This window comes from Microcebus murinus, chromosome 4, assembly GCF_040939455.1.
Source record: "Microcebus murinus isolate Inina chromosome 4, M.murinus_Inina_mat1.0, whole genome shotgun sequence".
NCBI lineage: Eukaryota > Metazoa > Chordata > Mammalia > Primates > Cheirogaleidae > Microcebus > Microcebus murinus.
In genome coordinates, this window is record NC_134107.1 from 38,722,738 (window position 1) to 38,866,916 (window position 144,179).

General features: G+C 33.0%; 1 long non-coding RNA gene across 1 annotated transcript; it reads right to left on the reverse strand.

Annotated features, from left to right (window-relative positions):
• Positions 1–40,821: 40,821 nt before the first annotated feature.
• LOC142870468 (uncharacterized) lies at positions 40,822–86,484 on the reverse strand. Its single transcript, XR_012918833.1, has 7 exons — positions 86,396–86,484; positions 74,791–74,956; positions 70,224–70,312; positions 69,386–69,502; positions 52,681–52,823; positions 45,994–46,104; positions 40,822–41,583 (listed from the first exon to the last, which is right to left on the reverse strand). It is a non-coding gene; the product is annotated as an uncharacterized LOC142870468 (long non-coding RNA).
• Positions 86,485–144,179: the final 57,695 nt, after the last annotated feature.

Below are 144,179 nucleotides of genomic sequence, written 5' to 3' on the forward strand. Positions count from 1 at the left end.
TCAACACAGCCATCACTACTGCCTTATTCAAATAACACATCATAACATGCTGACCATGGTTTAGCCTGAATAATTTAGTCATAATTCTATTTAAATCATTATTTGAGTAATCATTTATTTAACAACTGAAATTTGCAAGCTGATTAAACTTTATTAAGTTAGGGATTTTAGAGTCTTTCTCATCGTTTTATCTTCAATGTTTAGAAAATGTCTCATCTCCCATATACAGATCTGCAGGTCAGTGTGTAGGCTTTGAAAAATAACATCACTCAGTAGCTTCCTAAGGGATTCTGAAATTAGTGTCAGGATCACCTAAGGCTGATGTGAGAGGAAAGGGATTTTATATTCCCATTATTGGATAGACAGGCAAATGTGTTACTGGGCTTGGTGGTAAACTCAGTTGAATTTGTCATTACTGATTGAAACAAAGGTCATGGGTGTTCTAGCTGCACAGCAAGAATGCAATTCAATAGCATGAAAGCTAAAAACAGGGTGCTATCATTCAAAAGCATACTAGCCACAGTTAATATCAAAGTTTTAATAGCAAAACTGGAACACTCCTACACTGCTGGTGGGACTGCAAACTAGTTCAACCTCTGTGGAAAGCAATATGGAGATACCTTAAAGCGATACAAGTGAATCTACCATTTGATCCAGCAATCCCATTGCTGGGCATCTACCCAAATGATCCAATGACACTCTACAAAAAAGACACCTGCACTCGAATGTTTATAGCAGCACAATTCATAATCGCAAGGCTGTGGAAACAGCCCAAGTGCCCATCAATTCAAGAATGGATTAATAAAATGTGGTATATGTATACCATGGAGTACTATTCAGCTCTAAGAAACAATGGTGATATAGCACATCTTATATTTTCCTGGTTAGAGCTGGAACCCATATTACTAAGTGAAGTATCCCAAGAATGGAAAAACAAGCACCAGATATATTCTCCAGCAAACTGGTATTAACTGAGTAGCACCTAAGTGGACACATAGGTACTACAGTAATAGAGTATTGGGGAGGGGGGGGAGGGGGGGCAGGTATATACATACATAACGAGTGATAGGCGCACCATCTGAGGGATGGTCATGCTGGAGACTCAGACTTGTGGGGGGAGGGGGGAAGGGCATTTATTGAAACTTTAAAATCTGTACCCCCATAATATGCCGAAATAAAAAAAAAAGGATATCTAATTTATTAAGTTCCTGTGTGACTAAAAGGCCCATTATATTACATATTTTTAAAATAAACCAACACTTAATATTAAATACATGCTTTCATAATCTCAAAAGATACTCAGGAATAATGCTATATTCAATTCTATGTTATCTTTGAATATATCTAAAATGACATTAGAAATTCATTGATATGACGTGACTGTGATACAGACATGTATCTTAGGGAAAAGTAAGACAAATTCCATGTGGTGTTCATATACTATTTCTCTTGTTAATTTCAATTCAGATAATTCCTATAGAAAGAATGCTTATTCTGAATTTCAGAGAGACTCAAAAGTAATAAGATAAAAAATATTGTGACAGTAATATCCTACAAAATAGATATTAACAAATAAATAAAGGGTCTATAAGTTGTATTTAAAGTGTTATTAAACACCTTAAAACTGACTTCCCAGCCATGATGGGATGAGAGAGCTAAAACATAATTACATGTGTAATTATATATTATGTGTATTTCCCTTCATAAATATTCATGATTCCTCCTATAGCTTGTTGAATAGGTATATTTGACCACTCTGCTTTATATAAATTCTTGTTCCTTTTGTCTGCCCTTTGAAGCATGTGTGCCTGGCTTCTGGCTGTTTCCCAGCCTGTTGTAATGGCCACCCAACAGGTTGATACCCTTTATTAGAAATAAACTTTCCTTTTTCCAAAAAAAAAAAAAAAAAAAAAACTGCAAAGCAAGAGATATTGATTAGGACAATAAAGCTTGCAACTCCTCTAACAACATTTTCTTTTTTGTTGGCATTTGAGATATGTAGGCCTGAGAAAACCATAACCACTCATTATGTATGAATTCACATCTCTTTCAGTGGAAAAAATATTCTATTCAGTTTTATTCAATCAATATTTTTATTCAGTTTTATTTAATTAAATTTTATTAATAAACATACACAAAGTAAACATACACAACAGCGTGTTGGGCTATATTACAAATATCATTAAACATAATTCTGCCCTCAACAATTCAAGAAAGATATTTTACTGTTTTTTAGTGTATGTATATCTGTGATTAGAGGTGTGGGACTATGTTTTCACAGTTAACCATAGCACAAAACACATTATTGTTCACTAATACATTAATTAAAATTAGTCTCAATTGGCCTATTTCATGTATTCCTTTAAAAAACATATAAATAATAGGATGTTAAAGTAAAATGCTTTTTTTTCCTAGAGTTTTTGATTTTTAAATTGTGATCTACACACTTGCTAATGCAAAACAGTCAGATTCACTTTTTCCCCTGAGATAGTAATTATTCATCTTTTGCTACTGAACAGACCAGAGTTAGAAGCTGTTGGTTACTAATCCTTCTGAGTGTTCCATCTGGACAAATTTCTACCTTTTGTTAAAAATGGAAACAAATCCCTAAAGCATTGGGCCAAGTTTTGGATTTCAATACTTTATTGTTTCTAATCTCTCATGAGTTATATTATAGATCATCCATCTTTTGTTATTTGCTGCAATAGTATCTTATGGAAAAGTAACTATATTTATTATTAACTCTAATTTTTTTTTTTTTTTTTTAGTGTCTTCACCAACATTGCTATCTGCTTTGGGAGTGATTATGCATAAGTTGTGAAAATTAAGCTGGCATAACAGAATGACGAATGCTTTAGGCCCTGAAATGAGGCTTTATGAATTTGTCTGAACAGGATAAAATCATTTTTCTCTTTACTTTCAAACTATGAAAATTAGAGAAAGGAATTTCCTTCCAGGATTAATTTTCCTTAGAAATATCCAGATGGTATGATCAAGATCATCTCAAAGAGCCTAATATCTTTCAAATTCATTTTGTTTTCATTCCAAATCATGGTTAGCAGCAGTAAATATGAAGCTACTTATAGTCAATCTCTAATCCACTTCCTTTGCTAAGCCTTGACACAAGGCAAAGGAAGATACTCTGGTCACTGCTAAAATGAAGAGTTGAAAATTTTACTTCCATAGCATTGGTCAGATTCGTTATTTTTCCTCTTTCCTTCTCAAATATAAATTGCAACAAATGTTACACTTACTGAACTTCTACACTATTCAGAAAGCTATTTATGATTATTTTAGATCCGAGCAGAAGTTATGAGATTTATAGCTTTGTCTCTGGAGGCACACATATCTGGATTGAAATCTTGATTTTTCTATTAGCAGTTGGGTGACCTGGAGATATAATTAACCTCTGTCATCTCAGTTCCCTCACCTGAAAAGTAAGGATACTTGGAGTCTTGCTGGTAAAATTGTTATGAATGTTTCATGTAAATTACATAAGACAATGTATGTCCATATGTTAAATGCTAAATAAATCTTAGCTGTCAAAAGCTATCACCATCTTTAAATTCTGTTTATATCATTTATTATCTCTACCAACTTTCGGACCTCTCTTGTACTATTTACTTATACATATATTTATATATTATCTATTAAACCAATTTGTAACCTCCTTGATAGCAATAACTGAATTCTTACATTTATTTGCTACATGATTGGAATATAGGAACAGAAAACACATTAGTTTCCTATTGCTGCTGTAACAAATTACTATAAATTTAGTGGCTTAAAACAACACATTTTTTTCCTCCGATAGCATGTGAGGTCAGAAGTCCAAAGTGAGATTTACTGGTCTGAAATTATGGTGTCAGCATGAGCTATTGGATATATAGGCTAATCAAAATGTTTATCTTTCTAACATTTCTGAACTAGTCACCATAAACTAGATGACAGCCATTCATAGAATGGGCAATTTCATGACCTCCACAAAAAATAGATTTATCGGCTTTATATCATAACTACTGAATGAAAGTTATATTTTTATAAATAAAATCTGTAACCATTAAAACTGTAAATTGAATGTGCCTTTTAAGTGTCTGTTATTTTGAGAAATAATCCTGGGGATGGAAGAGTCTCTATGTTCATAGGCATGCGGTACACGTTTTTGTGTGGGGTGTGTGTGAATATATGTTCTATTGAGGAGATGTTTCATTATTGAGACCACAAAGCTGCAATATTCCATAATATTAAATATCTGTGGATATGTGTTACAGATATGCATTTTTTTTGCTTCCACAAAAGGCTCTGTTTCTATGTGAACAAATCCAATAAAAATTCAGATTATGTATATTATATATTTTGCTTCCCATTACCTTCCTGTGAGGGAAAGTCCACTTCACTAGTTTGTTTGTATTCAAATGGTTCTTCCTCTTTAATATCTCAGATGGCATCACTAGTTAACAGTTTAGTGGAGTATCAAAGCTCTCGAGCTTTGTTCTTAGAGTATATGGCATATTCTTGGCTATTCCTCTCCGATTTGTTTCAGAATCATTTAGACTGTCACAATAATTAGTTATTAATAATTTTTTGGTAGGTAGCCCAAAGAAAGTTTATTTCTTTAACAATCAATTAATTTATTTATTCATTCACCACATCCACATCAAAGAACTATTATGTGCCTGGCATTATTCAAGAGGTAATTTATATTAGGATACTTTACTGAAAAAAAAGAGGCATAAATCATAAAATTTATATTCTAGCAACATGAGGCACAGTACATAATTATGTAATAAATAATGCATAATTTATTAAAAATGAATTGTGACCTTAAAAACTATAGTCAGAAGAGTCCTCTTTGAAAAGATTACATTTGAAAATACATCTGAAGAACTTGTACTACAAAATTATGCATATATTCATGTAAAGGTTATTTCATGAAGAGAGAAGAGCCTATGCCAAAGACCTAATATATAGAAGACATACTCAGAAATGTAATGTCTTGAAGACCCTTGCAATGGCTTTGGAAATGTATCTATTTGGGCATTTAACTTTCTCCCTGACTACATCACATAATCACAGTGAGAATGCAGGTCTCCTTTTCACCCAACTAAAAGATATTAAGGACAAATAGGGGGCCTAATCATCATGAAGGTTTTAAAAGGAAATAATTCTCTTAAAATGTGTGGACTATTATCTTTTCTCTCATATGACTAATGAATTAGCCTTCTGTAGCTGTAGTTGACAATGTCTCCTTTTAGTGATCAAGTTGATTTAAAAGTACAGCACTAGAGAAAACAAGCATGACATTTTCTGCTCAAATTTATTTGGAGGGGGAACTAAAAACAAAATGAGAATAATAAAAATTCTCTGGGCTTTTTTCTCTGTAGAATAATAAATGAGAAGAAATATGATTTAAGAGTAATGGAAATCCACTTAATAGGTTCTTAAGCCAGGAGGTAACATGGTTTTCATTTTAAAACTTATTCTGACTACTATATGAAGAGTACACTGCTCATATGGTTAACATAAAGCAATTTGGCAACTTGTGTCAAGATTATTAAAATAATTACCCATAAAGAAGGAATAATTCTACTTGTACAAATCTAACCCAAGAGAGCAACAAGAGATTATTTAAAATTATTGCAGCATTATTAACCCAAAGTTACATTAATAGTGAAACACTAGAAAAGACAAAGTATCTTTTAATGGAGGAAGGATTAAAAATGATATGCATCCAAGAATGGAATACTCCATAGCCATTGAAAAGTGTGTTTCAAGGCATATTTAAAGGAATGGGAAAATGGTCATAAATAAATATATCAGTAACTGTATATATAAACCAGAATGCACATATACATGCAAATATATTTATGAACCATATGTATATATGTTATATACACTTATATAAATGTGAATATATATACATATTTATACATAATACATTTCTTTCTCCATGTACATGTACACACCCAACATCCCCAGCAAACATACATATAAATTCACACAGGCACATAAATGCCTGTCTCCAAAATATAATAGAAATTATGTTAATATGAAAATAATGTTTTTATTTGGATAAATGATTATAGATGGCTTTAGATTTTATACTTTTCAGTCATTTTATAAAATGAGTGTGAATTATATTCTAAAAAGAAAATAAGGCTAACCATACAAGAATGCAATTTTTATAACTATTGGTCTCTTTTCAAGATTTTTTTATTTAAAATATGAGCTGTCATATGCTTAAATGACAGCAAAAAATATACTTCATCACCAATGTAAAAACTAGTGGTCTTCAGTTAAAATTCTGTACTCTTTGACAGGAAACGTATCAACTTTGATCTCTAAAATGTTTTTCTAATATGATATTAACCCCTATAAAAACTATGATCTATAGATTTTTATTGTTAAGCTTTGTTTAAAGAAGCAACATTTAAGAAAATAAATTATGAGAATTAAAATATATCTTATGTCTGGATTATAGAAACATTTACTGTTAGAGCTTCCACGGACTGGCACATATATTATGCAGGGAATTTTGATATTTCTATACTTTAAAATGAGAGGAAGAGAAAAAAAAGTTAAATAAAATGAATATCCCCTTAAAATTTAGCAAGAGAACAAATATGAATTTCAAATATACATTTCATTTCTGCCTAAGCTTCATGGATTAATCACAGGGGGAAATTACTTCTGCTTTGATCCTTGTTCTTGCATTATGTGTATATGTATTTAATTCCAGCTAATTAGCATATTGCTGGTGCTAATTTTCACACCATATTTTAGGAGAATTAAGGAGCCAGAAAAATACAAGTGGATTTCCACAAAGCGGATTGCATTTTATATGTCTATCCATTATTAATGAAGGTAAGATATCTGCTACACTAACATATGGATCATCTAAAGGCACCATATGCACACATGGAAAAGAAAGATTTTCAAGGGTACATATGCACACCTAGGGAATCAGAAGAGCTAACCTTCAGGTCTTTCTCTACAATTATCACTTTGTGTAACCTTGGCAAGTCCCTATCTCTCCCTGGGCCTTGGTTTTTTTAATCTATTAAAAGAGTGGGACAAATCTTCATGATTCATTTTTCTCCCATAATACTATGAGTTTCAGATCTAATAATATACCTTTTGATGCTATTCATCTTCTCAGTTATATGCATAAACTGAATCCAGAAAGCACACTTAGCTTACCACCACCATGACCACCATACAACCATTACTATTACCATCTTTACAAATTGCAAATGAAAGAGACTCTCTTATTTGCAGGCATTTGGGCCTTTAATTTCTACAAGTGAATTCATTCAAATCTTCCCAAAGATACAATTCAGTGTTTATCAATTTTTAATGTGAGCAAATAAACAAATCAGTAAAATTAAGTCAGCTTCTATGACTGATGAAGTTAGGATTTCAGCTTGATTCTATCTGAACTTGCCGCCCTGAAAGACTGGAGTGTGTGTACCTGGATAATGGAGTAAGTACCATTTTACTAGTTTCTCTTCTGCCTCAGAAATTATGCCAAACCAAAAAGTCCAAGAAATTGATTTACTCATAGTTTTAATTATATTTTTTAGTTTTAAATCACTTCAAAAAGATATTGATTGTATAGATTTAGGGACAGAAAAATGATCTTGTTGGTGAAAATAACATCCTACAGATCATGGGTCAGTATCAGTGGAAGGATTGAGGTTTGCAGGGATGTTTTTTAAACTGGATTAGAAGACACTGTAGGGAATATTCCCCCTCCTTCAGCACATTCAGCTCTTACCTGTGCCCTCATTACAAGCACATTGCTGGTGGGACTGCAAACTGGTTCAGCCTCTGTGGAAAGCAATATGGAGATACCTCAAAGCGATACAAGTAGATCTACCATTTGATCCAGAAATTAATTCCAATACTGGGCATCTATCCAAAAGATCAATGACACTCTACAAATGGGACACTTGCACTCAAATGTTTATAGCAGCACAGTTCACAATCACAAAGGTGTGAAAACAACCCAGGTGCCCATCAATTCGAGTGGATTAATAAAATGTGGTATAGGTATACCATGGAGTACTATTCAGCTTTAAGAAACAATGGTGATATAGCACCTCTTGTATTTTCCTGGATAGAGCTGGAACCCATTCTACTAAATGAAGTATCTCAAGAATGGAAAAACAAGCACCACATGTACTCACCACCAAATTGGTATTAATGGATCAACACCTAAGTGGACATATAGGAATAATATTTATTGGGTGTCGGGCAGGTGGGAGGGGATCGGAGGGGATGGGTATATACATACATAATGAGTGAGATGTGCAACGTTTGGGGGATGGTCATACTTGAAGCTCTGACTGGGGGGGAGCATGGGCAATATATGTAAACTTAACATTTGTACTCCCATAATATGCTGAAATAAAAGAAAATGGGGGAAAAAAGGAGCTGTTATCAGAGAATAAAAAACAAAAGTGAGGGATGTTTATGAATAGCTAATTGAAATAATTTGGACAAATGAAGGGATTTGGGGTCTTTCTTTTCCTTTAAGTACTCAATCTTAACACTTAGTAAAAAAATAATAAACATAGATCATTCTCTATCATGGTAAATAGAAACTTCTGCTTCTCCCAAGATGCTTTTCTCTATTCTACATGAGGTCATGTATAAATTCCTTCTTTGAGTTCTCATCTGCCTACCCTACCTAGTAAATTAGGGTTGGGTTAACAGCATAGGCTTTAGAACTCAGGCTCCCTTAGTTGTTCTCTGCCTTGGGAGGGCTGTGGCTTTCATTTTCTTGGACTTATGATGTGTCAGTTGGGGATAATAATAACAGTATTTTTTATGGGATTGTCATTAGAATTAAAGGAAATAGTACATATGAATTGCTTGTCATATATTAGGTTTTATTATGCAGTTTAATTTTGACTAAACTTAAGACATTTTATGTGTGTAGTAAACAATTTAAGTTGTTTACTACATAATTTAAGAGGGCAAATTATGTGTTAAAAACACATTTGTAGTCTATTCACTACAAAATTTTAGTATGTAATGTTAGCCTTTGTCAGTAACAGAACAAGATAATTAACAATGCTATGTTGTATTGATATAGAATAGAGAGAAATTCTCTGCTAATATTTAAAAGCTAAAGACTTAGTAGTAAAATGTAGAGCAGTGAAATAATTTGGATTAACTTATTTAGTAAGAATTGGTTAACTTGTACAACACAAAATCAATAAAAATAAAATTGATTTTCATACAGATAAATTGTTCTATAGGTTAATTCTGATAAAAACATATCAAAATGGATGACTTTCTAACTGATACTTAGGGTCAATAAAAAGAAAAGCATCAAAATAGAAACTTCTATTCCATGTTTATTTTTAATTCACATTAAAATTGCTCCTTTAATTGTTATACTTTCAAGATAGATATATTAAAATAGAGTTTTATTAAAAATAAATAAGTAAATGGATAATGTCTAGTATCCTTGAATCCAAAGTTTACATGGTGGTAAAGGAATCTTAATTCTAGGTGAAATAGGGAATGACTATTTTCGCTCCTATTTCACACTGTTTGTAGACCTTCTAAATTAATATATTAAAGTTCTAACTTCTATTATTTCAGAATATGACCTAATTAGGAAATAAGATTTTACAGATATAGTTAGTTATGTTGAGGTCATGCTGGAGTAGAGTGGGCTCCTACTCTGGTATGACTCGAATCCTTATAAAAGGGGTATTTGGACACAGCCATCACACAAGGAGAATGCTATGTGAAGATTGTAGTTATACCATAATCCAAGAAACTAGGGAATCTACAAAAGTGGCTTGCAACAGCTTGTTTCCTCCTTCAGGGAAAGCATGCCCCTTGATCTTGGATTCTACCCTCTAGAATTCTAAGACAACGTATTTCAGTTCTTCAGTATACTCTCTTTGTGATACAGGCATACCTTGGAGATATTGTGGGTTCAGTTTCAGACTATTAAAATAAAGCAAATATTGAAATAAATTGTCACATGATTTTTTTTAGTTTTCTAGTTCGTTTAACAGTCATATTTACACTATACTGCAATCTATCCAGTATGTAATAGCATTATGTCTAAAATACATGTACATATCTTTATTAAAAAATGCTTTATTGCTGAAAAGTGCTAATGATCATCTGAACCTTTAGCAAGTCACAATCATTTGCTAGTGGAGGGTCTTGTTTCAATGTTGATGGCTGCTGCATGATCAGAGTGGTGTTTGCTGAACATTGGGGTCACTGGCAATTTTTAAAACTAGGACAATAATGAGGTTTGCCACATTGTTTGACTCTTCCTCTCCAGAGTAGTATTTTTTATAGTATGCAGTGCTGTTTGATAACATTTTACCCACAATAAAACTTCTTTAAAATTAAAGTCAATCCTCCCAAACCCTTCTATGCTTTATCAGCTCAGTTAGTGGAATATTCTAAATCTTTTGTTGTCATCTCAACAGTGTTTACAGAACCTTCACCAGGAGTTGATCCCATCTCAAGCAACCACTTTCTTTTGATCATCCATCTGAAGCAACTCCTTATCTGTTCAAGTTTGATTATGACATTGTAGCAGTTCAGTCACATCTTCAGACTCTACTTCTTCTTCTTTTTTTAATTTTCTTCTGCTTTTATTTAATTTCTAGGTCTCCTGTTCAAGGCTTTCCTTACTACAGTTTTCATTTGTCAACCCTAGTGTGCAACCTTAGTTTCAGAATTGTTAACGCAGTTAGAAACAAATTACTTCTAATTCTGGTTTTCTTACTATTAATATTTTACAACATTTGCAGTTACTTTTTCCACTGAAGTCTTGAATTCCTCCAAGTCATCAATGAGGTTTGCAATCAACTTCTTCAAAACTCCTGGTAATGATAGATTGACCTTCTCTTGTAAATTGTAAATGTTCTTAATGGCATCTGGTGAATCTTTTCAATTTATTTTTCCCATATCCAGAGAAAACACTATCTATGGCAGCTGTAGCTTTTTGAGATATATTTCATAAATAATAAGACTTGAAAGTGAAAATTAATCCTTGATTCATGGGCTACAGAATAGATGTTGTGTTAGTAGGCATGAAAACAACATCAATCTCCCAATACATCTCCATCAGAGCCTTTGGGAGATCAGGTGCATTGTCTATGAGAAGTAATATTTTGAAAGAAATATTTTTTCTAAGCAGTGGGTCTCACAGTAGGCTTAAAATATTCAGTAAACCATACTGTAAACAGATGTGCTGACATTCGGCTTTGTTACTCCATTTATTCAGGCTTTGTTATTCCATTTATAGAGCACAGGAAGAGTAGATTTAGGATAATTCTTATTGTCAGAATGTTAAATAAGCATTGGCTTCAACTGAGAGTCCCAGTCTGTTCTTTGTGGCCTTGAAGCCAAGCATTGACTTCTCCTTTCCAGCTATTAAAATTCTACATAGGACTACATTGTAAATCTGTTTTTTATTGTAGCTACCTTCATCAAAGGTCTTAGCTGTATCTTCTGAATAACATGCCGTAGCTTTTGTATAAGCACTTTCTGCTACACCTTGCACTTTTATATTATGGGGATATTTTCTTTTGTTAAACCTTATGAACCAACCTCTGTTGGCTTCAAACTTTTCTTCTGTAGCTTCCTCACCTCTCTCAACTTTCATAGAATTGAAAACGTTAGGTCATTGTTCTGGATTAGGCTTTGGCATAGGGAATGTCGTAGCTTGTTTGATCTTCTAACCAGACACCTAAAACTTTCTCCATATCAACTGTTTGGCTCTCTTATCATTTTTGTGTTTACTGGGGTAACCTTTTTAATTTTCTTCAAGAACTTGTTCTTTGATTTCACAACTCAGATAACTGTTTGGAATAAGAGGCCTAGCTTTCGCCTATGTCTGCTTTCAAACGGCTTTCTCACTAAACTTAATTATTTCTAGATTTTAAATTAAGTGAGATATGTGGGACTCTTCATTTCCCCTGAACACTTAGAGGCCATTGTTGGGTAATTAATTAGTTTAATTTTAATATTGATCTGTCTCAGAGAACAGGGAGATCTGAAAAGAAGGAAAGATTCCTCTGGAAAGAGACTTCTTGCTATGTTAAAACAAATACAAAGAAAAAATGAAAAGAGGGAAAGAGGGGAATGGTTGGTTGGTGGAACAGTAGGAACAGGTGCAATGTTTATTGATTAATTTTGCTTGCTTATATGAGTATGGTTCATAGGGCCCCAAAACAGTTAACAATAGTAGCATCAAAGACTGAATAAAATTGTAATGCAGAAGCTTGAAATATTATAAGAATTATTATGTGATATAGAGATACAAAGTGAGCATGTGCTGTTGGAAAAATGGCACCAATAGCTTTGCTTGACACAGGGTTGCCACAAACCATCAATGTGTAAAAATCACAGTATCTGTGAAGTGCAATAGAACAAAGCACAATAAAATGAGTTTTGCCTACATTTTGTAAAGGCAGCCTAGCAAATAATACAGCATTTCAGTACCTCATTAGCATTCCCACCTCAATACCATTTTTCACAATGCATAAGATGTTTTTATACTTAACAGCTCTGGAAAATGTTAAGTTTCACTCATTTTTTATTTCAAATATAATATGTACTTTTGAAGGTATTTATTTTAGATTTTAACTCCATTTTCTTCTTTTTTTTATGTTTTTGGTTTGCTTTAATTTCTTTTTTTTTATTTCGGCATATTATGGGGGTACAGATTTTAAGGTTTCAATAAATGCCCTTTCCCCCCTCCCCCCACAAGTCTGAGTTTCCAGCATGACCATCCGTCAGATGGTGCACATGTCACTCATTGTGTATGTATATACCTGCCCCCCTCTGCCCTCCCCCCTCTCCAATACCCTATTACTGCAGTACCTATGTGTCCACTTAGGTACTGCTCAGTTAATACCAGTTTACTGGTGAGTATATGTGGTGCTTGTTTTTCCATTCTTGGGATACTTCACTTAGTAGTATGGGTTCCAGCTCTAATCAGGAAAATATAAGATGTGCTATATCACCATTGTTTCTTAGAGCTGATAGTACTCCATGGTATACATATACCACATTTTATTAATCCATTCTTGGATTGATGGGCACTTGGGCTGTTTCCACAGCCTTGCAATTATGAATTGTGCTGCTATAAACATTCGAGTGCAGGTGTCTTTTGTAGAGTGTCATTGGATCTTTTGGGTAGATGCCCAGCAATCGGATTGCTGGATCAAATGGTAGATTCACTTGTATCACTTTAAGGTATCTCCATATTGCTTTCCACAGAGGTTGAACTAGTTTGCAGTCCCACCAGCAGTGTAGGAGTGTTCCTCTCTCTCCACATCCACGCCAGCATTTGTTATTTGGAGACTTTTTGATAAAGGCAATTCTCACTGGAGTTAAGTGATATCTCATTGTAGTTTTGATTTGCATTTCCCTGATGATTAGAAATATTGAGCATTTTTTCACATGTTTGTTGGCCATTCTTCTGTCTTCTTTAGAAAAGTTTCTGTTCAAGTCCTTTGCCCACTTTTCAATAGGGTTATTTGATTTTTTCTTGCTGATTTTCATGAGTTCTAAGTAGATTCTAGTTATCAGCCCTTTATCGGATAGGTAGGATGCAAAAATTTTCTCCCATTCTGTAGGTTGTCTGTTTACTTTCATGACTGTTTCTTTGGCTGTGCAGATGCTTTTTAGTTTCATCATGTCTCATTTATTTATTTTTGTTGCTGCTTTGATTGCCTTTGGGGACTTCTTCATAAACTCTTTGCCTAAGCCGATGTCTAGGAGCGTGTTTCCAACATTTTCCTCTAGAATTCTAATAGTTTCATACCATAGGTTTAAGTCTGTTATCCAGCGTGAGTTGATTTTTGTGAGAGGTGAAAGGTGTGGGTCCTGCTTTAGCCTTCTACAAGTGGCTATCCAGTTTTCCCAGCACCATTTATTGAAAAAGGATTCTTTTCCCCAGCGTATGTCTTTGTGTGCTTTGTCAAAGATTAGATGGCTATATGAGGATGGTTTTATATCAGGATTGTCAGTTCTGTTCCATTGGTCAATATTCCTATTTTTATGCCAATACCAGATTGTTTTAATTACTACAGCTTTGTAGTATAGTTTGATATCTGGCATATTAATACCTCCCATTTTGTTTTTGTTGCCTAGAATTGCTCTTGATATTCGGGGTCTTTTTTGGTTCCATACAAAGCGTAAAATTATTTTTTCTATATATGTGAAGAATGCTGATGGGATTTTAATAGGTACTGCATTGAATCTGTAGATCAGTTTGGGTAGTATAGACATTTTACTGATGTTGAGTCTGCCGATCCACGAGCATGGAATGGATTTCCATCTGTTTACATCTTCTGGTATTTCCTTTCTTAGTGTTTCATAGTTCTCCCTATAGAGGTCTTTTACCTCCTTGGTTAAGTATATTCCTAGGTACTTTAATTTCTTTGTTGCTATTGTGAAGGGTATTGAGTCTTTAATTTGGTTCTCAATTTGATTGTTGTTGGCGTATACGAATGCCTCTGATTTCTGTGCATTGATTTTGTATCTTGAGACTTTACTAAATTCATTTATCAGTTCTAGGAGTTTTCTGGTTGAATCTTTGGGGTTTTCTAAATATAGTATCATATCATCAGCAAACAGTGAAAGTTTGATCTCTTCTGCCCCTATTTGGATACCTTTAATTCCACTTTCCTGTCTGATTGCTGTAGCCAGGACTTCCAGCACTATGTTGAATAGAAGTGGAGATAGTGGGCAGCCTTGTCTGGTCCAGTTCTAAGTGGGAATGCTTTCAGTTTCCCCCCATTCAGTATGATGTTGGCTATGGGTCTGTCATATATGGCTTGTATCATTTTTAGGTATGTCCCTTCTATGCCTATTTTCTTAAGTGTTCATATCATGAAAGGGTGTTGAATTTTGTCAAAAGCTTTTTCTGCATCTATTGAGAGAATTATGTGGTCTTTGCTTTTGCTTCTGTTTATGTGGTGAATTGCATTTATAGATTTACGTATGTTGATCCATCCCTGCATCCCTGGGTTGAAGCCCACTTGGTCGTGATGGATTATTTTTTTGATAAGCGTCTGGATTCGGTTAGCTAAGATTTGTTGAAAATGTTTGCATCTATATTCATTAGGGATATTGGTCTGTAGTTTTCTTTTTTTGTTGTATCCTTTCCTGGTTTTGGTATCAGAGTAATATTCTCTTCATATAAGGTGTCAGGGAGGTTTCCGTTCTTCTCGATGTTGTGGAATAATTTCTGCAAGATGGGTACTAGTTCTTCTTTGTAAGTGTGGTAAAATTCGGGTGTGAAGCCATCTGGACCAGGACTTTTCTTTTTAGGGAGATTTTTAATTGCTGTTTCTATTTCAGCTGTTGAGATTGGTCTGTTCAGGGAATCTATTTCTTCCTGGTTGAGCCTAGGGAGGCTGAGTGTTTCTAGAAATTTGTCCATTTCCTCCACATTTTCCAGTTTGTGTGAATAAATATTTTTGTAGTACTCATAAATTATATCTTGTATCTCTTTGGGATCAGTTGTGATATCTCCATTTTTGTTCCTGATGGAGCTTATTAGAGATTTCTCTTTTCTGCTTTTCATTAGCTTAGCCAGTGGTGTGTCCATTTTGTTTATTTTTTCAAAGAACCAACTTTTTGTTTTGTTAATCTCCTGAATAACTTCCCTGTTTTCAATTTCATTTAGTTCTGATTTGATCTTGTTGATTTCACTCCTTCTGCTGGGTTTGGGGTTGGTCTGTTTTTCTTTTCCCAGCTCTTGGAGTCGTTTCATTAGATTGTCTATTTGTGATATTTTTGACTTTTGGTTATAGGCATTTATGTAGATAAACTTTCCTCTCAGAACTGCTTTAGCTGTGTCCCAGAGGAGTTGATAACTTGTCTCTCCGTTGTCATTTTCTTCATAGAATTTTTTTATTTCCATTTTGATTTCTTCATTTATGAAGTATTCATTTAGTAAGAGGTTATTTAATTTCCACGTTTTTGCGTAGAAATGTGAGTTTCTGTTACGGTTGATTTCTACTTTTATTCCACTGTGATCTGAGAAGATACACGGTATGATTTCTATTTTTTTTAATTTCTTAAGGTTTACTTTGTGTCCTAGAATATGGTCAATCTTAGAGAATGTCCGTGAGCTGATGAGAAGAACGTATATTCAGTGGATTTGGGGTAGAATGTTCTGTAAATGTCAGTCAGTCCCAATTGTTCTAGAATTTTGTTTAAGTCCATTATTTCTTTGTTAATTTTCTGATTGGAGGATCTATCTCATGCCATCAGTGGGGTGTTGAAATCTCCGGTGATTATGGTATTGCTGTTAATCAATTTGTTTAGATCCAGTAAGATTTGCTTTATGAATCTGGGTGCACCTAAGTTGGGTGCATATATACTTAAAATTGTTATCTCTTCTTGTTGGACTGTGCCCTTCACCATTATATAATGACCCTCTTTGTCTTTCACTACTTTTGTTGGTTTAAAAACTAAATCGTCTGAAATTAGAACTGCCACGTCAGCCTTCTTTTGGCTTCCACTTGCCTGGAATACTGATCTCCACCCTTTTACTTTTAGTCTATATGCATTCTTGTGTTTCCTGAAGACAGCATATATTTGGCCTGTATTTTCTTATCCATTCAGCCAGCCTATGTCTCTTGAGTGGAGACTTTAAGCCATTCACGTTTATAGAGAGAACTGATAGGTAAGGTTGATTACTGTTCATTCTGTTGGGTTGGATGTTGTTGCTTTGATTTCTCTCTTGAGCCATAGTGATATCTGGCCTTTAGTCTTTGGGTTTTGATTATTTTTATATCCGTGAGTGTTTTTCTTCTTATCAAAATGATCTGAAGCAGCTTTACTAGAGAAATACCATGTAAAATAGGATAATTAGAGACAAAAGCAGAAGTGAAGACTGAAGGAGAGACCTCGGAGGAGCTCTGACTTCCTTTCTCTGGGAGAGGCAAGTGAGTAATCTGAACTCACCAGGAACTCACTTTACAGTTTCCTGGCAGCAAATATAAAATGGGTAAAATTGACATAAATGTATACATATTTTCACTAACAAATATGGTTTGACTAAAGTAGGTTTGTAAGTAGAAGAGCCAAAATTGATGAGGTCCAGGTCGGGGTTTGAGACTATAGCATAGATATCACAATCTTCACTTCCTCTCCTGTGTACGGACTGGTTTGCAATTCCAGGGATTCAATCCCCTGTCACTGTTCTACAGCTTTGTTTGAACACATATTTTATGCCAGGATTATAATGCTACTCCATACAGTTATACTGATTGTTTGTCATGAAAACTAGGAACCCCACCTATATGCCTCATCCATATACCTCACATTCTTCACACATTTGCATATATATTTTAATATGCTTCTGGTGGATAGTAGAAAGTGTTTTATACTGAGAAGCTTTTTTATAATTATGTTAAAGACAACATACATGCATAGATTACCTCAGACTCTTTTTAGAGTTTACATACATAATTTATTTATTCATATAGTAATGTTTGTTGAAGAAATAGATCCAAATTTTGCAGTTGAAGAAATTGAGGCTCAGAAAGATTCTATTAATAATTTACTAAAGTTGCAGACCTTGTCATTGACTAATCCAGAATTCAATCTCCAATATTCTATTGAAGAATATATATATACACACACACACACACCTGTGTGTGTTTTATATTTTACATTTTATAGTGAGAAATTGCAACTATATACAAAGTAAACAGAATGCTATAATGAACATCCCTGAGGCCATTAGCCAGTTTTCATCATTCTACCACATGTGTTTCATGTATATTTATACCCATGCCCCATTTAATACCTTGGGGAGTTGAGGGAAGCCCCAGGAATCTTGGCAACTAGTACTCATTACACAAATGGCACAGCACCTATACAACAGAACAGGTATCTCTCTGTAGACATCAGTCATTTTATGTAAATTATTATGAAGAGATCAAATTTTTGTAGAGGTCAATGTGAAAATACATGTTACATTTATTTATGCAATACGATTATCCCTTATCTGCAATTTGAATTATTTCTATAAGGCTCTAATCAATACAGATACCATTATGACTTTAAGGTGGCTAAGAAGGCCAAGTTTCTTAATTCAGGCCAAGCTGTTGGAAAAACCAGTTTAAATGACTTTTTGTTGTCACTGATACAGAATTTCCAATATTCATTTTTGAATGTATCTGTATATTAATATTTTGCATTCATAATGACTATTTTCATACAAAATCAGCTGACTCCTGAACAATTGAGAAATTGGTATACCAGAATGTTTCTGTAAACACAAAACATACAGATAAATGATAAGAAATGTGCCTGACTTAATAAATTCAACCCAACTATGTGCAGCTTGAAGATCTAATTCTCAAGATATTTCATCTGGTTAAAGTATGTAATATTCTTATGTTTTTAAGAATAACACATTATCTTTCAGGACCCATTATCATCTGGCCATTCTTATACAGAACATTCATGATTTTGTTATTGATCACATTAAATGAAAGATATAATTAGTAAATTCCTTAAAATAGTATTAATATTTGTACCATAGATATGCATGCATTAGAATAACTGCATCTCTCTTATGATCCAGAGACTATGCTATGTTCTCCAGTTTTTATTTCCTAAATCATACATCTGATCAGGATATTCACCTGCTGACAAAAGTCTGTCTCCACATTGCCTACTAAATCATATGGATAAAATATCGAGGCTGATTCAATAAGAGTGAAAAAACAAAGTGGTTATAAAATGATTTTCTTTCATTTGGAATTTCAATTACTTTCTTTCCTTTTACCCTCTTCTATACTTGCATTGTTATGTCATATTTAGTATGCATTGGGTGATTCAGAACAAGGCATTGAGGATCACTGAAGGAAAAGATGAATTTATGCTATTGAACAAATTTGAGTCCTCGAAATACATGGAAATGTCCCTCTCCCTAAAGCCAATCTAATATCATACTTCCTTCTTGCTTTGCATAGCCACTGAGGTTACCTTTATGAAGTGACAGTAGGCATTCCCTAATGTATGGAAATATATCACGTCAAGAGAGCGTGCACTTATCAGTGACTTTCACTCCTACAAATCACTGCTACCACTGTGTTTTGTGCTGCTATTTATCCTCACACAATTTCTTTAAACCTGATGCCCAGGATAACAGAAAAGTTAAACTGAATCCCCAGTTGAACATATCATCATTTTTAATCTTTTCCCTTGTAATAGAGGTTTAGCAATTTTCTTCCCCAGTAATAAAAAGTGTATTGGTTTTCATGGAGAATTCACTAGAAACACAAAGAAATAATTTATTAAGTGTCAGTACAGGATCAGATAGATAAGAACGGGAGCATTCCTGATAAGTGCAGCTATAAGACAAATGACTCAATATTGGAAATTGTTTTTACCTATACAAGATTTTTCCCCCAACAAAATAAAAATTCAGAAGCTGCCATATCTGTTTTATAGGGGCTCTGAAGGTTTGATTGGGCTAAAGGTTAAGACAGGCTAAATTTAAATAATAAATACATAGGTACTACAGTAATAGGGTATTGGGCAGGTGGGAGGGGGGAGGGGGGCGGGTATATACATACATAATGAGTGAGATGTGCACCATCTGGGGGATGGTCATGATGGAGACTCAGACTTTTGGGGGGAGGGGGGGAAATGGGCATTTATTGAAACCTTAAAATCTGTACCCCCATAATATGCTGAAATAAAAAAAAAAGGTATTAAAAAAAAATATGTCAACCAATTGTGTCACCTTGGGCAAACTGTATAAGCCTTTCTGATTTACTTCCTAACTAAATGATGTAGAAAGGATTGACTCAGATAACATGTGTCAGCCTTCCAGCATGAAGTTTCAGCTGATACCTTTTGGAGTATGGACCAAGCTCACAATGGTAGTCTTTCTTTGAAAATGTCATGCATGAGAAAGATCCTGAAAGCTATGGCTCTATACTCTTGAACATTGATGACTATATAGCTGGTGGAAAGATGGCCCAAGACTCTCATAAATTTTTAACTGAACTAGTGAGATCAGTGAAAAGGAGTTGTAAATACAGTATGTATTGAGAAGTAAAGTCTATCTGCCCCCCAAAAAATAAATAAATAAAAATAACAGTAATGAAACAGCTCAAAAAGGAAAACAGACATTAAATGGGAAAGAAAAAAATGTTACTAAAAGCTTTCTCAGTTTTACTGTAACCTAAACTCTGCTGTTCTTGAGTTCCTTGAGATATTCAAGAGCTTCATCAATAAATTTGCTGATCTAAAGTGAATGCCTACAACATAGTAAGTATGCAATACATAACGATACCACTGCTACCTAATTCCAAAAATGCTTTGTCAAATCATTCACTGTATGAAACAGATCTACATAAAACATAAATATTCTTAATGAAAGAGCACAGAGGTAAAGAATAGGAGATAATTTTCCCCAAAATTCAGGCCGAGTGTTTCTATTAAAATAATATTTCCAATGTAGACATTAGCAGAGTCCATTTAAATTCAAAGAATATCTCATATCTCCTCACATGTTGACTCTCAATCAAGATGGGAAAATCCTCTGAGGTCAGTCACATAGTTTGTTTGTAAGCTATTGGAAGGCACTGCTCCACTTTATTTTAAGATATATTTGCCTACGTGGTTTTAAATGTCAGATAATATAAACCAACACAGAAAAAAAATGATCATGGTAAAGCATAATCAGCAATTATCAGGGCTCAGGAAGGCATCAACCTTTGCTTTTTGCTTCAGAAAGAATCTTTACAGATTATTAACAGTTAGGCTAGCACTTACGAAGTCTGTTTGAGATTTTCCCCTCATAGATAACTGTCTTTAAAAAAAGAAGCAAACCTCTCACCTGGGCTTCCAAAAAAGACTGGATGCAAATGCACTGCTTTCCAAACAAATAAAAGAGTTATTTTTAGCAAATTGCATTGGAAGAGGCAAATGTATGCACATCTCTAGCTTTTCTAATCCTCCCTTTCAAATCTACAGTAAAGGAATTTTAGCAATCATGTAATATTAGGATCAAAACGGGATTGTAGGTAAATGTTTTCTTTAGTTAATGAATTTCTAAAATGCACCATTATTATTATCTGCTAAAATGGTTCATCAGTCACTTTCTCTCTGAGGAGCTTTCCTTGATTTCAGAGTTAGGCATAACTAGCTGTCCATCTATCTTCTCTCAGTAAATTATGCAAGAGGAATTCAGCATGGATTTTGGAGTCTTCTCAAATCTCAGCCCCCTTGCTTATTTTTGTGTGATATTTCATATCATTTTGTGTATTCAGCCTTTATTTGAACATTACTTGAATATTACACAATCTAGGGTTCAAAACCATCTAAATATTTCCATAGATACCTGTCCAGTCTGCATTGACCTACTTGGTTCTTAGAATCAAGAGCTAGAAATCAAAATGGGAACAGGCAACTAGTAAGAGCTTCTAAGATAATTCTCAGTGCCCTACACACTACATCAGTATTACAGAGCCATCTGTTTCTCATTAAGAACAAAAGAAGCTGTGAATGCTTGGATAATTTCCAAAGTCCTTTACTTCAGAGATTTGTAAATTTTTTTTTTGTTTTTTTTTTTTTGTTTGTTTGTTTTTTTGGTTTTTTTTTTTGAGACAGAGTCTCGCTTTGTTGCCTAGGCTAGAGTGAGTGCCATGGCGTCAGCCTAGCTCACAGCAACCTCAAACTCCTGGGCTCAAGCGATCCTTCTGTCTCAGCCTCCCAAGTAGCTGGGACTACAGGCATGAGCCACCATGCCCGGCTAATTTTTTTATATATGTTAGTTGGCCAATTAGTTTCTTTCTATTTATAGTAGAGACGGGTCTCGCTCTTGCTCAGGCTGGTTTCGAACTCCCGACCTCGAGCAATCCACCCGCCTCAGCCTCCCAGAGAGCTAGGATTACAGGCGTGAGCCACCGCGCCTGGCCTGTAAATTTTTTTTTTTAGAATCTAAAAATCATGAGTAATAGATTCTTGTTTTCTTCACATATGAATCCCAGATACCAAGAACAGTGCCTAGCACACAGTTGGTGTCCTACTAATTCTTGAATAAATGAAATGAATAAAATAAAATCCCATTAGTGGGTGAGGAAAAAACAGAAAACACCTACACTAAAAACTGAGATACTCCCAGTTATAAGAGAATGTGAGGCTGATTTCCTAGACCTTCAAATATGCACACACTGAAAATATGTCCAACACTTTAAATGCTTTTTTTATGGACATTTAAGTCTCTATATGCCAAATTTGACAATGATAAAGCCATCATTTGACTCCAGAGATATTCCTTAAATTTATTATCTTTAAGCTTAAATAATCACTAGTAATCATTATAAATATAAATCTAGGTAAGATTCTGTTAAACAAAAAGACAATAAATAAATATTGATTTGTGAATTGATAAAAATCACCATAAAGCCAGAGACCCTGAATGAAAGGAGACTCTAAAATCCTCCGTGTCTTAAAGCAGTACTGTCTCAAGCTATGCTGTAAGGGTAACTCTGAAAAGAGCCACATTCATTTTCAAATATAATTACATTAGCCTCCAGAGTAAACACCTCCATATTTGTTCTTTTTAAGCTTATATAATCAATACTAATCACTACCAAGGACTGGATAAGCAGAAAGACAATCAAACCTTGATATCATATTCATAGCACTTTAATTATCATCTTTCTGGCCTCCATGAATTTCAATTTTACCATATATTAAATAGGGACAATAATATCTATTTCATAGTTCACATTGGATTGTTATAAGAATTAAATATATTTATATGAAAAACTTGCAATACTGTCTCCAAACCAGAGTATTGGTTTGTGGAAAATCAGTTTCCTCTTCCCACAAATTCCTGAGTAAAAAATGGTATATAAAGAAAATAAACAGAATATCTAAAGAATATTTTTGTGATTGATAGTTTGGAGAAAAGCTCAAGACTGAGAATTCTGGGAGCAGGTTTTGGTTTTGGCTTTGCTATTGACTTGGCTGATCATGAACTAATCATAATGTCACTGTGGTTCAGCCCATCTCATTAAGGAGTGTCAGGTTTTTGACCTGTAATATGGTGCTAAATTGCATAACTCCTTTTTATCAGCATTTTCCCCTCTTGCTATTTCCAATGGAGGATGTTATCAAAGTAAAATGAGGGCCTATGTGCAAACAATTGGGTTTTCCTGGTCTAAAATTGTCTGCTTCACAGCTATTTGTTTTAGATTAAGGCATGTCATTTTCTGCTGTCAGTGATTATTTCCCAGGCTGGGCTGTATTTGCCATATCCCTGTGAGGCAGCCCATGCTGGACGGTGAGAAGTCTATGTCAATGGATCAAACTCATCATTTCATCAGCTGGAATAACTTCTCACACATGGATAATTTTTACCACAACTAAAATTGAACTTTCCAAATTGTTTTTTTTTTTTTTTTTTTTTTTTGAGACAGAGTCTCGCTTTGTTGCCCAGGCTAGAGTGAGTGCCGTGGCGTCCTAGCTCACAGCAACCTCAAACTCCTGGGCTCGAGTGATCCTTCTGCCTCAGCCTCCCGGGTAGCTGGGACTACAGGCATGCGCCACCATGCCCGGCTAATTTTTTTATATATATATCAGTTGGCCAATTAATTTCTTTCTATTTATAGTAGAGACGGGGTCTCGCTCTTGCTCAGGCTGGTTTTGAACTCCTGACCTTGAGCAATCCGCCCGCCTCGGCCTCCCAAGAGCTAGGATTACAGGCGTGAGCCACAGCGCCCGGCCTCCAAATTGTTTTTAATGGACATGTTATAATAAGGATAGAAGCTAAACATCTGTCAGGAGCCCTCTCATTATGGAAGTTTGTTTTACTTATGTTAAGTCTAGATTTTCTATACTTAATGTCCATTAAATTTGGGTTATGTTAAATATATTTCTATATCAGTGATTTTGACAAGGTTTCTAGAAATTCTTTCAATTTAAATATAATTTTCTAATTCAAATCTGAAGGAAACACATCATATTCTAAGTGATAGAATTTTAGTTTCTATCTAATTTTTCAAGAAAAATTAAAGAAGTTAAAAATTCTAAAGTTAATTTAAAAAGAAGTCTCTTGCTGAACTTTATTTTTTCTTTGATGCATGTCACAATGTTGCTGCATTTTCTCAAATTTCTCCTGCGTGACAGTTAAAAAGATAATTCATGGTAGGATAATAGGACCATTCCTTCCATCTGGAACACAATAATGAGAAATATATATTCTCTCTCATTCATTTGGTAAAGATATATTTTAAGCAATTTTTTTAGTGTTTAAATTAAGAATCTGAATAACAACATATAATCTGTCAAACCAGTGATGTAAATGATTAGAAAATTGTTTCCATTCAATTCTAGGCTGGGGTCTAGTGCCAAAGTCAGTCACAGCTGGTGCTAGAGTTTGAATGTGCCCTTCAAAGTTTGTGTGTTAAGAACTTAATTCCCAATGCAATATTTTTGGAAGGTAAGACTTAAAATGAGGTGATTAAGCCCTGATGGCTCTGCCTTCCTGAATGAATTATTGTCATTATCGGGAAAAAGTGGGCTTCCTATTGGAGGGAGTTTGGCCCCCTCTTGCTCTTTTGCTCTCAAGCACTCTCTTGTCCTTCCACCTTCTTTCATGGGATGACAGAGCACAAAGGTACTCGCCACATGTGGACCCCTCCATCTTGGACTTCCCAGACTCTAGAACTGCAAGAAATAAATTTATTTTCTTTGCAAATTACCCAGTCTGTAGCATTCTGTTACAGCAGCACAAAAACGGACTAAGACAGCTGGGATAAACAAAGATGATTAATCACTGAGTCTTAGTGACTGCCAGACTCTGAGTCATTTTAGAATAGCCTCAATAAAATGATAAATCAAATTTGCATAGTGGTTATAGCTTGTTAATAAAATCACCGAAAGTTTATCCTGTCTTGTTTGTACTTGTATTAACAGAGATGCAGTTTTATTTGATAAACCAGCAGTGAATTCTAAAATGTTATACAGTCACCTTAATAGTTGAAGCTTTTTCTGTATTCATGAAAGAAATATTTTCCTGAGAATTTCCATGTACAAAATACATGGAATCCTTTTCACATGATTAACATTTATAGTGGACATTACAGGAAGTAGCGTATTTGTCTTTCCTTTATATATTCTTCTCCATCCCCTGACCATTTCATTCTCCACATTTAAATATAGTAATGTCTTAACAAAAGCATCATTAGTTGATTTGAAAAAAATGGGGTACAAATAAGTCTCTTTATTTAAGGTATTATTCTTTTAAGGTGAAAGGAGTTAGATATTTTCTTCATGATAAAATAGCTCTGCTTTTTGGGCAATGATTCAACATTGCTTTGAGTGTCATATACCTTTGAAAAACTGATGAAAGTTATGAATTCTTTTTTGAAAAGACATATACTCTTCTACTGAACAAAAACAAATTCACAATACAGATGCATAAATCTACACACATGTCATTCATTTATAATTTCCAGGGATTTCTAAACATGCCCTCCCATCCAAGTATAGTCCTAAGATTATAATATATGAAACATGGAAATTTTCTTATTATTATTTACTTTTGCAAAAGGGCATGCAGCCAATGTACCTGAAACAATAGGCAGATTATTAAGGCGTATGACAAACAGAAGAATCCTAAGACAGAAACAACACTTAATCCCTTTCTAATAGAGAAGAAGAAAGAGATATCCTGCTTTTCTATTATTAAAATTGCCCTGAATTTAGTTTAAAAATAATAATACCTTTGAGAATTTGCTAAGCAACCCAAAATGTGTGAATCTAATGCATAATGATAATGCACTCTGTATAAAGCATTTGTCATAGCAGATTAGATAAGAACACAGAAACTACACAGTGTGGTTTAAGAGACTTTTCTGTGGTATTCCATATCAGAACTTTCCAGAAAAGAAGACATTATCCATATTTGATAACTGAGCAGTTGAATTGTGGCTAGAGCAAGTAAAGAACTTAATTTTAACGTTTTGTTTCATTTTGAATAAACGCTATTTGAGACTTTGAATATTTACAGAAAAAATTCTAAGATAATACCAAGAGTTCCCATCCCCATATACCAATTTTCCCTATGATTAACATCAGTATTGTATATTTGTTACAGTTACCAAACTTATTATAACATGCTGCTATTACCTAGACTTCATACTTTATTCAGATATACTTGGTTTTACCTAATGTCATTTTTCTGTTTCAGGATTTCCTCCAGGGAACATATTACATTTAGTCATCATGTCTGCTTTGGCCCCTCTTTATTGTTGACAGTCTGATGGTTAATTTCATGTGCAATTTAGCAGGGTCATGAAGTAGCCAGAAAGATATTTACATACATGTTATTTCTGGGTGTGTCTGGGAGGATGTTTCTTGATGACATTGGCAGTCGAATCCACAGACTGAGTAAACCAGATTGCCCTGCACAGTGAAGGTAGACATTCAATTTGTTGAAGTTATGAATAGAAGAAAAGGCTTAGTAAAAAAAATATCTTTCCTTCTGCCTATCTGTCTTTGAATTATGACATGGGTGTTCTTAAACTCAGACTCAGACTGAAATTGTACCCTTGGATCTCTTGGGTCTCCAGCTTGCCAATTGCAAATATAATATTTATATACTATATATGTAAATATATTATAGATATAAATATATGTTATAATTTTTATGTATTATATATAAATAAGATACATATACACACATATGCACACACACATTTATATATCTCCTATTGGTTCTGTTTCTCTGGAGAATCTGTACTAATATAGACAGTTTCTTAGATTTTTCTTGTTTTTGATGACCTTGACAGTTTTGAAGAGTACCAGCCAGATATTTTGCATAGTTTCTCTTGATTGGGATTTGTCTAATGTTTTTCTCATGTTTCGACCAGGATTATGCATCTTTGGGAGGAAGACAACACACAGGTAAAATACCATTTGTATCACAACACATCAAGTATGCATACTATCAAAAAGATTTATCATTCTTAATGTTGACCTTGGCCAGCCTAGCTGAGTCAGTGTTTGCTATATTTTTATGTGGTAAAATTACCCCTTTTTTGGTCTTTCTTCAGATTATACTCTGGAAATAAATCACTATGTGAAGCCTACATTTAAGGAGTGAAAATAAATTCTTAATCTCTTTGAAGATATAAAGTTTCTACAAATGATTTAGAAGTCTTCTACACAGGAAATTGATCTCTTTTCTCTCTTTTATTTATTTATTCAATAATTTATTGAATAGATACTTATTTTACCTTTGAGTTATAATCAAATACTCTTGTGTTTTACTGTTAGATTTTTGATTTTTTGTATATTTGTTTGTTTTGTTAAATGTTTAAATATTTTCAAATTGTTTAAGTTTTGACCATTGAGAGCTCTTTTATTTGAATCCTATATGCCTTTGACATAGGCCCAACTTGTAATTCCCAATTCCTTGCTCCCATCTTTATGTCATTGCTTTAACTCTTTTCAATGATCCATATGCTAAAATCACCCAATGTATTGTTTATATTATTACTTTCTATGAAAAGTTATCTTTCAGGTCAATTAAAAATAAGAGAAATAAAAGGCTTTATCTTCATTTATTCCTTCTCTGAGACACTTTTATGCAGAACAGAGTTACTGACTCATATCATTTTCATTCTCACTGAAGAATATCTATTATCATTTCTTTAAGAGAAGTTCTGCTGGTGATAAATATCATTGGTTTTGTTTACATGAATGTTTTCATTCAGTGTAGAATTCCCAATAAAGTCTATTAAAACTAATAAAATGGAAACTTTTATATTATGCATATTTTATATTAATAAAATGACTATATTCAAAACAAATGATTTATCATATATAATACTTTGTATATACTCAGCTTATTTTTCTAGAGAATTGATCTATTTCTTGGATCCTGTTAAAAGATGACCAAGGTCTACCATAATTTTAGGGTGAGACCACACATTAATTTGCTTGGTGGGCCCTGAGGCTCATATCCTAGCATATAGTAGTCTTAAATTAAAACATTTTCATTTTCTGAGTCAAAGCACATACCTTCCAGATAAAAAGCAATAATGTAGGATTGTAATGGGTGTTCATGAATCCCAGCCATGAGAGAAATCATATTTTATTCTGTGTATTTCCAGAGTTATGTAATAGTATTTATAAATTTTAAAAGCTATTATATTGGAAACTATTTCAAATATTAATTTATTAGGTGTGGTTAATAATACCATAAGTTTTCAGCTTTTAAGGAGATTAAGGTAGAAGGAATAGAAATTTCCTAAGATTAAAAAAAGCACAATTTCAAGTCATGTAAGCTGGTAGATTTGATGTACTGAATTTTAATGGGATTAATATAGAGATTTTCAGATAACCAAAGATACTTCAGAAAAGAAGACAGATGCTTGCATATGGCCCCACATGGTTAGCATTTAAAAAGTTTTATCTAAAATATTCAAATATCAAATTGACTTGTGAAAGAGCATGGAAAGAACAGTTACCTAGCTTACTTAGCACTATGTCTGAAAATGAAAAAGAATATAGTATTCTTGATATCTGAAAAAATCACTATGAAATAACAGTATAATATCTTCTACACACAAAAAATAAGACCAGTTCAAACATAGGCATATTTAATAGGTATAGAATATTAAAAATGAGTTAAAGATGAGTTAAATGTTAATTTATCTTATCCCTTCCTTAATCAGACCACAGATTGAATACTGCATTCAGTTCTGGAGCTTTCATTTTGGTGACAACCACTAAACTGGAGTTCAGAGCACAACATCTGAAGTGACTGCAGTATGGGAATACTATGTGATCTGAGGGAAGATGAAGGAATTAAAGAAGAGTAAGGGAAAATATGAATGATCATCTGTCCATATCTGTCCCAAAAAGGGGTATTGGACTTATTATGAGTAAATCTAGATTTGAGAACTTTTGACTAGTTTGATAGACACATCAGAGAAGCAGAGAGGGGTGGAGGAAATGGCAGAATAGGATGCTCTAGCAATCACATCCCCATAGAAACATCAATTTGAGCAAATATTCACATGTGGAAATATCTTCACAAGAGCTAAAAAAGAAACAGATGATATATCACAATATCTGGTTGTAGCACAGTAATAAGAAAAGACACATTGAAGATGATAAAAAGGATGGTTTTGCTATCCTGGATTAAGCTTAAGTCCATAATACAAATGAGACAACACAAGATCTGGAAAGTGGGGTACACATCTACTCACCATCAAATTGGTACTGACTGACTAAGACTATGGTTCTCAAAAAATGGTAGTGTTCAACAGGGATGGGGGGAGACTCACATCTTAAAGATGTGGTGAGCATTGTGGGGGGAGGGATTACCTCTATCCCTTTTTAGGGAGAGGCAAAGATATACACTGTAACCAAAATGTCTAAAAAAAGTCTGTTATCGGGAGGTGGGCAGGTGGAAGGGGGGAAGAGGGGAAGGGTATGTACTTACATGGTGGGTGCGGTGCGCACCACCTGGAGGCTGGACATGCTTGAAGCTCTGGCATAGCAGGGTGGGGGAGGGAGGCAGGGGCAAGATATGTAACCCTAATAATAATTGTACCCCCATAATATGAGGTAATTAAAAAAAGGATGATTTTATGTACCTGCCTCACCCCTCCCTCAACCCCAGGCAGCACAATAGAGATATTTTATATCTTAGATGAAAGAGAGAATTAAGCACAGGACTTTACCTCATACCCCAACATTGGGAACAGCACCATAAAACCCAACACTGGGCAGCTCTCTATGGCCTCAGACTCTAGGATGGTACCTATGGTATAGGATCCAACCCACCAGTTGGTACTCTGTAACACTGCGTACAAATGCTGGCTAGTACCAGTTGGTATGCTGCAGCCCTAGGCTTTAGTCCTTCAGGAAGGACTCATTTTCTGGTTTGTATTACGGGTGAGTCAGTTTAAGTGGCCCTGGAGTTTGGAAAACCCTTAACATCAGGTAGACCACAGAAGACCCAGGCTTCATGTCTGCCATGGCACTATGCCAACTTCAACAACATCAATCTTTGAAGCCATGCCAGATGATCTGTTCAGATTCTTTGGATAAACTGACTCTTGGGGTTCTCCTAGATAAGCCAGTCGGAGAACTAGAATTAGTACTTACTTTTTCAAATGTGTGAACATTGGTGCACAGCCATAGGGATCAAGAAAAATCAGGGAAACCTGGCATCACCAAAGGGATAAAATAAGGTATGAGTGACTTACCCTAAAGAGATGGAGATGTATGAACTGCCTGACAAAGAATTTGAAGCAACTGAAGGAGGCTCTGCAAACATCAATAAAATACTGACAAATAATTCAATGGAATAAGAAAAAATATATAGGTACCAGAAAATAAATTTAATGGAGAGGTGAAATAATAATAATAAATAAAATGGAAATCCAGGATCTGAAAATTGCAATAAAAAATGAAATAGAGAGCATCAATAGCAGACTAGATAAGAAGAAAGAATCAGCAAAACTGAAGACATTATTTGAATATATTTCATGGAGGAGAAAAATAAATAAAAGAAATGAAGAAAGCTTATATGCTTTATGGGACAAAATCAAAAAGCAAAAGTTCAAGTCATAGAAGTTTAGAAGGAGAAGAGAAAGTAAAAGGGGTAGATGGCTTATTTAAAAGAACAGTAGCAGAAAACTTTTAAAACCTGGAAAAAGATGTAAATAGTCACGTACAGAAAGATCAACAGTCTCAAATTGTATTCAATCCAATTAATACCACCCAAGTACATGTTATAATCAATCTTTCAAAAGTTAAAAAATAAAAGAGGATATTGAAAGAAGCAAATAACAAATAGGGGAGCTCGGATATGGCTGCCAGCAGATTTCTCAGTAGAAACCTCGCCATCCAGAAGAAAGTGGAATGATATATTCATTATGCTGAAGGATAAAAAATACAGAAGCCAGAAGTGCATATAGCTAAAAACTGTCCTTCATAAATAAAAGAGATTAAGTCTTTCTCAGACAAGCAAAAGCTGAAGGAATTCAGAACCACCAGAGCTGTCATAGCAGAAATGCTAAAGAGAATTCTTCAAGCTGAAAAATAAGAAGACTGATGAGTATCTGAAAACAGAAAATTCACTGGCAAAAGTATGTATATAGTTAAATTCAGAATACTCTCATACTGTATTGATGGCGTCTAAATCACTTAAATCTTTACTATAAAGTTTGAAAGACAAAACTATTAAAGTAGTTCTTGCTACTTTATAATGTAGTAATGTATAAAAAGATGCAAATTATGAAATCCAAATTTCAAAACACAGGGAGAGGAGTGGAGCAAAAGTGGAGAGTTTTTTGTTTGTTTGTTCATTTGCAATCAAAGTTAAGTTGTTATCAACTTAAAATAACTTGTTATGGTTATAAAATGATTTTTTGTAAGATTTAATGACTACCACAAAGCAAAATCCCATGCTAGGTTAACAAAAAATAAAAAGCAAGATATCAAAATATACCACTTAAGAAAATCATTTAACCCCAAAGGAAGGTAGCAACAGAGAAAGAAAGGATCTACAAAACAACTGGAAAACAATTAACAAAATAGCAATACTAAATCTTTGCCTATTAATAATTATATTAAATATAAATGGTTTAAATTTTCCAATCAAAAAACACAGTAACTGAATGAATTGAAAATAAGACCCAACTATATGCTTCCTACAAAAGACTCTCTTCACCTGTAAGGACACACATAGACTGAAAGTGAAGGGTGAAGAAATGTATTCCATAAAAGTTGAAACTGGAAGAGAACAGGAGTCACTGTGTTTAGATAAAACATATATTAAGTCAACAACTATGAAAAGAGACAAAGAAAGTCATTATATAATGATAGAAGAGTCAACTCAGCAAGAAGATATGACAATTGTAAATATACATGCACACATAGGAGTGCCTAAATATAAAAAGCACATATCAATATATCTGAAGAGACAGATAGACTTCAATACAATAAAAATAGGGGAGTTTAACACCTCACTTTCAGCAGTGGAGAAATCATTTAGACAGAAAATTAATAAGGAAACTTTGGACTTAAACTACACTCTTAGATTAGATGGGTTGCACCATCATATATAGAATATTCCATCCAACAGCTATAAAATACAAATACTTCTCAACTGCACATGCAACATTCTTTAGGATAGATCATATTTAAGGCCACAAAACAAGTCTTAGCAAATTGAAGAGAATTAAAGCCATATCAAGTATGTCTTCTGATACAACAGTGTAAAACTAAAAATCAGTAACAGAAGAACTTTAAAAAATTCAAAAATATGTGGAATTTAAACAGCATGCTCCTAAATAACCCAAGAGCCAATGAACAAATTAGAATGAAAATAAAAAAAAGAGAGACAAACAAAATGGAAACACAACATATGAAAATTCATAGGATGCAGAAAAAAACACTTCTAAGAGGGAATTTTGTAGCAATAAACACATCAAAAAAGAGGAATATCTCAAATAAACAACTTAATGCTACATTTCAAGGAACTAGAAGAGCAAGGAGGAAGAAAGCCCAAATTTAGTAAAAGGAAGGAATAATAAAGATCAGAGCAGAAATAAGTGAAGTAAAGACATGGAATATAGAAAAGATCAACAAAACAAAGAGGTTGTTTTTTGAAAAGAAACATAAAATCAACAAACATTTGGATAGAAAAAAAGAAGACAAATAAATAACAACAGAGATAAAAAAAGATTATTACAACTGATACAACAAAAATGCAGAAGTTCATAAGAAGCTATTATGAACAATACTAAACTAACAAGTTTGATGACTTAGAAAAAATGGATCTTGTTGAAATACAGATTCTGACTCCAAAGTTTGTGGGAGGATGGCATGGTGTAGGTATTTCTGAAAACTCCCATATGATGCTGATGTCGCTTCTCTATGGATCACACTTAGAATGCTAATCTTGCAGAGAGATTACCTAGACTTCTTTGCAGGTTGCTAGATCCTAATTAATAAGCATGTTATAAACACCTACAGTCTCAGGTTGGAAATATTTTCCTTCCTATTCTACTCTGGTAATAAAAAGTGACAAACTTTTCACAGAAAATACAAGTGACATTTACTACTGGGAATGTAATCTTTATTACAGTATGATTTAGGCATATACTATATATTTTTTGCCTTTGATATTAAAATTTATGAAAAAAATCCTCATATAACTATTTCTTAGTACCTTTTAGTAATATCCTTGGATTTTGCTTCACTGATCCTTGACTTTCATTAATATTGCTGAAAGTGAAATTCTTTACTAAGATGTTGCATCAGGGTCATAATTAACTGCAGTCTTTCAAAAAAATTAAATGTGGCAGGTAATAATTTGAAAAATTATTCAACATCCAAAGGCTTTTGTTTTGATTTTATGTCTTTGGTATTTCAGTTATAATGGAATCTTAATTAAATTAATCTTCATATTAATTTAATTACATCTTCAGATACTTGGCTACAAAGGTAAAGGATGTTGGCTTAAATGTTTAAATCTTTTGAATGAAAACATCTACAAACTATATCACTTTTTAACACAAGGAGAATTCTAAACCTTATTTAGTTTGACCACAACTGAATTTTATCTTTTAAGATGAAATGTAGCAGTCTCTTTTTCAGAAAGCTTCACTCACAAAATTTAGTAATGCTTTTTTTTTGCTAGATTATCGATTTCCATTTCAGTTTCATAAAATATATCGAAGAATAAAAAGCAAAATCTTTAAAATCCTTTACAATTCCTATAATATTAGTAGAATAGACATAACAATCAAAAACTCTTCCTACCCCATTCAAAGTTTCAAAGTATAGTAAAAAATGTCATTTCTATTTTCACCTTATATATCACCCTTATTAATATTCAAGTTAAAAACTTCAGTCAGTTTCAAAGAAAGAATCTGTGCCAATAAGTTCCAGAAAGTTAAAAGGGGCAAGCAGGAAGCTAAGAAAAATTACAAAGGTTCTACTTTTTGAACATAAGTTTTCAAAATATCTACCAATTAATGAAGAGCCAGGGGAGAAAACATATTAATTGGCTTGTTATAGATTGCATAGCAAATCATGATAATTTTAATTTGGAGCATGGATCTATCCTCCAAACTTTTTGCCCTGACATAGAAATCACTCTCTCCTTTGTAAGATAAAATAAAAGATATCTGACTTAGAAGAATTTAGGTTGACAGACGTGATTCACTCTGTTGGGGGAAAATGAAAGCATATATCCTTTGAGTTCAGATGTCAATCAATGAAAAACAATTCCTGTAAATAAATGGGTTCTTGTTATTTCATCTATCTTCCTGCCTGATTCAGGATGAGACTGTCACAAAAATATTTTAGAAAAGCAATCTTGGGATAGGTCCATGTCTCAGAAGCACAAGATGATCTGTCAAAAACCAGTTCTGTACCATTATAGTTTAATGAAAAATGGGAAAATAAAATTCTTCAAAACCCCATTGGGAAAGTAAACTTTTTGTGCTTCAGATCTATAGAAAATACATAAAAATACCCTGCCACTACTATATTTTTTACTCACATAAAATATATGTACAAAAATAAGTGTTGCTTAAGGCCCTAAGAAAAAAATGGTATCGTATTTACATATAACCTATGCATATCTGCCTGTGCACATTAAATAATCCCTAGATTACTTATAATACTTAATATAATGTAAATGCTATTAAAATAGTTACTATACTTGAGACTCTGTCTCTAAAATCATAATTGTTATACTGAATTATTTAGGGAATAATGACAAAATCTGTTTATGTTTAGTACAGACACAATTTTATTTCTGAATAAGTTTGATTCATGTTTGAATTCATAGATGCAAAATCCATGTATATGGAGGGCTGTAACTAGGAATTTTTCTTCTCAATATGATAGAAGCAATGTTTATGAACTATTTTTTAACAGATGTTCTATTTGTTCATTATATATTATAATGCTAACTCTTCAATGGTATTTTTGAATATCCTTATGGAAATTTTTTCTAAACCCTTTACTCTGTTTGCCTACCTAATCTGTTTTATTTGCTTACACCTGTGCAATACAATCCTGCCTATTATATACCAGGATATGTTCTTAGTGTATTGGAATGGGGCAGTAAACAAAATAGGCAAATATTAAATATTTGCCCAACATAGTTGATACTATTGTGGAGAGAGATAGTTACTAAAAAGAGATTAATTTAAAAGATAGTGATTAATGCTTCAGAGATAAATAAACCAAGGAAGGCTTAAGAATGGGAGGGATTAATTTTCTTAAGAATAGGCAGCACATATATCACTGAGATAATTATATATGAATAAAGGCATAATGAAGATGAGGAGTGTGCCCTCTGTATACTTGGGGAAAAGGGTAATAGGAAATGTAAAGAGACAGGAGAAAGCCCTGAAGCAGGAATATACCTAATGTGTTTAAGGAATACTCAGATGAACAGGGTGGGTGGGAAGAATTGAAACACCACTTTCTAGACAATTGTTAACAACTTTCATTTATACTCAGAAAATTAGGGAGCCATGGAAAGACTTTTGAGCAATGAAGTAATAATTCAACTTATGTATTAAAAGGATTATCTCTATCAGCATGCTAATAGTAGACAGGAAAAAAGAATAGGAGCAGGGAGATAATTTTGATACTATTCTAATAACTCAGGTATGAATATGGTGAAATAATATATATATTTGAAGGTAGACAGAAGTATTTTTTCATGAATCATGTATTGACTTGAGTGAGAGTAAAAAGTAAAAGTGACTTGAATGATTTGGCCTGAGAATTTCAAACATTTTCATTTTAAATCTGTCTTTGATATGTATAATTATATAATTGTATTAGATATAGATATAAATAGGTTGATTGTAGATATAAATGTGGCTTTATGAAAAAGTATTGTCCTTTTTATTTTTTTGAAAATCATTTTGACAATTCTTACCTCTCTAATATTGGACAAGAATTTTTATACTACCTTGTTAAAGTCTGTAAAAATTCTAATAATATTTTGACTGTATTGTTCTGAATATATTAATAATTTTAAAGAAATGGTTTTAGAGAGTAAAATTTTTTTATTTTTTTATTTTTTATTTTTTTATTTTTTTTTTTGAGACAGAGTCTCGCTTTGTTGTCCAGGCTAGAGTGAGTGCCGTGGCGTCAGCCTAGCTCACAGCAACCTCAAACTCCTGGGCTCGAGTGATCCTTCTGCCTCAGCCTCCCGAGTAGCTGGGACTACAGGCATGCGCCACCATGCCCGGCTAATTTTTTATATATATATATCAGTTGGCCAATTAATTTCTTTCTATGTATAGTAGAGACGGGGTCTCACTGTTGCTCAGGCTGGTTTTGAACTCCTGACCTCTAGCAATCCGCCCGCCTCGGCCTCCCAGAGAGCTAGGATTACAGGCGTGAGCCACCGCGCCCGGCCTAGAGAGTAAAATTAATTATTTACCTAGTCATGTGCTATTTCTATAGAAAATTTTATGTTTCTGTTGCCTAAACAGGGGTCTCTAAACTAAGATTAGTTTCAGACTATTTCCATTTTCATTGGACTGACCTTTTTATAAAAGAATTTTAATTAAATTAAAAATGGCATTGAAGTAAAAAAATGCAATTATATATATAAGTAAGAAACTAGAAACTGTGACCTATGTTCCTTTAATCAAAACAGAAATAAATAGCTTTGAGAATCTATCATAAAAAGTATTCTTTAATAATAAAATAATTTTCAATTAAAAGTATTAATAAGAATTAATAAGTCATTTACATGTTTTAAATAAGAAATCAAAGAAGAGAAATAATTAATACAATGGTCTTTCATACTATAGTATTCCTTTGTGGCCTACAAAAGTAATTTCTACTTGACAGACATAGTAATTAAGAAATATTCTACTCAATTATTACAGTTACTGTGAGGTTAGATTTTTAGATGATTTTAAATAAATGGAGAATGCAAATTACCTGGGGTAGTTGCAAATTGATGTAGTAATAGGAAGTCAATGAAAATATTTTAATCTATTTCATATCAAATGGGACTCAAATTTTTGAAAAATTGTGACATAATTTTTGTGTAGAAATAATTTTTAAAACTCCTCAATTGACCATGATTAATTTTATTTCTATAAGTGGTTATTCCTTCAATATATATATAATATTTAATATATATAAGTATATGTTTATATTTTAATAAAATTAAATACCTAGTTGGGTTTCACTCCACAGGGGGGAAAAAGTAGAAAGTTTAAAATTATATTGCCCTGAGAAAAATTTTCAATACTTCCAATGTACTTAAAATTGTATTTCCAAATATTTATTCCATTTACTAGTAAATAAAAATAAAATAAGCTTTATAAAGAAGTAAAAAATACTTTTTAATATTTAATCATTTAATAATTTAAGAGTGATTATAAGAAATTAAAAAGATTTTCATTGATCAACCTCCTATACCTGTATTAAAAAAAGAGACAATTTTTATGTATAAATTCTCACGTTCTCCATCCTTATCCTGTGTGTGTGTGCGTGTGTGTATAAAATTGGTACAGTTTCAATACTATAGCTTATTTCCTTAAAAGCTTTGCACTACTTTAAAAAAATATGCTCTCAAAATCACTGATTTAGTTACAAAAGGGTGGGGACAATTAAAAGCACAACACCATTTATACAAGTACCCAAAAATAAAATACTTAGATATATATAAATATATATGGGATTTATATGAGAAAAACTATAAAAGTTGACAAAAGAAGTGAAAAGCACTAAATAAATAGAGTAATATTCCATATTCACAAACATAAAGACTGAATATTGCCAAAATGCCAACTTGATCTACAGATTTAAAATCAAAACCATGCAAGTCCCATTTATTTATTTTTGTTGCTGTTGTGATTGCCTTTAGGATCTTCTTCATAAATTTGTTCCCCAGGAAAAGTTTATAGAAAATCTCCAACATTTTCTTCTAGAATTCTTATAGTTCCATCCTTAAGTTTAGTCTGTTATCCACTATAAGTTGATTTTTGTAAGAGATGAGGGCTGTGGATCTTGTTTCGGTCTCCTACATGTGGGCTATCCAATTTTCTCAGCACCATTATTGAATAAGGAATCTTTACCCCAGCATAAGATTTTGCCTCCAAAGATTAGATGGTTTATAAGGATGGTTTTATATCTGGGTTCTCAGTTCTGTTCCATTGGTCTATGTCTCTGTTCTTGTGCCAGTACTATGCTGTTTTAGCTACTAGAGTCTAGTAGTATAGCTTGAAGTCTGGCAAACTGATGTCTTCCAAATTAAAAAGCTTCTACACAGCCAAGGAAACTATAATGAGAGCAAACAGACAACCTACAAAATGCGAGAAAATATTTGCATGCTATATAAGCAATAAAAGGCTGGTAACTAAAATCTATAGAGAAGTCAGGAAAATTAGCAAAAAAATATAAAAAAAAACATTAAAAAGTGGGCAAAGGACATGAACAGAAACTTTTCAAAAGAAGGCAGATTAATGGCCAAACATGAACACCTCTAATTATCAGGGAAATGCAAATCAGAACACAATGAGATATCAACTAACTCCAGTGAGAAGGGCTTTTACCAAAATGTCCCCAAACAATAAATGTTGGTATGGATGCAAAGAGATAGGAACCCTCATATACTGCTGGTGGGACTGCAATCTAGTACAACCTCTGTGGAAAGTAATATGGAGATACCTCAAAGAGCTACAAGTAGAACTACCATTTGATTTGATCCATCAATTCCATTACTGGGCAATATCCAAGGGAAAAAAAAGACATTCTGTAAAAAATAAATCTGTAGGCCAGCCATGGTCATGGTGGCTCATGCCTGTAATTCTAGCACTTTGGGAGGCCAAGGCAGTAGGATCCTTTGAGCTCAGGAATTGGAGACCAACCTGAGCAAAAGTGAGACGCTGTCTCCACTAAAAAAGTAGAAAGAAATTAGCTGGACAACTAAAATATATATACATATATATGTGTGTGTGTGTGTGTGTGTGTGTGTGTGTGTGTGTGTGTGTGTGTGTATTTAGCTGGGCATGGTGCCACATGCCTGTAGTCCCATCTACTCGGGAGGCTAAGGCAGAAGGATTGCCTGAGCCCAGGAGTTTGAGGTTGCTGTGAGCTAGGTTGATGCCACAGCACTCTACCCAGGCAACAGAGTGAGGCTCTGTCTCATAAAACAAACAAACAAACAAACAAAAACCAAAATCTGCAGTAGAATGTTCATAGCAGTATAATTTGCAATTGTAAAGATGTGGAAATAACCCAAGTGCCCATCAATACATGAGTGGATTAATAAAATATGGTATATATGTACCATGGAGTTCTACTCAGCAACAACAACAAAAAAATGGTGATCTACCACCTCTTGTATTATTCTGGATAGAGCTGGAGCCCATTCTACTAAGTGAAGTATGACAAGAAAGGAAAAACAAGCACCACATGTACTTACCATCAAACTGGCATTAATTGTTTAACACGTTCACATATAGTAGTAACATTCTTTGGGTATCATGCAGGTGGGAGGGGGAGGAGGAGATGTGCATATTCACACCTAATGGGTGCAGTGCACACTGTCTGGAGGGTGGACAAGCTTGAAGCTCTGACTTGGGTGGCGCAAAGGCAGTATGTGTCACCTAAACATTTGTATCCCCATAATATGCTGAAATAAATCAAATAAATAAAACCCAGCAAGTTATTTTGTGTATGCCAACAAACTGATTTGAAAGTTTTTATGGAGAGGCAAAACATCCAGAAGAGTCAATGTAATATTGAAAAAAATGAACAAAGTTGAAGAACAGATACTGCTTGGTTTCAAAATTTACTATAAACCTATAGTAATTAAGACCGTGTGGTATATGTCACAGAGACAACATTGCTCAAACTGCAGAAGCAGGACATGGAAGCTGATGCCTTAATGTGATATTTTGGATCATGTAAAAACATTTAATTCTATTACTCACATAGAGTATCTTTTGATAAATGGTATAAATTGTATATAAATTATTTTTCCAAAATATTCAACTAATTACCTTAATATAACTAGCCAAATCTATTGTTTACTATTTTGTCAGTTTCACTAGCATAAATTCACTAGCATTAATTTCACTAGCATAAATTAAATGTATAAATAATTTTAGATTTTACTGGAATTTCTCTTCAGAGAGAGAACTTTGCAGACTTTCAAATATTTTAATAGTACATATTATTAATAGCCTAATCTTCATATTTGTGCCTTTTGTTCTTTTCTTTAAAAAATCTAAACTTTTTCTAATATGTTTTCCAAAGGCATTTAATAAATATATTTTTAATGTAGAAAATATCTTATTGATATTGCATTCTACCTCTCTGAATTTATTGATCAAATTGGGGAAAACTCACAAAGGGACAATGTTTAGTATTTATTTCTTTATTAAAGTATTCAATTAAGAACATTATAGGCTTTTCTATTATGTAAATTTTAAATTTTTATTAAAGTCTCACACTTTATTTTATATTGGTAATGAACAATTATTCTACCAGCTGATTTATTTTTAATATTTATCCATCAATGTGCATAGGAAAGATTATGCCAAATCTTTTTATTCTTTCTATATTTATTTTTTAATGAAATTATTACAATTAAGGAACAGTGTTCATGGCACATATTTGAAAATTATTTTTCAAACAGAAATAACATGTAATTAAACTAAGTTCTACTATCTTAGTTTATCTTTTATGACTAAATAATATGTATATATGAACTAGAGATATGTTTTGGACAGGATTTTTTTGATGATATAAGATTTTGATCATAATGATATATACTTACTTAAAAATGCTAAATATACATACAAATTTAGCAAGTCAATTTTATGGGAACTATCTTGTAAATTATTTTCTGATACATATCAAGAGTATTTTTATTAAATTATAGTAACTCATTTTAAATTTTATACGTTATTGATGTTGATCATAAAACTTACTTAATGATTTGATTATGAATTACTTGTGCTTGTGTCAAAAGCACTGCACATGCTCCATTACACTTCTCAAAGAAAAAACTTTTATTATTGTATCAGGCATTTACAATCTGTACCCCTGAGAACTTGGGGTTAATGGAAAGATTGATGATCCAGGTATAAGAATTATGTCAGGTTCTTCCAATAATTTATCTTGTGACATGAGGCAAATTACTTTAACATTCTAGACCTTGGCTTTCTAAATGAATGCATGTACCATGGACAAATGCTTGTGATCTGTGCAGCATGATTTCAGGAACCAAGACATCTCAGTACTCAGTGCTTCTGGTTTTAATGAAACTGAAACCAAACCTAGACTCTGGGTGCTGAAGGTAACCCAGAGAGAGCCAATCTGAACTCCACTCTCAGGACAATAATCACACTTTCAGTTGTTGATCCTTACCCAGACCAGGCCAATAAAATTAATATTGGGACTTGCTGAAATTGTTGGGAAAAACAAATCCTCTTCTTGTAGAGGTTTTGGATGGCATAAACTTTTAGTTGAAGGCTGGCGAACATCTTTGTCACAATCTAGAGAGTCAGGCTGAGAGTAAAGACAGGAAACAATGTGAAAAGAAATAATTTACAAATAGTAATAAATGTACAATACACTTTATTGTAAATTCTATACATCTAATTAATTCTTGTATAAGGTACTAATTAATTATTTTCCACACTTTCATATTATAGCCAGTCTATGAATGTAATTAATAAAAAGAATAATTCTGACATAAATATTGATTGATATTTTCACTTAATGCACAAAACCAAAGGGAAACAAGAAAGACATATAAAATTGTACTGTTCCTCATGTACATAAGTAACTATTTTACTGAATTACATGCAATTTTTGAATAATAGAAGAGTATTTGCACAATTTTATGGTATCTGGAGGAAGGGCATTGTAAGTCTTTACACTTTCAGTTTAATTTGCATTATTAATGTTTTCTTCAATACTCTACATGATTTACTCAGTAGACTCAAGCCCTGATTTATAGCATTTGTCAATTGCTGTTTTGTAAATTTGTAAATTTCCACATGGCCTATTTTATCCTACTGACAACATATTGAACATTTCACACTGGGAAGAGAGCTGTATTTTTACCATATATATAATAATCTCAAAAGTATAGATTATAGTAAATTTTGTAAAATACTTAGGAAATTATTATTTCTGAGTATGCATTACCTTTATTTTAATATAAGACATTTAAGTCTAAGTTTATGTAATTTAATTTTTAATAATGGGTATATTTAACAACTTTAAGTATTTACTCACAAATGTCCCTGAAATTTTAACAATTTCTACTCTAAGACTGCTATCTTTTTTAAGTCACAGTTCCTGGACTTTACAATGGATAGTTTTGAATATCAAATGAGACAAATTAAATTAATAAGAAAATTGTAATTCTAATCAAAAGGAAAAGCTCATTGTGTACTATAAACCACTGAAGATACTTAATCTTGTTTAACATCAATTTCCTTATATATAAAATAAGATTTATAAAATAATTCTTTTTATAAGAATACTTTCAGAATTAAATGAGAATCATGAAGCTCTTAGCATAGTTCACAGTTCATAGAGCATAAAAATCAATACTGTCATTACTATAATTACACTCATTTCCTCTGTCCTATAGTTAAGAACATTAGCGGATGAACCTTACTTCACTGTCATGGAACTCCAGCCAGCTTCTTCTAATCCTTAGCTATCTGGTCACTCTAAACGTGTGAGTAGCCCGAGTATTTCAAAGTGCTTCCTTGCATGTATTATCTATTGTCTAGGTATTTACCCACAATACTATGCCTGGGAGATTTTGTCACTGAATTAGGGAGTTTATGTGCCATGAGACAGATCAATTACTGAGAGCCAAGCAAAAAACCATTATAAATAATCTATCTATTCGATTTTTAAATGTGACTCAGCATTATCACTCTGCTTTGGAGCCTTGTAGTTAGTAAGACTAGAGTTGTGTGGATTGATTCAGAATGGAGATTTATTCAAGATGTAGCCTATATTCCTCAATAGTGTGCCAATCACAGGATGAAATTACTCATTAGAAGATCTTTCATTTAATAGCCTTTTTCTCCAAATTCCAGTTAAAAGTGGACAAAGTAATTTTACACATATACCATATTCTCAACTGTACTTTTAAATGCAAGTTGTTACAAAATATTATTCCTAAAAAGAATGACTTTAATTTGTTAAAAAATAGCTTAAATATAGATATTTAGTATATTAAATATTAAATTTTTACATGGTATCTTATTAGCTCATGTCTGGATTGAGTCTTCATTTCTATAATAAAACATTTCCCACTTTTAAAATTTCACACTCAGGTATTTTAGGTAATCTGTTTGAAATTATACTAATTAAATATCATCATTCTGACTTAATTCTGATTCACTAAAGAACAGTTTATTAGATTCAAGTCCTTTTATGAATCTTCAATTCACTTTGCCAGTAGAATTAAAGTATACCGTGTATGAATTTTCTTTCCCAAATTGCTTTTACTATATGCATACTGTACTAGAACAATAGTTAACATAAGTAAATAAGAAAGGTCAGGTTATATTATAAGGGTTATAAAAATTAGAATAATTGTTCCACAGTCATAATTCCACCATTTGCAGAGGCCATAACCTTCAGGTAATCATTTTTCATCTATACATTTTCAATTTTTTTAAAAAAGTATATCAACATTATAAAATACAAAGTAAAATAATAAAAATAATGTACAATAAATAATTATGTGTGTACGATTATGTACGATAAATTATGTATGAAAATAATTATAAAAAAATAATGTGTGTGCATATTTATAGACACACACATACATACACATTCACAAAATGAAATAAAAAGTGCTTGGCACAAGAATTTCATAGATTCCAAGACATATATTTAAGTTTCTTTTGGGAAAAAAATGATAATAGAGGAAGATTGATGTTGTTAAGAGAGAGGATAGATGAAAGGCACAACAAAATAGAAGTACATATTTTCTTTTGAAAGCTTTAGCAAATAAAGTACGGCAAAGAAATCCTAAGCCTTTGAAGTGAATTCAGTCTAATGGGAAACAAACTTGACATTTTTGTAAGATGGAGCTAATTTTGGCAGGTCAGAAAAGTTTGGAATGTACTCATGAGCTCTAGAATCTAATCAATGTTCACAGAGCTAAGGATATATTTCCCAGTATGTTATGAAAAGTAATTAAATTTCTAACTGCTTTGATAGAGAGAACAGCCAAATATTTGCAGTAGGGCACTCTGGTAGATTAGATTATTGAAAAAAAATATGTATTGACTTTCTTTCCTCTCCCCTCCTCTATAGAATGGTTATTTTACCAGTTGGATTAGCCATGTATCTTTCTGTCTTCAATGGGATGTTGGTACATATGAGATGAATAACAGCTTAAAACATGTGTGTGGGGAATTGGACTTGTCTTTTGCAACTCTTCTACTTCCATGAGAAAGTAACTGTTCCTCAGGTAGTCACTAACCCTTCAACCTGGGTCCTAAAATAAATACATTCTGAGCAGATCTGAATGAAACTTATAGACAGTGAAGGAATCTATTATACAACTGTATTGAGAAAGTTCTGAAGGGTTGTTAAAGAAGGGAAATTTAGTATGTAAGTTATCATTATACTTACACATAGGAATGACATTAAAATGTGTAACAAACTGAAAAATAACAGGTACCTAACTTAACTGGATACAACAAATCAAAATGGATTTGAGCCATAAACAACTGGTATGGTTATTATGGTAGAAACCAAATTTAGTATACTCTTTAATTCCAGATTTTTAGCCCTCCACAAAATATATTTTGTTATGTTGATCAAAACAAAAGATAGCAAGAGCCCCACCTACCCACAGACACAACAGAAACCCTTCTCACCTAGAAATTTAATTATTGTCCTAGCAATGTGGACTCACAGTTGTTTAATTTTAAACAAAAATTAATAAAATTTAAAATCTAATATGTGATTCCACATGGAGGTTAAGAATAGACATTCACTAAGTAAATATCTTTATGTTAAATGAATGTATTCTTGCAGTTAGTGTCAAGATTTCTAGTGAAAATTTCTAAATGAATTTAAGAATTTCTGTGCTTCAAACATTTATGAACTCAAAGATAAGATGTTTCAGGAAACTGCAGTAAATTTTTCAAATGTAGTTATGGTGTAGTTATAGATGCGGATTGATTAGATATCATATATATGTATACATATATATGTATACACACATATATATACACACACAGAATAACAAAGTAGATCAAAGGCAAGATATATAAATTATTACATATTGTATGGAATTTTGATACATGCATGTAACTATATTAAGAACAAGATACAAGTTTTGAATAAGTGACTGATGTGATGCATCTTTTCCCCCACCAGTGGTTAGATTATTGTGAGTTTACATTTTTGTGAAATTTCTTGTTAAATATGCTGGTTAAAATTCTGACTCTACCTTTAAAATTTACTGGATCTGGTTAAGTTTTTTGTGTTTTTGTTCTTGTTTTATATATATAATTCTTTTCCTCAACTTCAATTTATAAAATTCAAAATAGCTGAACTCATGTTATAGAGTAATACCATGTTTTCATGGAATAATGCTGAGAATATACTTGGTGCAATCACTAGTGCATAGTGATTAATCAATAAATATTTGCTTTTTATAGGAACACAAATCTAAACTATTTTGAAAAGGTGAATATACTATGACCCATGCTATAAAACTGTTTAACTTTGAAGTATATTCATTAAAACAAAACTGGATGCCCAAAATTCAAGTTTCTCTAAGTATGTGAAATAAAAGAAATTAATTTGGAAGGCTATTTACAAAATTACATATTATTAAAATATTGAAGCACTCTACATGCTATTTATCTATGGAATAGACTAAGAAACAATCACATTTCTAAGAAAGAATAATAGTACACTTACAGATTCAATGCAATACCCATTAAAATCCCATCAGCATTCTTCACAGATATAGAAAACATAATTTTACGCTTCGTATGGAACCAAAGAAGACCCCGAATATCAAAAGCAATCCTAGGCAACAAAAACAAAATGGGAGATATCAATATGCCAGATATCAAACTATACTACAAAGCTGCAGTAATTAAAACAATCTTGTATTGGCACAAAAATAGGAATATTGACCAGTGGAACAGATCTGAGAATGTGATATAAAACCATCCTCATATGGCCATCTAATCTTTGACAAAGCAGACAAAAACATACGCTGGGGAAAAGAATCCCTTTTCAATAAATGGTGCTGGGAAAACTGGATAGCCACTTGTAGAAGGCTGAAGCAGGACCCACACCTTTCACCTCTCACAAAAATCAACTCACGCTGGATAACAGACTTAAACCTAAGGCATGAAACTTTTAGAATTCTAGAGGAAAATGTTGGAAACACTCTCCTAGACATTGGCCTAGGCAAAGAGTTTATGAAGAAGTCCCCAAAAGCAATCACGGCAGCAACAAAAATAAATAAATGGGACATGATCAAACTAAAAAGCTTCTGCACAGCCAAAGAAACAGTCATGAAAGTAAACAGACAACCTACAGAATGGGAGAAAATTTTTGCATCCTACACATCTGATAAGGGGCTGATAACTAGCATCTATATAGAACTCACGAAAATCAGCAAGAAAAAATCAAATAACTCTATTGAAAAGTGGGCAAAGGACTTGAACAGAAACTTTTCTAAAGAAGACAGAAGAATGGCCAAAAAACATAAAAAAATGCTCAATATCTCTAATCATCAGGGAAATGGAAATCAAAACCACAATGAGATATCACTTAACTCCAGTGAGAATGGGCTTTTATCAAAAAGTCCCCAAACAATAAATGCTGGCATGGATGAGGAGAGAGAGGAACACTCCTACACTGCTGGTGGGACTGCAAATTAGTTCAACCTCTGTGGAAAGCAATATGGAGATACCTTAAAGCGATACAAGTGGATCTACCATTTGATCCAGCAATCCCCTTACTGGGCATCTACCCAAAAGACCCAATGACACTCTATGATAAAGACACCTGCACCCGACTGTTTATAGCAGTGCAATTCATAATCACAAGGCTGTGGAAACAGCCCAAGTGGCCATCAATCCAAGAATGGATTAATAAAATGTGGTTATATATACATATACCATGGAGTACTATTCAGCTCTAAGAAACAATGGTGATATAGCACATCTTATATTTTCCTGATTAGAGCTGGAACCCATACTACTAAGTGAAGTATCCCAAGAATGGAAAAACAAACTCCACATATACTCACCAGCAAACTGGTATTAACTGAGCAGCACCTAAGTGCACACATAGGAACTACAGTAATTGGGTATTGAGCAGGTGGGAGGGGGTGGGGGCGGGTATATACATACATAATGAGTGAGATGTGCACCATCTGGAGGATGGTCACGCTGGAAACTCAGACTTGTGGGGGGAGAGGGGAAAGGGCATTTTTTGAAACCTTAAAATGTTTACCCCTATAATATCCCGAAAAAAAAAAAAGAATAAAGTAAAATGAGGCTAGATGTAATCAGAATGTTGAAACGTGGTTAAAAAGCGGAAATTGAAGAGGAGTAAATAGACATTTGAGAAACGAGGAAAACATATTACAAAGGCATGAGATTGTATTCATTCAAAGAATCACTCATCTATTGATTTATTAAACAAATATTTATTGATGACCTACAATGTAACAGGCACTATCTATACATTAAAAATGAAATTTGTTCAGTGATTTGAACAAAGTCTACCCTTATGGTATTTAAATTCTTGAGGAAGGCAGAAAACAAATATACACATAAATATACACATAGATATATTAATATAATATGTCAAATGTTGATTAATTCTATAGATGAATACAAAGCAAAATAGGACCATACAGAGTGTAATAAGGTGGGTTATTATTTTATATTGTATAGTTAAGGAAGACATAATTGATAAGTAACATTTGACTGGAGGACAGAAGGAAGTGTAGAGGGAAATAACAGCATCTTGGGAAAGTATATTAAGAAAAAACAGACAAAAACATTCACCAGGGAAAAGAATCCTTATTGAATAAATGGTGCTGGAAAAACTGGATAGCCCATGTAGAAGGCTGAAGCAAGATCCACACCTTTCACCTCTCACAAAAATTAACTCACCCTGGGTAACAGACTTAAACCTAAGGTATAAAACTATTAGAATTCTAGAGGAAAATGTTGGAAACATTCTCCTAGACATTGGCCTAGGCAAAGAATTTATGAAGAAGATCCTAAAGGCAATCACAGCATCAACAAAAATAAATAAATGGGACCTGATCAAACTAAAAAGCTTGCACAGCTAAAGAAACAGTCATGAGAGCAAACAGACAACCTACAGAGTGGGAGAAAATTTTCGCATCCTACACATCTGGTAAGGGGCTGATAACTAGAATCTACTTAGAACTTATGAAAATCAGCAAGAAAAAATCAAACAACCCTATCAAAAAGTGGGCAAAGGACATAAACAGAAACTTTTCAAAAGAAGACAGAATAATGGCTAACAAACATAGAACCAGTAAGAATGGCCTTTATCAAAAAATCCCAAAACAATAAATGTTGGTGTGGATGCGGAGAGATAGGAACACTTTTACATTACTGGTGGGACACTAGTTCAACCTCTGAGGAAAGCAATATGGAGATACCTTAAAGCGATACAAGTAGATCTACCATTTGATCCAGCTATCCCATTACTGGGCCTCTACCCAAAAGAACAAAGGACAACCTACAATAAAGACACCTGCACTCGAATGTTTATAGCAGCACAATTCATAATGCAAAGCTGTGGAAACAACCCAAGTGCCCATCAATACATGAGTGGATTAATAAAGTGTGATATATATGTGTGTGTGTATATATATATATTTATATATATATAAATATATATATATTTATATATATACACACACACACACACACACCATGGAGTACTATTCAGCTCTAAGAAATAATGGTGATATAGCACCTCTTGTATTTTCCTAGATAGAGCTGGAACCTATACTACTAAGTGAAGTATCACAAGAATAGAAAAACAAGCACCACATATAGTCACCAGCAAATTGGTATAAACTGATCAGCACCTAAGTGGACACATAGGAATTACATTTATTGGGTATGGGTAGGTGGGAGGAGGAGGGGGTGGGTATATACATACATAATGAGTGAGATGTGCAAAGTTTGGGAGATGGTCACGCTTGAAGCTCAGACTTGAGGGGCGAGGAGGGGCATGGGCAATATATGTAACCTTAAAATACGTAACCTTTGTACTCCCATAATATGCTGAAATAAAAAGAAAAAACAGAGAAAGGATATTTTCAAAATATCTGGTAAAGTATATGCTAATCCTGTTTGAGGGACATGATGGAGCAGAGTAGGTTGAACCAAGGTAGTGTTAGGAGAGGTCAGGAAGATGGTGGTAGGCCAGACCTTTAGGCTATGTTGACCATTGAAAGAAATTTTGGAGTGAGTTGGGAAGCCATGGAAATACTTTAAAGAAAATAGTGAAATTGTACTGATATTGTTTATTGACTTCTGCTACCCATCTCATACTTTCTATGTTTTTCCTTTATCATATGGGCTAGAAGGCTAAAAACTACATTTATCAGATTTCCTTATACTTAGAGATCTGGAAACTTGAGTTTCACTAGCGAGATGAGAGTGTCATATTTAGAAAGCAAAATTAAGCAGTGACCATCTTCCTATGAAGATTCTTTCTATCTCTGCTAATTAAGAAGATTGTGGTTTTTCTGATAAATATGCTATTTAATAGTGGAGAAAAAATGGAGGTAATAAACATTTACTGATGGAAATCTATGATTGATTTTCTGATGAGTTTGAACACTGTGATGACTTAATTACTAGTGGAGCATGGGCTAAAGGTGCATGATATCATAAAGTGGCAAAAGAGTTACTTGAATAATTTACTTGTGATCATTTGCAAAAATGTTTCTATGAAAGGGAAGGTAAAGATGACACATATTTAAGATTGCATCTTAGAACCCAAAAAGTATTAGAATTAAAACATGGGCTGGATGGGATTAGGGAAAGTTGCTTCTGACAGTATTGGAGGCATAAAGACAATAATCCAAAATAACAAAGTTTAAATTCTCTGATCAAGGCCTGAACGTAAGATCAGATAGCTTCTATAACTAGCATAATTGTTTTTTAAATATACATCTTTTTGCCACAAAGCTGATGCAACCAAAAATCAGTGAAAAATTAGTCTTTCTCTATAGTTTTCTCTATTGTAATATTAGTTAAATTAATAACAGAATTGCCAATACTCATATGTGAAGGTTAGAGTTATAAGAAATGAGTTTATAAAAAATAAAATGGAATAACTTGAATGAATTCTAGGTATTATCAATCTGTTAATTGATTAATGTTTATTTCCACCCCCACCCCCCAAAAAAGGTAATTCTCTTTTATATGATGCAGCTACTTAACACTTGCTTGATGGCATACAATTATTTTACCCAGGGTAAATATCCAGCTAGAGAAAGGCAACACTTCTCATGTACTAGATTGTTAACCCTCATCATTTCTAGATTATAACTGTAGTCAGATCTCAGGATCACTCATGGGGACAAGTTGAAAGTCAGACCCAGGAGCAGATAGATAATTCATGAAATTATTGACAATATTTCATTACTGTTTGTTAGTAAAAACTTTAGGGATATTTATATGGATTGATGCTTGGAAAGTTATATTAAGGAACAAGGAATACAATATTATATCAAGCCAAATATAGTTACGTGGGAAAACAGACAGAAGGTTTTCTATTTAATGTGTTAGCACAAGCACCCTGGGGTAGTCCTAATAGATATCAGACAGTTGACTATATTCCTACTAAGTTGAAACCTATGTTAAATTGAATTCAGATGCCAGAATTCTTTATGTGATAAATGAATACAAAGCCTTAGTTAGATAGAGCTATTGTGAATAATTATGCTGAAAACATTGGAGGAGTATTGCTATGAGTTTTGATAGTCCTTTAAACATTTCAAACAAGTGAGTAGCATAGTCCAACTCATTTCAGAAATACAATTCTAGCAGGATTATGGAGCATAGATGTGTATAGGGTAGGGGGCCAAAGGAGACGTTATAAAACCAAAGGCTGAAGAACTAGTTTTAAGTTAGGCCAGTAGCACAGAAGACTGATAAAAGACTGCAGTGGCAGCAAAAAATATACATTAGAGGACAGAATTGAGAAATTTTGTTAAGATTAACTTTTTGAAACTTAAACACAGAAAATGTAGAGGAAGGAAGTATGTATGGGGACAAGGATGAGTATGAAATTCCTTGTCTAGTCTGAGACAGAAAGTAATACAAGATTGAATGCAATTGTGTTTCTCTAGAGATGGAGGATAATTATTCTATTTGTCTAATCTATAACAATTGAATTTTAATTTAATAATTTAATTTTAAATATCTATTTTCCAAGGTCTGACAGGGTTATACAATCAGGGAATGGTTAGGCAAGGTACTAAATATAATTTCATGGAAAGAAGTGATACAAGCTTTGGATTATAATATTCCTATTCATTTAGAAGTGACAACCAAGTGTTGTAACAGCACCAAAGGATAGATATATGTAGACATTATGCTGCTTTTAAAATACCTATGTAACAAATAGACTCGGTAATACCAACTCCCTTGTTATCAGAACCAACAGTCATTCACCTCCCAAATGGCAGTGTTGAGAATCTACAAAAGTATCAATTAGTTAATGTCTCAGTCTCCTTTCACCCCAAATTTGAATCACTTCCAAGAAATATTCTGTTGTAATAGGACACGTAAGAAAGCACATTTCAATCTTTACTCATGAAATGAATCTCAAAAGGAAAATAAAGTACAAAATGATAGTAAAGCCCTTCCTTTGCTTGATTACATTTCAAAGGTGAAGCAACTAGTGTTAATCATTAACAAACTAAACATTTCATTCCCCCCTGCTATGAATTTATCACAGTGCAATGTCACCCTGAACAGCCTTTGCATTTGCATTACTTAATCTTTCTATAGTGAAACAAGCAAGTGATTAAGACTTTGTCAGATCTTAGATCTATAGGAAATAATAATCATGGGTTGAATATTATTTGTCCCATCAAAGGAAGCTTAATGAAAATAAGGTTGTTATATTCTAAGAACAAAATAGAGCTTGTACCACTGACTATAGCCACACACTGTGACTTGCAGAAATTTTATACAGATGAGTATCATCTCTTCTGGGTTGTCATCTAGAGAAGACAAATAGTATAGTATAGTATACTATTTAGAAATAGTATCCCATTGTAACAAATAGGTCTTGATTTGGAAACAAACATCCTGAGATATCCCATCAACAGTTATTTCAATTGTAAATCACATAATGAATATGCAGACTGACATGTGGCAGGATAGCAAGAGTAGAAAAGATTTCAGTCATGGATCAGCAGAGATCTGAGATCATGTCCCATTTCTGTCACTCACTAGCTGTATGGCCTGGGGTAGTACCAGGTTTTATGCCACTGTAAACCTTAGATTCCCTAAATATAATTAGAAATAAAATTCTTACAAGAATTATATAAGGTAATATATCTTAAAGACTTACCACAGTGTTTAGAGCATGCAATGAAGAGTTGACAAAACATAGCTGACAGTGATGATGAAATACTGCTTGTGGTTGTTTTGATGTTTTTCTTGTTAGAACTCTCTGGTCTCATGCACATTTATTGCATTTGACTTTCTGTAAAGCTTGCAATAAGAGACAATTCAACTTTAAAAAGTACTTATGGATTTTTTGTTTCAAACTCAATACACCACTAAAGCAAAGAAATCCTCAATACAAATCAGATTCAGAGAACAGTTTTACAAAAATTTTATAAGGGCAAAATGTAATTTTCTACATATACCATAAATTCCATACTGTCCCTCCCCAGCATTACAACTACCCATGCATGAGTAAAATGAATAGGGAATGGAAAAATTATCAGTGAAATTACACACAGGTTAAGGGGATTGAAAGGCATAGGAGAAAGCACACTTTGATTTAAAACAGGGGTCATGGAAAGTCTCATTGATGGGGTGACAAATGAGTAGAGCTATTAATATATAGTGGAGAAACTTTTTGGCAGGAGGATCTACAAGTGCAAAGGCTCGAGGTAGAGTAACTTGAAGTAATTTAGGACTATCAAGAAGGCCAGTGGTGTTGGAACCTCATGATTAGTAGAGAGTGATAGGACACCAGGTTATGAATTTGAACTTCAGGATTAGGGCACATAAGAACAAATAAATGGAATGCTCTGATTTGCATTTTCTTTAGTTTTTATCCCTTTATTAAATATTTAGGATAGTATCTCAATTCAAATATAGTACTTCAGAAGAGTACTTTCTGATGTTGAAATGAAAATAAATTTTAGAATACTTTTTTATTCTTAACTTTGACAAATTGGAAACTTTTACACTGAATTCTAGCCTAGCTGTTCTTTATCTTCCTTGTAGAAACTGAAGGGTCCAAGGCAAATATTGTAATATAGTCAATAAATGGTCTATGTTCAGGTTTTTTGCTGTCTTACCCTCAGCTAGTACACCACTAATTATCACTTAATTATTTCCATTATTATCAGTGAAAAGATAAAATTCTTACTTTATGATCTTATCTCTGTTCTTCCTATAAGAAAACTTTTACTTCCTGAAGTTTATTTTCTAATCCCATTTTCACATTCAAGTGTAGGTGTAGTACTCAGTATTCTCATTCAAGAAAATATGCAGAAACTCCTGTAACACCTGAAGTACAGCATCAAATCTAAAACTCTTTACACTGTAGGGAGAAATAAAAATCACCATACCTGGCATCCAGAAATGGCAAAGAAATAATGACATCAGACTTCAAAGGAGCTGTTGCTTAGGAGATCCCATCACAGCCATTCCACATTTCAGATAATCAGATTATTATTAAAATGATTATTAATATTATGAAGTTTAATTACTGCCTTGGATAGTCCTCCCAACCCCAGAGATAGAGTCCATCTCTGTTGCCCAGACTGGAGTACAGTGGCATGATCCATCACAACTTGGATAGATTTTATATTTAGACTGAAAAAGAAAATAAGCCTTTAAGTTGCTGTGTTGGGGATCACCAAGATAATGTCCAGATTTGGTGATTTACTAAGGAGACCTACAGGACTTAGCATATAGTCATTCTCGTGGCTACCTGCTGTAGTGAAACAATGCCAAGCAATATCAGAAAAAAATCATGTACCTAGGGCAAAGTCCTAAGACAACCAGGCACAAGTTTACAGGAGTACAGAGTCTTCTTTCAGTGGAGTCACACAGGATGCACTTAATTCCTCCAGCAATAAGTTATAAAAACAAATGTGAATGTTGTCTACCAAGGAAGCTCATTAGAGACAGTGCTTAGGGTTTATATTGGGGGCTGTTCACATAAGAAGTCTCTGCTTAGCAGGTAGCAAAATTCCAGACTCCTAGAAAGAAAGCAGATGTGCAGCACAAACCATATGGTTTGCACAAACTTTTTAGGCAGAATGAGTCATTCTTATTAGTTAGAAAATTGTGAGAACCCTCCTGAAATTCAAGTTTCCAGATGCCAGTCAATGCCAGTCTTACCAGCAGCCCTTAAAGATAGCTTTCTCAGAACCGCCATGTTAACCCTTTTCTACAGTTGTCAGTCTGAAAATCTAGTGACAGTATGACAAGATTATTACTATATAAGAGGTAGGTAGGTCAGCATAGGGGAGAAAAGCAACTGTACACTACAACACTGGCTGAAAAACTACTTGTTTTGTGAAGCCATTTAACTTTTTCAATAAGTAGCTGTAAATGCTTCGCTTTTCACGTGTTGCAGAGTATGCTTGGATAACTAGATAGAGCTAATATAAAGAAAAAAATTGAAAAAAAAATTCTTACTTAAAAATAATACTTAGAGAAGTAACATAGGGCAGTGGTTCTGAAATTTTAGGTGCTTACATTCAGACAAAGATCACAATGTAAATGCAAAGTCCTGGGCTCTAGACATAGAAACATGCTTTAGTAAATTTAGGACATGTCATAAGAATCTGTATTGTTCTTCATTGTGACTCTAATCTCAGGTTAGTCTGATTCAATGTTGGTGAAGCAACACCAGATTTCTCATTTGCATTTCTGGCTCTGCTTTCTCATGACCTTGAGTAAATCATTCAAATCCTTGAGTTGATCATATTTACAATCTTGTTAACCTGTACAATTATAAAAGAACTATTTTTTTAAGAAAAAAGTAACCTATCCTTGTTTCAATCTTTGTATCATTCTTGTTAGGATAATTTATGGCTCTCTTCTTCCTTTTTGATTTTGTATTCACAATCAGTCACTTTAATTACGTTCACCTTTAAATAAATGATTCTATTGAGTATTTGCTGATGATTTGGAGGAGAAAAAGGAAATAACTATACCTATTAATTATTAAAATGCTAGAAGCCTATTTTCTGAGTGACTTGAAAGTCATGAGGCCAATATCTCTGAAAGTGGCAGAGCCATGGCCCTGACCTAGGGTCTTGTCACTCTACTTGCGGAGTGATATCCACCTTACTGTCATGGCAGGGAAGTACTGAATCTTGTGAAATAGTGAGCTGTTAATTAATTTATTCAGCCAATATTTGTTAAGCAACTGATTTCTTTCAGGCTTCCTGGGGATACAATAATCAACAAAGCAAAACTCCTGCTTTTGTGGAGCACATTACGTTTTAGAGGTAAAAAAAGATTTCTTGTTAATAAATAAACAATAATTAAGCATATATATACACACAGAGTCATATTTTTATATGTATAGGTATATATAATAAAATTGGGTAATTATTATTATGAAAACAAAGAACAGGGTGCTGGAGTTAGTGGTATCCTTTTGTATAAAGCAATCCTGTAAAAAAATGTAGTGTTACCTGGGTAGAAACTTGAAAACAATGAAGTGTTTAAACAGTGGGGTAAGAGCATCTGAGGAAGAGAGAAAATTAAAAGTAAATGTCCTGAGGCAGAAGGTTCTTATGAAATTTAAGAAACAGAAACAAAGACCAGTGTGATATAAGCAGAATGAACAATAAGGAGAATGGAATTTTGTGTAGCTAAAAAAGGTAGGCTGGTCTAAGAGGGCCTAGTAATCCAAAGTAAAAATCTTTTGGGTTAAAACACATTTTTAATCAAAATCTCAGTGAGACAGGAAGCCATTGGAAGGTTTCAAGAAAAGATTATAATGAACGGATTGGATATTAAAAGAATCATTATGGGTACTGGGCAACAAATAGTTTGGAGGGGCAGAGGTGGAAGTGCAGATTTAACATAGGAACTGCTAGAGTAGTTTAAGAAATGTAGTTGTTTCTTTTTAATTTTAAGAGATTGGTGGGATTTGTTTATTCTAAACATGCAGAAATCATTTTAGTAAAAAAAAAAAAATTCAATTCACAGGAGCACATGAGGAAGGAATCTAGGTACATGTGTTCCTTTTAAAAAAGGGCAGAATGGAGGGCAGACACAGGGCTCAAGAGGATTTATGTTCTCAAAGTAGTGAGGAAAGATTAAAAAGTTGATGCTTCGATTTCCCAAAGAATAAAAGAAAATATCAATTCAAAATGCATGAATATGAGTTAAAACCTTTTTATCATAAAATATGAATAGTAGCTGTTTCTATTAATGCTTTATTGGTATTTTCAGTATCCCAGCTATTTTTACACTGAGGTCTTTATTAGAATTTGAAAACTAGGAAAGGAAAGAGATGATCTGAAATTGAAATTTTATGCCTTTTGTGTAAAATATCAAATGGAAACTGAAACTTCAAAATGCTACTCAAATGCTTACCCACTTAATAAAAAAATCCTTTCTCATCGCAATTATAGACTAAAATATGTCTTATTAAAATATTATATCCCTTTGTTATAGAAAATAAACATATTAATTATTTTCTCTCAGATATTACTTTTTAACATAAGTAAGGAAAAATTTGTAGAAAATAAATTACCCCAGAATGGAACAAAAGGACCTTATTTTATAATTCTTCCAATAAAAGTAAATAAAATTATAGTCTTTATTAGGCTTTTATATTTACAACCTAAACAGAAATAAATTTGTATAAATAAATATTATATAATAAAATAAATAAATAGTGGAGATTCATTTGATACCACAAATCTAGGGGCCTTATAAGGATGATCACATTATATTTGACTCATTTATCTTACAAAATGTAAGTACAACAAATAATTATATAGGGTAATTATTTTTTTAGATAATTAAAATTAAGAGTATTCTTTTGGAGGTGAGAAAATTACATGCCTGCTCTTTACACACATACTTGTATTTACTGAATATCCTTTATACATAAAACCTGTGCATATGTATTCATACATGTCTTTATACATGTGTATGTATAATTATCTTGAATATAAGGACACAAAGCAATATGTACATTTATTTCTATACAGATAATTATAGGAGAGGTCTTCTCTCTCTTGATAGGGGTATTGTCCATAGAAGCTAGAGATCTTCTCACTGTATAACCATAAGCCCAGTTTATAGCCCTGTGAGGGCAGTGGGTGGGGAATAGTGGCGATGAGTATACTGCATTACCTGTTCTTTTCAAGACACTGCTGTGTCTAAGTAGCATGAAGTAGAGTAGAGCACCCAGTGGAACTAAATGTTTGGCTTTGAGCTAAGAGAAGCAAAGGGAAAACATACATACTACTTTTGTTTTTGATTGATGCTCTCATGGTACATGGGAACACTACCCACAGAAAATTTGGGGTCAAAAATTTTAATATCAAACATAGGCAAGGATACTAGATATATAATAAAGAGAGAGGTGGGAAATGAGGGATTGGATAAAATGTCTTTGGCATAAATTAAATTTAAAAGACAGTTAAACTGGCCAGGCATGATAGCTCATTCCCCTAATCCTAGCACTCTGGGAGGCCAAGGTGGAAGGATCACTTGAGGTCAGGGGTTCAAGACAAGCCTGAGCAAGAGGGAGACCTTGTCTTTGCTAAAAATGGAAAAAATTAACCGGACAACTAAAATAGAAAAAATTAGCCAGGTGTGGTGGTACACTCCTGTAGTCCCAGCTACTCGGGAGGCTGAGGCAGGAGGATTGCTTGAGCCCAAGAGTTTGAGGTTGCTGTGAGCTAGGCTGATCCTACTTCACTCTAGCCCAAGGAACAGAGTGAGACTGTCTCGAAATAATAATAATAATTTTAAAAAGGACAGTTAAACCTAATGAATCTCAGAAGTCTGAGATGCAAACAATAAGAAACAATGGCATTTATCTCACATGATGCTGTGGTCCTCTGCCCATCGCATATCTGAAAGCATATAATTTGAAATATTTCAAGTTATTATCTGAAAAACATATAATTTCATTTTGGAGGTTTTGGAAGTCAATGTGAAAGAACAACTTAATCTTATCTCAATTGCTATTTCCTCAGTGAAGTATTCAGAAAACTCATCATTTTTGTGATATGATCTTAATGTTTTCTTTAGTAATAGTTATCACTGCTTGTAATTATATTTTTATTTGCATCTTATTATGTGTTGATTAATGATTTTCTCTTTTGCCAGAATTTAAGCTGTGTATGAGATACTAGCTAATGACATGGATTCTAACAACATCTTACCAGGCCAATGTCCTAGTTCTCTCTTTTACTGGAAGTGTGACCACAGGCAACTCATGCAATATCTTTGTAATTCAGTTTCCTTCTCTTTAAACTCTTTAAATGCTTTCTTTTCTTATTTTAAAAAAGTAAAATATAGTTTATTTTTATTTTGGCATATTATGGGGGTACAAATTTTAAGGTTTCAATAAATGCTCTTTCCCCCTCTCCCCTCACAAGTCTGAGTTTCCAGCATGACCATCCCCCAGATGGTGCACATCTCACTCATTATGTATGTTTTATGAGGATTTAATATGGTAATATATGAAGAAACACTTAGAACAATACCTGGATCACAGAGATATTAGTGTTCTACTCTACTTTTTCTTTGATATTGTTCTCAGTAGTTTTTTCAATCCCTGACACATTGTGAGTATACAAAAGATGATTGTATAATAATTTGATAACCAATTGACTTAGTTCATCTTTGGAAAGGTATCATAGATATTACCTTCTTTTAGCATAACTATTACTCTCTTTCTTTCTCTTTCTCTCTCCCTCTGTATATATGTTATTAATTCAATTTACATAGAGTTCAGAATGAAACCAAAATATAAGAAAAGTTCTTAGCTCAGAGACAAATCTACTTAAATATACACCAATAAAATTTTAAAAGAGTTGGAAAGAACTGAACTCCTTTTGTTAGTTTTGTTAGGATGTTATAGTATGTTATGACATATGATAATTTGCTTGTTTCTTACAATAAATCAGTTCGTATTATAAATTGGAAATCTTTTATTGCTTGTTTTTATAGGTATACCAAAACATTCTATGATCAGTACTTAGCATTTGATTTAATATTTTATTCTACATGAAGGTAGACAGGCTCAATATATCAATTGCTTAAAAATATCATCTATTTACATAGCTACATTATTTTAAAAATATATACCTACATTCTAGTCAAAAGAAATACAAAAAATAAATCATTTTAAACCTTATTTGTGCTAATTTAAGCAAGTAAAGATACGTGAGAAATAAATCTTTATTAAATGTAATGTCATGGAATATATTGAAAATAATATACTGTTTATCAGTAGGGAAGCATACATTTCTTCTCAAAAATCTTTTTAAAAAGCCACTCCCATTATCAATAATTCTTATTGTACAATAAATAGACTACACTATAATAAACACTAAAGAATGCATGGTTCTGTGAATCTCTGAAGTAAAAGAAGTAATGCTACAAAGCCAGCTTGGTCATGTTAGAAATTAAACATGCAAATTTAAATATATGATCACACTACAGAGTGGGAATTTAAAACAGAGCTAGAGAAAACAAAAAATAAAAAGAGTAAACCTGTCCAAATTTTATTCTTAATCCAGAGCAATATTAGGCTAAAACCTCATCTTTGCCAACACATTACATCCCATGTAATTCCTAATGAAATCTGCCTGTTTCTCCCTTTCTAGTCTTAAAAATGCTTCAAAAATGTGTCTTGTTAATCTAAAATAGTGACAAATTTTGCTTCATGTTGCATACTCTGAAAAGGGGTAGGGTGAGGGGTAGACTTAAAACCAAAACTAAATTCCCTGATTTTGTTCCATAGACCTGCAGAGACATCTGAGCACTGGGATGGGGAATCGTTTCATGTTGGAAACGATTGGATACAGTAATTTAGCTGTAATCAAATAAGTCTGCATTCAAGAAACTTTAATTAGATACACTTTTAAAATGTACATTATTGTGTAAAAATCTAACTACTCTGTACTTAATAAGTTCAAGAAATGAAAACCATTTGTTAATTTTAAAATTAGGTAACTTTTTAATGACTTTGTTATGTCTTCTTTTAGTTGGAAAGCATTTACGTAATTGGGAACAGCATGGAAGTCCACAGTTTCAGTTGATCCTCTAGATGGGTATCAGTCATTTGTGATCTTAAGGGTGTCTTGATTTGGGTTAGGTAAGAGAATATAGATTCATATCAATAAATGATTGAAAAGCAAGAAAGGATTTTTTGGGTGTGTTGCCAAAGGCATGTGTATTCTACTGCATTTTTCCATATTTCAGTCGGATCTTTCTTAGCATCAAGCAATGACTTTAAAATGTCATCTACTGAGAGCTCAATCAATTCCATCTGTAGTTCTTTAGGTGACTTGGTGATATCAACTAGGTGAGGCTGAAATGCTAAATTGAGTGTGATGTCATGATTCTCAAAGTCAGTGAACCTTTCATTGTATTCTCCAATCAATAGGTCTATAACAGTTGTGTGTTCTTCAAATGATTCACATATATCATCCTGCTCATCCATGACCTTTGCTAACTGGGGAAAATGTTCATCTGAAATTTCCTTTTGAAGAAGAAGTGTTTTGAAAAATGGTAATTTTTTTCAAAATGCTTGGATTTTTTTGTTGCAAATCAAATATATAGACTTAGTTTTTCCTTGCAAAGAAATATTCAAGTCTTTTTGATTTGATATGATATCGCACAGAAATGCTGCATTCCTGTAGAAATTTAGCATTATGGCTTACTATTGATCTAATTGTGCCAGTCAATCTGGGAGAATTATTTTGTTGAAACTTATTTTATTCTTTGGTATTTTAAATATGTTCATTTAAAAAATAAAATAAAAAGATAAAAGATAAAAATGTATTAATCAAAATAAAAGGATTTGTTCTGTAAAATTTGGATTTGATCAAAAGGCCACACTTTAGGACCCAGAAGGCCAGATGCATGGGTCTGGCCTTAAGGCCACAGGTTCTCCAACCCTGGATAATAAGCCTTTCACTTGAGTATGGCAGAAAATTACAAGCAAAAGGATTGATAAGACTATAAATATTTACTGTTATAGAATGAAATATGTTTTTGTAGCTGATAAAGGACCTTATGGAGCCAGCACAAACTCTAAATCCTGATCCCTAATTTTGCCTTGGTCACTTTATCTGAAAACTAAGGATCGTCTATACAATTGGTTCTCTCTCTCTTACTCTATCTCTAGCTATGCTATCAAAAACAGATAATAAATGACACTAAACTGCTGTACAAGTAAAGTTACTATATTTTAAAATAATAATTTAGTGCTTATAATAGTTTTCTAATATTCCAAGTTGACACTGTAAGGTCACCTGTTGATTTGAGCTTTTATTAAATATACTTTTATAAACAAAGTTCTAGTTACTTCTCACTGCCTCCCATTGCCTATACCTGAAAGTCATTTTCAGACTGTTTACATGTGATAAAGCCTGCCAGTTACATTATTTTAAATCTTCATTGTGCCTTAGCAGATCCATTTTATAAAATAAGGATTTGTTAATGCATTTTGTGTTTGTAAAATATGTAAAACAAGAATAAGTGAATATATATTTAATGTGAAAGAATTAGAAAATCATTTAATTCTAAATGTGTCTAGACAGTAAGATTTTTAAAAGTGATAGCGATCTGTACATTTTCAAATGCATCCATAATGAAAACCACAAAGTAATTAAAAAAATCATAAATCATCTAGCTAAAAGATTCAATATGTTACAAATTATAGCAGCATTCTTACAAACTAAGATATAATCTTTTATTCATCAGGAAATTTCATATAATGTATTACCTTCAGTATTTTTCAATAAAATTGAGTGTCACCTACAAACATACCAAGTAAGTATATGTTACTTGAACTCAAATTTTTAATAAGCCCATATGTAATCCAGAATCTCAGTAAAGTTTGAGTTATACTTATTGATAACTGTCAAATGTAAGTATATAAGAGGGAGATATTGTGTGAAAAATTTCCTGAATCTATTCTTTACCCTGAAATCCTTTTGGTGTAGCACATCTCTTGAAACCACAGTCATGAAAAAGAAACTGTAGGATACGCTGTATCGTGAGTTCCATCGTTAATTTAAATGTAGATCAATATTAATGTAAAATTATTTTATCATCCAAACAACCAAACATCATTTATTTAATTTGAAAATTAAATAAATGATTGATGGCTTAGTATCAGCACCAACCTCGTCTGGCATATTAATCTCATTGATAAAAATACCTTTAAATATGCTCTGTGCTCCTCAGGCATCATAAAAAATTAAGCAAGATAATGTTTATAAACTTTTGTTGTAATTAGGAAGAAAACAAGAGATAAGTCCAATATTATTATAACTTGCAGATATCATATCTTAGTAATTTTATCAACATTTTAGCTAATGTTGAAGAAGACTTTGCGAGAACACAGAGGGACTGTGGATTCTTTATGGAGTTCTCTCTCTCCACCTCACTATCATTGCAAATATCACCCAACCTGCTTGGGGAAACATAGTTAACCATTGAAAAAGCTCCAGAGGATTGCGGGTTGCACATACTGAAACCAAGTAGACACTTCCAAGATTTTGGTAAAAAGGCAGCATTGTACTAGCTAAAATTGGAACGTGGCTTCAGAGGTTACCCCAGCAACAGCATGCAGCCCAGGGAAGAAACTTCTGCACACACAAATGGCACTCAAATCCAACAGTGTTTGAGTGCAGCCCCAACATCAACAGAAGACCAAAATAGCATCACAGGTGCTCAGAACACTAGCACTGGAATTAATCTAGCACTGGAATTAAAACCCGCACAGTAGGCCAGATGCTACATACTAAACCTAATTGGAGCAACTATCTACTAAAATGAAAGACATAAGTAGGCTTAAAAGTCTCCTAACACAATAATCCACATCTCCAGGATTGCATGGACACTCACTAATACCAAAACCCATGAAAACCACAATTTGAATAAGGAAAGGCAATCAAGTGGTGCCAATAACAAGATAAACCGGATTTAAAAATTTTCTGACAAGGACTTTTAAACAGCCGTCATAAAAATGCTTCAAAAAGCCACTTGTGCTCCCGTCAAATTGGCACTAACTGATTAACATTATGGTGCTCACATGGTAGTAACATTCTCCAGGGATTAGGGGGTTGGGGGGATGGTAAACTCACAACTAAAGGACACAGTGAGCATTGTAGAGGGGAAGGCCATGCCTCTAACCCTCACTAGGGAGAGGCAAAGACATAAAATGTAAACAAAATGTTTGTACCCTCATAATACTCTGAAATTAAAAAACAGTTAATTAGAAATTCCCTTAAAATATTTGAAATGATTAAAAGCCTTAGCTCTTTATTAGAAGTTATAGAGCAATGCATGCTGTGCAAAAGATAAGCGAAGAAAGCAAAATCACATTATCATATAATTTGACAAAATTCAACACCCATTTACAATTTTATATACATATAGCAGAAACCTAAGAATAGAAAGAAATTTCCTCTAAGTAGATGTTGGCAAGCACAAGATGTTAAAACAATATCTACATAAAACAGTTTACATCATACCAGATGGTAAAAGACTGCGTGCTTTCTTCCTATGGTCAGGAACAAGGCAAAAGTGTCCAGGCCTCTACTTCAATTGTCATTCTCTTTTTCATCACAATCTTCTCCCTTAAATTATTCACTTGTATTTCAACATTTACACATGGTATATAAAGCATAAATGTAAAACTTATCCACCATATCTTTCCATAAATTATACCAAAAAAATAATGAATACATACAGAGTTTCAGGATGGTAGGATTTCCTTACTCTGAAATGTGAGAAAATCCTAAGTGTCTAGGTTAGGTCAAGCATTTGAACATCCTACTTGCTTTCTCTACCTTCAATGTGATGTTATTGTATCTGGTGTGCCTACAGATATCAAAGGTATGTAATAGATAAAATGCAAATTTATTAAGAATGTTCATAAAATTTTTCAGAGAAGGCGGGGTGCCCCTAATATTAAAATTACCACAAGGTGGCACTATTTCTTAATGTTAGGTTGAAATCTATTAATAGATGATTCTGAAATGTATTAGACTGTCAAACTGGTACTAGAGAATTTTACTATGTTATTTCATATCTCCAATAATTGCATTCGTTTTGTGTTTTCAGTTAGTTGATTCATTTTTAGATGACAAAAAATTTTATTTCACCACTAATTTTAATACATGGTTTCATGAAAATGATTCTGTTTTGAAGAATATTTCTGAAAATGAAGAACATCAATTAAGGAAAAGAGAGAGAACATTAGCTATGGAACCAGAATTCTTGGGTTTGGTTTCAAACTCTATTGATTTATTCCCTGAATAAATTGAAAACTTCCTTTGAAAAAAGCAGTTTCCACACTTACTGCTACTATTCAACAGAATATTTCAAGTTCTAGTCAGCAAAATAAAAACAAAACAAAAAACAAAAAAATGAATTAAAATGGTAATATATCGAATAGCAGCCCATAAAACTGTACTAATTAGCAGATAGCATGACTGTCTATGTAGAAAATTCTAATGAATCTACAAAAAAAAGAGAGAGTCTAGAATTGATGTTTGTTTAATGAGGCCACAGGATACAAGATAAACATACACATTGTATGCCTATATTAGCAATAAATATGTGGTTAACAATATTAAAGTGCAATAAAATTTATATTGCATAAAAATGAAATAACTAGTTATCAATTTAACAATAGCTGTACAGGTCTTGTATGCTAAAAACAACATAATACTGATGAAAGTATCTGAATAAATGGAAAATATGCAGTGGTATTAAATGGAAGAATCAACATGACAAAGATGCAATATCTTTGTTGATTGATTTATAGATGTAGCAAAATTTCTGTCAAATTTTCAGCAAGGTTTTCATAGATATAGGAAAATGCATTCTAAAATTAATATCAAATAGAGAGACCCTAGAATATCCAAAACAATTTTCAAAATGAAGTAGGAAGAAACAATGCTAATGTTAAAGCTTATTGTATAGTTAATGCAAGCAATTAAGACTGTTTGGTTATAAAAATGGGGATGGGGTTTGGATTGAGAAAAATTAGACATTAATGTACTTTCAGCTGGGGTTTATTTTAGATTCTGCATCTTCTTTCACTTGTCTATGATGCTGCTGAAGGGGATATGGGGGAACTGGACTAGATGTGCACTGATCTCAGAGCATGGGACTTCCATATTTTGGATGATGTCTACTGTAGAATTACCTCTTCATCTCTCACCACAGACCTACCAGTCAAGGGCAAGGAGAAGGGGAAACCAGAGAGGGAGAAAGGGAGAGGGAGGGAGAGAGAGACAAAAGAAATGTATTAAACTCCTATTTTTCCTGTGCTTTTTTTTATCACTGTTCATTCTCTCTCTCTCTTTCTCTCTCTCTTTGTCACTCTCCTTCTGAAATCATTCCTTTCTTCTACTCTTTCTTATTTTGTGTTTGGAAATGCTGCTGTTTTTAAATTAACACATGTCAATCAACCAATTTAGCCATACTTTTTAAATAATATGTTAATGAAGACATGCTTGTTCTGTCACTTTAAAAATAAGAACAGCCATATATAAAAACACAGAGTATTTCTGTAGAAGTAGCCCATATGCTAATTTATAATTATTATATTTAAACCAGTATAGTTCTTGAACATATAAGCTCTACATTCTACATCAATTTTCACTAAAGATTATCTTTTCTGAACAAATGAGAATTTCATATTTTACTTTCTTTCTTTCATACATTAGTCTAAGTAATATATTGTAATTTGGAAATAATGGGTATAGATGTAACTAGGTATAGTGGATGACTGATGGAGGGACTACATTCTGTACTAAAGGAAACATATATTAAAAGTGGTAAGCTTGAGAATTGAACAAAAGAGTACAATAAAAGGATATGCACAGGTCTTCAAAATATTTCTATTATCCACGTTAGTTAAAAATTCCTCCTAATTAGAAAAAGTACCTGCATGTAGAAATTTGAGTTTTATTGCATAGATTTTAGTATTATTTTCAAATTGTATTTTATTATGTACAGTTTGATCAGGAAATCATGTACCAATTCAGATGCTTCAGTGTGCAGCTTGACCATTTAATTATACAGAAGACCTAGGGAGGAGCACAGCTGGGTTTGTGAATTATGAAAATGGGATGAACCATGAATGCATGTTTATTAAAATGATTACACATCCTCTCTTACCTGCAAATCTCCACAAGTTCCACCACAATAATCAGTTTATTTCTATTCTTTTAGACAACAATCTGCCATCTGCCAAAATGAGATAATTTAGCAACAAAAGCATGCAAGATAACACCAAAACTATATAGATAAGTAAATCTTCCCAATTACTTATCTGTTTTTATGATTAATAATCCAAAATCCATGACAGGAAGGATTGTTAATACTGCTGAGTTCTCAAATAATCAGCAGAACTTGTTGTACTAAGGAGAGAAAAGGCTTTGATCTAGATTTGAGTCCCAACTCCACTTAGTACTAGCTGGGAAAATTAGTATAAGTTCATAAACATGTAAGTTTCTAAATTTTTATATTATACTTGATAGTAAAATTAAATACCAATAACAAAACTGAGATTTCCAACTTCCAAATTTGACATTAAAACAAATGAACCATAAAACAAATCCAACTAGCACTTTTTACATTCTAACACCCATAACATAAAAAGGATTAAAATAAAAATAAATTAACATGCTTTAAATTAAGAAATAGTAATTGATTCATGATAGAGTCCCTGTTTTGTCCTTGCTTTATCTTTCTTCCAGTTTATTTTTTCTAGATATTTGGATATTATCACAAATTATTCCTTATTTGTGGATTAGTATTTGAGAAATATAGACTTAATGTCTGTTGGTCTCTTTCTATAAAAATGGGCATAATGATGTTTATGGGCATAATTAATGTTTATGTAATATATCTGAGAAATACATAGTAAGCTATAAAACAAAAATTGGTTAATTTGTGAACCTTTTCTGTAGGTAATATAATATAGTGAAAAGAGTGAAGACTTAGCCCACTCCAAATTCAAATTTCTTTACCACTTTTTAGCTGTATCAGCCTGGGAAAATTATTTTATCTCACTGATGTTCTGATACTTCTTCTGTACAGCAGATACACCTATTATTATGTTAAGATATTACTGAATGATGGATAAAATGAAAATATGTGAAAATTTGTAACAAAATATGTTGCACATAGTAGGTATCCAATTAAGTTTTGTTTGTTCCATTTCACTTCTATTACCAATGGTCCTTTCCTTCAATCTAAATGTCTATATTTTCACAATAAATGCTTGAGTCCTATGAAAGTAGAAACAACAATATTTAGTTATTTTAATATTGTAATTCTTGATATCATTACATTGACTAAAACATAACTATCAGATCATCAGAGAAGATCACCTATTTTACCATTTGGAAATTTTTCATGATTGTATATACATGTTTTTGTTTTCAGTATAAATATCCCATTTGGAAATTGTGTTGAATTAAATTTGTATTAAATATAGCAAATGCCAAGGAGCCCTTTAACTGAAAATAACAGCTTATTTTTCTAAAAAATTTCTCTATATGAGCTACAACATCTATTGTATATTTGTTTGTTTTTCTTACACTGACTTAGTATTAAAAAAGAAGAAAAAACTTAACACAAGTAAAGCCAATAGGGTTTAAACTCTGCAGTAATTCCATTCCAAGTCTTGTTTGTAACTAAGCTCACTGTCTGTATTACTTTGGCCCTATACTGCAAGACAGCCTCATTAAATTGAGCCTTTTAAGTCTTGTTCTGTAAAACCCTTAAAGAACAGAACAAAATCAAAAAGAAAGAAATAATTGGGAAACACAGACTCCATCAACTAGAAAGATCTATGTTAGAACAATGTCCAGACCCTCTACCTATTTAATTAGGAGAGAGATGAGGCTAAGACTGAAAATAAGATAAAAATATTGCAATTAAGACCTAGGTTGCTTAGAAACAGGAACATTTTGGGACAATTTATCGATGATATGACCACCATTTGTTTCATTTATGAAATTAATTAATTCATTCAAAATGGTGTGTTAGTACTCTTTAACTGTTCAAAAATCTTCAGACATCAGAAGAAAATAGATAGAAACAAAGAAAGTTAAAAAGGAAAATATGATACTGAACCAAAGCAATATATCTGAGGCCAATTGAAGAAACTAATAATGAGAATGTAGACTGGGAAAGAGTATATGGGGCATGGGGGTCTTATTTTATTTTTTAGAGATTGAGTCTTGCTATGTTGCTCAGGGTGTTCTCAAATTACTGGCCTCAAGAAATCCTCTTGCCTCAGCCCTGTAAGTCATGGGGATTATAGGTAGGAGTCTTGATACTGATTTTTCATTAACTAACCAGGTAACTCTAGGCAGGCAACCCTCCTACTTTGCTCATATCTGTAGACAAATTATTATTTTTGTGAGATATACATTCCTTCTAGCTTTAAGTACATGTAATTCTATTTGATAAATACTATTATATATTTTTACAAGTATTTTGGTAAGTGCTAAAAGAAATACCTGTATAATAATTTATATAGCCTGTGTTTTCAAATTTCTTACAATCTAAAGGAACAACCAGAAATTTTTAGCAGGAGTTAAAATTCTAGTTAGAGGATTTCTGACTGGACATGATGCATGATGGTGTGGATCCATTTCCAGTAGTAATCCAATAGTAATCTTACTTACAATGTAAGATGTTATCAGAGAAGAGAAAAGAAAAAAAGAAAAAAGGAAGGAAGGAGGAACCAGGCACAGAATGATAAGTATTGCATTTTATCACTTATTTGCGAGTGCTAAAAAAGTAGATCCCATGGAGGTAGAAATTAGAATAACAGTTACCAGGCCAGGTGCGGTGGCTCATGCCTGTAATCTTAGCACTCGTGAGGCCGAGGCAGGTGGATTGCTTGAGGTCAGGAGTTCAAAACCAGTCTGAGCAAGAGCGAGACTCCGTCTCTACTATAAACAGAAAGAAATTAATTGGCCAACTAATATATAGAGAAAAAATTAGCCGGGCATGGTGGTGCATGCATGTAGTCCCAGCTACTCGGGAGGCTGAGGCAGAAGGATTGCTTGAGCCCAAGAGTTTGAGGTTGCTGTGAGCTAGGCTGACGCCAGGGCACTCACTGTAGCCTGGGCAACAAAGTGAGACTCTGTTTCAAAAAAAAAAGTAAAAAATAAAAATAAATAAATAAAAAAAAAGAATAACAGTTACCAGAGGCTGGGAAGTATGTGTGGTTGGGGTGGTTGGATGATCAGTGGGTAGGCACAAACATACAGTTAGAAGGAATAAGTTTCAGTGTTCAATAGCACAGTGGAGTGACTATCATTAACAGTAGTTTATTTTATATTTTGAAACAGCTAGAAAATAAGAGTAGGAATGTTCCCATCACAAAGAAATAAATATTTGGGGTAAGGATATTCTAATTACATTGAATTGATCATAATACTTTTTGTGCATGCATCAAAATGTCACATATACCCCATAAATATGTAAAATTATTGTGTTTAAAAAAAAATTTTAGAATGCTAGGCCTTTGGCCCTCAGCTGCACTAAAATGCTCTGGATGTATTACATCAATGAGGATCCATGAAGACACTCTCTGGAGCTTGGGGTCAGGATATTGGAAGACTTATGCTAATTTACATACAAATTTTCATGAGGAATAAAGAGTCTTACTTTGATCTAGTAGGTTGCATTGTCTTCTTTTAGCAGCTACAAAGTGGCAGTGGGTTTGTTTCTCCCATGCTCTGAGATTAAGGATTATCCTTAACAGAGATATTAAAGAAGAAAATTCACGTGATTATTTCAAAGATGAAGAAACAATTTGTTAGTATTTAAAGATCACTTATTACAAAACATTTATCACAATAGGATTTAAAAAGTACAAGAAGAATAAAAAGTATTCTTTTTATTTATTAAACAAAATTTATCAAAAACCTACAGAGACTCTTAAGATTATTGGTCAATCATTGAAGCATTTCATTAATATTAAGAGATAATCTGAATATTAAATTGTATATACATCTCAGATATAAAGATTGCTAACTAACAGAAAAATATGTCTTTATTTTCACATGGCATAAATTCTCTGAGAGAAAGAAAGACTGAGTAAACATGAGAGCTAGTAAAGAAAATCATTAAGCACTACATTATAGATAAAATATTAATCATGATATAGAATATACCTTTGCTCTAATTATTAAAGTAAAATTATTATAAATCTAATAAATATAACAAACTTGAAATTGCATCACCCTAAAGTACTGATTTCCAATTTTACATTTTGATTTCATTATAAATTAATCTTCATATTTCATTTTTGTTAAACAGATTATATATATTAATTATAAAAACCCAGAAATAAAATGGAAATATGTTAAAAATTTATACATTATTTCAACCATGGTCAGACGACTTCAAGTTTATGTTCAATTTAAAATGTGAAGCAGCTTCTCAAAATGGAAGTTAAGATGTAAATCAGTGTCTCCTGATAAGCTAAAACACCACCACCCTTGTGTAAACCCTCAGATTACCTCACACCCAAAAGAATGGCTATTATCAAAAAGATTAAAGATAAGTGTTGGCAAGGGTGTAAAGAAAAGGGAACCCTTGTATACTGTTAGTGGGAATGTAAATTAGTGCAGCAATTTGGAGATTTGGAGAGCAATATGAAAGTTCTTCAAAAACTTAAAAATAAAACTGCCATATGATACATCATTCCACCTTCTGGGTATGTATCCAAAATGATTGAATAAGGATTTGGAAGAGGTATCTGCACTCCCATGTTCATTGAAACATTATTCATATTAGGTAAGACATAAAAATAACCTAAATGTTCACTGATGGATAAATGAATGAATAAAATGTGTCTCATATATACTGTGAAATTTAATTATACAAATGAGGTCATTCTTGTCCCAGTTTGTTTTGTAAAACTCTAAACATTGTTTTTGTTCTTTGGATATAGCCAAGATTACTCAGTTTATGTGTATGTCCTAAATTGTAATTCTTGCTTCCCAAATAATATATTAAATTTAGAGATCTGACTCTATATTTTTAATATAGACTATATAATAAAATACTATTTAACATTAAAAAAGAAGGAAATCTTGCCATATGCAACGCCATGGGTAAGCACAAAGAACATTATGTTAAATAAAAATAAGCAGGCATAGGCCAGGTGCGGTGGCTCACACCTGTAACCCTAGCACTCTAGGAGGCCCAGGTGGGTGGATTGCTTGAATTTGGGAGTTCAAGATTAGCCTGAGCAAGAGTAAGACCCCATCTCTACTAAAAATAGAAAAAATATTAGCCAGGCATCACAATGCCAGGCTCTCACCTATAGTCTCAGCTATTTGGGAGGTTGAAGCAGGAGGATGGCTTGAGCCCAGGAGTTTGAAGTTGCTGTGAGCTAGGCTGATGCCATGGCACTCTAGCCTGGGTGACAGAATGAGACTCTGTCTCAAAATAAATAAATAAGCCAGACACAAAAAGATTTAAAGTTTCTTTTGATGGTGGACATAACACAAAGACATCAGGATAGATAAAAGACAGAATATTTTAAATTGTAGCTCCAAAGAGGAGAAGGCTGCTAGGTAGGGCCGCTCAGGGGTTGAACCCAAGAACAGGAAGGGTAACAGCAAACTGGAGTAGGGGCAGCTTAAATATGGCAAGCAGAGTGAGGTTAGCCAGGTTTGGTGGGGACATCCTATGAATTAGATAATTTGAACAATTCCATGGTCTCTGGAGCATAGGTGCTGCCCTTCCTTGCCTGGCTCCTGGCCTTAGGGCTAATAGGGCTGGCCCATAGTGGCTGGAGTGTGAATGCCCTAAAGAAGTGGTTGGGATGTGGACTTAATCAGCTGCTGAAGTTGAAAAAAACTTAATGGCCTCTCATGAGGGTCTCACTAGTTAACACAGCACAAAAATGAAACTGCAATAACAATAAGCTGTATTACATCTATGCTACTGTTATTGCTCTTCCCTGAACACCCTGGCCTCCCTGATCCCCAATATTCACATGTTCATTCTGCAGATTTTCTAGGTAGGAAATTCTACAATTTCCAGAGAGGATGAGCATTGAATATATTATTTGCTATCTTAAGCAAATCTGGAGATATTTTGGTCTACTGCTAAAGACAGACAGAGCCTGTGTCATTGGCAACTAGAGGTTAGGAGAAGGGCAGTGGGTAATGAGCAACACCAAAACTATCTTTGTTTATATTGCCAAGGCAAACATATGAAGTGGACAGTTCAGAATGCCAAGCAAGGAAATTGAGAGTCAGTAACGTCCAGTAAGTTGCCGAAATTATACAACCAGTGTTTGCTACAGTATGCTTTATTATTGCAATGGACTGAATGTCTGTACTCCCCTCAAATTCATATGCTGAAATCCTAACCCCCAAACGTGATGTTTTCAGGAGGTAAGACCTGTGGGAAGTAAGTCATAAGGGTGGAGTCTTCATGAATGGGCTTCGTGTCCTTATAAAAGGACCCCCAGAGCACTTTCTTGTCCTCCGTGTGATGATTCCAACCTGCAACATACAAGAAAGCCCTCACCAGAACCCACACTCTGGCACCCTGATCTTAGACTTCCAATCTCCAGATTTGTGAGAACTAAATTTCTCTTGTTTATAAGCCACCAAGTTTATTGTATTTTGGTATAGCAGCCTGAATTGGTTAAGAAAATTATTGATTAGTACAGTTTGCTTTATGCAAATTATTAAGTAAGAGAACCACAGTATATCATTCAGGTGCCAAAGTCTTCAAATATAAACTCATGAATTGAAATTTGAGTTAGTGGATAATGTTAACAAGAGAAGAAAAAAATCCCTGGAATTTGAAAGAGAGTAAATATTGAATCATAGATGAAATGTTGGAGAGAAATGAAACCTATTTATTGTCATAATGCACGGACACCATGAACCACTTTTGAAAGGTAAGAAAAGAAAATATTTGACCCCGTGTAACATTACAGAAAATTATATAAAGTGCTATAGCAGAGATTGGCTCGTTGAATCAAGAAGAATGGCAAAATACTTAAAGCTTTCCCAGCCAAGAAAAGTTATTTCCAATGAAAGGACCTAGTCAGAATTGAAAATCTAATTTAAAAAAAGAAGGATATTTCTGATATTATTAACTTGCCCAAAATAATGAGAAAGAAAGGGATAAGGAATGTCCTCTCTGAGCTTGATTGCTATGCTGGGAACTACATTGACATGTAGGTCTTTCTTCTGAATGGCCCTACAGCTGGTGGGAATGCATCTGCTAGGATTTATTCAGGAATAAATGAATATGAATCTACCCCTGAGGGAATACCTTTATGGGAAAGGCCATTGAGACAGATGCAGGCACTCAAGTGCACATGATATAAATGATGTAGACACATCCATCTGGCTGCTAGAAACAATTCTGTCATTATTTCTTATTTCATGTATTCATTCACTCATCAATTATTTTTGATAGACCACTATTAACCTGAGGCTCAAAGATGTTCATATGACTCGTCATATGGAAGAGAAGAGAATTAACTTCAGAACCCTTGGTCTTAATTATCCTGTGCTTCCAAGCAGTTTGAAACACAAAATGTAATAGGCATGGTCTAAAATGGGAATATGTGGACATTGTCCAAGTGGAGCATTGAGCAATTAGTGGTCTAATACAAAAAACCCAAAATAAAATAAAATAAAGTAAAACCCAACAAAACAAAACAAAAAATACAACACCAATATTCTCTATAATAATAGAGGGAGGTAGATGGAAACGTCCTTAAAAGGCCCAAAGTAAGAGTGAAAATGGAGGTGAGGTGATGGGAGAAAAAGTTGCATTACCTGTGACGACAGTATTTATTACTGAATGATTTTTTCCACCCCCAAAAGATGTAAAATTCTTAAATATTGGAGTCCAATATGTCAAAGCTTTTTAAAGAGTAATGCATTTGGTTAACCAGGAATCTCTCATATGTACTAAATGCTAAGAGCAGGAGAAAATTGGAATATATAGTCATGGGGCTTTCTTTAATATACTGACACACTAGAAAAAAAAATTCCCTGGGGCGTAAATGGTGTTTTATCACAAAAATAGAATAAAAACTTAGAAAACAAAACAATCCTTTCTATTTTAATTAAAAATTTGTTATTTTTTATTGTTTTCTGTGTGTGAGTTATATGCAACCCACATAGTGATGGAATCAATTTTTATACTGCGTAGCATTTGATTTGTATGTGACTCACAACATACTTACTGAATTTGTTTCGGAGAATTGAGTCTTCATATGCTTCATAAAGTCCTGGTCTTAAAAATAATGTGAGTTAAATACAACTCACATGCCAGTTAATGTGTTAAAATTGTTTTGGTGATTCTAATGTCCAGCAATATGTCATGATATTGTGACACTTTTCCACACATATCTAAAAGGAAATAAAATACCATAAAAGTTTAATTAACACTTCTGTGCCTTGTCGAAGTCTTTGGATGAAAGGTACTAACACAGTATGAAGTACTATAATTAAATATTCTACAAAATGTAGATGGGTATATACATACATAATGAGTGTGATGCGCACCACCTGGGGGATGGACACGCTTGAAGCTTAACTCGAGGGGGAAGGGGAGGCAAGGGCAATATATGTAACCTTAACAACATTTGTACCCCCATAAGATGATGAAATAAAAAAAAAACACAACAAAATGTAGATTTCAATTTGTTTTTCAATAGTTAGGTACCCAAGACTTGAGAGTATATGATACCACACATAGGTGGGCTGATTATTTATTTATTTATATTTTTAATTTTTTTTAATTTCAGGAAAATATGGGTGTACAAAGATTTTGGTTACATTTTGCATCTTTGCCTCTCCCTAGCAAGGGTCAGAGGTATGCCTCTCCCCGCCTCCACAATGCTCACCGCATCCCTCAGTTGTGAGTCTAGCCCCTAACCCTCCAATCCCTGGAGAACAAACACCACCACCATTTGAGCACCATAGTGTTTATCAGTCGGTACCAATTTGATGGCAAGTACATGTGGAGCTCATTCTTCCGATCTTGTGTCACTTCACCTTGGATAATGGGCTCAAGCTCAAACCAGGAAAATGTAAGTGGTGCTAGCTCACTGTCATTTCTTAGAATTGAGTAATATTCCATTGTGAACATATCTCAAATTTTAATAATGCACTTACGAATTGACAGGCACTTGGGTTGTTTCCACGTCCTTGCAACAGCGAATTGTGCTGCCATAAACATTCAGATGCAGATGTCTTTATTATAGAATGTCTTATGCTCTTTTGGGTAGATGCCTAATAATGCTATTGCTGGACTGAATGGTATTTCTAGTTTTAGCTCTTTGAGGTATCTCCAAATTCTTTTCCACAGAGGTTGAGGTACAAGGGGATAGCTTCAAATTGGTCACATTGGCTCTGAATTTAATAATTAACGGCATTTATGAAAAATTGCACCAAAAGGTCAAAAAAGGAAAAAAAAAAAACTTTTATCGGGTCGTGGGTAGATGGGAGGGGGAGGAGGGGAAGGATATACACTTACATAATAGGTGTGGTGCACACCACCTGGGAGTTGGACACACTTGATGTTTTGGCAAGGCAGTGGGTTGGGGGGAGGAATGACAGGGGCAATATATGTAACCCTAACAATATTTGTACCCCCATAATATGATAAAATAAAAGGAAAAAAATAAATTTTAAAAAGTCAAGGTAAAGAAACATAAGAAAAAATGAAAAACTGCACCAGATTAAAGGAGATAAAAGAAAAAAAATTGCAAAAAAATCACAAATTTATATTTCAACAAACACTACTGAGAGCTCTTTGTGAACATTGTGCTAGGTACTGAAAAGGATACATATACTCAATGAAACTGCACTATTTTCCATTTGAAGAGCAAGAGAATTTGTTACCTAAGAATTATGCCAATTTCTAGTTAATAGTAAATGTACCACTTAATGACATATTATTATATTTTACATCATAATATGAAAAATATATAACCTAATGCATGATTTAATTCAACCCCTTTACCTTTATAAAAGAGAACGTAAAAACAAACATTTCTCTCTCACACACACAAAAAAAGAACATTTCCTTTCTTCCTCATATACGAGAAAGGGATATTGGAGGATTAGTTCATCATTCCCAGAAGTTGGAATCAGATAGCCTGAATTTGAATCGGAATTCAAGCTTCAGCACTTAATTAGCTTTGTAATGTTCAGCCGGACATTTTTTCCTTGTGCTTTAATGATCTCCTTTATAAAATTAGGATAACAATAGAGCATATTCCATGTGTTATTATCACTATTAAATAGTTTATTCTTTATTTAATAAAGATATTAGTAATTTTTGCTCTGTGAGGTCCCCAAAATAATTATTTTAACAAATAATTAGCTATTATTTTTGGATTTTGAAAATAATAAAAATATATTTTTCTGTGATACTCTGAGAAATACCTAGGCATTCAGTTAGAGAACATTTTTAAGATATTTAAAAACAAACATAAATTTTAAAGAATGCTCACGCAATAGGAATTCAATTTTAAGCCCATAAGTTTTACTTCATAAATATTAAAAACAAATACAAACTACATAAAGCAAAATTCATGAAGAATTTTCTCAATTTGTCAAGATGGCACAATAATGGTTCCCAGACAATTAACTTGGTGGTTGAGAGGTAGCATCCCCTATGAAAACAGATTTAATATTGAAATCACTTTTCATCGGGGGTTTTCCTAGAAATTCAGTCACTCTGTTTTGGACATTCTAAGTTAAGAAAACAAAATGAATTGAGGTCCCTAAGCATGGAAGTCATTAACTTGTGGTCTGATATGAATGAATAAGAAGATAAATGGTACTGAAAGTGGGAAATTACAGGCCAGAAGTGTGGGTAGGGGCAGGCTTAACCTGGCAGTTGCTGAGGAGCTGTTGGTGGTTTCTAGATTGAGGAATTATGTGGTATACCTGGGTGATTTAGACAACAGCAAGCAATAAGTATGAAGTGATTGGAGTGAGGTAATTGCTCAGGAGAAAGGAGAGGAGGTCAGACAGGTTTCAGCACTATATCAAATGATTGATGATTGAGAACTGACCTAAGTCTGGTAATTGGACTGGAAATGGAAAGTATAAATTCAAGGGAAACATACAATGGCTATGGATAAGTAAATAGTCCCCCTTTCAAAGAAGGCCTCATTCTTAATCTTCCAAGACATTCAAGAAGTTATACAACTTTCTATACATTAAAGAATGTGAAGCAGGGAGTGATTTGGTGTTGATCTAAGCTAGGTATACATCTTTTTAAAAATGATTATTTTGTCCCGCCCCCTGGCCAAATCCCAAGGGATTTGTTTTCAAATCTTCAAGGGATTTAGGGGGTGAGAGATGGGCTATTCTTGAGGGCAAACCCGTGAAAGAATGAGGGCTCCCTTTAGGCTGCCCCCTAGGAGTTTTTGACTCTTCAGCTTGTCCATACTCTGTCTTCAGCAGTTTCTCAAAATTACTGTTTAAGTATGATAATGTAGTTACTATAGGTCCTATAGGTTGCTGGTTTCAGCAACTTCTGCTTCAGGTAAGTTGATTTATAATCTCTGTATTTGCTTATTTGCCAGTTTTTGGGGGTGGTGATTTATGCTGTGACCTGAAAATTCTGATGCATGTAAGAAAAGTGGTTGGTTTTCTGTTTGTTCAGTTTTTATGTTTTTGTTGAGAGACACTACTTCCAAGCCCTTTACAAGGCAGGGCAGACAGTGGAAGGCCTGGGATTTTTTGTTTTTGAAATAAAGATTTAGAGTTGATTGTGCTACTTTGTTTTTATACACATCGTTTCTTTCTTCTCCACTGTTGCTAAGTAATGTCCTAGTAGCCTGGTAACAGTGAAGAGAGAGACCTTCCCAGTGTGTTATTGTAGTGGCAAAACATTTCATTTGGAGAAAAAGCCTTGGTTGGCTATCAGGTCACCTCAGAGATGTTTGTTGAGGACTTCTAGCTCAAAAACCAAGAAATACAGATGTTGAGTGTTTATGATGTGTGATAATAATAAATAGCTTGAGATGATTTAGTTGTCATAAGACTTTGCATATATTTGATGTCCAGGTGTCCAGGGTGAAATCAGGTGTGTATTTTTTAAGGTTTGTAGACATAATACTTTCATCTTCTAAAACAAAAACCAGAAAACCCTTCTTTTACCTGTGTTTTTTTTTTCTTTTCAAATGCTGAAATCTCTGCTTGTGCTTCATTATAGAGCTAGATTAATGTTTTACTGCTTTTCAGAGGGCCCACAAATAATGAACTAGAGAGTGGTGTATAAAGTAGAAAGTATTAAGCACAAGAAATTCTGCATTTTTATTTTACTTTTTATTTTTGAGACAGAGTCTCGCTTTGTTGCTCAGGCTAGAGTGAGTGCCATGGCGTCAGCCTAGCTCACAGCAACCTCAAAATCCTGGGCTCAAGCAATCCTGCTGCCTCAGCCTCCCAAGTAGCTGGGACTACAGGCATGTGCCACCATGCTCGGCTAATTTTTTCTCTATATATTAGTTGGCCAATTAATTTCTTTCTATTTATAGTAGAGATGGGGTCTTGCTCTTGCTCAGGCTGGTTTCGAACTCCTGACCTCGAGCAATCCACCTGCCTCGGCCTCCCAGAGTGCTAGGATTACAGGCGTTGCATTTCTAGTATAATCATATTTGATATATGATCTTTCTTCCATTTAATAATATTCCTTTCAAATTATCCTGGTAAGGCAATCCTCATTCTCTACAATAAAAAATATATATTCTCTTTCAGAGCAACTTTTTTTTGCAGTCTCAAACAACACAATGGCAGGCTAAGATATTTAATAAAATTTTCAAAATTTTAGTAGCAAGGAGAGGATGATAAAGTGGAGATAGTGGGTAAAAAATATAGTTAGACAGTTATTAATAGATAAAATGAACAATATTTGATAGCACAATAAAGTGACCATAGTCATCAGTAAATTATGGTACATTTAAAAATAATTAAAAGGGTGGAATTGGAATATTCTTAACACAAAAAAATCATAAATGCTTGACTTGATGGATATCCCAAATACCCTGAGTTATTACTCATTTTATTCCTGTATCAAAAGATCACATGAACCCTATAAATAGATACAACTATTATGTACCTATAATTAAAAAATATTTTAAAAATTAAAAATAAATTATATAGAGCAGAATGTTCCATATGTAAGCCTCTTATAATGTGTTATTGGTTAATTGTGTCCCCACAAAATCCATATGTTGAAGTCCTAAACCCCATTATCTCAAAATGTAACTACAAATATAGGGTCTGTAAAGAGGTAATTAAGTGATTTTATGAAAGTACGCCCTAATCCAATATGACCTGTACGCTTGAAGGGATTAGAGTACAGAGTTTCAGAGAGGAGACCATGGAAGACACAGAGATGAGACAAAAGCCAAGAAGAGAGGCTCATAGAAGAAACCCTCCCAACAGACACCTTGATCTTGGAATTCTAGCCTCCAGAACTATGAGAAAATAAATTTATGTTGTTTAAGCCACCCAATCTTTGGTACTTTGTTATAGAAAGCTGAGCAAACTGATACTCAGTGCATGGACAGATAGAGAAGGCAACTCCTATTTATCTCCAAAGAGAGATCTCAGGTTGAGGAATTGAAAAAAAAATGATAGCATATCTGGGTGTGAGATACAAATTTGCAAGGAATCTGTATATAGGGGGATGGTGGAGAGTCAGTCTAGGTGTGGATGAGACAACTCTGAAAGCAAGAGGATAGATTGGGAGGGTGCAGTGGTCAAGGGGAGAACTTTCACTATATATATCACTATAAAAAAAAGTCTGATTTTTAGTAGAGAGGGATATTTTCTATGTTCCCCAAAGGTTAGCACTAGAAACAAGTATCCCAAATCATTATCACATTGATAGGATTTAGATATTGACCTTTTAAGTGCCGATATTTTAATTTTTCTTTCCTTATTTTTATTATTAAATGTTTTATTAATTATTATGGATACATAATATTTGTATATATTATATATTGCATACATTGTATATATTGTATGCTTGTCTTTTTCTACAGGCATACAATGTGAATTAATCAAATCAGGGAAATTAGGGTATATCTCACCTCAAACATTTATCATTTCTTTGTGTTAGTGAAATTTCCATTCCATTATTTTGTTTTAAAGTATATTGTAACTTACTGTTGATTGTAGTCACTTTGTTGTGCTATCAAACATTATTTATTTTAACTGACGGTATCTTTGTATCCATTAATCATCCCCCTTTTATCTTCCCCTCTTCACTAAGCTTCTTGGTCTGTAGTAATTATCATTCTACTCTCTGTCTCCATGAGATCTTTTCTTTTTTAACTCAGTAAATTCTTACATTTTGAGTAGCTGTAAGTATAAGTAACATAGATGAATTTGCTGTCGCTACTTTTTCTCTCATTCTGCTACATTTACATTGTACACAAAGGAAAGAACTTGGGATTTGTAGACAATTCTAAATGTAAATTTCAATTATTGTACTCTAATTGAATAATCTTTGGAATGTAATTTAAATTTTCTGAGCTTCAGTTTCATTACATGTAATAGTCTGTCAGTGTAATATTTATGGTAAGAGCCTAGCATTCTTTCAAAGATCGAGTAAATACTCAATATATTAATTCTTGCATTATTGTTTTAATAGTCACAGTGTTTAAGTTTGGTGATGTGAAAAAATTCTGGAAATGTATGGTGGTGATGGTTGCACAACAATGTAAAGGTACTTAATAGCCCAGAATAGCACACTTAAAAATAGTTAAAATGGTAAATTTTAGGTTGTATATCTTTATAATAATAAAATAATATAAAAAATTCTATAGAATAGTTACATTAATCCCACATAACTCAGACATAAATAATTACAATGATATCAAATACACTACTCCTTCATAGAATTATTAAATTCCAAGCATTACAATGCATAATTATTTTAAGTGGGTAAAAGTACTGGTATATAAATGTACAGACAATATTGACTTAGATAACTGATTGGGTATTGTTAATGAAACAAAGATGATTTCATTTTTCAAAAAGGTTAAGTATAGACTAAATGGATTCATTTACACAATTCTCCCAAAGGTTACCAAAGACCTCCATGTTTTCAATTACATCATTGTCTCACATTTTAATTGGCCTGTCAGCAAACTTCACCACTGTCCTCTACCCTTCCTGTAAACCATTCTTTCCGTAGGCCTCTCAAAATGACACTTCTGATCTTCCTGCTCATTTGGCTCATCCTCCTCCACTTGCCCTTTAAATGCAGCAGATCCTGAAAGTTCTCCTCTTGACCACTGCACCCTCCCAATCTATCCTCTTGCTTTCAGAGCTGCCTCATCCACGCCTATACTGACTCTCCACCACCCGCCTATACACAGATTCCTTTCAAACTTGTATCTCACACCCAGACCTCTCTTCTCAATCTAAGAACTTCATATCTAATTGCCTATCTGGCATCTACTTTTCCCAACTCCTTCTCAGTCTTCAGGTCTCAACTAAACTGTCACCTCCTCAGAGGCGCCTACTTTGACCACCATATCTTAGGCAAGTTCCCTCTATAGTCTCTATCTTAAAGTTACTATTCTTTCCTTCTAATTGCTCTTGAATTTGTGAGATCTCTCTGTTTATTTAAAAATTCTTAATAAAGAAGATGGTTACCTTGTCTATGTTTGCACCCTAATAATTTCATCATTAACCCACAAGTGCCTAGTGTCTAGATCTAGGCACTAGACCTTTGAACTCCAGGAGATACACAGAAGACATCGAGAAAGTCTTTGTTCAGTAAATGAAAACTTTGGAGAAATAAATTATTTTCTACTGAGAAACATGCTAATTTGATGCTAATTACATCATTTTAAAGTAAGAGTTTTTTTAAGATAAACTAATAAAGAATTTGTACAAAAAAAGAAAAGATGTCTAGCTTAAAAATGTTTTGTAGACACCCTTTGGTATGTTATATAATTTAACAAAGTAATATGATAAAACAAAAACTCATGATTTTGAAATACTTTACACAGAGAATTATTTTTAAATCTAAAATTCACAGCAACATTACATAATCAAATTATGTGCAGTAAATTTAACTGACTGCAGAAAAAGAGAATATTAGAAGCTATCATTTTGTTCAACTTGTTTTTTATTATTCTATATGTTAAAATAGTATCTCTCTAATCTGCACCCCCCCCACCCCCATTCATCCTAATACAGGCAACCATGGAACTTAAAAAAGTGCTAGCTAGAACATATAATTGTGAATTAGCACCAGTGCTTCTGAGTCTTTCCTGAGCTTATTTCTATGAATTTTAAATTTAAAGGCTAATGCTTTGTCTATAAATCTTCATTTTAAATGCACATTCTGAATGCTTTTAAGCAGGTGACCAGGGTGCCACTTTTTGAGAACTATTATCTCATGTTGATATGGTTCCTTTAAGGACTTGATATGGTTCCTTTGAACTCCACAAATTGAAACTTCTAATAATTCAAATAATCACAACACTGAAATTCACCTTTGTCCTATTTAATAAGATAGTACTAAATTTCAGAGAAAGTTGAATTATCTTAGATACACATTAAAATAACTCTCAGAACATATTAAAAATTCTTATAATTGAGGCTATAGTCACAAAAATCTAATTTATCAGGGATAGTATAAAACTAAGTTATCAAAAGTTTATTTAAGATTCCCATATGATTCTGATGTGCACCCAGGGTGAAAAATAAGGAGTTACATAAACCAAAAATTAATATGCATATCAAAAGGTAATGTTTAATACAAGGACAGTTTGTTTACTCATTCTAATCATACGGTATGTGTTTTAACATAATAGCAATATTATGTTTTCCTTAAGTTATCCTATAACATTATATATAGATATCTAGATATATAGCAATTGTATAAATGGGCTAATTAATACAAAAGAGACTCTGCTTTTTAATTTTCTCCAAGTTATTATAGACACTTTAAAAACTGAGTTACTATTGTCTCCCATATTTCTCCTAATCCTTCATTGAATGTGAAATCCTCCTTGGTTCTACTAAGATAATTTTATAGAGTGAAGTATCGAAGAAATGCATTACATGGTTTCACATTTTGAAGCAAGAGTAAAATGTATCTTACTGTTTGCCATTGCACCTGGAAGCTTAGAGTCAATTTAATAGGCTGGAAATAACAGCTGAGTTGGATTAACATGATTAGACACATAGGGTAATACTGATAATAAAAATGATGCCAGGCAGGTAGTTATACATTCTCTTTCAGAGTATTAACTGTGATTCCTATGAGAACCAAAGATGCACTGAATTTTGTATATGAAAACACTGTAGTTCATACATACTATTTCCAGGAGTGTGATACCAAATATATATTGAACAGAAAGCCAGATATATCTTACTTTATTTTTTGGTATCAGCATAAAGATTTCAATCATGATATTGATAGACCATGTGACATCCTCCAGGTTAATTCCAAGGTAGAAAATGCCCCTTTTAGAAAGCTGCCAAATTTCTATTAAACAACCACCTACCTTAGTAAGAATTATTCCCTCAGAAATGTTCTCTTAGATGACCCAGAAGCCCACTCAATTTCCCCATGAATGCAAATATTTTTATTTCTGATCAAACTTTAATATTTCTTATCTTTCATTCCCTCTGAGTATTACTGGAAGGCAGGAGTTAAACTGATCTGATAGTAAATAATGATATTAGCATTAAATAATTTTCACATAAAAATAGTCCAACATTTTCAAATCTAACAACTTATTTGCACATTTCAAACGTCTGTGAACCTGGCATGATGAATAGAATTTTATATATGAAAAAAACACAACTCAATATTTTCATGAAGGTAAATTCTAGTTTAGGCAGAATGAACTAATGCAAACAATCCCTTCTGCTCTTCTCTTCTGCCCAGCTTTCACTATTAAAAATATTTAGAAATGCTGATAAAACATAACCAAAAATATAATTCTGAGCATAAATGAAAGAAAGTGAAATTCCAGGTAAAGAGAAATGTAAAGCCTTGGGGGAAAATTCATGAGTTTGGGAACAATTTGAATGGCTCATTAACATCTGAATGGGATAGAAGTGATAGCCTTGAGGCTCACAGATATTGAGAGAGGTGGTTTCATTCCTGGACCCAGGTCTCCTGCATAACCTGGAACAAAAAGAGATTACCTTTTCTATACCCAATGGATCAATGAAGCCATAGTGCTGTTGTCTTTCTTTGATAGTATAATGTACCAAGGAATCTATAACCCTGTTTAAAATGTGCCAGGGATATACCTCTTAAAACATCCCCTGTCATCTCTTTTTCTGAAGTCCCCATATAAACAGCCTGCTTCTGGAGGGTTGAAACCATGACACAGGTCTTTCCCAGTCCTCCATAGTATGTTTTCTAATGGTATTTGACATGTGATAAATATTTACTCTTAAAATGAGATTGTCTTTTGTTGGAATAGCTATCACATGCTGTGATTTTTTTTTCAAGAAATTAAAAGCAGCTGTAATAGAAGCAGCTGTTTTTGTCAGTAGGCACATAATACAAATTGGACAGACATGTTTTACTCCTTACTGCTTTTGCATCATCAAGTTGTCTAAGAGTATAAGTATCTGAAAAAATTGTGGTGCAGGGGTAGTGAAACACTGCAAGCATAGAACTAGAGGGAAATGGATAGCACAGGCAAATTGTTTTTCAAATTATTCACTTTGTATTTGTTTGTTACCTTCATAATATGTATCACTATTGATGTGTTTTAATTAATACACACATAAATGTGTACATATGCAATTTGTCTGTTTTGTTCAACCTTATATAAGCAACACGGAGTTCAGTTTCTGACACAGAAGTATTCAACAGATTGTCTTCCCAATAAGTGATTTAACACATACGATATCAGTTTTTTCTTTTCCTTTCTGGCAGAAAAGGAAAGTTATAAGCTATTCCATTGGCAGAAAAACATAAAAAGAAATAGGTGAAATTACTCCTTCTGTGGGCACCATCATGGCCTACTCTTATCTCTTCTCCCACAGGAGGCCAGCTAGTCACAGATTGCTATGTCAGGAGTGAAATCAGCCAGCTGGCGCAGAGCAGTTTAAACATGTTCTCTCTTTCACATATTGCAAAGGGAAGGGAGATAGTCAATGTGATAAGGGTCAGGCAAGGCTTGGACGGGATCCAAAGCTTATGTGCCTTTGAAATGCAGACGTTAAATGCTCAGATGAGGCACGGTGTGGCAATATTTATCTTTTTGTCCAAGGACCACATGTTCTCTTTATTCAAATCTTGGCTCTTTCTACCTAACAACAGATCAAAATGTTGGATATATGAGTCTTAAGGGATATTTTGCCTTCATGGATTTATCTTAATGAAGCACACATTTTAAAAAGTAAGGTAGCACTGTACTCCCATGCCGAAAACAAACAGTTCGCACTACTCAGGCGAGTCTTAGCCAGTTGCAAAAGCAGGATCTGAGCATTCATTATATAACACAACACAATTAAGTGTTCATTTTTATACTGCTTGGTACAATTCTTTTGAATCTACTCGTCACTGTCAACCTTGAGGCTCACTGGAATCAAATGCTTCCTGATGCTATAGGCGTGCTATAAACCCTCCACATTGTAATTTACTCTGGATCTTACAACCCACTCCCTTTCCTTTTGAGCTGTCTCCCTCTCCCACACCCAGGCAACAAATCCTTCCAATTTGCTTGGCTCTTAACGTTAAAATAAAATGCAAACTCTTTACTAAAAAGGTCATATATAAGCAGACTGCAAATCTTTCTCTAATATTATCTTTTCCCAGTTGATTCCACTTACCATGTTCTGACCACATTATTCTTGTTTGCTTGTTTCTGTTTCTCAAATGCAGCAATTTAAATTACATCTCAGAGCTCTGCTCCTGTATCAGGAATACTCTTCTTGCAGTAGTTCATACATAGCTGTATTCTAATTAGTATCTAAGTCTCAGCTCAAGCATAACCTCTTGACAACATACACCTGATCATTCTTGCTTGCTTCCAGCCTGTATAATAACATCTATCACATTTTTCTTAGTTGATGTCTTTTACAAAACTCAACACTGTTCTTCAGTTTCAAATTTATTTGTTTGTATGTTTTTGTACACCTTCCTACCCTAAGATTGTACTTTATTTGAGGGCAGGTAATGATAGTGACATATTTTCTCTACTTTATTCAACAGTGGCTAATAGATAGAAGGCACTCATTAAATAAATTCTTCAAAGAAGAAAATGACATCATAGGAAATATACTGATGTTGTTTTAAATATTCCAAGAGTTATTCTGGAATGTTAAGGTGCTTTATTAATATTTTGAGCTATGAAAGATATTTAAAGCCCAGATACAATATTCTTAAGAAGCACACACATAATGAGGGTACACACATATAAATATGATGGAGAGAAATGAGCAACTAGTTCATTAAACTGTAGATTTTGCCCATTGTGAAGTGAGCACAGCATTTCTTCACAGCTTTATGGCTGAGGTTTATGGACCTCATATATAACTTACAGGAGTTTCTTTGAAATCAAACATTTGCTATAATAGAAAAGCTCAGAAACTCCTGAAAGTTAAAGAAGGAATCATTACTACAGAGTGGTAGTCTATATGATCATGTTTACTATTAACAATAAATTTATTGAGTGCTTTCTATTTCTCTAAGTGCTTTACATTTATTAAATCATCTACTTTTTACATTAGCCCCATAAAATGGGTTCTATACTCATCTCCATTTTACAATGAAACATAAAGAGATTGAGAGATGTGCATATGGTCATTCATTGAAAGAACTATTAGCAGGAAAAGCAGGAAACAAAGGAGGAAGAGGGCACAGATAAGAAAGAAGAAGGAACAATTCTATAATAAGGGTTATGATAAGGGATATATTTCCTCTTTTAGAATTATTCATTCTTTTCCTAGGCTATGTCTAATTATTCAAAGCTGGCTAAATTTTATTTTATCAATAAAGCATTAACTAAGTAATTTCAATTGTAATTTTCTTTCAGCTCTGGATGGGCCTTTGACTCAACCCTCAAATATTCCGTTATTTTCTAATATATGCTGATTTTTGTGTGACCACAGATTATGAGAAACGTGGATCCTAAAATGTATCCTTAATATGTATTTAAATCTTAACCTATTATATAAATTCTGCAATTTGTTTGTTTCAACATTACATATTTGAGATTTTTTTAGTACTAGTGTATATATATTGGTTTCATTAGTTTCAAAAAATAGTTTCAAATTCCGTATATGATTTCAAAATGTGAAAAAACAAAATGTAACCAAATCTGTCCATTTATTTTCCCACTGGAAGATACCAAGTGACTTTACAGTTTTCATTTTTTCAAACATTGTTATAATTACTACTCTCATGCAGTTTTCCAGGCATAAATGAAAAAGTGCAAACACTTTTTTTTCACTCTGTTCTCCCCAGTGATTGTAACAATTTACAGCACATGTGTGTACATGCTCCCTAGTATTCTGGCTAGATTCAAACTTTTTATTTTTGCCAATTGTTTGCCACTTTTACCAACCTTTTCTGCCAACTATTGTTTTGTTTCATATTTTCCATATTTGTGTGGGATTGAACATGTTTTTCCTTTTCACTTTCTACTTAGGAGAATTACTGAGCCATGAATTTTGCATATGAATATCTTAACTAGACACTGAAAATAATTTCCCAAAGTCATTTATCAGGTACCAGTGCACTGACTGTAGATTAACTGGAGTAAAATTTATATCTTTATAAAATATAACCTTCCTCTATAAGAATTTTCAGGCCTTAAATTTACTCAGGTAAGTTTTCATACCCTTCAGTATTATTATAATGTTTATACCCTTTGAATTTTGATGAGTATTTTTCTGTAAAGAAATAATGGATTTTATAATACCTTTTATAGCTCTCAAAATAGTATCTTTGGTTGGACAACTATAAAATTTCTATTTGGTTCTTGCCATTGTATTTTTAAAAATTTGATCTGATACTTTTTGAATTTTAATAATTAGTAACAAATTTGCCTTTCTTTCTTGAAGAAATAAATATGAAATATTTAGAAGACATGAGTGTTCTAATTAGAGTTTAATATAATTCATATTTTTAGCTTTTTTCTGAGCAATATAAGAAACTAGAAATACTTTAATTCACATATCCCTTTTCATTTTCTCTATGATGCCTATTTTAACTATTTAATACAGTATAATGCATATATAAATAGTATACACCACAGATGTGCATATTGAGGACAATCTCCATAATTGAAAATATGTACAACTAGTATGAGAATTAAGAAAAAAAAACATTATCTGCAAACCAGAAGCCCCCTTCTTGCTCTATAAAAATAATAGAAATAGTCACAGAGAAGACTAGAAAGGTTGATGAAAAGAATGTCACAGAATGATTTAAATCAGGAGGCTTTTGGAGTTTTCTATTCTAAACAATCTTAAGACTGGACCTGGACTTAAGAAATGTTCCATCTGAGAGTAATGCAAGCTGACAATTAGGAAACTCTGTTGTGTAGGAGAGAGGTTTTAAGGTCCAGAACTGAAATAGTAGAGCAAATGACAAAAGGAAATATCTAGCAAAGATGTTATAGTGCTAAAAGTTATAGGGTTCAGCAATCGATATAGTATTGGTATTAATGAGAGGACATATGGATGAGGAAGGTGAGCTAAGGGAATAATGATTAATATAGCATATTATGGAATTTAGACAATAAGCTAGGCTGGAAACTGAGAGTGTAAGTATTTCTGTTGAGGTACAGAGAACCAGGCCTCAGCTGGAAATGAATATCTGAGATCCAGGAATAAGGTGAGTTGCTAGATGGTGAATTAATAAATGTGTTATGAAAAGGATAGTAGAAGCTATGTTTATGAACGGAGTCATGAAAAGAGAAGGTATAGAGACAATCAGAGCAGTGAATACTGTGAAATTCACAAGCAGTGCAAAAGAGAGTAGGATGAGGAGCGAGTGAATGAGAAGGACAGACATAAGCCAGTCACCAAGAGAATGAAGAATCCCAGATGATAAGGAACAGAAGAATTTCCATGAGCTGTTTATGTCCACAGTGTGAGAGGCTACAGAGAAATTCAGAAAAAAATATGTGAGAAATCCCTTAACTTGGCTTCTTAGTTTATACTTCCTTATATTTTTTCTTTCTATGTGTGTATAAAACTAAATTATCTTTATCACTTTCTCAGTCACAGCTCAGAAACAAAGCCAGACTTTAATTATAGTTTACTACCTGATGTCAACATTTTAAAAATGTTTTATGAATGCTATATTATATTATCAGTATGAATTTAGTAAGTTCCTTGTTCAACAAATATTCACTTAATTTATAATATATAATAATTGATTTCGTGTGCACTAGAAGTATAATGATAAGGAAGACAATGCCTCCACTTAATAGAGCTTATATTGTCACAGGTGGAAAGACAGAAAATCACATATATATATCTCTACCTAAAGAGATACCTTTAGGTAGTGGTAAGTGTGGTAAAGAAATCTGTGGCAGATTTAATTTATGGAGATACGTTTTCATTTATATCTTACCGTCTCTTTAATAAATTATTAAGGATTTTTATTTCCCATCAATAGGTAATGCATATTTCCTCACCTATTTCTCTTGAATTTGGTCATTATTTTTATCAGCAAGTGAGATACCAGCACAGTAAACAGACAGTTTTAAGTGTGCTTATGCTTGGATTTTTCTATATCACAGAAGCATCATCATAAAACACATGCTTGTGGAACAAGGAGGACACATAGTATCTAATTTAAAATGATACTATAAATCTACCACAGACAATATAGTATGGTATTGGTGAAAGTATAGACTTATTGATCAATGGAGAAAAATAGAAAGCCCAGAAATAGATCCACATAAATATAGTCAGCTAATCTTTGATAAAGGAGCAAAGATAATCCAATGAAGAAAGAATAGTCTTTTGAACAAATGAAGTTGAAACAATTGGCCATTTTATAGGCAAAAACTTGCGTCTAGAAATCGGCTTTACCTCTTTCAAAAATATTAATTAACTCAAAATAGATCACAAATCTACATGGAAAATTCAAAACTATATAACTTCTGGAAGAAAATAAAAGAGAAACTGTGTGGTTTTTGTTTGATGATGGGTTTGGATACAACACTAAAGTACAGTCCATGAAGGAAAAAAAATTGATGTTAGACTTCATCTTCATAGATAGCAAGCAATGAAAACATATGGATGAACTTTAAATGCATATTGCTATGTGAAAGAAGCTAGTCTGAAAAGACTACATATTTTATGGTGTAATTATAAGACATTCTATCAAAAAAAAGCTGTAGAGGTTAAACAGATCAGTGGTTCATATCGATTCAGAGAAAGTAAGGAATAAGATTAAGTGAAGAATGGAAAATTTGGGGGGAAGGTGAAAATATTCTGTATGATACTGTAATGAGGGGACACATGACACTATCCCTTTGTCAAAACCAATATAACTTTATTCACAAACAATAAAACTTATGTACAATCTTTTTGGAGGTACAAAAAAGAATATTTATTTAAAATAAAAAACACAACAAATTAAACATTTTGAAAAAACCTTATACTATTAGACCTTACCAAACACAGGAAATATCATAATTTAAAAAAAAATTAATTAACTGCCTGATATACCCTTGTGAAACTTTTTCTTACATATTTTGGTTTCATACTCTTTGATTTGTTCTTCATATGAAAATGATTTGTCTTAATATGTTTTATAGAGTTAACAGATATTTCAGTCATGCTACTAGCAAAGTTGAAAAACATTTGTTTTTATTACTGATAGTTTAGATCAGTTTCTTTCTAGTTCGCAACACATTATTGGGAAAGTAATCATATTCATTTTTAGGATTGTTATCAAATGTGGAAAAAAACCTCTATCAAATTTCTTTCATATATAAAGAATAAAATGTGGGAAGATTTTCCACATTTTAGTTCTGGATCCATAAAGAAATCATTGAAGATATTAGGGTATGACGTCATGGAATGCAGGATATCAAAAAATAATATCACTGCTTTAAAATATATGAAACAACATTACTAATGTGGTTCAGTTTTTACTGAGAAACTGTCAACTGCAAAAGAAGGCTACAGAGGCATAATTATAATGACTAAATTTAATGAGGTATCTTGGATGGTATCCTGAAACTGAGAAATAGCATAATATAAAAATATAAAAAAAATAATGTATGGCCTTAGTTAATAATAATCTATCAATATTGGTTCAACAATTGTGACAAATGGAACATACTAATGTAAAATATTGAAAGTCATTATGGAGCATATGGGAACTCTCTTTGAATTCCACATGTTCCGTTGTATAGTTAAGATCAAGCCTTCCTAACATTATCCACAGTGATTATACAAAACTACTTATACAAAATCAAACTTTCCCCTTTCCTCTCTCTATCTATGAAAATGCTAATTCCTGAGGTGCTAATTACTTCTGTCCATTCTGGTTCTATACTGTAGAGTGACAGCAATGTTGAGTTGGAGGGAAATAGATTTTGGAAGGAGTGAGCTAGAGCATAAAGACTTTTATCACTTACTAGTTTTATAACTTTGACAACTCACTAACCTTTCTATGCCTCAAATTCCATGTAAAATGAAGACAGTGATAAAAACATCCTCATACAATTGTTATGAGAATTAAATTAGAAAGCCTTTGTAAAACATAGAATAGTATAGCTGTTACATAGTAAATATAGAAATATTTGATAAGTAATAATAAATATGGCAGGTAGTTCTCTTTTGCTTGCTGTTGATATATCACAAACAGAGTCAAATTAAGCAATCTATAATGCTTGTGACCTGGAAGAAAGAAGAGATTTTTAATAGGAATAGCAAATATGTCTTTAAATCTATGAAGCCACCAGCTGCCAGGATTCCCATTGTTTAAATTGTTCAGGGCTTCAGTGAGGCTGGTATAAACTAGCTAAGAGATCTGGGGAGTTGGAATATTACAGAAAGATTAAGTCAAGGATAATTACTGGAATTTCACTAATGCCCACATTGTGATAGGTTCGATCTTATTCCTAAAATAATCATCTGGTTGCATTAATTCTTACATTAAAGTCATGAAAACACACATTAAGAAAACAAGATTGGAAGCTGTTAAGCCAACAGAAGATTATAAAGGCCAACGGGCATTATTATTTAGAGAGGTTTTATTTGTTTTAAATCAAATAAATAAACCAAAAAGTGCTAAATCCTGATATGAATTTATCTTATTTTTATAGATTATAGTATCATATAAGCTATCTTCTTTTATAAATAAAATCTCAAACACAAGGTCTTATATTCATAAAAAATAGATCCAGAGAAAACAAATTATAATACGAGGTATGTGACATGTAGGGTGGTGGGGGTAAGAATATAAGTGGAGAAGAGCAGAAGGTTGCCCTGAATATATGGTCATAATATGTAATATTCTAAGTACTTTCCATGGCTAAGCTATGAATTTGACTCTAACATTCTTTACAGCCAAGTATGGCATACAACACACCCTGATCTGCAATTTTCATTACCATGCAATAGATAATAATACCAGAGGCACAAGAGGAGCAGAGCTATTCCAAGCAATAGATTCTAAAATAAAATTCTCTCAAACGAAGATTATGATTCAACTCAAGAAACCCAATTCTTCCAGGATCAAGTATAATATATTCCAAATTCATAGCTCTTCTTTTTAAAAATATTTTTAAATTTTGAAATATTTTTTTAATTTTTAGTTATTATGAGTACATACTAGTTGTATTTCTTTATAAGGTACATAGTTCTTCTTAAGACAAAGATGAAGGTACAATACTTTAATGGTTTCCCTCCCAAGGCATACAAAGGAGGATGACCAGGCATAAGCTTTTGCTACAAACTGGTGTCTGTACTTTCACTCTTTCTCACCCAGACTGGAGAATTGATAAGTAAGAGGGGCTATGTTTTATACTTTTTGAGATGAGGGACTAGAATACTTTTCTCACCATTGTATTTTTAATAGCTAGTAGTGCTTGAAACATAATACATATAATAGATATTCAATAAATATTTTTGTATAAATAAACCAATAAAATGCATAAAAATTCAATCTTGAGTAATACTGAGCGAAATTAAGGAGATGGGGGTGAATGCAGGGACCTTTGAATATTGCCTGAATTCTCATCCAGTAATAAAATATTATAAGATGAAGTGTGGGTGGTGTGCAACAATGAAATCTAAGTATCAGGCTACTCATGTCCACAAAGCTTCCTTATGGCACTGCCCATTGCTTGGAAAGACAACTGGGGACTGTAATATTGCAGGTGAGATCTAAAACATAAAGTATAACTACCTCTCCGAATATGTAGTTGGAAACAGAACCAGGAAATCTTGGTTTATTACAAGCATACCAGCTTCTGCAAGGTTATAAGGAAGCATAAGGTTTTTCCTAAATTGGAGGACATTCAGGGACACATTTATCAGGAACTTTGAGAAGTAGCGTCTTGATTAGGAGATCTTAAGGAACAAAGTGCTAAGAGCAGGATTTGCAGTAGGTTAGCATTTGGCAAAAGTGAAACAAGATTAGAAAATTTTGGAAGAGACATCCATATGCAAAAAGTTGTTATTTTGACTGCTGATAATACATCACTTGTCAGGAACCTTGGGACCAGTAACAGTGCAAAAATGTATTTCAACATATTGATTAGAATTGTGGAAACTATGGGTTGTAGTCTCCTGAGTTGTAGTCACCTAAGGAGTAACAGGATGGGTTGGTGGAAGGAAATATTAGATGATCTCTTTTTCCTCCTCTCCCTCCTTCTGCTCATCATCCTCCTCCTCCTCTTCCTCCTTCACCTCCTTCTCCTCCCTTTCTCTCTCTCTATGTATATATATATATATATATACACTAACACATATATAGTATATATAAACATATATATATAGTGTGTATATATATATATATATCTGTAGTTCCTTTACTATTTTTCTATTTTGTAGACATATTTAAAATGTTAGAGTATAGTATCAATAATATACTAACAATATCTTGTGCTAATTGAGTGCTCAACGTTGTTGTAATCACCTTACATATATTAAATAATTCCATCTTCATAACAACCATATGAAGTAGATACTATTGCCCATGTCTTTGTATAATGTTAACCGTGGCATACATTGATAAAATAACACATCTAATTTCACCAAGGTAGAAAGCAGATGAGTCCTAATTTACCTCTAAACAGTCTAACTCTGCAGTTGGTACCTCTGACCACTGTAGGTACATAGGTACAAAATTAATAATTAATAAAAATCCAGATATTTAGGAGTGTATGCTCAAAATTTAATAGAAATGAGTGATTAAAATATTGAAGACAATGCAGACTATCAGAGGGATTTAATATGCTCAAGATTGTTCCTCTAAAGGGGCTAATGAATAAATGAAACAGGGTTACTTAGTGTTAAAAGAACAAATCTAGGATTGAATTGCTATTACACATCATTTAGCCTCTGTGTAAGTATTTATGAAGCACATGTATTCTGTGGAGTAGCACTGATCTATATTCTGTGGTTAATACTTGACAGATATAGCACACATACACAGAGCATCTCTGCTTGTTGCTTTACCATCTTTTTAAGAAGGTTTTAACCCCCCCCAACCAAACACAGACACACCCACACACAAAAAGAACATTAACATTAAGATATACTTTGATGCCCAGATTTTTTATGCAACACCTGGTCTTATCAATGATAATAACTTGTGATTAACATTGAGAAGATTAGTTTTAAATAACTAACATATGTGAAAGGAGTCGATTTAGTTTCTAAATTATGCAGAAATAGGTTAGCATAACATCTGGTTAATGTGCTGTTCAAAATGAATTTCATTTTAATAGATTAAAGTTATATAAGCTTCCTTTGTGAAAAAGAGCAAATTCAATTTTTCTCAAATGTAATAATTATGTGTAATAGGAATTTTGTAGATGGAATCATTTTTATTAGAGTACATATATATGTGACATTAATGAATGCTTAAAATATATAAAATAATGAATATCTTTTTACTATATTTTTTTTTATCAATTTCCTTTTTTCTCTTCAAGAGAACTTTATATTGGTATGTTTGTTTTTTTGTTATGTCATAGGCAGATGGGGATCTGCTCCATCTTCTTTTCCAGTGATGAGTTTTGGATGAGACTGATCCTAGCCTCAGATACAGTGGTGAAATACAGCTTAGGATTTCTTTTTTTTAAAATTTATTTGTATTAATTTAAGGGGTACAAGTGAAATTTTGTTACATGAATATATTGCATGATGATGGGCTTTTAGTGTGTCTATCACCTGAATAATGTACATTGTACCCATTAAGTAATTTCTCATCACCCATCCAACCTCTACCCGCTCACCCTTCTAATTCTGTAATGTCTTTCATTCCAAGCTCTATATCCATGTGTATACATTATTTAACTCCCACTTATAAATAAGAACATTTGATAGTTGACTTTCTGTTTCTGCATTGTTTCACTTAAGATAATGGCCTCCAGTTCTGGCATTCCATTTTGTATATATGACATGTTTCCTTTATTCAATAATCTGATTTTTTAAATTTCAAAGAATTAATATCATGGGGGTGTACATATTTATTTTTTCACCCATTTATTTATTGTCATTTTTAAGCTACAAAAGAGATAACAAATACAATACAAAATATGATAAAAGCCTTGATTGTATGAAGCTCATGCCCTATATGCTTCTCAAACATTTTTATATTCATTAATAATATATATGTATTTATGCACACACATATGTAAATATAAATATATATATGTATATATCTTACACACACAAGTGCACAAAAATATATTTTGACATTTCATTTCAAATCTCAGAAACTCCACATTAACTATTGGAGTTTATTGTCAGAAGAGCTACATTGATCCAGATAGTGGTTCTGTTCTATCAGCTTGAAATACATTATTTTCCTATTCACCAATGCTTTGGACTGGGCTGCCTCAGTACATTAAGAATTCAACTCCAAGGATGTTATGCATCAACTAATTATGAAAAAGTTGAATTTTATGTTGCATTTTCACAGCAATCAAGTTAAATTTAGAATATTTCAGGATCTCAAACACATTGACATTTTTCTATGTGCCTTACCCTAGGTAATGAGCATTTGTAAGGGAGCTACTTTGATCTTTGCTTCATTGACTATGCCAAGCTCTTTCATACCTCAGGGTCTTTACATGGCCATGTTCCTCCTATCTGTAAGGCTCTAACCTACAATACCACTGTGCCCTCCATTCTTAATTAGGAATGTTTACCTGGCTAGTTCTCACTCATTCTTTAGATTTCATCTGAACATTTTCCCAAAGATGTCCATCTCTGATCACCCCAACATACTTTTGGCATATGACTTATGTTTCTTATAACAGATTATATTTTTCTTCAAAGTATTTTACTGTTATAAAATATATAGAAAATTACATGAAAACAGGCACCAACCAATAAAAACTGATGGTACTGTTATATTTGAGTAGTGTTTTGGGATTCACTGTTGAAAGAAATTTTAAGCATTTAGTTTTGGATCATGATTAGTTTAGGGGAATCTAGAAAATATGCCAGGCCCAGGTACTGAGTGTTTACCAAGGATACTATTTACCTGAATGTTCTTTCAAATTACCTAGAAACATCATTTCCCAATTTGTGTTTGAAAAGCCTTTGTTTTATAAGTAGGGACATTTTACCTAGCTGAGCATTTGGGAGAGCTTAAATTGACTACTTAGCAGACCAAAGAATGCTCCTCTAGGAGCTATCATAACTCATCATGGAATTGACCTGACAATGTCTGTGCTTTCTTCTATCCAGCACAGGAATGGAGGTTTATTACTATTACAAACAACCATGCTGAGGAGCTAGGGAATAAAATGCATAGCAAAATTTTATAGGTGCCACGATTACTAAGTCAGTGGTGAATATATCCAATGGACACTTTTATCTAGTTGAATATGATTGAATGTAATGGTCCTGTCTATTTGAGCAAATTCTGCTGCCATTTGAAGGCTGGATGGAGACAAATTTTTGAGTATGTCATCACCAAAGTACAGCAGCTACACTGCATATTTGTTCCAGAAATCCTTTTAAAGTTTTTTGTTTAACAAAAAAATTGTCTCAGTGAAAGTCAGCAAGTAATTAAACTACCAAATATTAGTTTTTCAAATTCCCCATGGTTCTAAAAAGTATATTTTATTTAAATTCATCATAATAACAGTAACATGGAATTTTAATGCATTCTTCTGGCATGTTACTCAATGTTGAGATGTTTCTTATTTATGGGAATTTACAAATAAAGTCAATGTATTCAGGTTTTAGCAATCTAAATAGAATTCAAAACACTTTAAAATGTATGAAGCAGCAGAAATATCGGGCATCTGATTGACACGAGTAACAGAACTTTTGAGCATATGTTGATATGCAGTGTCTTATATGATTAATCATTTATTGTGTACTCAATTTTTTAAGAAATCCATATTTAGTATTTATTGTATGCAAGTTATATTTTAAACAATTTACAGAAATTACCACTACAAAGTCAGTGTTCAAATTTTTACTTTCTCCATGATGTTTATGGAGACTAAGGAAGTTATATATCTGGTAAGTTATACAACGCAACCATAACTTATATCTTAATGCCTCTAAAGTCTATCTTCATTTTTCTGTATTCCCTTGTGTCTTTTAATTTTGGCTCTAACATTACCTGGTCTAGAAGGCCTATTCTGCTCTCTCTATTTAATACTATAATCTGCCCTTCCTTTGTCTTCCCTCTCATGTTGGCTATATACCTGTAACCCATTTCACATTTTTTTTTCCTATAATGCTTAACTCTCTGATACATCATAGAAATAAATTTTTTTTGCTTGTGTTTGGTAACTAATCATTGCCTATCCACTCACTTGCATATAAGATAGATCAAGTGAGGTATCTTGTCTTTTTTATTCACTGACATATCATAAATACTAGAATAGTGTCTGAAACATAAAAAGTGCTACATAAATATTCAGTTGAATGAATTGGTTTATTTAGTTAATTGTTACACTTTAAATACATGTATCATTTTAATTTTGTGATTTTGGGGCAAAGTAGGTGATACTATCCATCTTTTAAAAGAGATTCCAAAGCTCACAGAAAAAGCTTCCCTGTGTTATATTTCTGCTGCATTGTAAAACTTGTTTCTGGCACTAAAAAGTCTTTCTCACTCTCTGTTCTCTCTCTCTCTCTCTCTCTCTCTCTCTCTCGCTCTCGCTCTCGCTCTCGCTCTCGCTCTCTCTCTCTCTCTCCACACACACATACTTTTCAAAGACACTCTTGGGCTCACTTTTGATTAACCATTGAACAGATAACTTTCAAAATATTTTGTTCTTTTTAATCTTTTTACTATACCTTAATAATGTCAATGATACGTATGTTATACTTTAATTTTTAATTATATCTCAGCTTAAAAATTAAGATTAAAAGAAATTTCAGGGAATGGATATCTACCAAGGCTAAATTTATTGGACAAGGGTATATGCACATATCACCAAGTACAAATTTCTTCAGTATATAAATTTGCAAATGGGTGTCTAGAATCTTAAGACTGCTAAATCCCAAAGTACATACTTCTTAAAATGACTAATGAAATAAAATAAGTATTTAAAGAAAGGGAGTGAAATATTTGTTTAATATACCACATTTATTTATTGGATAAGGAAATACTAAAATAAATAAATCATTCTAAAAACAAATTTTGTGTTTCTTCATTTTTTTTTAGATTTTTCTTATTTTCATTTTCCTCTTTTTTTAAATTGATAAATATAATTGTGTGTATTTATGGGGTTCAATGTGATGTTTAGATTTAAATATACATTATAGAAAGATTCAATCAAGCTCATTAACACATCCATCACCTCAAAAACTTATCAGTTTTTTGTGTAGTTAGAACATTAAAAGTCTATTCTTTTAGCAATTTTAAAATATACAATACATTATTGTTAACTGTGGTCACCATGCAGTGCAATAGATCACTGAAACTTATTCCTCTAGTCTAACTGACAATTTGTGCCCTTTGATCTCATTAAAAACAGATTTTAAAGGAGGTTTGAGGAAACCTAAGTTCTGTTTCTGGCTCTATCTCCAAGCATGCAGGCCTGAAAGTGATATTAGCACTAGGTATTTTCTTTTTTCTTTTGTTTGTTTTTATTTCAGCATATTATGGGGGTACAGATGTTAACGTTACGTATATTACCCATACCCCCTCCCCCTCAAGTCAGAACTTCAAGCGTGACCATCCTCCAAACGTTGCACATCTCACTCACTGTGTTTGTATATTCCCATCCCCTCCTCCCCTCTCCCACCTGCCCGACACCTGATAAATGTTTTTCCTTTATGTCCACTTAGTTGTTGATCTATTAATACCAATTTGCTGGTGAGTACATGTGGTGCTTGTTTTTCCATTCTTGAGGTACTTCACTTAGTAGAATGGGTTCCAGCTCTATCCAGGAAAATACAAGAGGTGCTATATCACCATTGTTTCTTAAAGCTGAATAGTACTCCATGGTACTTTCATTACATCTTACACACAAAGTGGTAGTAATAATGCCATTCTTTCTATTTGACAGGTAATGCTAGTATTGGAGAATTAAGTTAGATCTTGCAAATATAACACAATTGACAAATATAAAATAGAAAACATTTTTCCAATGCAGGAATCTTTTAAATTATTTAAACTGTTTAAAAACATCTGAAACAGTGAATAGAAACCGAAATTGTGACATGCTTATGCAGAGGGATGTAATTATATACTCAGTAATTATTTATAATGACCTACTGAAACACATGGGTTTCAGAAATATTATGCAGAATGAAACAAGTTAGGCACAAAAGAAATTATATTCAATAAACCCATTCATATGCAGATGCTAGAACAGGGAATACTAAACTATGGTGATAGAATCAGAAAAATGGCTGTCTCTGGGATTATGGAAATGGTTTATAATCTTTTGGGTTAGTGTTTATTTGGATTTAGGCATTGGCCAAATCTCATAAAGTTGTCCCCTCATAATCTGCATTCTTTTATATGTAAGCCATATTTCAATAAAATTGTTTTTTTCAAAAGTAAATAAAATATATAAGCCACTGAAAACAATCAATCAGAAAAAAATAAATAAAAATGAAATTAGAAACAAAATACTAGCTATAGAAGAACAATAGCTTTTTATTCACTTGATTGCTTTAAATTTACTTTTCAAGTGCTTAAACATAAACTTAATAGTAAACATCTTTGCCTTATAGTGTCTGAACACAATCTTTCTGTGAATTTGACAAGGTCTCTCAGCTAAGTAGCCCATGGTCTGTTTCTATATGTAGAAATTAAAATATTCATAATTCACAATAAGATAGTCTATGGCTTATAAAATATCCTGTGAAGCCTGATAATAATCTGTACGTTTGTTCATGCCAAAGAGGCTGATACATAGCAAACTGTTCTTTTTGCCCTTGGAATAATCTTCTTCAGTTTACATCTACAATTTTGGCTTCAACACAAATTTTTTTTATAATTATATCCTTATTTCTTGGCCTTATTGCTTCCCTACAGACTTCAGAAAGGATTATTTGATTTATACTGGCTTGCTTCATCTGTCACAGCTCTTTTCTTACAGTTAGAGAGGTTACATGCTTTGAAATCATAGCTGTCACATGAGGGTCAATATGCTTACTGAGCCAGTCTTATAGCTACTCATATCAATTTTATCTACTGAAGCCCCTGTAGCACTTAGCTTTTTCCTGCATCATGATCCATAATTCACAAGCAGAAATTTAATGAACAAACTTCTTCAAATTGAAATTGTTTTATTGAACATAAGAAAAATCAAGCTTTTTAAAATTTAATCTGGGAAATTTTATAGATTAGATATTGCACAGAAATTCTAGAACATTTGCTATTCCTCTTCCTTTATTCATTCTTTTTTACTGGATTTAGTCATCTATTTCTTCACTAGTTTTCTTTCCCATTCATCAACTCAACTTCTTGTCAAGCTATCCCTTGGTCTTTCATCTTTTGCTTATTTATATGCCTTCATGCATTATTTGTGCATCTGTGCAACTGCACATCTATGTATGTATGAATCCATCATCCATCTTCTGTCCATCCGTTCATCCATCTAACCCATCTATCCACCCACCCAGCCAACATTATTAAAGCCAATTGAAAGTTAGGCATCAAGTTATAGCAGACACTTAAGGAATAAGAAAGAACTGCATTAACTTTATCTCAGACAAGGGAGGAGAGAAACTTGATTTATTTTAGTTATATGATTTGTGAATATTACAAATTATTTCCAAATAATCTTTTTAATGCTCATGGGTTCATATCTAATTACTTTAAATGAATATTCAGAGCAATATGGCTGTAAGGAAAAAAAATCACCTGTGAAATTTAAGGAAAATATATAAACTTTCAGGCTCCAAAGTAAACTGTTAATTGCAGAATATTCAGAAACTTTGAGCATTATGATATTTTCATATCTCCACATGGATTTTGGTGAATAGCCAGCACTGAGGACCATGGGCTTCAGAGAACTCCTACAACATAGTTTTCCTTCAATAGAATGTTCCCATGACACACCTCCAGAGAATACACAAATATTTTAACCTGACATCATAAATTGCAAATCCCATACTGTGCAAAAATCAACAAAAACTCAATATAAACCAACACATTCAAAGTGCGACCAATTAAAAAATACCACATGCTGGTGAAGTGGAAAAATGGCACATTTTATAACTGACATGTATCAAAAAATAAAAGGTTAGATTTATTTGTATATTAATCTTCTTATGGTTTTGTAAAGAGACTCCTCCTCTTCCATTTTCTACAAGGAATTAATACTAAATATATACTCGAAATCTTCTCTGCACTCCTTCTCAATAAGGGACGGAGGGGGATTTTGTGGGTTGTTGGGTTGAGAGTCTAGAATCCATTGGCCCTTCTTTCTCTTTTCAGCAGAGTTAAGGTATTAAAGCTCTCTGTTTTCTAGCAAATTGTCTTTATTCCTTCTTTTGGGACCCTACTCTGTATAATAAGCTAACATGTTTCCCTTCCTTGTGATAAGCAAAGCTCACTCATGCCCAAAATCCTTCTTTCTACAGGAAGTTCTGGAGCCTATTGCTTTGTACTGCTTTCAAGATTTTATGACTATTAGGCTACAGTATGCTTTGTAGCTAATCTGGTTATCTTTCATGCAAACCCATTTCTTATATGCAAATATGGATGTAGGATAAAAAGGTAAGAAATAGAGAAATATGAACATTACAGAAAATTTATGGACTAGCATTTTACTGATGATAAGCCTGGAAATGTAGCTTTGGAGAACTAAATGTATGCTTGTAAGCTAAATGTAGCTTTTGGAGAGCTTTGTATGCCATACTAAAGAGACTGTTCTTAATCCTATAAGGATTGGGGATACATGAAGTATTTGAGAGGGGGAGTACAGCAGGCACATTGGCACTTAGACGACTGTTCAATCTACAGTATGGAAGACAAGATGCAAGAAAAGAATGAGGGATGGGGGACCTGTGTGGCAAACTCTTGCAGTGATTTAGAGGAGGTAATATAGTCTGGAAAAGAATAGTGGTTGTGGAAATGTAGAAGAATATTTGGGATGAAATATTTATTTTAACTTTGAATGATCAAAAATAAATATGCAATTTTTATTGAAATATCCTTTATATCCCTTGATTTTGATTTCCAGGATCCAATAAGTATGATAATCTGCTTCATCCCTTTGGGTTCTCCTATTTATTAAAACAACAGGAAGAAGTGGAGTAAGATGTGGAAGGGATGTATGTTGACATCTGCATCTGTTTCTACATCTCTGAAACTGGCAAGTGGGAATCTATTCTGAGATATATACACCTCTTGCCAGTAGCATCTGGCAATCCAGGCTAAAATATGTTTGCTGGATTGCAAAGGACTTAGGATCTTATTGGATAGATTTAAAATAAAAACATCTTTCCTTTCTGCTTTCAATATCATTGCCCCAAATCAGAACTTTGCACAGATACATTTATGGACAAATAAATCCAATTATAATTACTCTATACATATTAAATTTCAAAGAAATTCATAAAGCTATTAGTACTGATGAGTAGTAAAGTTTAAGGGTCTTAGTATGGCATACAAAGCTCCCTAACATCTTTCAACTCCTGCCAGGTCACCAACTATAACTTGTACTATTTGTCATATCCAAGCTCTTTATTTTCTCTTGTGTCTCTGTGCATTTGTTGATGCCATTGCCTCTGCTCTAGTTACCACTCCTATTTCTATTCCTGGGTGATTCCTTCTCTTTTTAAACTCACTTTAACGTTTATTTGTTCTTTGAAATGTCTCTTACATCCCCAAGCATTTAAACTCCTTTATACTATTCCCATAAACTATACTAAGGTTTCCAAGTGGGTACCTTTTTCATTTTTTTTGAGAATTTTACACATTTAATATACACATGATGAGCAAATCAGCATATCAAGTATGCTTCAGATGGAGCCTCAAAGGAAAGGAAATATTACAGCAAAAATTCCTTAGGTATATCATCAACATTAAACAGTTTCCTCCTGATATTCCTAGAAAAAATATGTTATAAACAGTTGGTTAAAAAAATGTAATTTTTCACATATCTTTATCCAGATAGCAATCAGCTGCAATTAAGTTAAAGAATTGCATATAGTTCTTGCTCCTAATATCCATTTATCTTTTTAAATAAATCGACATATATAATTTTTTATTTGGACAAAATATTTTAGTGATAATTTCATCTCAAAAAAGCTATAAGTGTATTGTTTTTGATAGCCTGATACATAATAGGGAATAAGAGCCAAGTCCTCTCATGAATGGTCTTAAGATGTTTTTGTTTCTATAAAATTAATACAATAAAAAACAAAATTTTATCACAAATGAAATAAGTTAATTTCTCTCTCCTAGCTTACAAGGACAGCTGTGTAGCCAGAGAAAAAAATTGACCTGTGATACAGTTGGACATATCTCTGAGATTGAAAAGTAAAAATTTGTGAGTTAAGAAGCTATAATGTATACCAAGAAAGAGAGACAACAATAATGTTAAACTTAGATAAAGTGGTCTGAAAATTTAATGAGAAAGAACCTATTTGAAAAAGGCATGGCAAACTACTGAGAATAGAGAAAGAAACTGAATCTCAAATATATGGCTTTATAGAATAGCATATGAGTAATAAGTTTTTTAGATACGAATACCCATATACTCTCACTGAGTCTTTCAAATTACACTGAAGAGTATATATCAATCAAACTCTTTACAGAAAAAGAAACTGATGCCCAACCATTTTAAAGACTTTACTATCTTATTTTTCAAATATTCAAAAGAGGAACCCAAATCATGACTTCAAAAAACATATCAAGTTACATTTCCCTAAAAGTAAGAAATTGACAAAATATTCAGAAGAAGATGCTACTTATATATAATAGAGTCTAAATAAGTTATTTGAGAAGGTACTATGTTTGGAGTTGTAAAATGATTTTTTCTTACAGCCTGCCTTCCTTCCTTCCTTCCTTCCTTCCTTCCTTCCTTCCTTCCTTCCTTCCTTCCTTCCTTCTCTCCCTTCGTCCCTCCCTCCTTCCTTTCTCTTTCCTTCCTTCCATGTAGTAAAGTCTTGGCCTTTAAATAATATCTTTTACTTTGGTATATAGATTGCTTGGTTGAATACAGGAGGCACCGATATCGCAAAAGTATTTAACAATATATAAAACAGGAGTTTTTTACACATCAAAAATATATCCATGACTACACTTGCCTACTAACAGATTCAGTAAATTTTAGTATTTCTAGTTGTTGACATTTGGTGGAAAAGGTTAAGGGAGATATGCAAAATTGTAAAGTAAGAAACTGTAAAGGAGAGATTATGAGATCCAGAAGAAAAAGGAAAAGACATTGGTATCTATAGCTGCAGACAGACTTTGTCTTTTCACTGCTGCCTGAGTGGCATATGTGTTCAGGACATCGACATAATCTTTAAATTGAATTTAAAAAAAGACAAAACTATATAAGAAGAGAATGGCTTGATTGTGGTGCAGTGTTCCCCAATGACTGACGTTTATTTACAAGCAAAGGCTAGAAGAGCACTTTTGGATAATTTAGGGGAAATCCCCCATTTTAGGATCCTTCCAATATGGAAATTTTGAGTTCTGGACTCTTGTGAAATAAAGGGCAAATATTGAGATATCAGATCCTCTTTGATTTGGTTCTTTTCACTGATATAAAAAGTATCTTTTCTTAGAGATCGCTCCATCACATACCCCATAAAGAACTAGAAGTTTCAGCCAATGGTACAAGACTTCTAGAAGTGCAACTGCAGATTCTGATCTGTTTTTATGAGTTTTAAATTCAATTTGATAAACTATGGATTTTTTGAAGAGTTCTTTACTTTTTTTAAAATTAGCTCTACAAAATAGTGCAGATTTCTGTAGCATTTCATTTAATTACTTTTAGAGGTACACAGACTTTTTTTCCCCTTTTTTACCAGTAGATTACAAATCAACCACGTGCCTTAAGAACCGTTATGCAAACATGTGAAATAAATTAAATAATTCCATGAATAGGGTTTCAAATGAATCCTGATAGAAATCTAAATATGTTTACAGACCAAAATTATCATTCAAAAGAGAAAAGCAATATGCTCTTTTTTTCTGAAATTGCAATTGGCACCAGTAGTAAGAAAAAGCATATAGACAGTAAACCACTTTAATGTTTAATGAGTGAAATTGCTATACTATTTTCACTGTCATTTCTTTTTATTTTGTTAATAATAAAATTTAAGATTTAATACATAGATCCACACTGTAATTCATCTGTATTTTCATTAGTGATAAAAGGTATTTTATGTTTGTAATAAGTCCCTGGGCCATATTTCCAAAATGCCTGAATGTAATCTTTTTAAATGTCCTACATTCTAAATGACTTGTATCAAAATATCACATGTACCCCATAAATATGTATAACTACTATGTATTCACAAATTTCTTAAAAGTCTTAAAGAAACTAAGATAAACTCTCTTAGTGTTGGCCATTCAGTTTGCTTGGGATACTTACAGGGTGCTCAACATTTTAGTAAAAAGTCTGTAATTGCAAAGGTAAAATTTATGACCTAAGAAGCCATTTTGTCAATTGATTTCTGTAGTCACAGGAATATATATGTGGCACAGGCAATTTTTCCAAGTATCTGTTCTCCTCCAAAGATTTGCTAATGGCTCTACTGCTACTGTATATATTCCAATCAAAGACAATTTTTAGCCCTAAGTATTTAATGTTAGCTTGTGTGCCCCTCTCAAAGGAATGCCAGCTTGCAGTGGTGCAATGTGCAAAGGGCAATATTGATTGGGGAGGCAGACACTGCAGCCTTTACTTCACCCTCACAGGAAAGATAAGACATAGTCTACAGTGACCCTAAACTTAACATTGGCCTGGTTTACTCCGTGAAGATTTCATTTGTGTTTCATACTCCAATATTCCATCACTTTTGCACCACGTTCTCTCTCGATTTTCTATAAATATAACTAATGTGATGAACTGACATCAAAAAACCAATGGTGAGCAAAGCCCATCAGAGAAGCTTTTCGGAAGGTGAAGACTGGTTACAAAGAAAATGCAGCTAGAGTTTACCTAAGGATAACAAAAATGTTATGTGTTGAGGACAAACTCACTAATTTTTAAGAGTTAATTCTAGTACTCTATTGATAAAACAATCTGAGACTAGGTCCAAGCTCAGTGGACAAGAATGCCCTGGTCCATTAGTTAGGTCTGTAGTAAGTATATAGGTGGTGTAGCATAAATAAATTTATTTATTTTAAAGTACTTATCATTTCTGAATTATACTAGCTAATGTCATGGTATGTCAACATGCCATAACATTTTTTTTTCAAAGTTTGAATTAGTGGTAAAATTACAATAACATTTCACAGGATAAAAATCAACAAAATAAGATTGAAAAAATATTTTACTAAACTTGTACTAACATGGTCATTTGCTCCAAATATTAAACCATTACAAAAGAGCAGGAGCAAATAAGCAAGTTTTATTTCCAAGAGATAGTTATGGTCTATCATTCCTTCCATTAGATAAAGCTGCTTGGAATGGCAAAGAGTAGGGTGAGGATCAATCTATAAAGCATTGTTTCTTAATAATCCAGGGGTTAAGGACTCTTTTACAATTTGATAAATTATATGCCTCCTCCTTTGGAATAATAATAATAAAAAAATCACCAACATACATGTGAAATTTTATGAACATGAGTGTCAGTAGGGATTAAAGGACTCATTTGACTCCAGGTAAAGAATTTTTTCTTGTGACAATAATATCACCTAGAAAAAGAACTTATTGGTGCCTAATAGATAATATACATTCATTAAATGTGTGTTGAATGAATAGATCAGTGAATAAATGAGCTATGAAATTTAGATGAAAGCTTTTTGATTTTATATAAATCCCTAAAATACATTGGAAAATTTAATCTGTAATACATGCTAACTGAACTATACTATTTCAAAATCCTTTGAATAACTCTTAGTATTTCTTTTTTTTTTTTCTTTTTTTTTTGAGACAGAGTCTCACTTTGTTGCCCAGGCTACAGTGAGTGCCGTGGCGTCAGCCTAGCTCACAGCAACCTCAAACTCCTGGGCTCAAGCGATCCTTCTGTCTCAGCCTCCCAAGTAGCTGGGACTACAGGCATGCGCCACCATGCCCGGCTAATTTTTTCTATATATATTAGTTGGCCAATTAGTTTCTTTCTATTTATAGTAGAGACGGGGTCTCGCTCTTGCTCAGGCTGGTTTCGAACTCCTGACCTCGAGCAATCCGCCCGCCTCGGCCTCCCAGAGATAGTATTTCTGATGTTAGAAAATTAACAAGATTTATCTAGGAATATTCATGTCTGCTTTAATTTTTGGTTGGCATGAATTCTGATAGAGAGAAAATAGCCTTGTTATAATCTATGCATCTATCCTGTTATATGGTTAGTGATGATAAATATTAATAACAAATGTCTTTGAGTTTTGAACACGGCAGCAGGAGAACAACAGAGTCTTTGTGCCAAGGCCAATTACCTTTCCCCTGTTTTCTAGCCACAACACGTACTGCAAATCCTTACAATGGGTTTTTTAGAAAAGATACTATTAATCATAAGTGTGTGTATGTATGTGTGTACCTGTGTAGGTGTGTGTGTACATGTGAGACAGGGCCAAAGAGACAGAGTAAGAGAGAAACAGAGAGGCAAAGAGGCAGAGAGGTAGGTGTAGTATAAAAGACATGTCTCTTCAACTCCACATAGAATGCATTACATACGCATTACATTTTCAAATGGAAAATGGGATTGGGGTCGGTCACAAGTGGACATTATGCATATATTTTCCATATTGTCAAAACCATATTTTTGACACATATATCTTTTTAATGCATTTTCAAAGGTACATATCTATGTTTGATACACTACAGATGCATCTATTAAGATGCAAAGTAAAAATATATTCTAGAAGAAAATGTGAAATGTAGTTAAAAGACTAAGTTTAAAATAAAAGTCTGTCACTAAGCATTCCTATGACTTAGGGAACTCTTTTGACATCTGTGGACTTTGTTTTCGTCTTTTGTGAGATGGGGACAAAGATTCATGCCCTACATACCTCTAGGGATTATTCTGAAGCACAGTGATAACAGGAAAAGAGAAGTGTTTTGACAACTCCAAAGCTTGTTCAAAATATAAGGCTTTATATAAAGGGGAAAAAAACCCAAAAACCTTTCAAATCTGTTTATATAAGGTACCTACCCTATAAGGCTGAAGATCATTTAACTGGAAACAACATGAAACTTCTAACCAATGGATAAAACCAAAAATGCTTGCACTTATTAAAAACTGGTAGAATATGTTGATGTTTTAAGTGTAAGTTAATCAAAAGTAAATGCACAAAAATACTTTATGCAAGGGTCTAAAAATTAAGGGGGCAATTACTTGGCATTATTCCTTTTAAGGAGTCTCAAAGTGATTGAAAAATAATCTGACACTTTATTTCCTAGGTAGGAAATGTCTGTGGTAATGTCTCCGGTTTCCATAGTAGATAATAATGGGACATGAACTCAAATAATGTTGAAATGGCTTCAAAGTTTGGAGGGATAATTGCTATAGAACTAAAATTGAAAACATGTGCCCTTTTGTTGGCTGACACCTACTTACACACCAAATGAGTGTGTCTAGTTTTATCACTACATATACCACAATGGCAGGATCAACATTTTGACCTACTAATACAAGTATTAATATATGCTATGAGAATAATTATTAATGTGATAATTATTGTTAGATCTATCCAATGCACATAACCCTTGCAAAATATACTTTAGAGGAGTGATGTTTCTCCAATGTAATTAAAGTTTAAATAATATACAACAAATAGTTTAAACAATATACAACAAATAAACAAAACAACAAGAAACATCAGACTGGTGGTTACTAAGGAAATGTTGTGGTTATTAGTAAGAATTTAGGCTCTGTAGGCCTTAATTTATGTAACTCTAATTATTAGTCTAACATCTTTTCTATTTACTTTTTAGGAATTTGGGGTAAGAAACTTTTTAGGAATTTGGGGTAAGAAACAAGAAAGAAAATAAAGGAAAGTTTGCTTAAGCAATAAAAACATTTCTTCAATGATCTATAGCCCGTAAATCCCTTATAAGCAGGGATCTCAACTTTACTCACCATTTTAATTCAAGTATCAGTACAGTTAATGCCGCATGCAAAAACTTTAAAAATTCTTCCCAAATGAATCTAAGAATAAATTGTTACAAAACTAATACTATCTAATTCAGATAAATTTAAGTCAGAGTACTTTTTGTAAAACAAACAAAATATATTAGTATTAAATCTTTTACAACTATACCAAAATGTGGATAGGAGTTTAAGAAATCAGAAGGGGTAAACATTGGAACTTGTAAGTGTATCAAAAATAGCATGTTTGAACACTGACAAAGAAGCCATGAATTTCAGAAGATAGAGCAAAACATATTGCAAAGAGCAATAAATAGAAAGGTGGAAGATATTTAGAGAAAAGAGTAAGAAAGAGGTTCAAAGGACCAAGCATCCAGCATCCAGGGAGATTATAGAACTATGGACTTAAGAATTAAGAAAAAGACAAAGAGTATAAGCAGGAGCACCAAAGTTAGTGATGGCCTCCTTTTATGGTTACACTGTTATTCCTGTGAATTGCCTCATGGGTGTAGTAGTCAAATATAGACTGTGTAATGTATATCCATATGTTTGAATTCATTTATAAACTATCTGAATAACTAAGGAAATTTGCTTGACCTCTTTGGGTTTAATCTCCCTTGTTGTAAAATGAGAATAATATCAGTACCTATATTAGCAAGGTTTCTTGAGGAGGAAATATGGTAATTCACTTAATAAATGTAGCAAAAATCTTTATACATAGATTATAGATTATCTCCTTTGCTCACAATTTTTGAAGATTTAACTGAATGTCATATTTGGGTCCTCAGAGAAAGTGATGCCCAAAGGGATTAGATGTGTAAAACATGTATTCAAAGAAATACATGTGGGGGAAAAAAAGGGAGGAAAGAGAGCAGGAGCAGGAGCAGGCAATGTGTGTCTTGAACTGACGATGAAGATTTGATGCCTGTGAAAGAGGGAGGAGAAGTGAAGAAAGGAAGAAAGGGAGGGAGGGAGGAGAGGCGAGGGGGAAGATTTGGTTAGAAACAGTAAACAACACTTACGATAAACACTTGGCCAGGCCAAAGAGATCTCTTCCAGCAAAAGTTGCCCATTTGCAAAGTGCTGTCTCAGGCCAGAATGGTTGATCATAATGCCCCTGCTGTGCTCAGACACTGGCTGAGAGTGACTCAAAGAAACCTTAGCTTTTGCTAATAGCACTGTTGCTTTGGTTTGGTAGCTGAAGGCTGTCAGTCAACTGCGCTTCTTACAAACGTTTCTGTTGAGTGAAAATGTGGGAGTGCACATCCGTGGCTTCTATAGTTCATCTCAGGCACTGTGCAGATGCATGCACTGTATGTTCAGCGAGCAGCTTCTCTATAGTTCCTGTGAGACTCTCTTCTTCAGGAGAAACATAGAAACGTGTGGAAAGGGGATGAATCACAGCACCAGTTCCAATTATTCTGGGTGCTATGACTACTAACCGTCTTTTCCCTCCTCCGTTATCTATTCTGAATTATTTTCAGCATCAGGTATCACTTTGGCATCATCTTGATGGTAGCAAACATTCATTCCTGAGTTGGCTGAGCCCTTAATACCCTTTTCAGGAGGGAGTTGTTCCCGATTTCCAGTCATAGTTACAATGGGCAAGGAAATAGCAAGAGAGGCCCAAGTGGATCCCCTTGGTTCTAAACATACCCCTCCTTGTCTGAATTATGTAAATACCTCTGCCTGTGATCACAGTCAACTACCTTTGAGATGATAGTGACTCCTAATCTTGCCTGATGATCGCTGGATGTAAATAATCCAAAGTTCGTTGGTGGCTGCCATAGCAGGTAGCACAATGGGAACTTTGTTGTATCCTCTGACAGGAGTATTCCCCTTCTGGGGACCAGCACCTGTAAATTTGCAAACAAAACCAGATATACAATATATGGGTTCTACATAATACAAAATAAAAATGTGTGTCTTCTTGTTCAAGAAAAATGGCCCACTAAACATACTAATATATAAAGCTTTTTTTTCTTCCATGTTCTCTCTCAACTTGCTGTAACAAATTTGTTCGTTTTGTGTACTTTTCTATTTAATGTGGTTCTTGTTAAGGACAAATAAAATTTAAATAATTAGTATGAATTTTACCATCCATACTTATTTAGTGCAATGCCAGTTTCAAACATAAAATAAGCACATTTAGCTTGTATACAAAATCATCACAATTATACAATTTCTATTTTTGTAGCTTGCATATGTATGTGCATTTTTTTCTCACCAGAAGAGAAAAAAAACAATGTACAAAACCAATGACTGTTTTTATTTCATTTCTTCATATGCACGCATTCTATAAAACTCTCTTTTCCATATGTGAATAAGGAAGAAGTAATAGAAAAAGGAGCAATAAGTTGCCCTATATTTCCTTTTCCTTCCATGTCATAATTTTAAGTGTGGAGGTTTGACTAATAAATACAGGGAAGTAACATGCACAAGAAAGGATATAATAGGGTTCCTTAAGGAAGGGACAGACACATGGCTTTTCTGCTCCCAAGCATACTTCATTGTCCCACAGGACTTTATTATAAACCATGAGTTTGACTATATAATTAAGAATTTCAAAATGGTGACAGCAGAGAGTTACATCAAATGTAGGCTCTTTTGCAAATTCACAGTTTGCATGCCCATGATATCAACTCTACTTAAAGAGCTGCAGGCTGTCCCAGTCTGCTTCTATTCACTTTCTTGCCCTATACTTTTGTCCTTGACAATAGTTCCACCATTAAATGTCTTAAATATCTATTACTACCTTAGTGTTTACTTCTCAGAAAACCTGCATTGACACAGATAGGACTGGGTGAGGTCCAAGAAAAGAGGCAATGATATAGGATTTCACTGTTTGCCTGGCAGCTAAGGAGGACCCAATGAAGTAAGATCTGATCAGCACATATCCAAGGCCACCATACTGAGACTCAAGAAAGATAAGTTTTTCTGAGATAAAATTTGGCTCAAGATCCCAAGAGTTCCTGAAATAGTCCTAACAAAGTCACTGATAGTCATATCCTCCTATTAGGGACTGTTAAGTCTATCGAAAGATATGCTGAGATATGCTGACAGATGAACTAACTACGTATGGAATTGGTGAATATGTATTGAGTAATAGCTCTTTCACTACTCAACCCAGCATGAGCTGACTTAAAACTCATACTAACTATACCATTTTGTAAAGCACAAGGGTCACTTGCTGTGGCCAGATACTCTTGAGTACTTCTTTTATAAGTTTTGCTAGCTACTGCCATGACACATTTTTGTTAATATAACAAATAGTTATTAGAAGCCTTGAAACTAGTAATATAAGGCTAAGAAAATAAGATAACTGCTCTTCCCTAAGTAAGCATAATTTTATCAGCTGCCTGAAGTAGCAGCACCCTGTTGTTTGCATACCCAACAATGATGTCCTTCAGAGTAGAAGATGAGTATGAAAAGTTCTTACAATTCATGGACCTATTAATATAACCCAGTTCCGGCCAGTGAGATGCAACAGAAACTCTGTAGATCACGTTATTGCATATACTTTTATCTCAGACATGAAGAGGAACCCTGAAAAATATCTAACTCCCCACTTCCTCCCTACATTTGGACATAACTGTGTAAAGACAGTGCCTCTAGAGCTTTGTCAGTCATTTTGCAACAAGGAAGAGATAAGTCTGAAGAGCAATTCAACTCATAAAGAATGCTGTAATGAAAAATAGGAAAAACAAAAATGCTCAAGCCAAAACAAAAATGAGATGTGGGTGAAGATAGCAGTTAGAATATCAAGATCTTGGGTGGCTGTGTGTTTGTTCATCATGAGATCAGCATTTGTGAAGAAGGCCAACATAAATATAAGTTTAATACAAATTTCACAGTCAGCAAAGGTGATTGCATACTCATTGATACGGTTATAGATGAGTCACATGAGATAATCACACAATCCTAATTTTTCCGGGCAATTTCAATTTCAAACATACTGATATAAGCACTTCAATGTTATTTACATTTATACTTTGAAGAGTGTAGATCCTGATTCTTCACTTTAGGGAGAAACATATTAAATAAAAATAGGTTACTATTGTCATATCATATAAGAAAAAAGTAGTAAGTGAATGAAATAGGAGGCTGTATTGAGGAAATAAACTCAAGATTTATATCTTTACCACCAGATCTAAGTTACTATGTATAGAAGAAAGTTCCACTGATAAGAAGTTTATTCTTTTTTAATGTTAATATTCAGTAATACTTTGGTGTATCTTGAATCTTCCATTCATTCCACAATGAATATACAGTGAATTAATCATATATTATATTCAGAACATTTTAACCCTATCACATAAGTGTAGTTTGCAGCATGTGAATCTATAACATAAAGATACAATAATGTTAAAATCACTGTTGAAAGTAACCCTAATTATAGGGTTAATATTAAAAATAAGGTGATCCTATTTTCAATGAATCAGCATTTCATATTTCCAATATTGTATAGGTCACTCTCCAGAGAAATCTCTGTTGTAACCCATCTACATCCCCATATCTGTTGAATCAGAAACTTGATAAGGGTGTCTGGGGATCATGTAACCAACCATAGTTGTGCCTCTTCTGGATGAGATCATTCAACTCCAGCCCTAATATGCAGGAATTGGTATTTCTTCCAAAGCAGTAGATATTTTACCTTTCCATAAACACAACTTCTTTTCTTCTTGGTATTTCTAGTAAAAGGGAAGCACAAGATACAAAGCCTAGAAAGACAAAAAGGCAACATTGTGTTGGTGTGGTGGAATGCTGGCATTTTAAAGGGAAATCCCAAACTGGAGGATTGTCACTTCTATTCTAAAATCAGCTCTTCCAATTCTGTCAAAAAAATGAGCCAAAAAATGTGACTCAAAATTGATTGAATAAATGAGATTCTGAATCCAAGCTTCCTGTCTTTTTACATTAATTTTATCTCTAGAATAACTCTTGGCTTCCAGGACTATCACATCTGAGTTCCCGATGTTAGCACAAGAATAAATCCTGTCATCTTTCTCTAAGTGTGCAAATTTGGTTTGCACCACCTACTTGCTATACCAATCTGCTGTCCAGGACTTGTTGACAGCCAGAAAAGTCTTGCAGGAAAAAATGAATTCCAGCATTTTTAAGCCATCTCAGATTTTTTTTTTTAAATGTAGATAGCAATGCTTAGTTTAAAAAATACAAGTAGACTAATCAAATACATGATTCCGCATCTCCCAACCATAATTTGTACACCCATAAAATTGGATGCTGTACATCTTAAATGAAAAACAGGTTTATTTAATCGTTTTGCATGCCAACATTTATAAATGATTTTGTTACCTCCCAAATGGAAGGGTTCGTTCACTTGGCAGGTATCAGGCTGACAGACACAGCCAAGTAGGTTATAGCAATGGGGTTTTAACCTGGCACAAGTAAGGATCACACTGGGCATAATTTCTAAAGCAATGGGTTCGTGAACAAGGGGGATGAGCTGGTTTTATAGTCTAAGAGTAGTGAGGAATGATATGATAGGATCTTGCAATAGGATGATGCCAGGAAGCATTCTCTGACTGGATCCTGCTATGGGGTGATGCCCGGGCTTGATCTGATTGGATCCTGGATCCTCCCATTCAGTGCCCACTTCTTAATTCAGCCCCTGCTCAGTCTAACTGGAGCACTTAGGTTCCATATACGGTTGCACACTTTGTTTATTTGGACATGTTCTGGGCATGTGGACTTCAAATTATGGGGGCCAGGACAACTGAAAAACAACTCACAACTTTTGTTACATGAAAGTTGAGCCAGATTGGTCTGGTGTGGTTATGAATTATTATATGGAATATAAAGGGTCTAATTTAATGTTTTCCAGAGCTTTATAATTTAAAAAGTTCATTTGTTAAATACTAATTAGGACATTAAAATCCAATTATTAAGTCCCTATTAGTATTTATATATTAAATCTTATTTTTTATTCTAAAAAATGTCTGACCAGTACCCCTCAGGAAATGTCATCACAAATAAGAAAGTTTGAGATAATATCACAAAGTTTAGGTGACATGACAATAAAATATAATAAGGTATCCTGAATGAGATTATGGAACAGAAAAAGACATTAGGTAAACATTAAGAAAATTTAGGTAAAGTATGGACTTTAGATAAAAATAATGTTTCAACATTGGTTCATTAATTGTGACAAAGTGCCCTATATATGTAAGTTGTTAATAATAAAGGAAACTAGGCGTGAGGTGTATGAGAACTCTCAGTGCTATCTTCTCAATTTTTTAAAAATCAAAAATAATTCTAAAATAAAGTTAGTAAAAAATTCACACAGAGGAAAAAAAGAGAATTGGGAAGAGTATCAGATTTTGGGGGTGGGGGAGGGAATAAAGAATGATTTATTTCATTATTTAACATTTCCTTTAATAATAAAATATTTTATATAATAATTTCAAAATCTGAGTGACAGACCACTTTGAACCCTAACTCAAACGTTACAAAAGAGATCCATGTAACCAAAAACATTTGTACCCCATAATACTTTGAAATAAATAAAACAACAAATTTGAGACTATCAATTGTTAAATAACTCGTTGATTCGTTCAGAAGTGATTATAATACCTGGACCTCGGTTTCAACACTAAATAACAATGTACAGCTAGATTTCTTGAGCACTTGTGTCATATTTAAATTTCTTTCTTCTATTTTTTAATATTTTCTCTCATCATCACTCATCAACTCTCTGTTGGCAGTGTGTCTACAGAGCATCTTCCAGACAATATAGTTCCAAATTGGTGCTTCTAATCTTCATTCAACTGGTAACCAAATCTCATCCCATTATTTGATAAAAAAAAAGAAACATAATAAGAATATATAATAGAGTAAAGATCTCTCTTTTTGTAAAGTGTGGATTTAAACCCAACTGATATTTTGTCTGTTCCTTTAAGCTTTTATTTATAATGTGTTGCCAGCAGCATTTCTAGTATCATTTTACCTTAACATATTCACTGTACTTTAAAGTTCTTTAGTCATAACCTTCAAATTAAAGAAGAATTTTAAAGGATTTCAGTATTTCAGATTACTGCACCTATATACAGTTTGTTGGATTATCTGTAGACAGAGTTTATATCATAAAAAAGATAAATATAACAGTAACAAAAGATATAGAATCTTCATAAGCTAATTGATACTAAGACATTATCTTTTAATCTGAAATTCTTTACCTTTTTAGCATTAAAACATTTATTTATAAAATAATAGTGAGCATAATATCAAATTTTACTATTCCTTTTAATATTTTGCCTCAAAAAATTTTAAAAATGATAGTTACCTCAGTTTCAATGGAGTTTATAAGTTATATTTTTTATGAATTATGTAGTTGGGCATATAGAGTTAGAGAATAATATTTAGTTCATATTATACGTCTTTGTAATTTTGTCTCCTACACCATATTTAGAAGGAATTACTAACCATAATTAGTTGAATTGATGAATTAAACTTACCGCAAAATTTCTTAAAAGTGAAAGAGTAATCCCCCCTTCTTCAGCAATGTTAAACTCTAAATCTACTCATTAAATAAATAAATAGGCATGTAGGGTAGATGATTCAGTTATAATGAACACATCACAGCACATTTTAATATTATGCAGCTCTATGTGAAGCACCTAGGCATTAATAAATAAAAATGCAGAGATAATGTATACTCTAAGGTTTTATGAAGTGGAGAACATATAAATTATTATTAAATCAAATGTCTAAAAAGTGCAGGGAAGCCAGATTTTTTTTTTTATCTAAATGCTCTATTAGTTACATGATCTCACTTCAAATGTGGAAGAAGTTGTAAAGGGTTATGCTTTTATGAGTATGATAATAATCTATAAATAAATGAATAAATGGAACACAATTTTACATTACAAATTTAACTTAGTTTTATACATATATTTTAGATCTCACGTTTGAATGTGTCATGTGAACAAATCATAAAGTCTTGGCATTTTTTAAAAATTTCAAATATTTTATTAGTTCTTGGTAATGAAACTCTACTTGTCTCAGAACAAAAGCCCCAAAACTCCTTTAATCAAAAAGAAAATTGGTAGCAGCTAAATACAAGTGTGTTGAGTTTCTGTTTTCCAGCCTTAACTGAATGAAAACAATTGAGGTTCTTATATGATTAGCAAATAATTCATGCATTCATTAATGCACTCAGATATTGACTTGGCCTTCATGATGAGCCATTGATTATGTTTCGACCTAAGCACAGAAATATACACGTAGGAACCATCTATACTTACAGACTTTACATGCTGGGGTAGGAGAAGCACAACCTGGGATAAACAATTAAAACCCACGTGGTTTTCATTGCCTGTGTGTGTGTGTGTGTGTGTGTGTGTGTGTGCGTGCGCGTGTGCATGTATAATATTACGTAAAGGGGGCATTATAAACTTACCATAAATGAAATTGGGACTATAATTTTTGCCCTGAAAGGGCACTTGTATTATATTGTTATGTGGGAAAAATCAAGCTGTAAACAAACATAAGTGTTATGACCCCAGTTTTCAAAAACTATGCAATATACATATATACATATATATATATATATATATATATATATGTATTTGGCTACATGAAATTTCATAAAATTGGGAAAAAACCCACACATAGCCTATTAATTATCATAGTATAATATTGCATGAATGTCTGAAAAACAAAACCCTGTCTGCAATTACAATTCCAATTTAGGCATATAAAGATTGAACAAACATATGTTTAAGGACTAGAATGCCAGATATGCAAGTGAAAAAATTACCACTTAATTAGCTTAAGTGATTATGGGTAATTTTCTTCACATATTAATATTCATGTTCTTATTCTAATAGAGCTCAATATACCAATATGGTTAGAATTACGTGTCTATATATTTCAATAATAATTTCAGAATTAGATTCAAATATTAAAACATAATTAAAGACACAATGCATATGTTAAGGTAAAATTACTAAAGATGCTGCTGGTAACATATAAAAAGAAAGGAAATACAGAGGGGTTGAGATTTGAATAGGTATTTTTATTGTTGTTGCTATTTACATTTAGTATTAATACCTTCTCCTTCATTTAACTGAAAGTTCAAACTACTTTCTCTTTGGGTTTCCAGTGACAAAAAGAATGCCCTTCTGTGTAATTTGTGTTCACAAATACTTGTCACTGAAAATGAGTCGGTGCTAAGAAGTGACCTGGCAATTTACTGCCTTGGAGTGGCAGTATGTGTTTTATTATCTCACTTGACAACAACTGAAAATCATAAATCCTTATTTTCAAAGTACCTACAATTTCTATCATCTTGGTCTTCATGGAACTTCTCAAAAACCTACATGAGAAAATTTTACAATAATTGCATGTAATGGTTTTGGGACATTTTCATTTTCCTGATGTGTTGGGCACTCCTACAAGCCTACTGTGGATTTTAAAAATCAACTGTAATGTGCAGAACCCCCCCAAGGCATTGCATTACTTAGGAGATCCTATGATGGTGGTTTACATTTCTGTCCTAACTAGACTAGCAGTCCCTTATGTTTAAGAACCACACTTTCCTTTGTTAAAAACAAACAAACAAAAAACAATAGGAGCATTCTTAGTGAATAAGACAAATTAGGCATTCAACAAGTATTTGTTGAATGAATTAATTAAATACACTAAGGAAGGGTTGTAACCTCAGCTTGAGGACCATATGTCTAAAATCTAATCAAAATGTTCATACCACTGGCTATTTAGTTGTTTTGTTTTGTTTTGTTTTTTGTTTTGTTTTCAAACTCCTAGGCTCAAGCTATCCTGCTGCCTCAGCCTCCCAAGTAGCTTGGACTACAAGCACGTGCTACCAGGCCTGGCTAATTTTTTCTATTTTTAATAGAGACTTGCACTAATAGGGGTCTCGCCAACATAGTATTGAATGTAGTAGATTGTCTTCTTAATCCAAATGTATTCAAAATATTACCATTAAATGGAAGTATTGAATGGTTTATCTCTAAGTACATCATTTTTTTGGATAGGAATATTATCAAATACCTTGTACATGTCTCTATATACAGAATATATTTTAATCTTTTTCTTGACATTCAGATCCTTATTAGGAAAGTAAACTCATACATAAACCTTTTTATGAAGATGATTATTTACATGTACAATTTTGATATTACAGAGTATCTTAAAATGTTATATTCAGGAATAATCACTTTTAAAATGATTTATTTCAGATAAAATAATTAGTTATATTACTATCTAAATGAATCATTTTATCTGTTGATGTCAGTGAACAACGGGTACCCAATAGCTTAGTAAGTTTAATTTATGTATGAAAGTTTTCATGACCTAATTATGATGTGTTCCTAAGGGTCAACACCTACTTTCCTTATCACAAAATCCATATACATTAAATCAGGGTTACAAGATTGACTGCATGAAATGTCTGCTAGTCCCCGCTAAGGATCTGCTTAGTTTACAATGATTCCATTTGGTCACCTTAACAAGTAAAATAACGGGACTAACTCTGGGTATATGTTTCATAAATACTGTGTGGGAAAAGCTATCTCTATCTAATAATTTTTGCAACATTCATGTAGATCACATTGTCTAAAATACAAACCATGTAATTGGTTTATTGGCTCCTTTAGATACTGCATCAATTGTCTCTTTATTATGTGTGTTTCATCTGTTTACTGTGTGGCTAAGTTATTTTTTTTTTTTTTTTTGAGACAGAGTCTCGCTTTGTTGCCCAGGCTAGAGTGAGTGCCATGGCATCAGCCTAGCTCACAGCAACCTCAAACTCCTGGGCTCAAGCAATCCTACTGCCTCAGCCTCCCGAGTAGCTGGGACTACAGGCATGTGCCACCATGCCCGGTTAATTTTTTTTCTGTATATATTAGTTGGCCAATTAATTTCTTTCTATTTATAGTAGAGACAGGGTCTCGCTCTTGCTCAGGTTGGTTTCGAACTCCTGAACTCAAACGATCCACCCGGCTCGGCCTCCCAGAGAGCTAGGATTACAGGCGTGAGCCACCGCGCCCGGCCTGTGGCTAAGTTATTAAATTGCAGACATTTACTTTGATGATTATATGTCCTTATTATCACAGCTACACCCCAAATGTAACCTTAGGGCTCTCTACTTCCCTAGTCCACTGTTAGTATCATATTTATGTTTAATTATATCATTTTTAAATTTAAAATTGGCAGCATATATAATGTTCATCTGACATACGGAATCTTGTATACTATATTGTCCAATCATCCTCATATAATAAAAATATAAAATATTGTTTAAAATTGTTACAATCTAGATTTATTGTTACTTTATTCTACTATACAAAACATTCTGGATTGAACACTTTAGGTTGAATACCAAACTGGAATTTGTTTACAAAAGCACAGTACTTGATGGTATTTATCTCTAGATCTCTTTTACCTCCTAAGACAGAAAGATATTCTTGGCCATAGAATCTTCTAGTTGCTTCTCTTGTCATCATTATATTCTTACTTCTAGTGGAGTACTTTGCCCTGGTAGGTGAAAAAATGGGACTAAATATATGGGACCCCATTCACTATAGAACATAATTTTATGAAAGGCTCATTTCTCCTTTCGAACATGTATTAAGCTCTTCTATGTTCCATATAGTGGGGCTACCAAGATGAAGGTGGAAAGTCCCCTGCAAGAGCTCCTGATCTAGTGGAGCAAGGCTGACAAAAAAAAAAAAAAAAAAAAAAAAAATCCTGAGCTCTGAAATGTGCATAATATGTGTTTTGAGCATGCAACAAATAGACACTCTAGGTGAAAGCTGGGTTATGTGAAGATATTTGTCATATAGGGAAAAATGGACTGAGGAGAGAAAAGAATATGTATGTGCACAAAGCCCTGTAATAAGCTCATTGTGGGTATACACGAGGGGCTGTGGGAGGAAAGATTGATAGGACTGGAGAGAGAGACTAGTGGCTACCTACATAAGGCCCTCTATGCCAGAGGAAAGCAAATCTTTGAAAGTATTAAGTGGAAATCCAGTCATCATGTACACACTTTAGAAAGATCAGAACTGTAGATTCAGAATTCAGTTATGTATCCAATATTGCCTTTTATGGATAATATGGCAATTAATTTATGTGCAATGTTTACACAGAGAGAATAGAGGCATTCTGTTTATCAACTGCTTCCATTGGGCCAGATTCTAGTATATTGATTGCAAATACAGACCTGAGTATTCATTCCCCTCTTTATTTATCCCTTTTTAAGAGACTTTGCAAACTGTTCTGAGAAGTTAAGTCTATTTCTCCATACCTCAAATCTGAGCTGGCCCTGTGACTTGTGTTGATCAATAATAAAAAATGGGAATAACTGTGTGCTATAATAGTTCCAGGCCTAGAGCTCAAGAGGACTTATGCACTTCCATTTTCACTCTTGAACCTGAAACCCCACCCCATCAGCATGACCGTCACTATGATAACGTGTACTAGCTAACATTTTGCATGATGAGACCACATGTAGCAGAGCCAAGTCATTCTACATAAGGGTGTCTGAGACCAAGTCTCATCTCATTGTCCCACCACCTGACCACACACTAATGAACAAGCCTAACTGAGTTTAATTGTACATTGCCCAGGTAAGAAGATGTGTTCCAAAGATGCATAAACTTAGGAACAAATGTAAATGTTTATTATTGTATCCCATTGAGATTTTCTGGATATGGGATGCACATTATTATGGCAATGGATGACTGACACATAAGCTACTGATAATATTTTCATAAACTATTCTATCTAATGTTCATATCTACTCTACAAGGCAAATATTATAAGCAAGTTTTTAGATGATAAATCTGATGCTCAAGCAGTTGATATCTTTTTCTATTTTCACTCAGATGCTAATATGTGAAGCTAGGAGAAGCTAGGATTTAAGTTCTGGCTACCTACTACTAAAGCCCAGGCTCTTCTCCATCAACTATATTGTCTTTTAAAACTCCTCTTTCTTGAGAAAATATAATAACTTCAAGTTGGGGCTTAATCTCAATGAACAAAAATATATTTATCCATTGATTTTATCATGGAGTTTTTATTCTCAGAAGACTACAGTTTTTACTAGATAACCCAGTTCCCCAGGAAGGTAATTAAGTAATCATGCTTTAAAAAAAAGAGTCCTTGTCCCTAGAAGAGAAATTATGAAAAATAATCTGATGTGAAATAATTAGGAAAGGTTAGAAATTTCATCAGAATTTTACTGCTGTGAGTATTCTCACCCAGACCCACTCAATTAGGGAAGATAGTGAGTGACTAATGTGATTGAAAACAGATTTATGTTCCTCTTCTCAATTTTAGAGAAAAACAAATTATTTTTTAAATGTTTTAAAATTTATTTCCTGTTTTAATGCCCAGATTATAAAAACAGAGTGCATGTTTCCACATTTACAGGGAAAAATTGTTAACTGCTTAAGATTTATTAATGTCACCTGTTTAAATACTAATGTTATGTTCAACCACTGCTGGTCAGTAAATAGGATGTACCAAAAGCATCATATTTAATTTATTAGAGGGAGCATTCACACCTGCCTTATTATTTTTGCATTAATTGAAGCTTGCCAAATATTTATTACTCTGAACAAGTACATCTTAATTTATTTTTAGCTACAGTATGATGTTATAGTTCAAATTAGCTGATAAAACTTAACTCTTCAGGTTTCTATTCCACTTGTGGTTTCCCTTTTAGTTCACCAGGTCATTTGAAAATTTCCAGTTTTTATTTGTTTGTTTGTTTCCACCAGAATCATTTGAAAACATATTCTGGAGGAATATGTTCCAATCCGGAATGCTTATTGTTCTAATGTTTAATAAATATAGAAATTAGAAATACATATGAGTAAATTATGGAGATATTTGTCACTACTGCTAAGGTTCTTTTTAATTCAAATATAGTGTCAGAATAGAGGCAAATAATTCTTCTGTGAGCTGTTTTTCATCTTTCTCTGCTCTTTACATATTAAAAATATGTACATACACACATGTATATGTATTTTTTTTTTTGCAGGACTCTAGTAACCTCCTTTTATTCTTTATCTTTTGGTTGAACATTGTAGTACAAGATTAAATGCCAAGATGTGGGCTACCACCAAACAGCTCTTTTCAGTTCCACAAAAATAATGTAATTAATCAATGGAGAAGGTTAAGAAATAGAACAGACATTGAAAAAAAATCAGATATTCTATTTTAAGTTTTTCAGTGGGAAAAAAGCTGAACTTGTCTTACAGGTTTTCTCAAAACAATTCTGAGTACAGCTGACTGCAATCTGATAATGCATGTATGTATATATACATGTATATGTATATGTGTTCGTGTATAATATATGTTTAAACAATTTCTATACAGTTTGAGTCTTCAAGTGTCATAAAAGAATATTTCAAGTAATAGAAAAAAGAATCAATGCACTAAAAGTGCCTCAACTTAGCTCTTTAATCAGTGATCAATTGAGCAGATTATAGAGTGTCAAGGTTAAAATGATCTTCCTGTCCATATAAACTCTTCACCTACTTTATATACAATATTTATTATCAATTTCATTTTAGTGTCTTCTAATTGATTTTATACAGTAATTTTTATGCCTTTTCTGACTTAGAAGCGATACTTATTTGCTTATCTTTCAAGAATTGCTGTATTTTAAACATTGCCATTGTAGGACACATATTTGTTAGTTGTTCAGGATGCAGAATTAAAAAAAAAACCACCTAAAAATCATGCTGAAAGGGCATCATATAGTGAATCAGTTATCTAGGGATGCAGGATTAAAAATAATAAAGTTTTCCATTCTTAAAGAGGACTTTCTTGAATCTCCTTGTTAATGGAACAGAATATATGGTAAGTGGAAACAAAAAGGATTTGGGATTAGGAAGATCTCTGAAATTTGAACTCTTCCAACTGTTAGCTACATCATCTATGACTAATTACTCAACCTGTCTGAACTGCATATCCGGTGTTCTCTTCCGCAACCTAATACCTTCCAAAATCTGCTAAAATGTCAATGAAATTATCTATCACAATATATAATATGATCTGACATATATTTAATATTTACCCTGGCCCAGACATCTTGCTAAGCACATCAGATACATAATATTATTAAATCTTCTCAGCAACCTTAGTAAGTAGGTTGTATTATAATCTCAGCTTTACAGAAAAAAAAAAACAGAAAATCAAAAATGTTAAATAATTTGCCAAAACTCATACAGCTAGTATATGGCAAATTTTGAAATTAAACTCATATTTATGTAATGCACAAGTCTGTGCTTTTATGCATTACATTTTATGGTATACAGAGATTTATACATGGTAAACCCTCAATAAAAATATTTTTCAAGATAAGTATCACCACCACCACCACTTACCTTCTTTGAAAACTTGAATGACATAAAAATATCAGAAGCTTGATTTCATAAATACTAAAGAAAGAATAGTCCAGATTATACCCCAAAAGTATGCTCTATAAATTTATTCCTGAAGAATCAAGCAAGTTCAATTTCAGTTCAGAAAGAGAGGTCAGGAGAAATCGAGGCCATAGGCAAGATGTGGGAACAGAGTTCCAGGAATACTGTTCCAATAATATGGGACATGCAGGACAATGCAAATGTCAACAGCAGGTAGCAAGACTACTGCTGTTGTACACTGTCCTTGTTACAACATACAAGGAAATCGTATAATTGCACCAATGAATTAGACCACTGGAACAATGTATTTCAATATAAAATACAAGAACTTTCCTGTTCCAATACATATCTTAGGGGTTAACAGTTATATTAATGGTGAGAAGTTATTATTAAAGGGTTGAAATTTTTTAACTAATATTTTTTTTACCAAATAGTCATTGCACAGGACACTTTAGGTACTTTATATCATTTAGTCCTCAAAACAGTTATAAGAGATAGGTCTTATTATTCATGTTACCTATGAAGGTGTAAGCTGGGTGAGCTTAAAAACCTTGCCAAGGTCATGAACAGAAACTTTTCAAAAGAAGACAGAATAATGGCCAGCAAGTATATAACAAAATGCTAACATCTCTAATTATTAGGGAAATGCAATCAAAACTACAATGAGATATCACCTAACTCCAATGAGAATGGCCTCTAGCAAAAAGTCCCAAAATAACAAATGCTGGCATGGATGTGGAGAGATTGGAGAACTCTTACACTGTTGGTGGGACTACAAATTAGTACAACCCTGTGAAAAGTAATTTGAAGATACCTCAAAGAGCTAAAAATAGCAATACCATTTGATCCAGCAATCCCACTACTAGGCATCTATCCAAAGGAAAAAATGGCATTCTATAATAAAGACATTTGCACTAGAATGTTTATAGCAGCAAAATTCACAATTGCAAAGATGTGGAAACCGCTCAAGTGCCTATCAATACATGAGTGTATTAATAAAATGTGGTATATGTATACCATGGAATACTGCTCAACTACAAAAAACAATGGTGATCTAGCACCTCTTATCCTGGATAGAGATTGAGCCCATCCTTCAAAGTGAGGCATCACAAGGAGGGGAAAACATGCACCACATGTACTCACCATCAAATTGGTACTAACTGAACAACACTAAGGTGCTCACATGGTAGTATTACTCATTAGGGGCTGGTCAGGGGCTTGGGGAGGTTGGAAGGGGGTAGGGTGGAAGCTGGGGAAATAAACCCACAGCTAATGGAAATGGGAATACTGTATGGGGGAAGGACCACACTTGTAGTCCTGGCTTAGATGAGGCAAACACATTTCATGTAACCAAAATATTTGTACCGCCATAACATCCTGAATTAAAAATGAATAAATGAATTAATAAATAAATAAAACTTGCCAAGTTTCAACTTCAGGCCTGTCTTAACACAAATCCCTCATTCTTCCATCCATACTGTTTTTGTGTAATCAAAGGTTATTCATTGTCATAAAAGAGAAAAAGGAAACAATACTTATCTGGGGGGTACTAACCTTTCTATCTATTTTAGAGATATAAAGTGGCTAATCATTGACTGGATGGAACATTTGAAACATAACTAGAGTAAGTAGATCTTGTCCATACATAGTGAATTTTGTTTGTTCTTCCAAATTCATATTGAATTTATCGATCTGAATTTATACAGATAGAAGGATGCTGTGGAAAATAAATGGGTTTTTATTTGGATAGACTTGAATTCCAGCACAACCATTTATTTGTGATACTGTATTAAGCAGGTGACACATACATCCTATTCTTTGGATTCCTAATTTTAAAAGTGGGCATGATAATATCACCTAATTCTTTGCATTACTGTAAGGATTCGAATAGAAATTTGTTGGAATTCAATAAATGTGAATGTTTCATTGTTTTGTTTTTCTAAGATATTGCAGTAATATATTTACTTTGTGGGTTTTCCTCTAATTTCTTATCCAGTACTAATTTTAGTTTCCAGTGAATGTTAACAAGTATCAGAACTGAGATTGAGAAATCTTGTGTGATATAAAATATTAGAGGGATATCAGTGTACACTGTGCATTTAACATTAGTGAACTGTGTAGAAAAGTCTCTAAAAATTATTCTCGACTTTTAATGGTTAGTACATTTAGAAAGTACATTAAAACTATGACATTGAAAAATTAGCTAATTAATTAATTAATATTGTGGTAAGAACATGTAACATGAGATCTATCCTCTTGATAATTTTTAAGTGCACAAAACAGCATCGTGAACTACAAACACAATGCTGCTCAGTGGATATCTAGCAGTTAATCATCTTGTTTAACTGAAACTCTATACATATTGAACAGCAACTTTCCATTCCTCCTTTCCCCCAACCCCTTAAAACCACCATTCTACTCTCTGCTTCTATAAATCTAACTATTTTAGACACCTCATGTAAACCTAATCATTTTTCTTTCGGTGACTATCTTATTTCACTTAGCATAAGATCTTGTAAGTTCATCCATGTTTCCAGGTATGGCAAAATTTCTTTCTTTGTCAAGATAAAAAATATTTAATTCTTTGTTTATTCATCTGGTGATGGACATTTACTTTGTTTCCATATCTTTGCTGTTGTGAATAATATGGCAATGAATACAGGAGTGCATATATCTCTTCGAGATCCTAATTTCAATTATTTTGGATGTATTCTCAGAAGTGGGATTGTTGGGTAATTATATTTTTATTTTTTAAAGTACATCTGCATCGTTTTCCATAGCAGCTGCACCATTTTATATTCCCACCAAAAATGTACCAGGGTTCTAATTTTGCCACATCCTTGCCAACACTTGTGATCATTTGTAAAACAGTATGGTCTTGGCACAAAGCAGACATAAAGATGAATGGAATGGAATAGAGAGCCCAGAAATAAACTCCCACATATACAGTCAACTGATCTTTGACAAGGGTATCAGAAGTGCACAATGGGGAAGGGATAGTCTCTTAAAAAAATGATGTTGGGAAAAGTGTATGTTCACATGCAAAAGAATGAAATTAAACATTTTTAAATACCACACACCACACACAAAAATCAACTTAAAATACCAAGATTTAAATACAAGACCCAACAGTATAAAATGCCTAGAAGAAAACATAGAATAAAAAAGCTTAATGGCATTGGTCTTGGCAATGATTCATTGGATATGACACCAAAAGCACAAACAGTGAAATCAAAAATAGAGAAACGGAACTATATCAAACTTAAAACCTTCTGTACAGCAAAGGAAACAGCATAAAAAGGCAGCCTATAAAATGGGTGAAATATATGTAAACCATATACTTAAGGAGTTAATATCCAAAGTCTATAAGGAAGTTCTACACATCAATACTAAAGAAATAAATAACCTAATTTAAAAACAATGAGTATATAACTTGAATAGACATTTCTCCTAAAAAGACATGTGAATGTCCCACAGATATATGAGAAACTGTTCAACATCACTAATTGTCAGGGAAATGTAAATCAAACCACAATTAGGTAGCATCTCATACCCATATGAACAAATTTATTGTTTATCTATTTAACTCAGCTGTATCCTTTAAAATGGTATTTTAATATTGAATAATGAAATAAATAAATTGTTCATAGTTAAATTCTCCTCTCTCAGTTTCATGGACTGGTTCCTAACCTAAAGCCAGCAGCTTGTGTTCATAACATCTTTTAGCTGGCACCCTAGGAAACTGACAAGAATCAGAGTTCTATTAACAACCAAAGCTGCGACACCTTCTTTCCTGGGGCAAAGTGTCTGGACCCTCCTTTCACTCTATGTAAATCTGTTATTGATTCATCATAAAACAGGGGAGCTCAGAGTTTTCTGATTCATTGGAAATACCCAAGAGTTCCCTAGGAAACCTGGTCACACAGTAGAGACCTTATTATCTTGTCTTTTCATCTGTGGAATAATTTTTTTTAAGTGGATGGCAAATAATAAAAAATATTAGGACACAATTCAATAATGGTGGGGATATCAAGATGAATAAGGTAAGAGACTGTTAAGTCAGACAAATAAATGATCTGGTAATACTCACTGTCCTCTGTAGGATAGAGATAGCAGTGGAAACATTTGCGTTAGAGATGTGCTTTTTGCATAAGTCACTAGTGGATTTTAGAAACATCTTAATATTTCAAGATCATAGAATATTAATTCTTACTATATCTATCAGGAAACTGAGCCTCTGGGGTATCAGAGAGGAATACACACAGGGATTACCACTCCTAATTAATCAATAAAATGCCACTGATTATGAGACATTCCTCCTTTTAGAGATGTTCCCATTGTCTTTCTCTGGCTTTTCAATGCCCCTTATGTTATAGCTTTGTCTCTTTTTATGATATCATTCATTTTCCAGACATGTCAGTAAAAGGTGGTATTTGGGGCTGAAGAGATATAATTTATAGTTTTTATTTTTTATTGTTTATTGCTTGTAAGAGTTTGAAAACTTAACTTTATCCTAAGAACCATTGTTTCATTTTATCAAAGTGGTGATAATAGCTATGTCACAAGTTTGAATGAATCACAGGCAATAATGTAGGCAATCACATCTATCATGATTTCTAGTGCAATAGAGCCACAGCACTAATTTCCCCTTTCTGTTGTTTTCTGTGATGCAGTCAACTGCAATTTGAAACTAACTTATCACATACCATCAGTTAATCACTTTTAGCAATAATTTTCTAAATTTTCTAATGATTCTTAAGTAGATGTATACTATTTTGAAAAGAGCACTAAAACTTAGTGGCTCATCATAATCAATATCATTAACATCATTTACTAATGATGTTAATGATATTAAATAATGTGCCAACATTTTTTAGGGGCATTATCTTACTTTATCATTTCACCATTCATTTCAATCTGTATTCTTACCCTAGATGTAGAGGTCATATGAAAATGAAGAACAACTTAATCTAAGGATAAGACTTGTAACTGATAGAGTGAAGGGTTGAATCCAAGTTGATCTCACTCTAAAATCTGTTTTAACCACTAATATTTAAAAATATAATAATGATTATGCTGTACATCAGAAGGGTGCTGTAAGGATTCTCAATGTTTAAAGTTGGTTCTTCCACTTAATAATTTTGGTTATTGAGAAAGAATTTAATCTTCTTGAGTTTCAGATTCCCATTTATAAATTCTGGGTGGTTTTACTTTTGCATACTAGGTTATGAAACCATTCTGAAGATGAAAGTTATTGTATATATTAAAGCCTTTTGGAATTTTAATAACTATAAAAACAAGCTACTTTCACTCCTGATTGATGGCTCTGCATCATCACCAAGTATGCTTAGGTAATTTTACTGTTTGCTGCTGAAACATCACTCTAGTGGTACTGGATGATAGGAAGAGAGTTAAAAGAAAATAAAAAGCCCATTTCACTGAGACATAACCCCAGTTTTGATTGATGACATTTCTGACAGATTTTGAAGAGTACAGCAGAGAAAATTTATCTAACATTACAACACTTTCCTCCAAGACAAACTAGGTGCATTTACAGAGATTAGGATATAATTAAATGGAAATAGTAGCTACCCTAAGAGCTGTGTCATCAAAGCTTGGGTAGCCTGTCTACAATGCTTTCTGACTGATATTTCCTATGAGAATTAAATGCATGAAAAATTGGTAAGAGTTCAGGGACATGAAATATAATTCATGTTTGTTTCTACTAAATCATCTCTTTACTGTAATCATCTCTTTAGGGACCACTGTTCATATATATGGGTCTGCTTTTTTCATTGCTGATTATTGTGGAGTGTCTTTTTTTTATGCTAAAGCATTAGCTAAAGCATTATCCTGATAACAGGATAACAGAACATTGTTTTTTGTTGTTGTTGTTGTTCTCCCAGAGACTGTATCAATGCTATTTTGAACACTGCAAAATGTGGCTAAAAACTTTTCTTCGATTTTTATGAAAAAAAAGTATTTCTATTTTTATGAAAATATAAGAGCTGCTAATTCTACTAGGAGTGGAAAGAAAATTTCCCCATAAATCTTGTTTTAGGGAGTATAGAGCTTGATGTATTTTATTTCTAAGTAGTATAATAATTTGTATATTAACTCTCCTTGTAATTGGAATTCTTGTGATATTTTCTGGATCAATAAATTCTTGGTACTACTTTTTATTTCATTCTATTTTATGAGCTAATAAAATCAGTATGTAAGAATGATAATGTGGTTTATTATTCCTCTGCAGTTTACAATTAACTTTAAGATACAATCAGAATCCTCAGAGCACCTTTGTGAAATGTAGGATGATAATTATTTATCGAAAAAAGAGGAAATTGCCAATTTGAAATGTAATATGACCTAACTGTTGCCCTCAACAAGATGTTATATAATTACAAAAAATAAAAGGGGTTTTAATTTATGTTTGTAGGGTTTTAGAAGGCTTGAGGGAGGACTGTATCTAGATTATAAGAGAATCAAGCAAAAAATTTTAAATGGGAAAACAATATATGTGCAATTGAAGTTTAATGTCTAGTGAACATACCAGTGATATAGCGTGTATAAGTGTTCCCTCCAAATCTAATGTTGAAATTTTATCCCCAATATTGAAGGTGGAGCAAAAATTGGACGTGGAGTGAAGGTGGAAAAAATGTCTGATAGTTCTAGATTCTTAATGTATACATATATTATAGCAAAAACAAATTGTGACAAATTGTCAGTAAGAAATGAGAGAAGAGGCACCAAGCAGGACTCCAAGGTTTTTCACATAAACAAAGAGAAAGTAGAATTGCCATTAACTATAATCACAGAGAATTCTGTTTCTCCACATTTTCCTTATGATCCATGTGTCTTAGAGAGATTATCTATACCTTAAATCACCAAGTTTTAAATCCCCAAACTTTAACTTTAATTAGGAATATGGAAAGAGAAAGTCAACAGACTAAAGTTGGAGCTAAATCTGGGAGATTTTGCAATGTTTTTAATTGTCCATTAAAAACAATATCCATTTTAATGATAAGTAAATAAATAAGAAGAAATTAAGGAAATAAAGTTTATTTTAATAGCATTCTCCAAATTCAGTATTAGAAGAGTTAGTCTTAGATTGAAGAAGAATGCAATTTAACCATCAGTTTGAATTGAATGAATTAAATGATCATAAAACTTGTGAATGTATCTTTTCACAAAATATGTTGGTCACACTTTCAAACCAAAGCCCTAAATTGAAAAATTAATCTTTGTATGTCCTTGAACAAGTGAGGATTTTTCAGACAAAATCACAAGTGATAAAAGTGAAACAATATTAACAACACAAAGGAGAAGTTAATATGCCAGGTGCTCTATCTATGCAGGATCCCTATTTTCATACATGTTAGGGTGAGAGTCTTAATTTTATGCCAGTTTCATGAATGATGGTGATTATTTTTCTTATAGCAAGTGAATTTCTCTTTATTTGAGGGAAATATATATATTGGTGGTTTTGTTGACACTGCTTTTAGATTAAAGGGAAAAGGAAGAGAAAGGGTGAGGAAAAGAAAAAGAAGAAAATGAAATGAGAGAAGATTTCTTATAACTGTAGAGAAGAAGATTTCTTATAACTGTATTAAACTCAGGCAGATACCAATCACATTTTCATTTTATTTTCATTTTTAATTTTTTGCTTAGATTTTCTTTTCTAATTTTTTATTATTATGAGTACATAATATCTGTATATAATCATATGGTATGCGATCTTTTGATACGGGCATACAATATGTAATGATCAAATCAAGGTAATTGGGGTATTCAACATTTCATGTACCTATCATTTCTTTGTGTTAGGAATATTCCAATGACACTTTCACACTTGTTTGTATTCTCTTTAGGAAAATAATCTTTTTCTTTCTTTCTATTGACTAAGTCTTAGATTTCTTTCAACAATTTACTCTAGTGTCATTTCTAGGAAACCTCCCTTGATTTCACCAACTTACATAAGCCTGAATTAAGTGGTTTTATTTTGTGTTGCCCTAGTGTTGGGCTGCTTAGAGCACTAGCAGTTTTTACTAACTTGCATGATAATCATATGCATCGATTTTTCCATTATACAGACAGCTTCCTGATTATAAAGACATTCTAATCCATCTCTGTATCACCAACACCTACTCTCTTAGTACAAACACTAACCTTACATGTGATCCAACAACACCAACCAAAATTTTGACCACACACACACACACACACACACACACACACACACACACATATATATGTATGTATTCTGATCAGATCTGACATATCGGTATCAGATCTGAAACTATGACAGATACTGATGGTCTTTACTCATCAATATCAGATGTATGAATGCTTGTCCTTATGGCATATACAGATTAAGGAAAAAATTCCCAGTAGCCAAAGAAAATACACATGCCATCTACACCAGCAACACCACCAAGCATAATCATGAAGAAGTATCTTTCATTGGCTGCTGTAGTCAGGTAGGATATCACTATTAAGTCTGGTATTCTACTCTCGGTACAATAGTTACTTTCCACTTTAGTATTTCTTAATATGACAAATAACAGTGAGCCCAAACCCAAGCTGTGTAATGAGTCAATCATCCTGAATCTTAAAGCCCTTTCTTAGAACACAGGTAAGGAGACTAAATACATTTAGGGCAATTTGTTCCTGTATTGAATGACGACTTATAAGGACAAAAAAAGCTAGAGGTAAAATTTTTACATTTTGGAAGTGGTCAATGATAAATTAAATAAATGCTGATCAAGGTTTTACAATAAGTATACTTCAATAGTATGTATTGGAAACTTCACAAGGGAGAGAGAAGTCTGCCTATCAATGCCAGTCCATCTTTACTAGAATCTGCCTGGGGAAAGAAAGACATGTTTTCAAAGATATTTTCTGTCTTTCATCTCCTGGATGATATTCATGACCCAATGCAGTCTTGGAACTAGATGTCTACTCTGGGACTCATCAAATCTCTCTATGAATAATACAGGAGAATTTTGTGAGTCTCACTTTGTGGTATCCTTCACTTTTGGAAAGAAGTACTTTCAAAGATGCTTATAACCAGAAGTAAATTATTCTGAAATTCCTCTTTTTCTCTCTCCTTCATTATTCTTTCTTTCTCTCAGGGCTCTACTTCTGATATTTGAATGTTTATTACTTTTATAGCGTTAAGTGATGTGTTTACAAATTATTTATTGCACATTTACAGTATGCCAGGTACTTCTGGGCAGTAAGAATACACTTTTGAGTAAAACAGATTATATTCCTGATGAAATGGAGCTTATATTCTGACAAAAAATGTTCATCTAGACATCAAATATAAACTTTTCTAAGGATAAAGTTACTGCTTATTATTTATGGTAAGTTTTTAAAAGTTAACTTTTATATAAGTTAAAGCTGAGGTGGACACAAACATAGAAACAAGAAATAATTTTCAATGGAATAGACCAAATTTACATGTGATATTCTGTTATAAAGAACTTCAAAAATCTTTGTTTTTTACACAACTTATGAAAAAAATCCTGAAGTTATAAAATAAAAATGAAATGGTTGATGTCATCTAAAATCTTCTGTCAAAAATGTTATCATTAGTAGTTTAAATCCTTTGATTATATTTATACATAGACATTATATTTATAGAAAGTTTATGGTAAGGGAGCCTTATATTTCAGTCTGACTGTTGTAAAAATTATAACTTTAAAAGATTATTTTTCTGCTTTCTAAATCTTATTTATTTCACTCAGTACAACAGATAATTTTGCAAACAATCCTTTGTTCATGTTTTTTTGCCAACTGCTCTAAAAACATTGCTGTCACCTAAGAGAGTATGAAACATTTATTGAGGACAATCACTATAACTCTTTATAGTGTTATTTTATATCTTTAAAAATAAAGAACAGAAATATATTTTAAATATTCAGTAGTAGTTAGGACAGATCTATTGGTAAGATAGACACAGTTAAATTTGGCAATTTTTTCACCTTTCTTTCTGCTACCTAAAGTGATTCTTTTGTGTCTCTTTATACACTTTACTTCTGTCATTTGCACTAGGGAAACATTTTGAGACAGAATGTTCTGCTAACCCCATTGTCTTTATTGCATTGTATTTTTTTTTTTTTAGCTTTTTTATATCCCTTTGATTATTTGGCACTTAATCCTTGGATGATATGCCAAAACATAAAATTAGAATAGAAACTATTTTTGTACTCCATAAAAGCAAGCTGGGAATGACCAAGAGTACAGTAAATCAAAGACATTCTAATAGGACAGAGAGGACTTATTGGAGAATGTAGAAAAGATGCAGAGTCTAGGGAAAACATTCTGAATTTCAGAAGAGAAATTAGTAATTCAACATTTACAGAATATCTCTTCTGTACCATTTACTGCCCTATAAAATTAAAATATTTAATTGAACTATACTCACTCCCCCAAAAAACACCACCAAAACTCTATAAAAGTATTTGATTTTCATTTTTTTTTAAGTGCTGAAGCCAAGAGAAAGATCAAATTACAACTCACCTAAGGTCACCCTGCCATGTGTTACATGCTTACCTGGAATTTGAAACAAGGATTTTCTGTCTTTAAAAGGAGCCTATGTGCTTTCCTTTCTTACATTAATGATATGGGTAATAGTAATTTCCTTCTTATGAAAGTTCAAAGTAAGAATGCTTCTTCTAGAACTTGGCTCTAGGAAGTTTTAATTATATTTTGATCATCTTACATCTGAAAACATTAAGCCACAGCAAAATATTTCATGTGAGAAATTTTGGTTTTGATTTGTTGTTTTTGTTATTTTTAATAGTAGCGATTAAAGTTCATTGAATAAATGCTATATTCCAGGATTGATATTATATACACCTAACCTCTCTCTGTACTACTTCTCAGTAAAATGCATAGTTGAGAACATCTTATGTGCATCTAATTGCTGGGTAAAATTTACCTGAACTTCCTTGTATACTCCTTTATACGTTGGGAAGTAGTCTGAAGTAGCTTGTTTTCCCTGCTTATAGCTAACTTGCCTTCCCTATCCCCAAAGATATATGTTCTCACTGCCCTCCAAAGACAAGCACAACTGTAATATCTCTTCCTACACTTCTGCTCAATCTCTTCTCTTTGACTGAAATTGTCTTTTGACCATCTGCCTATAAATACTTATGCATCTTAAAGTCCAATTTAAAGGCCACACAGTTTTTGTTGTTTTCCCTGAAACCTCTCTTCGTTGTGTCTAAGTGGATTAATTAAATCTTACTCATCTCTGTTATTATAGAATTATATTCATCCTTAGTGTTAGCTTATTAGCAATGGGAATGGGTCTAAAATCATTCATTTGCAAAACAAAGGCTTTGACTGTATCTATTCCATACAAATTTTGGGAGGATTAATTAGAATAACCTATATAAAGGGTTAAAACAGTGTCTAGCATGTAGTAAATGTTTTGCAGATACTAGTCATTCACTACTATTACATGGAACTTATTATTTCAAACTAAAGTCATTGCCTACATTTGTCTTGCTAACAGCAGTTTTCTTAAAAAGAAGAAAACGTATCTGAGTATAAATGGAGAAAGCACCTAGAGCATTCACTTGTATGTATTTGTTACTCAGTAAATGCTGCCTAGGTTTGACGGGAGTATGAGAGTAAAAATTCTGGGAAAATGCTTTAGAATCCAGAATTAAGCAATGATATGAAGAATCTGGTATGATATGAGAAAGTATTTTTTGTGATGGAGTCTTTCTAGGACTTAATGCCACATAGCCTGTGTTTCTGTCTATGGCTAGAACATTTGGAAAATCTCATATTTCAGATGTTTCATAAGGATGGTTTGCTAGTTTTATAGGGTTGTTGTAACAAAGTATCACAATAGAAATTATAGCTTAAACAACAGAAATTACTTGTCTCATTGTTCTGAAGGCTAGAAGTCCAAGATCAAGGTGTCGGCAGGGCTGGTAACTTCTGAGGGTTGTGAGGAAGGATGTGTTCCAGGTTTCTTCGGTGGCAATTTTTGGCATTTCTTGGCTTAAGCATCACCTCAATTTCTGCCTTTGTCTTTATAGGGCATTCTCCCTGTGTGTGCATGTGTGCTTTTGTGTCCAAATATCTCCTTTTTATAAGGGCAATCAATCCTATTAGAATAGAGTCTACCCTAAAGAGCTCAATTAACCATATCTGCAGCAACCCTATTTCCAAAGAAGGTCACATTCTGGGTGTTAGGGCTTCACACATAAATTTTGGAAGGACACAATTCAACCTATAATAAATGGACTGGAAATTTCAACACAGAATTCCTATGTGAATAATTCTTTCTTCACATATTTTTGCATTTAAAAAACACATCAACTCCTAAGGCTACCTTCCTTGTAAGCCATTGGAATTTCTCAGGTCTAGAGCAAATCTACTTTTTTGATGTGTTTTCTTCTGAATCTTCATATTTTCATGATAGTTTTGAGTCTTATCTTTGAATTTATAAGAGAACTAAATGTACACATTTGAGTTCTAACAAATGTCACACGGGTATAATGAGACTATTTACTCAGGTATAATAAGAATATTAATTTTCCCAAAGTGGCACTAGTTTAACATAAATTCTACTGAATGGCTAGGTTGAGAAGAGTTCTAAAGGGGCTATCACATTACATATATAAATAAAATTTAATGAATGCTGTTAACACAGGAGGCAAAAACATTTTTCTTAATAAATTTGGATTAAAGAATAAAAAGTTCATTGAAAGTATGTGTTGTAGCAAACCATTCTGATATTTGATGTCTCTAGGGACACAGTACAGAACTGAGGAACATCAGACGAAAGCGTATTAAAGGAACTCTAGATAATTTTCAGTGAATGTGGATGTCAGTAGACATGTACTCAGCAGTTTTAATATGACCTACCTGTATGCAGTCTTTCTTTCATTTTTCTTTTTTCCTGCACTAGCATGAACCTTAAAGGATCTCTCAAAATAGCTACAACTTAGAGGATAATGCTAGTTTGGTTAAAGGTATTATGCTAGCTGTGCCCTGCAATATGTCATTTGCATCTTAGCCAAAAGTTTTAATGAATATGTTGTAGTTATTCTTACATTCCCTTTATAATATTCACAGGTGCAATCCCACGGATGTTTATTATACTCACTGCATAAAATAAAGGTGAGTATTATAATTATTTCCATTTTATAGGTAAAGAAACAGGAAGAAAGGATTTATGGAAATTCCTCAAGTACTCATGCTTAATGAGTGACAAAGCCAGAACTTGGACTTCTGAACCCATTCACTTAACTATTAACTTATACCAACTTTTTACTATATCAAGAGTTAATTTCTTTAATTCCATTTTATCTTGAACTGATAATTCAACTAAAAATAAATGGTAATTTAAAGGGAAAATAATGTCCTTCTGAATATTTTTAACCATAGGCAATTAGGGACACCCATCCTTCCTCCAATAAATGCTTATTGGATGTTTGCTCAGCATCAGACCCTCTGCCAGGACTGGGGTTTTATCTGTGAATGAGGCGGGCAGGAGTGTTATTAGTTAGCTGAATTGGGGCTTAAGAGTGGAGGAGAGCAATAAACAAGAAAATGAAAACACAAAATATAACTTTAGTGTTAAAAAAAAAGTAAAAGAAAGAGATAACATAACGAAAATTACCTTGGCAGAGGAGCTGCTCTTAATAGAGTGGCAGAAATATCCTTGAAAAGGTGACATTTGAGGTGAGACTTTGGATAGAAAACTTCGATTATGAGAGAATCTAAGGATCAAGTGCTCAGGCAGTGAGAAAGGCAAATAAAGAGATAACTTGCTTGGTATTTACAACAAATGTTGAAGAATTTTGCACTTCACTCAAGTCTCAGAATCAATTTCAAGAGATTTTATAGGATTGAAGACCCAGGTTAGTTCTGCTTGTTCTCCAAATGCCACGGCACAGCTCTTAACAAGCATAAATGGAAGGGCACCAGCTTGCGTTTCCACATTAATTAGAATATTGGGCTTCTAGGGCTCTAGGACTCCAGAGGCCAAACTCTCTTTGAAAACCTATTAAGATGATTTCTATATGATCAATAGAGAGTGATCTTTCTTAAATTTTTTTTTTCTGGTTAGCATGTCCTTATCACTTATTGCTATATAATCTTTCTATGGATATATGAATATATAAAATAAATTTAATTTAAATAAACTTACATCTATACTTTCAATCTTCTTTTATGATTTTCATATTTTGACATTTATTATTTATGGACTTCTTCCTTCTACAGAATATGAGTTTCACTAGTCCAAAGATTATTATATATTAGGTTCAGCGAGTCAAGAAAAATACTTAGCACTTAAAAGATATTGAATAAGTAAATAGATTAATGACTAAATAGATTTAAAATTGTGTTTAATGGCTACAAATTCAAAATTAAAAGTAACATTTTTGATGGGTCAGTGAAAGAAGTCATTATTTTAGAAAAAGTCTGATAGTTGAAGGTCATCTCTTATGATATATTAAGTCTTTACAATTGATGATTCTATGTTACAATCATTTAGTTTAACATCTACACAACAAATGTGTATGAATATAAAATAACTCAGTAAATATTTTCTTAAATGCTCTTAAGTTTTACATTAAAAACATTATTTTGCCTTTTCTTGAATATCTAAAACATGAAGAGGCAAAATAGATAAGCTATACAGTTTGGGTAGCAATTTCTTCTTTGAAATTGTTGAAAGGCTAGGAAATCCAGATTCTAAAATGCCAGTCTAATTGAGTTGAATAAATTATAAATTACAGAAATCTGTTTTATGTATGTGCAAATACATAATGAGAGACAATACACATAATTTTATAAATGGCCAGTACTATGCAGAGGAAAGCAAGTTTTTATGATGATTAAACTTAGAAACTTACATATATAAGATTAGTATGCAGTTAATGTAATTATCCTTATAAACAACACAATTTTTGCCTTCTACAGGCATATATAAGATATCATGTATTTTAGGATTAAAACTGTCCCTTCTAATATCTGATATTTGTTAAAACTCTCATTAATATAATAAATTTTCCAAGTAAAATTAAATCACCAGGATTCAATGTACTAAATCATTAACTATTTATTTAGTGCAGCTTAGAAGAAATAGGAACTGAAACCTAATCTTGAACTCATGCCTTTTGGTGTATTATTTTCTCTTTCCTAATTTTTCATATTTACAAAGATGACAAATATACCTTGTAAAACTTTCTTTTTTTCAGTATACTATGGGAGTACAAATGTTAAGGTTATGTGTGTTGCCCCCTAACTCCCGTCAGAGCTTCAAGCATGTCCATCACCCAGTTGGTGGGCATCGCACTTATTATGTATGTATATACCTATCCCCTTCTCCCCCCTCCCATCTGCCTGACGCCCGATAAATGTTATTCCTATATGTCTAGTTAGGTGTTGATCAGTTAATACCAATTTGCTGGTGAGTACATGTGGTGCTTATTTTCCATTCTTGGGATACTTTACCCCAAGAATAAACATTATCCCCAGAAATAAACACTGTCATATTTGTAGATGCCCTTCAATACTATATGCTATTTTGGGAAAAAAATATTCATAATTGATAATGTATTTATAGACTTCTTTCTAAAATAAGAATTTTCCTAAGATTGATTCATCATGAATTTGATCAGTCTTATTTTTAGTGAGAAATATTGAAAAAATGAAATATTTTTATAGAATCTTACTAATTCAGCTAGCAAAAGAAAAAATATAATCAATGTGACCTACTTTATGAATGTATATATGAATATCATTGATAAAAGAAAAACACATACATGTTTATTTCAAACTATGAGCAAATATCAATTTTTCAAAATGACTTGAGAAAGGAAACGGCATACATTGAACCTTATCCTAATCTATCGATGGGTACATATTTTATGGCACTTGAAATTTTATATAGGTCATTTCAGTTAATCCTCAAAAAGTTTAATAAAGAAAATAAATATAAAAACTTGGGTTTTATTAGTGAAGAGATTTAGATTTAGGGAGAATGAACAAGTTTCCTATAGCTACCAAATGAGAAATATGGAATACAAATCAAGTTTTAATAGACTCAAAATTATTAAACCTGCAAGCATTCTCCATTTCATGTTTTGAGGAGTGAGAAGAAGGCCAGGAGAGATGGACTAGAACTATAATTAAATTAAATTTTTTATTAAGTGCATTTTTGATCTAAAATATCTTTTTTCTACCAACTTAAAAATCTTTCTATATAGCATTCTTTAAATTTTTTATTATTTATTTATTTACTTTTTTAGACATAAGGTCTCACTTTGTTGCCCAGGCTGGAGAAGCAGCTATTTCCATGTGTGATTGTAGCATACTACAGCCTTGAACTCCTAGGCTCAAGCTATCCTCCTGCCTTGGCCTCTCAGGATGCTGGGACTACAGGGACTCTCCACTGAACCCAGCTACAGAAATCTTTTATAAATATCTGTGGCCCTATTTCTGACTTCATAAAGTTCACAAAGTAAATCATTGTAGTGAATGTAATATTTTTTGATGTCTGGGGATTTTGAAGCACCTAAGTAATGCTTTGAGACTACTAAGTCTCCTGTGTCAACCTGAAAAAAACCACCACATATTTTTGTTTAAAAAATTATTCTCTTCTGTTCATATGTTTAGACTATTTAGAAGCAAACAAATCAAGATACTCTCTTAAAAGACTGCCAGAAATAATCATGAGCAATCTTAATAATTTTAAGGCAAATAGCTTTTTTGTACTAGCTTCTTGATTCCAGTACAAGAAGACAAAAAGGTGATGGATAAAATCATGACCTTACAGCATAGTAGAATCATCTATTCTGGAGCCACATTCTCTGAATTTTAATATTTGATCAGCTATTTAATAGTGACATGATTTCAAGGCAAATCAATATTTCTCTTAGTTTCCCCATCTTAAAAATATGGTTAACAATAAAACCCAACTCTTGATGTTTTGGTGAGGATTAAATAAATTAAAGAAAGTTTAATTTAGAAACCTATTTGGGTATTTATTAAATATGCAAACCCAGAAAAAGAGTGGTAATTCATCTCTGTAACTCCAGACAAATGCTTCATCTCTCTGACTCTGCAGTTCTCCATGTGCAAAATGAAAACATTTATCTGAAATCCTCCTTTAGAACAGTGAGCAGATTCTCACTCAAACCAAAGGAGCTTTCAGAGCTCCAGTTCTTGTACATAGTTAGCTCTAAGCCAATACTGGAAACGGAGGTGTGTGTATGTGTGTGTGTGTATGTGTGTGTATATATATGTTTATGTGTACATATACACATTTACAGATACATATATTTATATTTTATAAAAATATAGTCACTGTAGTAAAAATAATAAATAATACAATTACTACAAATTCACTTCCCTGTGATATTTTAGGAAATTTGCAAAGAGAACATTTATAAAGAACTATGTATCTCAGTATCAGAAGCAGGTATTCTTATCAGAAGAAAACTCAATGAGACTGTGAAAACTGACATAATTAACAAATTAACTTCTATAGTAAGAAGAAAATCTGGCATTTTCAGGAATGTTGGGATGGCAATATATGTTCTTCAAATTATTTTATTTTATACCAACCAGAAAATAAGAGAGGGCTAAGCTTGTTTGGGCCTATTCAGAAAAGTCAATTCTCAAAAAAAAAGAATAACTCAGCACTATTTGATACCTCATTTTCGCTGTATATAAAAAACTGAAAACTATTATTCAAAGAGGCCAGTCACAAAGATCCCCTTGTGGAAACACTTGTGCCTGAATAGAAAATTCCATTCTCTAAGATGCCAATGCAGGCTATCTACTGTTACTGTTGGAAGTAGCTTGCTGTAGTACAACAGATAGTAGACAGAAAGAAATACTGTCATGACCAGACAAATTTAGGGAAAAGTGCATTAGTCAAAATTAAATCAGTTTCTCTACTTAAAAGTTTATCAGAATCATTGCTACATGCATGACAAACATAATAAACAATGTGCCCTATATTTATAGAAATAAGAAAAAAATCACAGATGAGATCACACTGTGGAAAATGAGTATAGCAAAAAAAAAATCATAAGATTTGGAATCTGCTCAATGTGGATTGAAGTTCTGTTTCTGTCTCTTACAACCTTGGGGAAAGTACTTTTACCACTCTGAGTCTACATTTACTTGTCTAAAGTAATCAGTCAATCAACATCAGTAATATTATATAAGTGTATAAATTAATCAAGTTTAGAAGTGTTCATTATTGTGTATTAAGGTTTGTTTATTAATTATAAGTATGTTTATAGCATACTAATAAAATACTATAGAACATTCAACAGAATGACTTAACATGGTCTCACCAT